A 144,179-nucleotide genomic window follows, 5' to 3' on the forward strand; every position below is an offset into this window, starting at 1 on the left:
CTACGAGAGGCAAATTCAAACATTAAAAACATCGAATACAAGACAGCAGGAGAACTGTGCTCATTGGATCCGGTTAATGTTTGCAGATATTTCAATCATAGATTTGAGGCTATGATGTCGTTCATCTGCAATAAAAAAAATCCACCTCTAGGAGAAGTAGTGGATTTCTTTTGGAGAAAAGAGTACCAGGCAAGAGGTGCTCCTCATATTCATATGCTGTTGTGGATCAAGGATGCCCCAAAGTTTGGAACAGATACTGATGAAGCAGTGTTATCTTACATTGAAGAATATGCAACCTGTGCTATATCAAAAAACACAGAAGAGAAAAAGTTAAAGGAGCAAGTTTTACGTTTCCAAAGTCATCGGTGTGGAAAATACTGTCGACGGAAATACAAGAGCAAAGATAAATACTACACTAAATGTCGATTTGGATTTCCTAGACCTGTTCTTTCAAATGGAAGAGTAAACAGTTTTATGTCATCTGTGAGACATACTATCACAAGAAAATCACCTAAGAATACCTACAACGTTAAAAGAAAAGAAGAATCAAAAAATATAAATGACTACAACCCAGTCATTTTATCCATGTGGAATGCAAACATGGATATACAGTATGTAGCTGACAATTCCATTGCTGTTGCTCGATATGTAACGTCTTACATTACGAAATCAGAAAAAACAGAATTGAAGGAAATGTGGGAAGAGATTTCTCACGAGAAAACTGTCAGTAAGAAGCTGTACAGTTTCAGTTTGAAGATGTTATCGCATCGAGAAATTGGATCCTACGAATGTTCAGATAGGTTATCTTCTGCAAGTCTCTACTCGAAATCAAGAAGAATAATTTGGGCAAGTTTAGGCCTTGCAGCAATGAGAAATCGGGTACTGAAATCTGTTGGAGAAATTGAATATTTGGCCGAGAATGACCCAGAAAGTACAGATATTTTGAAATCAAACATGTTGGACACATATTATCCCAAAAGAAGTCATCATCTGGAGAACATGTGTCTCTATGAAGTGCTGCAGAACTACATTTATTCACGGAAAGCCGCAGAAGACATCAACAATGGAAAATATAAAGTCATTGGTGAGGAAGGATGTTTGGTGAAGCAAACAAAAGGAAGTTTGATAAATCACAGGAAGCTGAGTTGCGACACTACTGACAAAAAGGAATTTTACTACTTGGCTCTTTTACAGCTGTTTAAACCATGGCGTACAGAGGATGAACTACTGGGAGAATTTCAAAGCTATGAAGATTCTTTTAATGCTTGCAAAGACAGCATACAATGCAGTACATTCACAACTTATCTGCAAATGTTAAATGAAGAAATTGAACAGGAAACTATAATTGCAGCAGAAATAGCTAGAGACAGTTCTCAGGACAGCCAAAGTTCAGGAACACTCAGTCAAGATCCCCTAGGACAACCAATCGTTGAAAATGAAGCATCAATAGCCATGAATGAAGTGGAAACGGCTATGAATCAAGCTCAGGAAGAATTTATAGACTTACCAAATTTGGAAAGACAACTGAATGAAGAGCAGCAACAAATTTATGAAGAGATCAGAAGCAAAATTGATCACGGATTTCAACATGAAAAAAAAGAGTGCTCATGCACATCATTTCATCCAATCAGGATGTATGTAAGTGGACAAGCTGGAACTGGAAAAAGTTTCTTAATAAAAGTCATCAGAAGCTACCTACAGCAAAAAACGGAATCAACTTTGTCTTGTGTGGTTACTGCTCCAAATGGGTTAGCAGCATATAACATAAAAGGAATCACCTTACATCGTTTGCTAATGTTACCAGTGGAGCATGAGAACAAAATACAATACAACAAGCTAACTGGAGAAGTATGCTTGGAAGTTTCAAGAGTATTGAAGAAGATGCAAGTTCTCATTATTGATGAGGTGAGCATGGTATCAAACTTAATGCTTGCCTTTGTGCATTTAAGAATGCAGCAAATTCTGAAGACAGACTATGACGTGTTATTTGGAGGAAAACACGTCATAGTTTTTGGAGATCTTTTGCAACTTACTCCAGTTAAAGGACAACCAGTGTTTAATACTGTGACACATGAAGACACGAAGAAGTCATTGAGAAGCATCGGTAATACAAATATTTGGTCCTTCTTTGAGTACAAGGAACTTACTACTAATATGAGGAAAGCAAACGATGAAGTATATGGAAGTATTCTGAAAGATATCAGAATTGGACTACTCACAGAAGTTGGCAAAAAAGCATTACAGAGTCGGCTGCTACATAACTTATTTCCAAAGGAAGAAATAGTTGAAGAGAACATATACAAGAACATTGCAGAAAAGAAAAGTGTCATCTGCTTAATGCCAACTCTACGTGAATGCTCAATATTTAATGAGGAGCTTTTGAAATTGGAAAAGGAAGATATCAGGAAATTGGAAGCAGTGGACAAAATTGAGGATGGAAGAATTACTGTCACATTAACAGGCACACTGAAAAATAAATTGGATTCACTAGAGAAGAACATTTCCAAAACAGCTGGATTAGAAAAAAATCTATATGTTTGCATGAACTGTAGAGTATTTTTAAGGAGAAATTTGGATGTTGAAAAAGGTTTAGTTAATGGAGCTATGGGAAGAGTTGTGGGTTTTATTAATTATCAGAAAAAAGATGGAATTGAATGTTTAAAAATAAAATTTGATCAGATAGAAGAAGTTAAAGACATTTGTCGTTGTTCAGTTCGTTTTATGCTTGTGAAAGATTTATATGTACGTAGGAAGCAGTTTCCGTTTTCTCTAGCATATGCTGTAACTATTCACAAGTCTCAAGGATTGACTGTAGATTGTGCATTTGTGAACATTGGTTCAACTGTGTTCAAAGAAGGTATGGCATATGTTGCTTTGTCACGAGTGAAAACATTATCAGGTTTATTCATGATAGACTTTGATGACTCTAGTGCTGATGCAAATTGTGTAAAGGAGTATAATAGATTAAGAAGAAGCTATGCTCCTCATTTAGGTCAGTATCCTGTGTTGGAGAAACGTGTAGTTTCTCGTAAAAGGAGAAATGAGAATATCTGTAATGAAGATGTAGAGAGGAGGAAAAAAAAGAGGAGTGATGTAATTGCAAGCAAAAAGAAAAAGGAAAATGAAGAACAGGTTGTAGGATGTCATTTTGAAAATAGCTCTGGTGTCAACTGCTACGCAAATGTAGTGCTGAATGTTGCATTTTATCTAGAAAGTGTGCAAGAGCAGATAATAGTAAATCAGGGAAAAAGATTCTGTTCTGAGTTGAGTCTCCTTTTTCAAAAGCTGAGTAATGATAAAACTCAAATAGAAAGTGCTACTGAAATTAGAAAACTTTTAGATGTATGTTCAGGATGAACACAGTTTTCTCAAAATGTACAGCAAGACGCACAGGAATTCTTGATGTTTTTTCTTCAGGTACTGGAAGAAGAAGGGGTTCCCATTGAAAATTTATTTGGTCTCTCTTATAAATGGGAACATAGTTGTGAAAACTGTTATAATATATGTGGCTCTAATGTTGATTCTGAAAGGTTTATTTATTTAACATTGCCAGAAAGTAAAACAGTCACTTTTGCTAAATTAGTTAAAGATGCTAATCATAGCAGGGAATGCAGTGAGTGTCAATCTGACATGTTTTCAACGTTAATTTTAAAGGAATACGGACAGTATGTAATTTTAATGATTCAACGCTGTAAAGCTGATGGTTCAAAATTGGATACTTTAATAAAGAAGTTTACAGGACAGCAATTATCAATTTCAGGAAAAACTTTTGTAACAGTTGCAATAATTTTCCATGATGGACCTACTGTAACTTCTGGTCATTACACAGTTTATCTTAAATGTGAAAAAGGCTGGACACTGTGTAATGATTCCCAATTGATTTTTAAGCAACGTTTGCCTTTTGATTTAGAAAATTCCTATCTAATCTTCCTGAAACCTAAATTTTAGAGAGATTTGGCAACATCTGGACAAAAAATTTTTACCATTTTATTGGATTACCATTGGAATTTACAAATAAAAAGATTTTACAAATTATCATTTGGCCTAATGGAAAGGTAACCAATTGTAATGTGGAATTTTTCCATTTTTTAATGAAACTTTGGATATCCAAAACTTTAGAAAAAATCGGTAACATCTGCACAATTTAAATTTTGGAATGTTATTGGATTGCCTTTGGAAATGTATTCAAAACAGATTTTTAAAATTACTATTTGGCCATGCGGAAAGGTAAACAATTCTATTGTGGACTTATTTAATTATTAATAAATCTTTCGGAAACCAAAATGTTACAGAGAATCGGTGAGATCTGTACAATTTAAACTTTAGATTTTTATTGGATTACCATTGGAAATTTAATCAAAAAAGAATTTTAAAATTACTATTTTGCCTAAAGGAAATGGAACCAGATATATTGTGGAGTTACTTGAAATATATTATTTTTGTGATTAAGCTTCTGAAAAAAAATTGTCAGACGGTATTTTAAAGAAATAATTATTGTTATTAGATGATATTTTTATAGAATATTATGCATTTCTATAATGTTATGTTTAAGTAAAAAGAGATTGTGGGCTTTTTTTATACAATCTTTGAGATTGTTATTTTTTTTTTGCCCGCTGTTAAATGATGAATGCAATTGCTTTCACAATTTATAGTGAAATGCAATATATTCTGAAAACAGCAAAAAAAAGGCAAAAAAATGTTTTTGAAAAATATGTAAATATGTGTACTGTATTATAAAATGTTTTATTAAATATTAATACTTTTTTCTTTTTTTTCAGATTGAGATAGAAAATTTTCGAAAACTACAACAATTTTTAAAGCAATTAAAAAAAAAATTAAATGAATAAATATTGTTTTGAGTGGCTATGGTAAGTCAAAAATTTCATGGTCCCTTTTTTCCACTTCTCCACAATCACATTTTCAGTTTTTCATTGTAGTCTCTCAAGGACCTTGTAATGTGATAATTGATTTTTAGTGTTTTTAAAAAAAAAAAAATAATAATTACGCGTACCGTACGCGTACGGTAAAAAAAAAACAAAAAAAAGTTTTTAAAAAAATATATAAAAAAAGGTGAAAGGTAAGGTTGGCTCTTAAAAGAGCCGTTGTGTTCATGCAGGGACAGAGGAAAGAAAGAATGGGAATATTAGACGGTACGACAAATGTGCTGATCTATTCTGTTGTCCACTAGGGAAAGACTGGTCTCCCTATAACAAATTAGATCATGACAAGTGGCGCACCGTATTTCAACCCTCAGAAACCGAGGGTTAATTTCCAGAGGACGAGAAAAAGGAGATGCTCCCCCCACAGATGAAGGGCTCACCTGACCTGCTGAAGATGGACTCGGCACTGCAGATGATGGTCCAGGCTGAGCTGCTGTGGATGTGCTTGGTTGACTTACTGAAGGGTTACCTTCAGTATGTCGAGCATGTATAATTCTGTGTACATCCTTAAGGTGTCTCAACATGGTGTGATTCCCGAAGGAATACTTCCTGTTGGGATTCCCTCTTGAAAGTACACGCTTACACAGCTTACAAGTCACTAAGGGTGCATTTACCTTTTGCTGGCCCTCTGGAAAAGAAAAATACTCCCATATGAAAGAGGTCTTTTGTTTCCTCGTTCTCTGCCTCAAGGTAGTGCTGCTAGCCTCACTCTCAGAAGGGCTCTGCTGTTCTGCCATCGTATCACAAAGACAACCCAGCTCCTTCTCCTAAGGGATCACAAGCAGAAATGAGGGGAATGGGTGTGGTGTAGGAGAGTTCTAGAACTGAAAGTTGTAAAAACCAATCAAAAGTCTTGTTTCTTGATCACATGACCTACCGTACGCTTACGGTACGCTTACGGTGCGCTTACGGCAAAAGTACGCATGCGCGTAAAAAAGACACGCGCACGCGCGCATGCGCACAACAGGCACGCCCCTTCACTTCCGCGTAACGTGCGCGTGCAGCGTACGCGTTACGTGCTGTGCGCGCGTGACGTGCGTCTACGCGTATTGCGTAAATAAACGCAAACAGCGTAGAAATCTAACGTAATTAAAGCAAGGCGTGCGCTTACCGTACGCGCACGTTAAAAAAACAAAAACAAAAAAAAAAAGTTATACTAATAAATCTTACCTGTTTATTTTATAAAAATGGTAAAAAAAAAACATATTGTAGAATTTTTAAAATTGAACCATAGTCTTTAAAAAAGGATAGAAAAATAAAAAAAAAATATGTAAAAAAAAAAATAAAAAATAAAAAAAATTAGCATTTAAAAAACCTTGCAAATTCACAGAAAAAACCATGGGTTGCACTCACGTTATAGTTAGGAATTAGCATTTAAAAAACCTTGCAAATTCACTGAAAAAACCATGGGTTTCACACACGTTATAGTTAGGAATTAGCATTTAAAAAACCTTAGAAATTCAATGAAAAAACCAAAGGTTTCACACATGTTATAGTTAGCTGGACATTTCACTCGTAAAAAACCATTGAAATTCCCCCGTTATAGTTAGTTCAGCTAACTATAACTCGCGCGCCCGCAATGCACTACTGATGACGTCACATATTACATCACTCATGACATGGTCACTGACATCACTCATGACATCACTGATGACATCTCAAATGACATCACTGATGACATCACTGATGACATCATCCAGTGATTGTGTGTTTTTCTGAAAATTAAATATAATATTAATATTTTTTATATTTATGTATATCTCAAGGTCAAAGGAAGAATAAATGGGTATATAAGTGTCTAAATGGATACTTTTTTAAGAAATTTTTTTTGTGTAACTGACTGTTTAAGTGTATCATAGTGAATACATGGCTTACTGAGTAATCTTTAAATATTTAAATTTCTGTATCAGTTTCTTACTTTGTGTATAAGTGGCTGCATGGGTTGGTGAGTAGCTACATGAGTGTCTATATAGGTTATTAGTTGGTTTTTTATCAGTATGAGTGTCTGTGTTTCTGTATGGTCCGGTGGGGGGTATTACTTAGTGCATAGGTGCATGAATGAGTGACTCACTGTTTGTATGTGTTGAAGACAACATGTGTGCAGGACTGTATGGGTGGATGAGTGTGTGTATGGGTGTGTTAGTGAGTGAATGTCTGTCTCTATAGTGTCTTTATGAGTAACTACATATGTTTTAAACTAGTATATGTGACTATTGGTGTATATAAGTGAGTATATGTGAGAGTGAGAGATTGAAAGAGTTCCTGTATGAATAAGTATGTGTTTCTATAAGTGATTGTTTAAAAGACTAAGTAAGTGTAAGTTTCTGTAGAAGTAAGTGTGGTGCTGTGTGTATAACTGTATATGCAAGTAAATGGATTTTTGATTCTTTATTAGCATGAGTGACTATCTGTGTGAGTAACTCTATGGATGAGTGGCATTGTGTAACAGGATGTACAGGTGTATGAGTACATATGATGAGTGAGTACATGTATGAGTGACTATATAGGACTGTTGGTGAATTACTGTATGTGTATGTGGTTCTTAGAATTACTGAATAGGTTGTTGTAACTGATATTGATATGTTCATTATTTTGAACATTTTAGTTTCTATTTTTGAATGTGTGTTTCAATGGTTATATTAGGGGAAGAGGAGGTCTGCCACTCTATCACAAGGATGATGTCATCAGTGATGTCATCAGTGATGTCATTTGAGATGTCATCAGTGATGTCATGAGTGATGTCAGTGACCATGTCATGAGTGATGTAATATGTGACGTCATCAGTAGTGCATTGCGGGCGCGCGAGTTATAGTTAGCTGAACTAACTATAACGGGGGAATTTCAATGGTTTTTTACGAGTGAAATGTCCAGCTAACTATAACATGTGTGAAACCTTTGGTTTTTTCATTGAATTTCTAAGGTTTTTTAAATGCTAATTCCTAACTATAACGTGTGTGAAACCCATGGTTTTTTCAGTGAATATATATATATATATATATATATATATATATATATGTCCACAAAATAAGTTACGGAAGTCCGGTGCTTCAAACGCGGCGGTCCTGGATGGGCTCCGTAAACCAGAAATTCGTTACCAACTTTTGTTGATCCAAAAGAAATCCAGGACACGCAGGAGTGAAATTAGCAAGATTTAATGGGCAAGGTCACGCCCCATCAACGCGTTTCTCTTTACAGCTTTATCACGATGTAAAAACAAAGTTTCACTTCCTGTGTTTTCATGCTAAACAATTCATGGGCATAAAGGAAAGACTTTAATGGTAAACCGTCATTTCTTAGTGCAAGCAACATCGCCATCTTTACATGTTAAATAAAAGTCTAGCGACATTTGCCAAATACCAGAGACTGCATTAAACAGACATTTCATGTTGAAATAATTGCAAGCATTTCCATTTAGTAAACATTCTTTTATCTTAAAGAATGAAACTTTAAATTTCCGTTGTCAACACTTAATTTAGCGCGCACACAGATAATTTCATGAATTGAAAATAACCACCGAACCCTCTCAAATGCTACGATGACTTGGTGATTCAAGTACAAATCATCTACAAAATACTGAAAAAACCATTTCGCCCCAGTGGGCTCAAGTATTCTTAAATGATGCAACAATGTTGTACATAATTGAAATCAGTAAAAAGGGGGCATCACATAAACGATAAATAATCGAAATTAATATGCCATTAAGTTGAGCACAAGAGAATTGCGCCCCAGTGGGCATAAAGTTACAATGAACATCATTGAACTGTCCGTAGAAAAAAGAGGGAGGAGGAAGAAACTTTTGTTTATAAATAATCTTGACTTGCACTGTTGTATATAACAACTTATTATAACTTCAATAGAATCCTTCTTGATATATTCATGCAAAATAAAACAGATTCATTTTACAGGAAACCTCATAATATTTAAATTTAAATTTCAAGATGTACAGCCATTTCTTCGCTAGAATTGAGTCCTTCCGGCATCACTGTGTCAAAATCAATAATGTACCTCGATTCCAAACATCTTAGTTGGCGCTCTCTGTCACCACCTCTTTCTTGTCGCTCAATTGCATCTAGAACAACATAAGATAGCAATTTTTCATTTTGTTTGTGTACACTAAAAAAATGACGAGCTACAGGATATTGAATATCATGTTTTTTTATTGCACGTAAGTGCTCCAGAACTCTTTTCTTTGCTTGATGCACTGTGCTTCCTATATAAAATTTCCCACACGGGCAAATTAAACAGTACACACAATAATCTGTTTTGCAGTTAAAATTGCCTTTTATCATAAAATCTCTTTTCATTTTAGGCAAATTCAAAATCTTGCAATCTGTACTATGGGCACAGGCCTTACATCGTTTGCACGTCACAAAGCCTGAAGGGCATTTGGAGTGATTGAAGTCTTTGGTGGTTATGGCATTTTTACTTAAATCGTCTTTCAGAGATCTGCTTCTTCGGAACGTGATCTGCGGATAATCATTTAGATATCCACTGAGAACACAATCACTTTTAAGGATATGCCATGTGTTAGCTTCATACTCCCAATATAACGAATTGTTGGTAAACTGGCAAGATCAAGGCTTATTAGAGTGGGATGAGTTTCGCAGCCTATATTGTAAGCATCCTAGGTTGCCAATTTTATATCTGCTCCCCAAACTACACAAACACGGCCAAAAGCCCCCAGGTAGACCCATAGTGTCATCCATGGGTTCCCAACTTGAGGTAACATCTAAATTTATTGACCATTATTTGCGTCCTTTTGTGAGTGCTTTACCTGCATACCTCAAGATACCACCCATTTTTTAACATTGATTGATGGTGTGTCATGGGAGAAAGATTTCTTGCTGGTTACATTGGATGTAACCAGCCTCTATACCAGTATACCACATGACCTGGGGATCCAGGCTACACAGCATTTTTTAAGAGCTAGACCAATTTTATTACTGGCACACACTGAAATGTTGTTAGAGATGATCAAATATTGCCTGACAAACAACTACTTTTTGTTCAATCAAAACATATATAAACAAACACAAGGGACAGCAATGGGCACCTGCTTCGCCCCCAGCTATGCGAATCTTTACATGGGCTGGTGGGAGGAGCAGGTGTTCCATTGTCAGGAAGCCCATGGTGACAGTATTGTCACCTGGGCAAGGTTTATAGATGACATATTCCTGATCTGGAGAGGGGATGAAAAGTCAGTTAGATCTTTCATTGATCTCCTTAACAAAGATAAAAATCTTCAATTTACCTCCCAGATCAGTCCTGACAATATTGGCGCCGATCACGATCCTGTAAAAACCGGGTACGAACCGTCGGACGGAGCAAATTCTCCGTCCGACGCGTACCCGGTCGTCAAAATCTACCAACATGGAATTACGATTCGCACGGAAACACCATTTCCGTACGAATTGTACAAAACCCCGACCGACGAAAAATGTTTTACAAATGCGATCCGGGAAAGCGCCGACCTGACGTCGGGACGCTCGCAGCCTGCCATTCACGAACCAGGAATTACGATTCGCACCGACGTCATCCCGCACGGTGAATATTATCCGGCAGCCAAAAACTGCCGGGAAATCAGGACGACGCGAACAAGGAGTACCAGTAGGCGACGGACAGACAGGACGACGCGAACAAGGAGTAACCGTACGCGACGGACAGACATGGACCCGAACCTACGTGTCATCCCGGCCCTCATAGCAGTCGACCTCCTCTACAGGTTACGACGCAGACGCCGCAGAAGGTCAGAACAACAAAGGGAGGGGGAAAAGGGGGGGGTGGCAGGACCAGGGCAGGCCACAAACCCCCCACCAAAGTCACACAGCACACATGCACTGGACATACCTGACTCCCAGGCCCTGGTAACTACGAGGGGGTGGGGGCATGTCCAGCCGAGCCAGCGACCGCCACAACGGAAGTTCTTCACGACGCAAACCGGCAACACAACCAGACAGGTACGTCCCGTACCCACGCCTTAAGAGCGTGGGTACGAGTCGTACCACGCCCACACCTACGTCACCCCAACAATGGCGGGACGGCTCGTACCCACGTGGCAAAGGCCTGGGTACGGGCCGCACAAGCATCACATAGCGTGGGGACGGACATGTACGGACAGTACCCCCACCCCGTATGCATGGAGCGTACCCCCACCCCAACAGTGTAAGTACGACCCGTACCCTCACCTTGTATTCATGGAGCGTACCCCCATGCCAACAGTGTAAGTACGACACGTACCCCCACCCGCGTATGCAAGGAGCGTACCACCAACCCCAACAGTATAAGTACGACCCGTACCCTCACCTCGAATGCATGGAGCGTACCCCCACCCCAACAGTGTAAGTACGACCCGTACCCTCACCTCTAATGCATGGAGCGTACCCCCACCCCAACAGTGTAAGTATGACCCGTACCCTCACCTCGAATGCATGGAACGTACCCCCACCCCAACAGTGTAAGTACGACCCGTACCCTCACCTCGAATGCATGGAGCATACCCCCACCCCAACAGTGTACGACCCGTACCCTCACCTCGAATGCATGGAGCGTACCCCCTATGCAAACATTGTACGTACGACACGTACCCCCACCCGCGTACGTATGGAGCGTACCCCCACCCCAACAGTGTAAGTACGATCCGTACCCTCACCTCGTATTCATGGAGCGTACTACCACCCCAACAGTGTAAGTACGACCCGTACCCTCACCTCGAATGCATGGAGCGTACGCCCACCCCAACAGTGTAAGTACGACCCGTACCCTCACCGCGAATGCATGGAGCGTACCCCCTATGCAAACATTGTACGTACGACACGTACCCCCACCCGCGTACGTATGGAGCGTACCCCCACCCCAACAGTGTAAGTATGATCCGTACCCTCACCTCGTATTCATGGAGCGTACCCCCACCCCAACAGTGTAAGTACGACCCGTACCCTCACCTCGAATGCATGGAGCGCACCCCCACCCCAACAGTGTAAGTACGACCCGTATCCTCACCTCGAATGCATGGAGCGTACCCCCTATGCAAACATTGTACGTACGACACGTACCCCCACCCACGTACGTATGGAGCGTACCCCCACCCCAACAGTGTAAGTACGATCCGTACCCTCACCTCGTATTCATGGTGCGTACCCCCACCCCAACAGTGTAAGTACGACCCGTACCCTCACCTCGAATGCATGGAGCGTACCCCCACCCCAACAGAGTAAGTATGACCCGTACCCTCACCTCGAATGCATGGAACGTACCCCCACCAAAACAGTGTAAGTACGACCCGTACCCTCACCTCGAATGCATGGAGCGTACCCCCTATGCAAACATTGTACGTACGACACGTACCCCCACCCGCGTATGTATGGAGCGTACCCCCACCCCAACAGTGTAAGTACGACCCGTACCCCCACCTCGAATGCATGGAGCCTACCCACATCCGTGTATGTCATGAGCGTACATATTGTGAAATAGGAGGGGTGTGTGCAGACTCCTCCCAGCAGTGCCCTGAGACAGGAGGGGTGGGGGCCTATCACTCCCAGCAGTGCCCTGAGACAGGAGGGGTGTGTGCAGAGTCCTCCCAGCAGTGCCCTGAGACAGGAGGGGTGGGGGCCTATCACTCCCAGCAGTGCCCTGAGACAGGAGGGGTGTGTGCAGAGTCCTCCCAGCAGTGCCCTGAGACAGGAGGGGTGGGGGCCTATCACTCCCAGCAGTGCCCTGAGACAGGAGGGGTGTGTGCAGAGTCCTCCCAGCAGTGCCCTGAGACAGGAGGGGTGTGTGCAGAGTCCTCCCAGCAGTGCCCTGAGACAGGAGGGGTGGGGGCCTATCACTCCCGGCAGTGCCCTGAGACAGGAGGGGTGGGGGCCTATCACTCCTAGCAGTGCCCTGAGACAGGAGGGGTGTGTGCAGAGTCCTCCCAGCAGTGCCCTGAGACAGGAGGGGTGAGGGCCTATCACTCCCAGCAGTGCCCTGAGACATGAGGGGTGGGGGCCTATCACTCCCAGCAGTGCCCTGAGACAGGAGGGGTGGGGGCCTATCACTCCCAGCAGTGCCCTGAGACAGGAGGGGTGTGTGCAGAGTCCTCCCAGCAGTGCCCTGAGACAGGAGGGGTGGGGGCCTATCACTCCCAGCAGTGCCCTGAGACAGGAGGGGTGGGGGCCTATCACTCCCAGCAGTGCCCTGAGACAGGAGGGGTGTGTGCAGAGTCCTCCCAGCAGTGCCCTGAGACAGGAGGGGTGTGTGCAGAGTCCTCCCAGCAGTGCCCTGAGACAGGAGGGGTGGGGGCCTATCACTCCCAGCAGTGCCCTGAGACAGGAGGGGTGTGTGCAGAGTCCTCCCAGCAGTGCCCTGAGACAGGAGGGGTGGGGGCCTATCACTCCTAGCAGTGCCCTGAGACAGGAGGGGTGTGTGCAGAGTCCTCCCAGCAGTGCCCTGAGACAGGAGGGGTGGGGGCCTATCACTCCCAGCAGTGCCCTAAGCAGGAGGGGTGGTGGCCTATCACTCCCAGCAGTGCCCTGAGACAGGAGGGGTGTGTGCAGAGTCCTCCCAGCAGTGCCCTGAGACAGGAGGGGTGGGGGCCTATCACTCCCGGCAGTGCCCTGAGACAGGAGGGGTGTGTGCAGAGTCCTCCCAGCAGTGCCTGAGACAGAAGGGCTGGGGGCCTATCACTCCCAGCAGTGCCCTGAGACAGGAGGGGTGTGTGCAGAGTCCTCCCAGCAGTGCCCTGAGACAGGAGGGGTGTGTGCAGAGTCCTCCCAGCAGTGCCCTGAGACAGGAGGGGTGGGGGCCTATCACTCCTAGCAGTGCCCTGAGACAGGAGGGGTGGGGGCCTATTACTCCCAGCAGTGCCCTGAGACAGGAGGGGTGGGGGCCTATCACTCCCAGCAGTGCCCTGAGACAGGAGGGGTGTGTGCAGAGTCCTCCCAGCAGTGCCCTGAGACAGGAGGGATGGGGGCCTATCACTCCCAGCAGTGCCCTGAGACAGGAGGGGTGGGGGCCTATCACTCCCAGCAGTGCCCTGAGACAGGAGGGGTGTGTGCAGAGTCCTCCCAGCAGTGCCCTGAGACAGGAGGGGTGGGGGCCTATCACTCCCAGCAGTGCCCTGAGACAGGAGGGGTGTGTGCAGAGTCCTCCCAGCAGTGCCCTGAGACAAGAGGGGTGTGTGCAGAGTCCTCCCAGCAGTGCCCTGAGACAGGAGGGGTGGGGGCCTATCACTCCCAGCAGTGCCCTGAGACAGGAGGGGTGTGTGCAGAGTCCTCCCAGCAGTGCCCTGAGACAGGAGGGGTGGGGGCCTATCACTCCCAGCAGTGCCCTGAGACAGGAGGGGTGTGTGCAGAGTCCTCCCAGCAGTGCCCTGAGACAGGAGGGGTGGGGGCCTATCACTCCCAGCAGTGCCCTGAGACAGGAGGGGTGTGTGCAGAGTCCTCCCAGCAGTGCCCTGAGACAGGAGGGGTGGGGGCCTATCACTCCCAGCAGTGCCCTGAGACAGGAGGGGTGTGTGCAGAGTCCTCCCAGCAGTGCCCTGAGACAGGAGGGGTGTGTGCAGAGTCCTCCCAGCAGTGCCCTGAGACAGGAGGGGTGGGGGCATATCACTCCCAGCAGTGCCCTGAGAAAGGAGGGGTGTGTGCAGAGTCCTCCCAGCAGTGCCCTGAGACAGGAGGGGTGGGGGCCTATCACTCCCAGCAGTGCCCTGAGACAGGAGGGGTGTGTGCAGAGTCCTCCCAGCAGTGCCCTGAGACAGGAGGGGTGGGGGCCTATCACTCCCAGCAGTGCCCTGAGACAGGAGGGGTGGGGGCCTATCACTCCCAGCAGTGCCCTGAGACAGGAGGGGTGTGTGCAGAGTCCTCCCAGCAGTGCCCTGAGACAGGAGGGGTGTGTGCAGAGTCCTCCCAGCAGTGCCCTGAGACAGGAGGGGTGGGGGCCTATCACTCCCAGCAGTGCCCTGAGACAGGAGGGGTGTGTGCAGAGTCCTCCCAGCAGTGCCCTGAGACAGGAGGGGTGGGGGCCTATCACTCCTAGCAGTGCCCTGAGACAGGAGGGGTGTGTGCAGAGTCCTCCCAGCAGTGCCCTGAGACAGGAGGGGTGGGGGCCTATCACTCCCAGCAGTGCCCTGAGACAGGAGGGGTGGTGGCCTATCACTCCCAGCAGTGCCCTGAGACAGGAGGGGTGTGTGCAGAGTCCTCCCAGCAGTGCCCTGAGACAGGAGGGGTGGGGGCCTATCACTCCCAGCAGTGCCCTGAGACAGGAGGGGTGTGTGCAGAGTCCTCCCAGCAGTGCCTGAGACAGAAGGGGTGGGGGCCTATCACTCCCAGCAGTGCCCTGAGACAGGAGGGGTGTGTGCAGAGTCCTCCCAGCAGTGCCCTGAGACAGGAGGGGTGTGTGCAGAGTCCTCCCAGCAGTGCCCTGAGACAGGAGGGGTGGGGGCCTATCACTCCCAGCAGTGCCCTGAGACAGGAGGGGTGGGGGCCTATCACTCCCAGCAGTGCCCTGAGACAGGAGGGGTGGGGGCCTATCACTCCCAGCAGTGCCCTGAGACAGGAGGGGTGTGTGCAGAGTCCTCCCAGCAGTGCCCTGAGACAGGAGGGATGGGGGCCTATCACTCCCAGCAGTGCCCTGAGACAGGAGGGGTGGGGGCCTATCACTCCCAGCAGTGCCCTGAGACAGGAGGGGTGTGTGCAGAGTCCTCCCAGCAGTGCCCTGAGACAGGAGGGATGGGGGCCTATCACTCCCAGCAGTGCCCTGAGACAGGAGGGGTGTGTGCAGAGTCCTCCCAGCAGTGCCCTGAGACAGGAGGGGTGTGTGTAGAGTCCTCCCAGCAGTGCCCTGAGACAGGAGGGGTGGGGGCCTATCACTCCCAGAAGTGCCCTGAGACAGGAGGGGTGTGTGCAGAGTCCTCCCAGCAGTGCCCTGAGACAGGAGGGGTGGGGGCCTATCACTCCCAGCAGTGCCCTGAGACAGGAGGGGTGTGTGCAGAGTCCTCCCAGCAGTGCCCTGAGACAGGAGGGGTGGGGGCCTATCACTCCCAGCAGTGCCCTGAGACAGGAGGGGTGTGTGCAGAGTCCTCCCAGCAGTGCCCTGAGACAGGAGGGGTGGGGGCCTATCACTCCCAGCAGTGCCCTGAGACAGGAGGGGTGTGTGCAGAGTCCTCCCAGCAGTGCCCTGAGACAGGAGGGGTGTGTGCAGAGTCCTCCCAGCAGTGCCCTGAGACAGAAGGGGTGGGGGCCTATCACTCCCAGCAGTGCCCTGAGAAAGGAGGGGTGTGTGCAGAGTCCTCCCAGCAGTGCCCTGTGACAGGAGGGGTGGGGGCCTATCACTCCCAGCAGTGCCCTGAGACAGGAGGGGTGTGTGCAGAGTCCTCCCAGCAGTGCCCTGAGACAGGAGGGGTGGGGGCCTATCACTCCCAGCAGTGCCCTGAGAAAGGAGGGGTGTGTGCAGAGTCCTCCCAGCAGTGCCCTGAGACAGGAGGGGTGTGTGCAGAGTCCTCCCAGCAGTGCCCTGAGACAGGAGGGGTGGGGGCCTATCACTCCCAGCAGTGCCCTGAGACAGGAGGGGTGGGGGCCTATCACTCCCAGCAGTGCCCTGAGACAGGAGGGGTGGGGGCCTATCACTCCCAGCAGTGCCCTGAGACAGGAGGGGTGTGTGCAGAGTCCTCCCAGCAGTGCCCTGAGACAGGAGGGGTGGGGGCCTATCACTCCCAGCAGTGCCCTGAGACAGGAGGGGTGTGTGCAGAGTCCTCCCAGCAGTGCCCTGAGACAGGAGGGGTGGGGGCCTATCACTCCCATCAGTGCCCTGAGACAGGAGGGGTGTGTGCAGAGTCCTCCCAGCAGTGCCCTGAGAGAGGAGGGGTGGGGGCCTATCACTCCCAGCAGTGCCCTGAGACAGGAGGGGTGTGTGCAGAGTCCTCCCAGCAGTGCCCTGAGACAGGAGGGGTGGGGGCCTATCACTCCCAGCAGTGCCCTGAGACAGGAGGGGTGGGGGCCTATCACTCCCAGCAGTGCCCTGAGACAGGAGGGGTGGGGGCCTATCACTCCCAGCAGTGCCCTGAGACAGGAGGGGTGTGTGCAGAGTCCTCCCAGCAGTGCCCTGAGACAGGAGGGGTGGGGGCCTATCACTCCCAGCAGTGCCCTGAGACAGGAGGGGTGTGTGCAGAGTCCTCCCAGCAGTGCCCTGAGACAGGAGGGGTGGGGGCCTATCACTCCCATCAGTGCCCTGAGACAGGAGGGGTGTGTGCAGAGTCCTCCCAGCAGTGCCCTGAGAGAGGAGGGGTGGGGGCCTATCACTCCCAGCAGTGCCCTGAGACAGGAGGGGCGTGTGCAGAGTCCTCCCAGCAGTGCCCTGAGACAGGAGGGGTGTGTGCAGAGTCCTCCCAGCAGTGCCATGAGACAGGAGGGGTGGGGGCCTATCACTCCCAGCAGTGCCCTGAGACAGGAGGGTTGTGTGCAGAGTCCTCCCAGCTGTGCCCTGAGACAGGAGGGGTGGGGGCCTATCACTCCTAGCAGTGCCCTGAGACAGGAGGGGTGTGTGCAGAGTCCTCCCAGCAGTGCCCTGAGACAGGAGGGGTGGGGGCCTATCACTCCCAGCAGTGCCCTGAGACAGGAGGGGTGGGGGCCTATCACTCCTAGCAGTGCCCTGAGACAGGAGGGGTGTGTGCAGAGTCCTCCCAGCAGTGCCCTGAGACAGGAGGGGTGGGGGCCTATCACTCCCAGCACTGCCCTGAGACAGGAGGGGTGGGGGCCTATCACTCCCAGCAGTGCCCTGAGACTGGAGGGGTGGGGGCCTTTCACTCCCAGCAGTGCCCTGAGACAGGAGGGGTGTGTGCAGAGTCCTCCCAGCAGTGCCCTGAGACAGGAGGGCTGGGGGCCTATCACTCCCAGCAGTGCCCTGAGACAGGAGGGGTGGGGGCCTATCACTCCCAGCAGTGCCCTGAGACAGGAGGGGTGTGTGCAGAGTCCTCCCAGCAGTGCCCTGAGACAGGAGGGGTGGGGGCCTATCACTCCCAGCAGTGCCCTGAGACAGGAGGGGTGTGTGCAGAGTCCTCCCAGCAGTGCCCTGAGACAGGAGGGGTGGGGGCCTATCACTCCCAGCAGTGCCCTGAGACAGGAGGGGTGTGTGCAGAGTCCTCCCAGCAGTGCCCTGAGACAGGAGGGGTGTGTGCAGAGTCCTCCCAGCAGTGCCCTGAGACAGGAGGGGTGTGTGCAGAGTCCTCCCAGCAGTGCCCTGAGACAGGAGGGGTGGGGGCCTATCACTCCCAGCAGTGCCCTGAGACAGGAGGGGTGGAGGCCTATCACTCCCAGCAGTGCCCTGAGACAGGAGGGGTGTGTGCAGAGTCCTCCCAGTAGTGCCCTGAGACAGGAGGGGTGGGGGCCTATCACTCCCAGCAGTGCCCTGAGACAGGAGGGGTGGGGGCCTATCACTCCTAGCAGTGCCCTGAGACAGGAGGGGTGTGTGCAGAGTCCTCCCAGCAGTGCCCTGAGACAGGAGGGGTGAGGGCCTATCACTCCCAGCAGTGCCCTGAGACATGAGGGGTGGGGGCCTATCACTCCCAGCAGTGCCCTGAGACAGGAGGGGTGGGGGCCTATCACTCCCAGCAGTGCCCTGAGACAGGAGGGGTGTGTGCAGAGTCCTCCCAGCAGTGCCCTGAGACAGGAGGGGTGGGGGCCTATCACTCCCAGCAGTGCCCTGAGACAGGAGGGGTGGGGGCCTATCACTCCCAGCAGTGCCCTGAGACAGGAGGGGTGTGTGCAGAGTCCTCCCAGCAGTGCCCTGAGACAGGAGGGGTGTGTGCAGAGTCCTCCCAGCAGTGCCCTGAGACAGGAGGGGTGGGGGCCTATCACTCCCAGCAGAGCCCTGAGACAGGAGGGGTGTGTGCAGAGTCCTCCCAGCAGTGCCCTGAGACAGGAGGGGTGGGGGCCTATCACTCCTAGCAGTGCCCTGAGACAGGAGGGGTGTGTGCAGAGTCCTCCCAGCAGTGCCCTGAGACAGGAGGGGTGGGGGCCTATCACTCCCAGCAGTGCCCTGAGACAGGAGGGGTGGTGGCCTATCACTCCCAGCAGTGCCCTGAGACAGGAGGGGTGTGTGCAGAGTCCTCCCAGCAGTGCCCTGAGACAGGAGGGGTGGGGGCCTATCACTCCCGGCAGTGCCCTGAGACAGGAGGGGTGTGTGCAGAGTCCTCCCAGCAGTGCCTGAGACAGAAGGGGTGGGGGCCTATCACTCCCAGCAGTGCCCTGAGACAGGAGGGGTGTGTGCAGAGTCCTCCCAGCAGTGCCCTGAGACAGGAGGGGTGTGTGCAGAGTCCTCCCAGCAGTGCCCTGAGACAGGAGGGGTGGGGGCCTATCACTCCCAGCAGTGCCCTGAGACAGGAGGGGTGGGGGCCTATTACTCCCAGCAGTGCCCTGAGACAGGAGGGGTGGGGGCCTATCACTCCCAGCAGTGCCCTGAGACAGGAGGGGTGTGTGCAGAGTCCTCCCAGCAGTGCCCTGAGACAGGAGGGATGGGGGCCTATCACTCCCAGCAGTGCCCTGAGACAGGAGGGGTGTGTGCAGAGTCCTCCCAGCAGTGCCCTGAGACAGGAGGGGTGGGGGCCTATCACTCCCAGCAGTGCCCTGAGAAAGGAGGGGTGTGTGCAGAGTCCTCCCAGCAGTGCCCTGAGACAGGAAGGGTGTGTGCAGAGTCCTCCCAGCAGTGCCCTGAGAAAGGAGGGGTGGGGGCCTATCACTCCCAGCAGTGCCCTGAGACAGGAGGGGTGGGGGCCTATCACTCCCAGCAGTGCCCTGAGACAGGAGGGGTGGGGGCCTATCACTCCCAGCAGTGCCCTGAGACAGGAGGGGTGTGTGCAGAGTCCTCCCAGCAGTGCCCTGAGACAGGAGGGGTGGGGGCCTATCACTCCCAGCAGTGCCCTGAGACAGGAGGGGTGGGGGCCTATCACTCCCAGCAGTGCCCTGAGACAGGAGGGGTGTGGGCAGAGTCCTCCCAGCAGTGCCCTGAGACAGGAGGGGTGGGGGCCTATCACTCCCAGCAGTGCCCTGAGACAGGAGGGGTGTGTGCAGAGTCCTCCCAGCAGTGCCCTGAGACAGGAGGGGTGGGGGCCTATCACTCCCATCAGTGCCCTGAGACAGGAGGGGTGTGTGCAGAGTCCTCCCAGCAGTGCCCTGAGAGAGGAGGGGTGGGGGCCTATCACTCCCAGCAGTGCCCTGAGACAGGAGGGGCGTGTGCAGAGTCCTCCCAGCAGTGCCCTGAGACAGGAGGGGTGTGTGCAGAGTCCTCCCAGCAGTGCCATGAGACAGGAGGGGTGGGGGCCTATCACTCCCAGCAGTGCCCTGAGACAGGAGGGTTGTGTGCAGAGTCCTCCCAGCTGTGCCCTGAGACAGGAGGGGTGGGGGCCTATCACTCCTAGCAGTGCCCTGAGACAGGAGGGGTGTGTGCAGAGTCCTCCCAGCAGTGCCCTGAGACAGGAGGGGTGGGGGCCTATCACTCCCAGCAGTGCCCTGAGACAGGAGGGGTGGGGGCCTATCACTCCTAGCAGTGCCCTGAGACAGGAGGGGTGTGTGCAGAGTCCTCCCAGCAGTGCCCTGAGACAGGAGGGGTGGGGGCCTATCACTCCCAGCACTGCCCTGAGACAGGAGGGGTGGGGGCCTATCACTCCCAGCAGTGCCCTGAGACAGGAGGGGTGGGGGCCTATCACTCCCAGCAGTGCCCTGAGACAGGAGGGGTGTGTGCAGAGTCCTCCCAGCAGTGCCCTGAGACAGGAGGGGTGGGGGCCTATCACTCCCAGCAGTGCCCTGAGACAGGAGGGGTGGGGGCCTATCACTCCCAGCAGTGCCCTGAGACAGGAGGGGTGTGTGCAGAGTTCTCCCAGCAGTGCCCTGAGACAGGAGGGGTGGGGGCCTATCACTCCCAGCAGTGCCCTGAGACAGGAGGGGTGTGTGCAGAGTCCTCCCAGCAGTGCCCTGAGACAGGAGGGGTGTGTGCAGAGTCCTCCCAGCAGTGCCCTGAGACAGGAGGGGTGTGTGCAGAGTCCTCCCAGCAGTGCCCTGAGACAGGAGGGGTGGGGGCCTATCACTCCCAGCAGTGCCCTGAGACAGGAGGGGTGGGGGCCTATCACTCCCAGCAGTGCCCTGAGACAGGAGGGGTGTGTGCAGAGTCCTCCCAGTAGTGCCCTGAGACAGGAGGGGTGGGGGCCTATCACTCCCAGCAGTGCCCTGAGACAGGAGGGGTGGGGGCCTATCACTCCCAGCAGTGCCCTGAGACAGGAGGGGTGTGTGCAGAGTCCTCCCAGCAGGGCCCTGAGACAGGAGGGGTGGGGGCCTATCACTCCCAGCAGTGCCCTGAGACAGGAGGGGTGTGTGCAGAGTCCTCCCAGCAGTGCCCTGAGACAGGAGGGGTGGGGGCCTATCACTCCCAGCAGTGCCCTGAGAAAGGAGGGGTGTGTGCAGAGTCCTCCCAGCAGTGCCCTGAGACAGGAGGGGTGGGGGCCTATCACTCCCAGCAGTGCCCTGAGACAGGAGGGGTGTGTGCAGAGTCCTCCCAGCAGTGCCCTGAGACAGGAGGGGTGTGTGCAGAGTCCTCCCAGCAGTGCCCTGAGATAGGAGGGGTGGGGGCCTATCACTCCCAGCAGTGCCCTGAGACAGGAGGGGTGTGTGCAGAGTCCTCCCAGCAGTGCCCTGAGACAGGAGGGGTGGGGGCCTATCACTCCTAGCAGTGCCCTGAGACAGGAGGGGTGTGTGCAGAGTCCTCCCAGCAGTGCCCTGAGACAGGAGGGGTGAGGGCCTATCACTCCCAGCAGTGCCCTGAAACAGGAGGGGTGGGGGCCTATCACTCCTAGCAGTGCCCTGAGACAGGAGGGGTGTGTGCAGAGTCCTCCCAGCAGTGCCCTGAGACAGGAGGGGTGGGGGCCTATCACTCCCAGCAGTGCCCTGAGACAGGAGGGGTGGGGGCCTATCACTCCCAGCAGTGCCCTGAGACAGGAGGGGTGGGGGCCTATCACTCCCAGCAGTGCCCTGAGACAGGAGGGGTGGGGGCCCATCACTCCCAGCAGTGCCCTGAGACAGGAGGGGTGTGTGCAGAGTCCTCCCAGCAGTGCCCTGAGACAGGAGGGGTGGGGGCCTATCACTCCCAGCAGTGCCCTGAGACAGGAGGGGTGTGTGCAGAGTCCTCCCAGCAGTGCCCTGAGACAGGAGGGGTGTGTGCAGAGTCCTCCCAGCAGTGCCCTGAGACAGGAGGGGTGGGGGCCTATCACTCCCAGCAGTGCCCTGAGACAGGAGGGGTGTGTGCAGAGTCCTCCCAGCAGTGCCCTGAGACAGGAGGGGTGGGGGCCTATCACTCCCAGCAGTGCCCTGAGACAGGAGGGGTGGGGGCCTATCACTCCCAGCAGTGCCCTGAGACAGGAGGGGTGTGTGCAGAGTCCTCCCAGCAGTGCCCTGAGACAGGAGGGGTGGGGGCCTATCACTCCCAGCAGTGCCCTGAGACAGGAGGGGTGGGGGCCTATCACTCCCAGCAGTGCCCTGAGACAGGAGGGGTGTGTGCAGAGTCCTCCCAGCAGTGCCCTGAGACAGGAGGGGTGGGGGCCTATCACTCCCAGCAGTGCCCTGAGACAGGAGGGGTGTGTGCAGAGTCCTCCCAGCAGTGCCCTGAGACAGGAGGGGTGGGGGCCTATCACTCCCAGCAGTGCCCTGAGACAGGAGGGGTGTGTGCAGAGTCCTCCCAGCAGTGCCCTGAGACAGGAGGGGTGTGTGCCTAACACTCACAGCAGTGCCCATGAAACGCAAAGGGTGGAGTAGCCACAGATACCATGCCCACAAATGTCAGTCAGGTGCACAAAGACCCTGCAGTACATGTACCACATGTGTGCGAGGCTGGGAGTATACGCATGCATAGGGCCAAAAAGAAAACATGTACACATGAAGTCATGTCAATAGTCCACATACACAAGTACAATGACTACCAAGGATGCCACAAATGATGCAGGTGGAGAATGGCTCAGCATGCATGTGCAAAGTTGAAGGAGTCCGTCACACACCCAGCTAATGTACACACAGCTCGGCGCTAAATATTGGGAACACCCTGCAGGGAAGAAGTCAGGGTACACAGAGGAAGGAAAACACCTTGGGACAATTGCAACATGCAGCAACTGCTTACATTAATTGAGAAAGCTAGCTAACACCGTGTGATGGCACACAGATCCCATGGTCCCCCCTATGAGCAGCACACTACTACATTTCCCACACACCCAACACATGAACACCACCCACAACCATGTAGCAGCCCCACCGACAGCAATGCCAGCAAAGCAGGAGTGTTCCAAGGGCAAAAAATAAATAGCTTTATTCAGCATGATCCAAAAACTGGTATGTAGGAAGTTCAATATTTACAAAGCCCATAGGGCAGTCCAGGAGTCACAGCTGGATGGGGGACACAGTGGGATGCGTGTCCCCTACCTTGCCTGCACAGTTACAAGCTGTTGTCTTCCACAGGGGTGAGGGCATCAAGTGGGGGGGAATGAACAGGCACCACAGGGACAGGAGGGCAAAGGGTAGGCGACGTGGGTGCAGGGATGGAGGACTCCACCACAGGGGGTGGGGCAGGGCCAAAGGCAGATTCTAGGAGTGCGCTGCACACCTTGGCAAGGTCCTCCAGGGACTCCCCTGCACCCGAAGGAACCACAGGCCCCAAGGAGGGGGGGGGGGTCAGAGGGATGGGTCGCAGCGCCACTGGGGGAGGGTGTGGACAGGGGGGGGACTCAAGCACCCTGACCGGGGACTTCCTTGACCGCTTGCGGGGTGGTGTCACTGTGGGGCTCAGGGACAGAGCGGCCATGAAGGAGTCTTTGGGGGAGATGTGGCCAGGAGAGCTGAGGGGAGGGGATTTGGAGGGAGTGGATTGGGTGGAATGCGGACTCCCACTCTGGCTGCGTGTCACACGTTTGCCCCCCGACCCAGTGGGTGTGCCTACTTCACCCTGTGTGTGCGTGTCAGGAGGTGTGCGGCGGACCTTCCCTGCTGGTGTGGTGCCTGTGTCTGTTGTGGTGGGTGCATGCTTACGTCTGTGTGTATGTGGGACAGGCATGGGAGTGGGAAGTGTGGAAGGAGCAGGGGTAGGGGGTGGGACATAGCGCTGCAGGAGACCCACTGCTGCAGTCAGTGTGGAGTCTATGGACCTCAGCAAGTTGCGTTGGTCAGCCTGCGATGAATGAATGCCCTCCAAGTATGCCTCCATGTTGTTGAGGACCTGGCTGTGGCCATGGAGGACATTAAGGATCGCAGTCTGACCAATCTGCAACTGCCGCTGGATGTCCACAGACTCAGCATTGGCGGCAGCAGTGGAGACAGGGGCAGGGGGTGCGGTGCCTGGCAGGAAGGAGACATGTGGTGACCGGGCACGTTGGGAAGGGACACGAGCAAGTGGGAGGCAGCTGTTGCCAATGGAGGGGGCGGTGCGAGATGTAGGGCTGCTGTCCGATGGTGGAGAGATCATCCTCGGACCCGTCAGCTTCATACTCTGTTGTGCCAGTCGACAGGTCCCCGGGTTCACTCTCCTCCGCCTCTGTCCCACTCGAAGTGCCAGGCACGATGCCACCGGTGGCACTGGTGCTCGGTCCCTCCGCGCCGTCTGTGTCCATGTCTCCCTCCGTGTCCCCCGACGATGCTGTGGGCAATGTGAAGAGACAGAAATAAATCATAGACCTGTATACATATGTCACATGAGTCAAATCTACTTAGGTCACAGTGCATAGCCTGAAACAAAGGAAGAGTCACAACTACAAAACAAGGTACATATGTAGGCCCTGCAAGACACAGTTGTGTGACCCACCATGCCATGGAAAAACTATGGAGAGCATGACACAATAGCAAATGAGATGACATGGAATTTTGACTGAGGAGCAAGGCCCTGGGGACAATCCAGCACTGCATCTGCACCACACAGCGTGGCAGATAATAGGGATGAGCAGGGACCACATCCAGGAACTAGAGGCACATGCAGCATAGGTAATACTGAGAACATGCCCACCCTGACTGGCACAATGCACCTTGAGTGTATGTCCAGACAAACATCACACACTGGCCAGTCCTAGCAAGGAGATGACAGGTCTTGAAATGTAGGCCATGGCCGCACCACCCACCCCCTACATGAGACAAATCTGTGGAGACACAGGAAGCACTTACATCTCTTAGTCAGGGTGAAATACACATGGGATGCAAAACTTCAATATTGCACACAAACTACCCAAGGTGCGGCTGTCCAAATTATCATGTACAAATGGGCATCATCAGATGATTGCAACAAGACACAAAGGCAATGGCCACCGTGAGTATGTAATAGGAAAATCAGGTCAGGCTGTACAGTGGACACTTGTAATACATCTCACGTCAATATACATGGTGCCAGGGGACAATGGCACAGAGCACAACCTATGCTGTAGACACAGAGATTGTCGACATTCTCGGATTACACACATGATACCTAGGAAAAGATGCCCCTGGGGACAGTAGTGGCCACACAACTCCATGCTCCTGAATGGGAATGACTGCAACACACGCTAACATCCCTGCACTATGCGTAACGCACAATCATGCACATCATGTCACAGGCCACCACATGGGACATGCCTGCTGGAAGGCCTCGCACTCGAGAGATTAACTCCCATGTCTGGAATCAGCATTAGTGCCAACTGACATGGAACCCACAAGTCCAGAACTGGACAGGGCACAGGCAAGGTCACTAAACCTGTTACACACCACCCCCACACATGATGCTGCAGGCATTGTACACTTGGAGAAGGTGTCAGGCTACATAACTTTGTGATGGAGTGACTACACAGAGACCAGGGAACACATTGCAAGGTGGGGAAGGGAGGCAGGAGAGCCCTGCAGCACTGTGGGTAACAGGATCTGCACAGCACCATAAACCATGGAAGTGTATCCATGGAACAGTGCACTTACAAATGCTGTTGAAACACAACAAATACACACATGTACCTACCCCCTTCCGGCTGCTGCATCTCCTGTAGGCGCCTGTCCAAGTCAGGAAAGACCACCGCCAGCACACGTTTCTGGATGTGGGAGAGACGGCGGCGCCCGTGGTTCTTATGGCTCTCAGGTGAGTCCCCCAGCAGGACCCGTGCGATCCTCCGCGTCCAGCACCAGATATCCTGCCAGCGTTTCCTCACCTGGGACAGGCGCCGCTTCCGACCATCCGCACTCCTCACGGCGCTGACGGCGTCCAGCCATATCTGCTCCTTGGCAGAGGCGTCTACCTGTGAGGATGGACAAGTGACACTACATCAATACACCTGGCACATGTCACAGGGACACAGATTAGAACACATTCGCTGTTTACAACAAGGCATAGTATCCATCCAACGCATTGCACCTTTGTCATAGGGACATGTTCCTCTGGGGAAGGGCAAAAGCAGTACGTGCCATTGAAAGGACACAGGTGGAATGAGGGCAACTACACAATCAATGATCCAGGCTCACACTGTGCATCACACCCACCCCTCCTGTCTCAGGGCACTGCTGGGAGTGATAGGCCCCCACCCCTCCTGTCTCAGGGCACTGCTGGGAGTGATAGGCCCCCACCCCTCCTGTCTCAGGGCACTGCTGGGAGTGATAGGCCCCCACCCCTCCTGTCTCAGGGCACTGCTGGGAGTGTTAGGCCCCCACCCCTCCTATCTCAGGGCACTGCTGGGAGGACTCTGCACACACCCCTCCTGTCTCAGGGCACTGCTGGGAGGACTCTGCACACACCCCTCCTGTCTCAGGGCACTGCTGGGAGTGATAGGCCCCCACCCCTCCTGTCTCAGGGCACTGCTGGGAGTGATAGGCCCCCACCCCTCCTGTCTCTGGGCACTGCTGGGAGGACTCTGCACACACTCCTCCTGTCTCTGGGCACTGCTGGGAGGACTCTGCACACACCCCTCCTGTCTCAGGGCACTGCTGGGAGTGATAGGCCCCCACCCCTCCTGTCTCAGGGCACTGCTGGGAGTTATAGGCCCCCACCCCTCCTGTCTCAGGGCACTGCTGGGAGTGTTAGGCCCCCAGCCCTCCTGTCTCAGGGCACTGCTGGGAGGACTCTGCACACACCCCTCCTGTCTCAGGGCACTGCTGGGAGGGCTCTGCACACACCCCTCCTGTCTCAGGGCACTGCTGAGAGTGATAGGCCCCCACCCCTCCTGTCTCAGGGCACTGCTGGGAGTGATAGGCCCCCACCCCTCCTGTCTCTGGGCACTGCTGGGAGGACTCTGCACACACCCCTCCTGTCTCAGGGCACTGCTGGGAGACATCAGGCATTCCCCCCCCGGGATCCGCCCTACAGTACATAGCATGTGTGTCACACCTGGACACAATGGCAGAAGTCACAGTCACTAAAAAGGACACAGTCTGTGCCAGTGGACACTGCACTCACCTGATAACCTGGTCGCCCGTACAGCAGGGGGTACTGTGGGAGGATCACATCCACCAAAGCCATGTTCTCCTCCAGGGTGAATGGCTGTGACCTCTCCACAGCCCTTGACATGGTTCCAGGGAATCAGTAGCAGCAGCTGGGTCGTGGAATACAGAGATGTGCAGGCAAGTGCTCCCTCATGGGACCTGGCTGCCTTATATCTGCCTTGTTGGCCCATCTCATGCACAGGAGTACAGAGTGATTGGTCACTCACATTTGCATCCTATGTTTCCTCCAATCCCTTCAAACCTAGCAGTCTGTGGGTTCTCAATCTGTTTTTTCTCCTGCATGATGTCAGCCCCACAAACACATTGCAACAAAGTAGATTCATTCCAACTGAATTCTGCCGTGCAGCTTCCTGAACAAATTCAAAATTTGAACTTGGTCTCCATGACAACCAGCATGCATGTAGGCCTTAATACTTGTCCCTCATGTGTCCCCTATGTAAATTGGAGCTTCACACACAGGTACAGTGCGTTCCGGGGCCCTAGAACACCCCAAATGCATAGCAACGGCCCGTACACGCGTGCCTACATTCACTATCACTCTGGATGTCCACGCGTATGCGTACTCGTAGTGGTACGGGCCGTACGCGCGCCTGTACGCTCCCTATCACTACGTGTACGCATACGCGAGGACACCCATAGTGATATGGAGCGTACAGGCGTGTGTACGGTCCGTACCACTACGAGTACGCATACGCAAGAACATCCATAGTGGTAGGGCCGTACACGCGCCTGTACGCTCCCTATCAGTATGGGTGTCCTCGCGTATGCGTACTCATAGTGGTACGGACCGTACACGCGTGCGTACGCTCACTTTCACTATGAGTACGCATACGCGAGAACACACATAGTTATACGGACCGTACACGCGTGCGTACGCTCACCTTCACTATGGGTGTTCTCGCGTATGCGTACTCATAGTGATAGTGAGCGTACAGGCGTGTGTACGGTCCGTACCACTATGGGTGTTCTCGCGTATGCGTACCCATAGTGGTACGGACCGTACACGCGTGCGTACGCTCACTATCACTATGGGTGTTCTCGTGTATGCGTACCCATAGTGGTACGGACCGTACACGCGTGCGTACGCTCACTATCACTATGGGTGTTCTCGTGTATGCGTACCCATAGTGAAATGGACCGTACACACTCCTGTACGCTCACTATCACTATGGGTGTTCTCGCGTATGCGTACCCATAGTGGTACGGACCGTACACGCGTGCGTACGCTCACTATCACTATGGGTGTTCTCGTGTATGCGTACCCATAGTGATATGGACCGTACACACGCCTGTACGCTCACTATCACTATGGGTGTTCTCGCGTATTCGTACCCATAGTGATACGGACCGTACACGTGTGCGTACGCTCACTATCACTATGGGTACACATACGGCAGCACTCCCATAGTGATAATGGAACGTACACAGGCCCTCTTAGCAGCAGTACGGCGGTTTTCACACATCACAGTGGTGACAGGCAGCACACAGGAAGGAATAGGGCTGACATACTTGTCCATGGATGGACATCTGTTAGAAAGGATAGACGGACCGGGAGGGTCGGCCGGGGTCAGGAGGAGAGGTCTCCGGGGAGAGCCGTCTCCAGCGATCGTACAGACAAGTAACTTCCCCCTCACAGACAGATACCACACACGGATAAGGTTCAGTGTTCTTTATAAGCACTTCTTAAGGTACGGTTGAATGGTACAAGGAGGTCTGGACTCAGGGGTCCCCTCGATTCAAGTCTCTCAAAGCAGGGTAAGGGGTAGCGGGACAGTCTGTCTACCAGTCAGGTAGGTTGGATGAGATGATGATTAGCTCACAATCCTCGAGCTTAGTTGGTACGGGCCGCGGCAGCGCCAGCAGGTCCCGGAAAGATGGTCGATGTCCGGTCCGCGGCAGCGCCAGCAGGTCCCGGTGAGGATGCTCGTTACAACGGGCCGCGGCAGCGCCAGCAGGCAGGACGATGGTTCACAAGAGCGGGCTACGGCAGCGCCAGTAGTCCGTCAAGGCTGAGTTCTCTCGGTGTCTCTCGACTCCAGGATACAACTGCCTTCCTGCTCCGGAGTTGCCCCAGTTATAGGGCAGGCGCCCTTTGATGTCCGGACCCTCGCACTTGGAGGTCGGAGGGCCCGGGATGAAGGTGTCCAGACACCCAGCAGGGGGTGGAGCCAGCGCCTGGGGGGGCTGGAGGCGATCGGCACCTGGCGGGGGAAGAGCTCTTGACACTTCGTCCTCCTATTGACCTGCCAAGTGGTCCGCTCACCTCCCGGGTGGATGGTGGTGCCGGGATGTCGGGGCCGGCCAGGCCCGGGGTTAGGGTCGGGGCGAGGCCACGCGGCCTCGTTGTGCAGGGCCCAAGATGGCGGCTTGAACCGGCCGGGGGAGCCGGTGGGGCTGGGCCCCGTGATGAGTAGAGGTCCGAGGGAAGAAGATCCGTCGGGAGACGGGGTACAGGTGCTTTTCGTGGATTATGCCTGGTGGGCCGGAGCTCGGGCCCTGTCGTGCGGGGAGGGAGCAAGCCCTTCGTGTGGCCTGTCCAACATGCGTCCCCCCCAGCTGAAGGCGGGGAGAGTCACCCATCTCCTTGGGGACTCTCTTCGTCGAGGCGGAAAAAGCGGGACAGGCCATCCGCGTTGGCGTGGTCTTGGCCTGGTCGGTGCTCTACAGTGAAGTCCATTCCCTGCAGGGAAATGGACCAGCGCAAGAGTTTTGGGTTCTCCCCCCGCATCTGCATCAGCCACTGCAGGGGTCGATGGTCGGTCTGTACCCGGAAGTGGGTACCGAAGAGATAGGGCCGGAGCTTTTTGAGGGCCCACACCACTGCGAAGGCCTCCCTCTCGATGGTGCTCCAGCGCTGTTCTCAGGCCAGGAGACGTCGACTGATGAAGGCCACCGGCTGGTCATGACCTTCGGGTTTTAACTGAGAAAGGACGGCTCCGATGCCGTGGTCGGAGGCATCGGTCTGTACCACGAATTCCCGACCGTAATCGGGGGCCTGGAGCACAGGGGCGGTGCACAGGGCGGCCTTCAGCTTCTCGAAGGCCGCTTGACAATCGGGGGTCCAGTTAATCCGCTTCGGTTGGTTCTTGGACGTGAGACCCGTGAGGGGCCCCACGATGCTGCCGTAGTCCTTCACGAACCGCCGGTAGTAGCCGGTGAGCCCCAAGAAGGCTCGGACCTCGGTCTGGGTGACGGGGGGCTGCCAGGACTGGATGGCAGCAATCTTAAGTTGTAGCGGGGCCACCAGCCCGCTTCCCACTTGGTGCCCAAGGTAGGTCACAGACCCTTGGCCAATTTGGCACTTGCCGGCCTTAATTGTGAGGCCGGCCCGCTGGAGGGCCTGCAGGACCTCTTGGAGGTGACGGAGGTGGTCGGGCCAGTGGCGGCTGTATACAGCGATATCGTCCAGGTAGGCAGCGCTGAACTCTTCGAGCCCCGCCAAGACCTGGTTCACGAGGCGTTGAAACGTGGCGGGGGCATTCTTCATGCCGAAGGGCATGACCTTGAATTGGTAGTGGCCATCGGGGGTAGAGAAGGCTGACCGTTCCTGAGCCCTGGGTGTGAGGCCGATCTGCCAGTAGCCCGCTGTTAGGTCGAAGATACTGAGGTAGCGGGCGGCCCCCAGCCGGTCGATCAGCTCGTCTGCTCGGGGGATCGGATGAGCGTCGGTCCGGGTGACAGCGTTCAAGCCCCGGTAGTCGACGCAGAATCTCAGTTCAGGTGCGTTGCCGGGGGCAGCGGCTTTGGGGACCAATACAACCGGACTGGCCCAGGGACTGTCCGAGGGCTCGATGACCCCGATTGTGAGCATCTTGGCCACCTCCTCCTGTATGCAGGCCCGTACCCGATCTGGTACGCGGTAGGCCCGGTGTCGGACAGGGGGACTGTCCCCGGTGTCCACGTCGTGCAAACACCAAGGGGTGACCCCGGGGGTGAGGGAGAACAGGGTAGCGAACTGCCGCAGGAGGTTCCGGCAGCCCTGGCGTTGCTCCGAAGTGAGGGCGTCAGAGAGCCGGACCCCGTCCACGGAGCTGTCATTCTCCCGAGTCTTCAGAAGATCCGGGAGGGGTTCGGAGTCTTCCTCTGCCCCACTGTCCGTAGCCATCAGGAGGCTGAGTTCTGAGCGCACAAAGTGTGGTTTGAGTCGGTTGGTGTGGAGGACCCGAAGGGGGTTCCGGGAGGTCCCCAGGTCGATGAGGTAAGTGACGGGGCTTTTGCGCTCGACCACTTTGAAGGGCCCCGTCCACTTATCTTGCAAGGCACATGGTTCGGTGGGGGACATCACCCATACTTGTTGTCCAGGCTCGAACTCAACGGAGGAGGCATTGTGATCATACCACTTCTTCATGTCCTCCTGGCTGGCCTCGAGGTTCGCCTTGGCCATCTCTCTGAAGCGCCGGGTCTGATTGCGTAGGGCCAGGAGGTATTTGAAGACGTCTGGGGGGGTCTTTAGGGGGGCCATCTCCCAACCTTCTTTTACTAGGCTGAGGGGCCCTCGCACAGGGTGCCCGTACAGGAGTTCGAAAGGGCTAAAACCGAGGGACTTCTGGGGAACTTCGCGGTAGGCGAAGAGGAGGCACGGGAGTAGTACATCCCACTGGCGACGGAGGGGCTCTTCCAATCCCCCAATCATCCCCTTGAGGGTGCGGTTAAAACGCTCCACTAGTCCGTTCCCTTGGGGGTGATAGGGGGTCGTGAATCTGTAGGTGACCCCGCATTGTTGCCAGAGGGACTTCATGTATTTGGATATAAAGTTCGTGCCTCGGTCGCTGACGACTTCTCGGGGGAAGCCTACCCGGGAGAAGATCCCCATTAGGGCCCGGCCAACCACCGGAGCTGTCACGGTCCGTAGGGGCACCGCCTCGGGGTAGCGGGTGGCATGGTCCACCAGTACTAAGATGAACCTGTGTCCTTGTGCCGTGCGGGGGTCTAGAGGCCCCACGATGTCTATCCCCACCCTCTCGAACGGGGTGGTGACCACCGGGAAGGGTTGCAGAGGGGCTTTCAGCTTCCGACCACTCTTCCCGCTGGCTTGGCATGTGGGGCAAGATCGGCAGTGGTTCAGGACGTCGTTCCTCATCTTCGGCCAGAAAAAGTGGGTCACTAGGCGGCTGTACGTTTTATCTTGGCCCAGGTGTTCAGCCAGGGGGACATCGTGGGCCAGGTTGAGCAGAAAGTCTCTGAAGCGGAGAGGTACCACCAGTACTCGACCGGCCCCAAGCTCGGCGATTCTTTGCTCGCTGTATAGCAGGTCGTTATCCCAGTAGACCCAGTGAGTTCCGGTGGGGTCCCCTGCGTTCTGGGCGCTGGCTTGTTGGCGGAGTCCCTCGAGGGAGGGACAGGTCTTTTGTTCCTGGCGGAACTGTGCTTGGGTGGGCCCCCCCTCTTGACGCCACTGAGCCAGGTCAGGAAGGTCCTGGGGTTGCGCGTCCCCTTCGGCCGTCGGGTCTGGGAGGCTGGCCTCGTCGTTGTCTTCTACTGGGGCGACTGGGGGCGGAGGTGCTGGCCATTCTGGTTCTTCTGATCGAGGGACGGCACGGGCGGCCATGGACCGGGTGGTTATGCAGGCCCAGTCCGGGAGGCCCAGCATCCCCAGGTGCTCTCTTCTCTCAACGGTGGCCCACGGGGAACTCTCGAGGTCATTCCCCAGGAGGCAGTTCACGGGGGCATCGTCCCGGACCGTCACCTTCAACAGGCCGGAGACCCCTCCCCATTCAAATGGAACGCAGGCCATTTGACACATACTTTCAGAGTTGTCTGCCGAGCGGACGGGGCAGAGAATGTTCGGCAGGATCTGCTCGGGCTTCACCAGGTGACAGCGGACGGCCGTCACACTGGCGCCTGTGTCACGCAAGGCCTCGGCTCGCTGTCCATTAATGGTCACCCACTGACCGTATTTCCTGGTGTTAGCGGGTAGGGGAGCCCGCGGGACCATGTCTCTTCCCCCTAAGCACGCCAGGACCATGGCGGCCGGTTCCCACTCTTGCTGGGCCGGCTCATACTCCTCTGGTTCCTCCAATGATCGCTCTTCCCCCAGGGCGGCGGCAGCTACCTGGCGGGGCTTGGGTGTTTGGTTCTGCGGGCAGCTCGGGTCATTGGCGTAGTGGCCGACTCGTTGGCATCGGTGGCACGTGACGTTGGCTCGGACCCCAGGACGCCACGGGGGGTTGCCCCGACCGGCCGGAGCCGGGGTGCTGGCCACGGGTGTTGCGGGCAAGGCGTCTCTCCCTCGCCCCTGGCCCCCTCCTCCTCCCCGAGGACGGTGCTGGCCTTGGTTGTTTCTGTTCTGTTCGTGTGGCCCCCTCCGGCCCACTCGGGTGCTTTCCCATCGGTCAGCTTCGGCGGCGAGCTGCCGGGGGTCAGTCAGCTTACTGTCGAGGAGGTGCTGCCTGAGCTCGACGAAGCAGTTGTTCGACAGGTGCTCCCATACCATCAGGTTAAAGAGTTGTTCGTAGGTGGTGACCTGGCTCCCCTTTATCCACCCCTCGAAGGCACGGCTGAAATAGTTCACGTATTCTACCCAAGTTGTACCTGGGATCCGGGTGCAATCTCTGAACCTCTGGCGGTACATCTCGGGTGTGAGGCCGTAGCGGGTGAGGAGGGCAGCCTTCATGTGGTCGTAGGACGACATTTGGTGATCTGGGAGCTGCAGTAGGGCATCGCGCCCCTCGTTGATAAACCTCCCCCAGAGTCCGGCTCCCCAATCACTCCGGTCGATCCGGTGGGAGGTCATGGCGATCTCGTAGGCTTTAAACCACTGTTGTATGTCGTCTTCTCGGACATACTCGCGGACAACATCCTTGGGGATGTGGACTTTTTTCTCGATTGGCCCTGGGGTGTGTGGTCGCTCAGGCACCCCCAGTTCTTTATTCTGTTTCCGAAGTTCTATTTCCGCCAGTTTGCGCTCGTGCTCGAGCGTTATTTTTTTTTCCTCCAGCTCTCTCTGTCTCTGCTTCTCTTCTCGTTCATCTCGGAGCCGCATGTGCTCGAGGTTGAGTTTCTGTTCAGCTAACTTGAGTTCCCCATCCATCTTGAGTCGTGCCATTTCTAACTCGTGCAATCTGGTTCTTTCTCTTTCTCGGATCTCCTCCTGCGAGAGGCCCGTTCCCCGCTCCTCGGGAGCCGTGGCGTTCCCCTCTGGTGTGATGCTGCTTTGGTCGGAGGGTCCGGCGACCCCAGTTTCTGTCCACGACTCTAGGGCGTGCTTTAGATCATCTTTGGTACTCAGGCCGGTGGTAGCAATGCCAAGTTCTATGCAGAATTGTCTCAGTTTGCGGTGGTTGTATTCTTCTAATTTATCCATTTGGAATTTCTCGGTGGAGTTGCTATCTTTGGCTGACATCGTGTTGTTGTCGTGGGGTGAGCTACTCTCTGTACGATTACGCGTTGATTCGGATCGCGCCGCTGGCCACCAATGTTAGAAAGGATAGACGGACCGGGAGGGTCGGCCGGGGTCAGGAGGAGAGGTCTCCGGGGAGAGCCGTCTCCAGCGATCGTACAGACAAGTAACTTCCCCCTCACAGACAGATACCACACACGGATAAGGTTCAGTGTTCTTTATAAGCACTTCTTAAGGTACGGTTGAATGGTACAAGGAGGTCTGGACTCAGGGGTCCCCTCGATTCAAGTCTCTCAAAGCAGGGTAAGGGGTAGCGGGACAGTCTGTCTACCAGTCAGGTAGGTTGGATGAGATGATGATTAGCTCACAATCCTCGAGCTTAGTTGGTACGGGCCGCGGCAGCGCCAGCAGGTCCCGGAAAGATGGTCGATGTCCGGTCCGCGGCAGCGCCAGCAGGTCCCGGTGAGGATGGTCGTTACAACGGGCCGCGGCAGCGCCAGCAGGTCCCGGAGAGATGGTCGATGTACGGTCCGCGGCAGCGCCAGCAGGTCCCGGTGAGGATGCTCGTTACAACGGGCCGCGGCAGCGCCAGCAGGCAGGACGATGGTTCACAAGAGCGGGCTACGGCAGCGCCAGTAGTCCGTCAAGGCTGAGTTCTCTCGGTGTCTCTCGACTCCAGGATACAACTGCCTTCCTGCTCCGGAGTTGCCCCAGTTATAGGGCAGGCGCCCTTTGATGTCCGGACCCTCGCACTTGGAGGTCGGAGGGCCCGGGATGAAGGTGTCCAGACACCCAGCAGGGGGTGGAGCCAGCGCCTGGGGGGGCTGGAGGCGATCGGCACCTGGCGGGGGAAGAGCTCTTGACACTTCGTCCTCCTATTGACCTGCCAAGTGGTCCGCTCACCTCCCGGGTGGATGGTGGTGCCGGGATGTCGGGGCCGGCCAGGCCCGGGGTTAGGGTCGGGGCGAGGCCACGCGGCCTCGTGGTGCAGGGCCCAAGATGGCGGCTTGAACCGGCCGGGGGAGCCGGTGGGGCTGGGCCCCGTGATGAGTAGAGGTCCGAGGGCAGAAGATCCGTCGGGAGACGGGGTACAGGTGCTTTTCGTGGATTATGCCTGGTGGGCCGGAGCTCGGGCCCTGTCGTGCGGGGAGGGAGCAAGCCCTTCGTGTGGCCTGTCCAACAACATCAAGGCATTGTCTGGGCAGTACTACATGTGTGGGGCACAGGTGTGACAGGCTGTGATGTGGAACATTACTCCTGAGTGGAGAAGGCACCAGATGTATGATGAGATGTGTACAGATGTAATGTGTGATGGTGCAATGTGTGCCAGGCATGCCCTTGACTCCTTTGACATGTGTGCATGTCGTACTGCACACTGGGGATGAGCGTCACTGGCATGGCACGGACACCAACACACGCAAGTGTCCCCTGATGGCCGGAACAGGGGTTACCACACCTGACTTGTCACTACCCACGGTGCACGATGTGACTATGTCATGTATGTGTGGGGGGTTCCCATTAGGTTGATGTTGGACCACCCTCAAAAGCTGCAGCTGTTGCAGCAACCAACATGTGTATGTGTGTAGATTGACATTGGACACTGTTCCGCACACCATGCCACATGTGGTATCGGATGTGAGGTGCGTATGTATGCATGGGACACGGATTAGCGTGACAAGGACATGTCTGCATCCTCTCTATGAATGTGTGGTGAGTCATTACATGTGCACCTTCATGGCAAGGTGTGTGGGCTGTCCTAGTGTAATGTCATGTGACCTGTGTCTCTAGTGTTCCGCTACCAGTCTCTGCAATCGGCATCCTACTTCTGCTGATGTGTGGGTGTATGTCACTCCTGTGTTGCGTCTGGCTGTTCTCTTGCACTGGGACACAGCTAATCCCATGGCATGGCATGTGGAGGTTCTCAATCTCCGTGTGTAGCTGGGTCTTGGTAGGAGTGTCACCTGCCAGCCATACGTGTCCAGGGCATGTGGCACATACCTGACTCCGTATGTAGCATATGTGTATTGACAGATTAACATGTGCTCAGTACAAATTATTTGTTGTTGTGGGGCACTCACTCTTCCTTGTCACTTCCAAATTCCTGCAGAGCGCCGCCTCTTCCCCGAGCAATTCCGGACTTGGCTGCCATGCGGGAGAATGATCGTATCCGGTGCTACCGCTTCCCCCGACGGTTGATTCTGGAGTTGACGGCGAGACTGGCACCACACCTGGAACCGCTGCACAGGTATCCTACGGCACTGACACCCAAGCTGAAGGTAATGGCAGCCCTACATTTTCTAGCCACGGGTACCTTTCAAAATACCATAGCTCATGTTGGTGGCATGTCCCAGAGCATGTTCTGCCGTGTGCTGCATGATTTCTTAGAGGCCATGTTGATTCACCTAGATGACTTCATCAAGTTCCCAACCCCTGAAATGTTGACTGATGTCAAGCGTGGATTCTATGCCCTGGGAGGGATGCCCCATGTCATTGGGTCCATAGATGGTACACATGTAGCTTTGGTACCACCACACGCACGGGAGGTAGCGTACCGCAATCGGAAGCACTACCACTCCATCAATGCCCTTGTGGTGTGTCTGTCCAACATGGTGATTTCACATGTCTGTGCTCGTTTTCCAGGATCAGCACACAATGCCTACATCATGAGGCGTAGCAGGATGCCTGAAATGATGATGTAGCTGCGCAACGAACGAGCATGTGTTGTTGGTGGGTACAGTCTGTCTGTCCTGTATTTTGCATAGCCTACCAGCACGACCGCTTCACCAGTTCTAACGATGTCCATGTGTTTCCCATGTAGGGGACGCTGGCTATCCCAACATGCCATGGCTGCTCACACCTCTCCGCAACCCCATCACGCCGGCCCAGCTCCGCTACAACACCGCCCATGGCCGGACAAGACGAGTGATAGAGAGGACGTTTGGCCTGCTGAAGAGCCGATTTAGGTGCCTCCACAAGACCGGCGGCGCACTCCCATATGCCCCTGCGAAGGTCTGCAAAATCTTCATGGTCTGCTGCATGCTGCACAACATAGCAGTTGAGAAAGCTGTGCCACTCATCCTGGATCAAGATGATCAGGACCATCCACCCGTGGAGGACGAAGGGCTTGGCAATGGGGCTAGTGATGTGGAGGATGTGGAGCCGCAGGAGGACATCCGGACTCGGCTCATACATGACTTCTTTGCTTAGTGGTGAGTACCAGTGTCTGAGTGTGCACACATTGCTCCACGTGTGGCATGTGTTGTGATGTGTGTCTCCACCTGCATGTATAGCACGTGAGTCAGAGGTGTGTGTGGGTGTGTCACTGGAGTGATGGTGGCAGTGATGGTTGTATTTCCCCAGTCATAATTGTGACCTAGCATGTTGTCATCCATACATGTGTCGAGTTCATGCACATGCAAGTGGCTGTGTTTTTTGTGGCTGACTTCTTGTGTGTCTCTCATCCCCAGGTACTTGCGCATGCCGTCTGCTGGTTGCATTGTTGTGGCACTGCTATTCCTCATGGACACGTCATGGTGTGCTGACTCAGCGTTACACGCACGGACAAGTTTGGAAGTCTCCTTAGGGTAAGGGATGCATCAGGGGTGTATTGGGTGTGGCAGGTGTTCACGATGTATGCACACTGCCCCTGTCGATGTTTGGTTCCTCTGCAGCCATGTAGCATCACCATGGGACACGACATGCAGCTGTGTACACCTGAATTGATGGTCTGACTGGTTGACAGTCATCAGTGATGGGATAGTGGATTGTGATGATGGCATCAATGTGTGTAACACTGCCCTCGGACACATACGGTTTGCATTGGCTTGACATGGTGTGGGACTTCTACATCAGCGGATCAATGGTGTATGGCAGTCTCTCCGTGAGCAGCTGTGGGTGTTTAGCTGTTAGCCGACAATTGTGTGCCAGTTCCATGGCTAACACGCATTTGTGCTGCAGAAGGGGGGTGCCAGTGTTGGACCCACATGTTACTCCACAAGAAGTGTTCATGTGTAATTCAAGTTGCCTCTGCAATCCCGAAAACATTACTAATAAAGGTGTCCCTATGCCTCCAAGGTGCCTCTTCTCAGTCAATGCTGGTGTGTTGCCACGGTGCATCCAGCATGTCTGGCATGGTTTTCCCGGATAGTGGCTATGTGTCGAGTAGCAAGATGCAAGCTGTGTGTGTGGGCTGAGACTGTGTATTGGGCATGATGTCCATGACTGTGTGGGTATTGTGACATGTGCCATCCCCATGCATCCAACGTTGGCCAGGCCCCCATTCTCTGCATCCACCGGACTCAAGCTTGCAGGACATGGTTCTGCCACCTGTCTACACATACCTGGGTGCCCCCCAGGACACTCCACATGATCCCTGACCTCTGCGCATGACTGTTGCTGTACTCAATGTGTCTGTCAGCACGGTTGTGCGGCCACCCCCTCAGCTGGTTGGGCCCATCACGGGTGTGTATGGTGCTCCATGTCTGTCTTGCCTAATACACTGTGACCCGTGTGTCCTGTGCCAGACTCAGGCCCCAGGGTGTGGATGGTTGAAGTCAAAAGAGAACTCAGGCATGTTTAGACTTTACAACACACATGTAAGGTAATAATGCAACCAGCAGGCATCTCCTCTTCATGGTGTGATATTTTATTTTTGTGGGGGGTATAACGTGAGGGGCTTTCCGGGAGTTTGGAATCCAAAGTTCAGTAGGGGAGTTGGTGTCCTTGCCATTGGAAATCCTCAGAGTCCATGCCACAGTCTTTGTCAACATTGGTCAGACAGTGACCAGCAGGGCCATGTGGCAGAGAATGTCTCTTGATGCTGTGATGCTGTTGCTCCAGTGGGCCAGGTGCCAGGCCAGGTGTCCTGGGAGATGGTGATGTAGCGCCGACCCTCACGGTCCTTTCCGTGGACGACCCGGCCTCCTGCGGGGACCCTCAGAAGCAGGCCGTGACGATGTTTGGGATGCTCCGTCGGATGTCTCCTCCTCCTCCTGATCCCTCCCTGTGGGTGGTGATGTTCTACGCCGTCTGGCACAGGGAGGGTTGCCCATGTTGTCGGCCATCCGACGGAGTGTATTGTGAATCCCCTGGAACACCGTCACTTGCTCAGCCTGTATGTCCTCCATCCTCCCTTGGTGTTACAGTAGACAGGCATGTTACTCCGCATGTTGCTGGGCCTGCTGGGTCTTTATCTCATCGAGGGTCCCCTTGATCTCATTGAGGGTGGACACAACCTGGGCCATGCCCGTGGTGTCCTGCCGGTATGTGTCCAGGATGTTACGGACATGGGAATATACCGGTTCCCCAGCCAACTGGTCAGGCTCGCGCCTCCGCCGTCCTCTACTCCCACCACCCCTGCCCACTTGCACCTGGCCTGCCCTTGTGGGCACATCGGGTCTCCGGGACCCCTGAGGGGTGGCATTGGCGTTGTCGCCTGCCTCCTCCTGGGTGCCCGGGACACCGTGTCCCTCCTGGCCAGCCTGGCTGCATTGTGGTGTTGGGGCAGGGATCCTGGGTGTCTCCTGGGATGTGGCAGGAGTGGGGGTGGTGGTTGGCACAGTGTTACCTGACGCAGGTGCTGCAGGTCGTTGGACACCAGAGGGGCCAGGTCGGTCGGGGTCGGGTTCGTCCACAGAGTGGTGAGAGGCGTCGCTGCCGGTGGCTTCGTCATCCTGCAGAGCCGGGTCCTGTGAGTCTTCCCCCCCAGTGTTGGGGGGTGATTCACGACGTTGACCTGTGTGTGAGAGAGACAATGTTAATTTTGGTCCATGCAACATCCATGTTTCATCAGTTTCAAAGTTGGCACATTTCCTCTTGGAATTAGGATCTGTCTTGCATTCCACTCACAGTGCACTTGTGCATGGGTGTGTCCCTTGGGCACCACTTTGGCCCCTTTAACTATGTGTGGCACAGTCTTACTTGCTGCGTCAAGTGTGACTGCAGTCAGCAGTGGAGTGGGCAGGTGTGGCGAGCCATGCATTGGCGCCTTCCGTGTAGCACTGTACATGTGCACATGGAGTGGATCCACACACTTATATGATGCAGGTAGCTTTCGTTGTGCTCGTGAACAGGTTGTGACATGGCCCTGTGTTTTGCCATGGAGAAGAGGGGGGGTGCTGGCACTGGCCACCCTTGGCTTCATGCACGCAGTCTACCTGCTGACGAGCAGACATTCCCACACACCACACAGGTGATTTGCTCTCCCTGTGTCTCCCTCCCTCTCTGTCCCCCTCTCCCTCCCTCTGTGTGTCGGCCTCCTCCCTCTGTCCGTGTCCGTGTGTCTCCCTCCTTCTCTGTCCCCCTCTCCCTCCCTATGTGCGTCGGCCTCCTCCCTCTGTCCGTCTCCCTGTGTCTCCCTCCCTCTCTGTCCCCCTCTCCCTCCCTCTCTGTCCCCCTCTCCCTCCCTCTGTGTGTCGGCCTCCTCCCTCTGTCCGTCTCCCTGTGTCTCCCTCCCTCTCTGTCCCCCTCTCCCTCCCTCTGTGCGTCGGCCTCCTCCCTCTGTCCGTCTCCCTGTGTCTCCCTCCCTCTCTGTCCCCCTCTCCCTCCCTCTCTGTCCCCCTCTCCCTCCCTCTGTGTGTCGGCCTCCTCCCTCTGTCCGTCTCCCTGTGTCTCCCTCCCTCTCTGTCCCCCTCTCCCTCCCTCTGTGTGTCAGCCTCCTCCCTCTGTCCGTCTCCCTGTGTCTCCCTCCCTCTCTGTCCCCCTCTCCCTCCCTCTCTGTCCCCCTCTCCCTCCCTCTGTGTGTCGGCCTTCTCCCTCTGTCCGTGTCCCTGTGTCTCCCTCCCTCTCTGTCCCCCTCTCCCTCCCTCTGTGGGCCGGCCTCCTCCCTCTGTCCGTCTCCCTGTGTCTCCCTCCCTCTCTGTCCCCCTCTCCCTCCCTCTCTGTCCCCCTCTCCCTCCCTCTGTGTGTCAGCCTCCTCCCTCTGTCCGTCTCCCTGTGTCTCCCTCCCTCTCTGTCCCCCTCTCCCTCCCTCTCTGTCCCCCTCTCCCTCCCTCTGTGTGTCACCCTCTGTCACCTCAGCCCAGCTTCCTGGGCACACACTGTTAGCAGATCTTTGAGTGGCCCTTGGCTTGTTGATGTGAGTTTGTTTCTGATCTCCAGGCACCCATTGGGTGTAGTGTGTGTCTCTGCGCTGCTGCTGTGGTGGTGTGTGCTGCCACTCTTTCACAATGTTGGCTGTTCATTAGCTGCTGTCATGTGCAAAACAGTGCCTTCACCCCCATGTGTTGATGCAAGGCGTCCGCCATTTGCTGGCGAGTCTTTCCTGTGTGGGTACACACTGTTTGTCTGGCTGTGACCTAGGCCATATGGGCAGAGGGCATTGTTGTCTGCTTCTGAGTTGCACTATGTGAATTTTGGGGCCCACCCTCCCGCCATCCGGGTTACCGTGTCATGTTTTGGTGTCTTCTGTGGCTGGTGACTTGACATTGTCCAGCTGGGTGCATGGGGCATGGTGGCGGCAGTGGCATGTGCATGTTCATGGAGTGTGGTTGAGTCATGCGATAGCTTGGGGTGGTTGCGTGCCTGTTAGTGATTTTGGTTGTGGATGACGTTCCCCCCATGTGAGGTGCGTTGTTTGTGTACTCAACCGAGTCTCGGAGTCCTCCTAATCCTTCGACTGCCTCCACCGGCTGTATGGCCATCACCCTCTCCTCCCAGGGCTGGTAGTGTACGGGTCTGCGGGAGGGCCCTCCTCCAGTGGCGTTGGCCTGGTTGTGTTCCTCCAGCATCTTGGCTCGGACCCTCCTCCGCAGATCGTACCACCTGGCTTGGCATTCCTGCCTGGTCCTTCTGGTGTCCCCAACAGCATTCACAGCATTGATGATGGTCTGCCACATGGCTGTTTTTGCTGCCATGCTGGTCTGTCTGACCAATGTTCCAAAGAGCTGTGGCTCGACTCTGAGGATTTCATCGACAAGGACCTCCAACTCTCGGTTACTGAACTTTGGATTCTTGGTAGTGGGCATGGTGAGGGGTGTGGGTGTGGATGGTGGGGGGGTGTGTGGATGGTTGTGGGTGTGTGGGTGTGGTTGTGCAGGTGTGTGTGTGTGTGAATGTGATGAGGGGGTGTTTGTGAAGGTGGTTGTGTGAAGGTGTGCAAGTGTAAGGTGTGGTGAAGCTTGTAGTATGGTGCTGTAGGTTGCCTGTGGTGTCTGGCAGCAGTGAGTCTGTTGCAAAGGCTCATGGTTTGTGTGTGTGGGCCCTTTTTATTGGTCCATTGGTGGGTGTGGCTGTGTTTGAAGTTTGGGTGGGTGTGTTATAAGGAGTGGTGGTGTATTGGGCCTCTGTTTGTTTTTGGCAGTTGCAGGTCAGGGAATGTGTTATTTTAGTGGTTGTTGGACATGTTTAGTGGCTTTGTGCCATTCGAATGGTGTATTCTTGTGTTGTTTTGGTTTGTCCTGGTTGTGTACGTGCGTTTTTAGCGTGTGTACGGTGTGTACATGGGCCATTTGGTTGTACGGTGCTGTCCTTGTGTGTGGCTTGGTACGACTCGTACATGCGGTTGTGATGTTGGGGCATGGGGTGCGCTCCGTACTTAGGAGGTTGTGGTGGGGGTGCGACTCTGACGTACAGGGGTGTAGGTACACGGGGGTACGACACGTACAGGGGTGGGGGTAGGACTCGAACGTACAGGGGTGTAGGTACACGGGGGTACGACACGTACAGGGGTGGGGGTAGGACTCGAACGTACAGGGGTGTGGGTACACGGGGGTACGACACGTACAGGGGTGGGGGTATGACTCGAATGTACAGGGGTGTACATACACGGTGGTACCACACGTACAGGGGTGGGGGTAGGACTCGAACGTACAGGGGTGTAGGTACACAGGGGTATGACACGTACAGGGGTGGGGGTAGGACTTGAACGTACAGGGGTGTAGGTACACGGGGGTACGACACGTACAGGGGTGGGGGTAGGACTCAAACGTACAGGGGTGTAGGTACACGGGGGTACGACACGTACAGGGGTGGGGGTAGGACTCAAACGTACAGGGGTGTAGGTACACGGGGGTACGACACGTACAGGGGTGGGGGTAGGACTCGAACGTACAGGGGTGTAGGTACACGGGGTACGACACGTACAGGGGTGGGGGTAGGACTCGAACGTACAGGGGTGTAGGTACACAGGGGTACGACACGTACAGGGGTGGGGGTAGGACTCGAACGTACAGGGGTGTAGGTACACGGGGGTACGACACGTACAGGGGTGGGGGTAGGACTCGAACGTACAGGGGTGTGGGTACACGGGGGTACGACACGTACAGGGGTGGGTGTACGACTCAAACGTACAGGGGTGTACATACACGGTGGTACCACACGTACAGGGGTGGGGGTAGGACTCGAACGTACAGGGGTGTAGGTACACGGGGGTACGACACGTACAGGGGTGGGGGTAGGACTCGAACGTACAGGGGTGTAGGTACACGGGGGTACGACACGTACAGGGGTGGGGGTATGACTCGAACGTACAGGGGTGTAGGTACATGGGGGTACGACACGTACAGGGGTGGGGGGGTAGGACTCGAACGTACAGGGGTGTAGGTACACATGGGTACGACACGTACAGGGGTGGGGGTAGGACTCGAACATACAGGGGTGTAGGTACACGGGGGTACGACACCTACAGGGGTGGGGGTAGGACTCGAACGTACAGGGGTGTGGGTACACGGGTGGGGGTTCGACACGTACACGGGTGTACATACAGGGGGGTGGACATTCACGGGGAGTACGACTCGAACGCATGGGTGCTGGGGGGAGTGTTGGGCGCGTATGCGGGCACATGTCTCCATGGTTGCAATGGGAGTTCGGTGCGGACGGTGTTTTTTCCATACGATTGTGAGATCGGACGCACGGGTAGGATCGTGATTCCTCGGTCGGACTTCACTTTTCACGTTTGTACGGTAAATCGTCCGAGGACGTGTCGGACACATTTTCCGACCCGAGGACGTGTGGGGAATGATTCCCAATGCGGTTCGTATGGACTTTTTACCATGCGAATCGTGATTGCCAGTTTGTACGGCACTTGTACGATTCGTACGGTAAAAAGACCGGATACGAGTCGTACGGGGACATTTTTTACCGGATCGTAATCGGCACCATTGTGTTTTTAGATGTGGAAATATCAATACTGAACAATAGTGTAATCACCAAATTGCACAGGAAACAAACTGCTGGCAATAGTCTCTTAAATGCCCAAAGTGCTCATCCGTCCAACTTGATTCATAGTATCCCCTATGGGGAACTAATCAGAGCTAAGCGCAATTGCAGCACATCTAAGGAGTATGAAGATGAGAAAAGAATCATGTGTGACAGATTTAAACAACGGGGGTATGGTGAAAAAATCATCAAACAAGCTATTTCAAAAGCGGACACACTGAATAGATCAGATCTGCTATGCCAGAAACCAAAAACATCTGAAACTGGTGAATCAGTTAGATTTATAACGACTTTTTCAAAAAGTGCGTTTAAAATAAGAAAACTGTTTGAAAAAAACTGGCATATCCTTAAAAGTGATTGTGTTCTCAGTGGATATCTAAATGATTATCCGCAGATCACGTTCCGAAGAAGCAGATCTCTGAAAGACGATTTAAGTAAAAATGCCATAACCACCAAAGACTTCAATCACTCCAAATGCCCTTCAGGCTTTGTGACGTGCAAACGATGTAAGGCCTGTGCCCATAGTACAGATTGCAAGATTTTGAATTTGCCTAAAATGAAAAGAGATTTTATGATAAAAGGCAATTTTAACTGCAAAACAGATTATTGTGTGTACTGTTTAATTTGTCCGTGTGGGAAATTTTATATAGGAAGCACAGTGCATCAAGCAAAGAAAAGAGTTCTGGAGCACTTACGTGCAATCAAAAAACATGATATTCAATATCCTGTAGCTCGTCATTATTTTAGTGTACACAAACAAAATGAAAAATTGCTATCTTATGTTGTTCTAGATGCAATTGAGCGACAAGAAAGAGGTGGTGACAGAGAGCGCCAACTAAGATGTTTGGAATCGAGGTACATTATTGATTTTGACACAGTGATGCCGGAAGGACTCAATTCTAGCGAAGAAATGGCTGTACATCTTGAAATTTAAATTTAAATATTATGAGGTTTCCTGTAAAATGAATCTGTTTTATTTTGCATGAATATATCAAGAAGGATTCTATTGAAGTTATAATAAGTTGTTATATACAACAGTGCAAGTCAAGGTTATTTATAAACAAAAGTTTCTTCCTCCTCCCTCTTTTTTTTACGGACAGTTCAATGATGTTCATTGTAACTTTATGCCCACTGGGGCGCAATTCTCTTGTGCTCAACTTAATGGCATATTAATTTCGATTATTTATCGTTTATGTGATGCCCCCTTTTTACTGATTTCAATGTACAACATTGTTACATCATTTAAGAAGACTTGAGCCCACTGGGGCGAAATGGTTTTTTCAGTATTTTGTAGATGATTTGTACTTGAATCACCAAGTCATCGTAGCATTTGAGAGGGTTCCGTGGTTATTTTCAATTCATGAAATTATCTGTGTGCGCGCTAAATTAAGTGTTGACAACGGAAATTTAAAGTTTCATTCTTTAAGATAAAAGAATGTTTACTACATGGAAATGCTTGCAATTATTTCAACATGAAATGTCTGTTTAATGCAGTCTCTGGTATTTGGCAAATGTCGCTAGACTTTTATTTAACATGTAAAGATGGCGCTGTTGCTTGCACTAAGAAATGACGGTTTACCATTGAAGTCTTTCCTTTATGCCCATGAATTGTTTAGCATGAAAACACAGGAAGTGAAACTTTGTTTTTACATCGTGATAAAGCTGTAAAGCGAAACGCGTTGATGTGGCGTGACCTTGCCCATTAAATCTTGCTAATTTCACTCCAGCGTGTCCTGGATTTCTTTTGGATCAACAAAAGTTGGTAACGAATATATATATATATATATATATCCAAATGAGGTTTTGGCGCTAAAGTGAAATGCCCAGCCAGTCGGGTTGGGGCTCGTCAACGGGCGCCGCCGTTATATCTTGCACAGAATTCTCCCCACAGTTCCGAAGGAAAGAAGGCGAGCCACACCGATCTTGCTGCAAAATAGTAGGTTTATTTACACGAGGGGGCAGAAGACGCGTTTCGGCTGTCAAGCAGCCTTGGTCACATGACCTCTTCAGTAAACCAGGAAGTATATAATACAAATACGCGTTAAGCACGTCGCAGCGTGCACAAAGTAACAGTGAAGACAGACTAGGACAATCATGGGATTAAACAAAAATTTACTTTTTAGTCGTGAGTTATTAAACTGTAGTAATCATAACCCACAGTGTCAGCAGTTCAAATAATACATTGCTGGAAAAACCATACAATTTATTCAAAACAAAAAACTTTAAAGTGTAGAGCCATTGCTTGTTGACAATTATTTTAACCAATTTCTTGATAGAGTTAATCATTTATGTCAGTGCATCATGGATAGATTTTTTGCAGACGGGGAGTGATCCTAAGCGGTAGACCCCATGTATTACACAGAATATTGACAAGTAAGAGGTATGGTGTCCTAATAAATTGGTCATAGATGGTGTTACGTATCCATGTGTACAAACTGAAGGTGCAAGGTGAAGGTATAGTACCCTTATATTTGCATCTATGCATATTAATCCAGTGAGGGATGTGCGCATAACAGAAACTTTACCAATATGTCATATCCGTGACTATTTGTAGTGAACTGGTCTATCCGTGAATCCCCAAGCTGCAACAACAAAAAAGAAAGTATTACACTAGTGTTTGATATGTATTATGACATTACAACAATTATAAAGCATCAATACTCAGGATAAAGCATATGTGGCTCGGGTTTACGCATGGTCTATCGAACATGACATACCAGACACGAGAGAAAGAAAACATAACACGATTGTCCATTATGTACAAAGTGAAGATAAAATCAATATCATAGAAGAGAAAAATAACTGGTTTCAAAAAGGGCCAAGCCTGGCTAAAAGAACCTATATGAAAAATCTACAAATGTGAATACATTTCTTCATCGTTATTAAGCCCTATCGGAAAAAGGCTGCCTGTCTGTAATATGAAACGAGATTCTAGTCTCCTGAGGGACTGTATCCTGTTGCCACCTCTGGGATGTTTGGGCACACTGTCAAGCGCAAAAAACTTTGCTTTGGTCCAGTCACTGGAATGGTGTTCCCTGAAATGTCTGGTAGTGCTGTAACTTAGATCTTGGTTAGTGATTGCTCGCCAGTGCTCCAAGATGCGTTTCTTCACTGGAAAAGTAGTGGACCCTATGTACCATTTGGGGCAGGGACAGGTGATGGCATACACGGTGTGGTCAGTGTTACAGTGGATCAATCTGGGAATCCTCCATAGCTTCCCAGTTTTCTGCAGGGTGACCTCTTTAACATCATCAGAATGACAACATGCTTTGCATTTTCTGCATCGCTTAAAGCCCTTACCCTGTTCCAGCCAGATCCCTTTCTTGGGTTTGAAATGGCTATTGACCAGTAGATCTTTCAGGGATGGATTCTTCCTGTACGAGAAGGATGGATTAGGTCCAATTCTAGCTGACAGTAGGGTATCCTGTGTAAGGATATCCCACCTTTTCCTCAGAATATTTCTCAATTGGTCTGCCTGGGTGGAAAAGGTAGTGATAAAACTAAGTGGTGTTATGTCAGTAGGAGTGGTTTTCTGTGCTCTCGTTGTTTTGAAAAGGGCCTCAGTTCTGTTGATATCATCTGCTTTTCGTACCCCCTTCTCAAGCATTTTATCAGTATATCCTCTCTCTCTAAATCTGGTCAGCATATCTTTTTTAGTGTTTAGGTAGGCCTCCTCTGTGCTGCAATTGCGTTTTGCTCTGAGTAGTTCTCCGTAAGGGAGACTCCACCTAAAACTAGGCATGTGGCAGCTCATGGCGTGCAAAATGCTGTTCCCAGACGTTTCTTTCCTAAAAAGGGTTATGGCAAGAGTGTTGTTGATAGTTTGATATCTAGAAAATTTACAGTTTGCTGGCTGTGTGCCATAGTAAAACTCAAGTTCATATGATTGTCATTCAGAGCATTGTAAAACAAAAACAGATCACTTTCCATACCTTCCCAAATGAAGAAAATATTGTCAATGTACCTGAGCCAGAGATGGATGTTTTTAGTCCACCTGTCCAGGTCCTCACTCCAGAGCACTTGCTTCTCCCACCAGCCCTGCGTTTGTTTGTACCAACTGCCATTGAACATAAAAACATTCTCAGTGAGGCACATTTCAATCATTTGGAGGATCATCTGTGTGTGGCCAAGCAGGTGTACACTTCAGGTTTTAAGAAACTCCTGACAGGCTCTTATGCCGTCGGGATGGCGAATACTAGTGTACAACCTCTCTACGTCAAGGCACACCATCCAACAATTTGGACCCCAATGTAAGTTCTCAATTTTTTGTAGGAAGTCCTTGGTGTCCTTGACGTAGGAGCTTAAATCTTTGACAAACGGGAACAGGAAATGATTAATGTAAATGGAAGTATTTTCAAATAGACTGTTTTTAGAGGAGACAATGGGGCGCCCTGGGGGATTCTGGGGGTCCTTGTGTACCTTGGGCAAAAGGTAGAAAGTGGGTGTGGTAGGTGTGGTGTTCGTGAGGAACTTTTTCTCATCCCAACTGATGAGCTCCTCCTGAGCCCATTTGTCAATCATGATATGATATCTATCCTGTAATTTATCAAGGTAACTCTTCTCTATTTTCTCATAACAAGTACTATTCGAAAGTTGTCTGTTGGCTTCTTTGACTTAAAATTCCCTGTCCATGATGATCACATTTCCCCCCTTGTCGGATGGCTTGATCACAATGGTGTCATCCTTTTGTAAGGAAATTATAGCATCCCACTGTTCTTTAGTGACATTTCTCCTGCGTGTGTATGTCTGTGTTAGTTTATTCAAATCACAGATTACAGCATCTTGAAAGACATCGATATTGTCTCTCGGTGTTTGTGGGAGAATTCTGTGCAATATATATATATATATATATATATATATATATATATATATATATATATATATATATATATATATATATATATATATATATATAGGTAGTTATAGTTAGGACCTAGTTTCAATAGGAAACTCATTTTTGTTTTCCCAATAACTTTAGCGCCGGTTGACGAATCTTCGTGAAATTTTCAAAACTTATGGCCTGCTCCGGTCAGCTCCTATGCTGAAAGTTTCGGGGTGATTCGCCAAGCTGGGGCCGAGAAAAAAGTGGGGTCCCAAAACGTATTTTCTCCATGTTAGTTCCCATGGGAAACTTTAGACACGACTACAGCCCGAACTGCTGAACGGAATTACACCAAATTTGGCAAAAAGGTAGCCCTTGGTTCAGAAAGCATTTTTTATTTAAAAATCAGCGAGATGAGCAGAGGATCCACGGATCCGGCCGCGAAAATAAAAATAAAAATACGTTAATATTTAGCCCCCGGGTGGGCCAAGTCCCGGGGGCATGCTAAAAAAGAATTGTGGGGGCCCAGGGGGACCCCTGCAGCCCCGAGGACTGCCACCCCCTGGAGCTTTGATAACAGTCCCCAGGGCCATCACAGGCTCCAGCAGGGGGGCCGTGTGGCCCCCCTTCCAAACAATACAGAGCCCCAGGGAGGTGGTGGTCCCTGGGGCTCAGAGGTCCATAATGGACCCCCAAATTTGCATATTAGTGCCCCGGGGAGGTGGCGGTCCCCGGGGCGTGTGGGGGGGCTGGAGTCCCCCCACACAGGTATTTTTTTTTTTAAAAGAAGCCCCGGGGTGGCTGTCCCCGGGGGGCAGTGTACCCCCTGCAAATAATTAATGAAAGCCCCAGGGGTGGTGGTCCCTAGGGCCTGGGCCCCCATACATTAAAAAACATAAGCCCTGGGGGGTGGTGGTCCCCAGGGCTGTGGGGGGCCGTGTGCTTCCCGCAAATATTTTATCAAAGCCCCAGGGGGTGGCGGTCCCCGGGGCTACGGGGGTCCCCCTAAGCCCACGACATTCTTTTTTAGCATGCCCCCGGGACTTGGCCCACCCGGGGGCTAAATAAATAACGTAGCGCGGGAGCCCGTGCTTTGTTTTTTTTTATTTTTGCGGCCGGATCCGCGGATCCTCCGCTCATCTCGCCGATTTTTAAATAAAATATGCTTTTTTGGGCCTTGGGGGTCCTTGTGGGACACCTAAGCAGGCCTAGGGGGTCAGGGTGTTTCTACTCTGCCCCCTTTTCTTGTTTTACGCATTTGTTTCCCTAGTTTCTTGTGCCTCAGTTCTACCGAGGCACAAGATGGCTGCCAAAACTTCCTGGTTTGGAGTGTTGACAGCCAATTAGAATACAGCTCGTGGTCGGGAGGGTGTGCGGATCCTCTGTGCCTCTAAATATCGAAACATTTATTTTTGATTTTCTCAGCAACTACTGAACAGATTTACACCATTTTTAAAAAAGGATGCTTTCTGAAGCAAGCACTACCTTTTTGCCAAATTTGGTGTAATTTCGTTCAGCAGTTCGGTTTGTAGCCGTGTCTAAAGTTTCCTTCAGTGGTGAAAGGAGGGGGTGGAGCCTGAGGTGACAATGTGCAAACACGCCCTGTGGCACGTATTAAGTTGGGTAATTAATTCCCCTTCACTCCTGAGAACCCCTGGAGGCCAACTAGCCCACCAGGTGCTTCCAGTAAGTGCCACTGGGCTGCATTGCAGAGAGGTGGTCCAGGCCATGCCCCTTTTTACACCTCTCTGCAATGCAGCTCTGTGGCGCTTACTGGAGGTAACTCGTGGGCTAGATGGACCCCAGGGACCCTCAGGATTCAAGGGGACTTTATCCCCCAACTTAAAACGCGCCACAGGGCGTGTTTGCACACATGTCACCACAGGCCCCCCTCCCTTCACCACTGTGCAAACGCGCCTCGTGGCTAGGGGTGGGCGGAATTAGCGTAATCGCGTTACGCAAATCTCCGCGAAACGGTAAAAAATCTCCGTGAACACGCAGAAATTCCGCGAACACGCGGAATTGCTTGTTCGCGATACTTTTTTCCTGTTCGCGATCCCTGTTTGCGTGCTCGGGGTGAAATATCTTGCGAACACGCATATTGAGAACGCGAACAAGAAAAAAATTTCGCGAAGCCGTGGAACGCAGATTTTTGGGCAATTTCGCGTTCTCCGCGGAACGCGAAATTACCCAAATTACCCAAATTCCGCGAACGGAACGGAATTTACCGCCCAGGCCTACTCGTGGCACATTTTAGGAGGTTGTTTTAATCCCCCTGCCCTATTATGTACTAGCGCTTTACAGAGGAGGTCATGCTAATCACAGGGGTACCCCAACGCATAGTGTTCCCTAGTGTATGTAGGTGTTTTCACTGTATTATAAGTGTCTTTTAGCATTGCACTGGCTCTAGGCCTGGTTAGTCAGAGTCAGTTACCACCAGTACCCATCTGAAGAATTTGTGGGCACAGGATGATTTTGCAACAAGGCCTCTTTCTGCACCTCTGTTGGTTCTTTCTGCATGTCTTGCTTCTTCCTGCAATTTTTTTTGTCTTTGTGGACTTCTGTTACCTCTTTCTGCATTTCTTTTGCTTCTTTCTGTGCGCTTTTTCAACTTTCTTCACATGTCCTATCTCAGTAGGCATAGTTAGAATCTAGCATTTAGAAAACCTTTGAAATTCACAGAAAAAAACATAGGTTTCACGTACGTTATAGTTAGAAATTAGCATTTAAAAAACCTTTGAAATTCACTGAAAAAAACATAGGTTTCAGGCACGTTATAGTTAGAAATTAGCATTTAACAAAACCTTAGAAATTCACTGAAAAAAACATAGGTTTTATGGAAATTTATAGTTAGTTGGACATTTCACTCATACTAAACCTTAGAAATTACCCTCTTATAGTTAGTTCCGCTAACTACAACTCGCGCCCCCGCAATGCACTGCTGATGACGTCACATATTACATCACTCATGGCATGGTCAGTGACATCACTGATGACATCACTGATGACATCTCAAATGACATCACTGATGACATCATCCATGTGATAAATTGATGCATCTTCTCACACCCTAATATAACCTTTGATACACCCACTCTAAATTACAGACTGCCATTCTCAAAACCATAGACACTCCAACACCAATAGCTACATACCCACTCACTGATTCTTAGGTTTACACACACATCCACTCACTCACCCGTACAGTCACTCATTCTTATGGTCACTCAGTACAGGACTATCATATGCACTCATACACCTATATAGAAACTCACACACCGCCACTTATCCATAGAGGTACTCACACACCTAGTCAGTCATGCAAATAATTAATCACACTGCCATTTAATCAACTATACAGTTATACACACACCAGCTCACTTACTCATACAAATACTAGCACATACGTACGCTCTTATACAATCACTGATACAAGCACAGACTCAGCCACTCTCACAGTCATACACTCTCACTTATAGCCATTTATATACTCCAACACACATATATACTGCCTTTCACATATGTAGTTACTAACACATATACAACTGAGATATACATTCACTCAGTAACACACCCATACACACACTCTCCCACCCATACAGTCCATCACAGATGCACTCTTGAAACCATGCACCCAGTGAATCACCCACTCACACATCTATTTACAGAGTGACACACACCCCTCCCACACAAACACTCAGGCACCCATACAGATACTCAGACAACCAATAAGTAACCCATATAGACACTCATGTAGCTATCTGCAAACCCATATAGCCGCTTACACACCAACAGACAGACGGATACAGACATTCACACAGTTTACTCACTAACCCATGCATTCAGTAAGATAAGTTTAATCACTCACTTGTAGAGTCAGTCACGCACCTACTAAATCATCTATTCAGACACTTATACACGCATTCATTCTTCAATACGCCTTTCCCTATATATATTAAACATAGCTAAACTTTACAGAAACACACAGTCACTGGATGATGTCATCAGTGATGTCATCAGTGATGTCATTTGAGATGTCATCAGTGATGTCATCAGTGAGGTCACTGACCATGTCATGAGTGATGTAATATGTGACGTCATCAGCAGTGCATTGCGGGGCGTGAGTTATAGTTAGCTGAACTAACTATAACGGGGGAATTTCTATGGTTTTGTACGAGTCAAATGTCCAACTAACTATAACATTCCCTAAAACCTATGTTTATTTCAGTGAATTTCTAAGGTTTTTTTAAATGCTAATTTCTAACTATAACGTGCCTGAAACCTATGTTTTTTTCAGTGAACATATATATATATAGCTATTTATATACATATATTCACTGGGAAAAAAAATAGTTAGAAATTAGCATTTAAAAAAACCTTAGAAATTCACTGAAAAAAACATAGGTTTCAGGGATGTTATAGTTAGTTAGACATTTCACTCAGACAAACCAGTAAAAATTCCACCGTTATAGTTAGTTCAGCTAACTATAACTCGTGCCCCTTCAATGCACTGCTGATGATGTCACATATTACATCATTCATGGCATGGTCTGTGACATCACTGATGACATCACTGACAACATCTCAAATGACATTACTGATGACATCATCCAGTGACTGTGTGTTTCTATAAAGTTTAAATATGTTTTATATATTTGCAAAGGTGTATTGAAGAATGAGTGGGTGTATAAGTGTCTGGATGGAAGGTTTAGTAGGTGCATGGCTGACTGTATAAGTGAGTGATTAAATGTGTCTTACTGAATGCATGTGTTAGTGACTAAACTGTGTGAATGTGTGTATTAGTCTGTCTGTTGTTGTGTAAGCTGGTGCATGGGTTGGTGAGTAGCTACATGAGTGTCTATATGGGTTATTGATTGCTTGCCTGAGTATTCGTATGGGTGCCTGAGTGTATATGTGCATGGGTGGGAGATGTGTGACTCTGTGCATAGATGTGTGAGATGTTGATTTACTGGGTGTATGGGTTCAAGAGTGCATGTGGAAACAGCTGTATGGGTGGGTGAGTGTGTGTATGGGTGTGTTGGTGAGTGAATGGATGCCTCAGTGGTACATGTGCAAGTAACTACATATCTAAAAGGCAGTGTATGTGAGAGCTGGAGTATATAAATGACTATATATGAGAGTCAGTGATTGTGAGAGTGGCTGTATGGATTAGTGTGTACTTGTATCAGTGATTGTATAAGAGAGTAAGTATGCGTTGGTATCTGTATGAATAAGTGAGGTGGTGTGTGTATAACTGTATAGGTGAGTAAATGGAAGTGTGATTGATTGTTTGCATGACTGACTAGGTGTGTGAGTAACTCTGGATGAGTGGAGTGGCAGTGTGTGTGTCTGTATAGGTGTATGAGTGCATATGATAGTGTTGTTTTGATGAGTGACTGTATGTATGAGTGACTGTATGGGTGAATGCGTGGATGTGTATATAGACCTATGAATCAGTGAGTGCATCTGTAGTAACTGGTATTGGTGTGTCTACGGTTTTGAAAATGTAAGTCTGTATTTTAGAGTTGGTGTATCAAAGGTTATATTAGGGTGTGAGGAAGTGCATCAGATTTTCACGTGGATGAATTCATCAGTGATGTTATTTGAGATGTCATCAGTGATGTCACTGACCATGTCATGAATGATGTAATATGTGACATCATCAGCAGTGCATTGGGAGGCACGAATTATAGTTAGCTGAACTAACTATAATGGCAGAATTTCACTGGCTTTGTACGAGTGAAATGTCTTACTAACTATAACGTCCCTGAAACCTATGTTTTTCTGTGAATTTCCAAGGTTTTTTAAATGCTAAATTCTCACTATAACGTCCCTGAAGCCTATGTTTTTTTCAGTGAATTTCGAAGGTTTTTTACATGCTAATTTCTAACTATAACATAGCAGTCGCGTTTTCAGAGTGGTGAAGAAAGGTGAGCGTGGCCTCCAAACACCTTTTAGCAATCCCACTGTGTGGGATTTAGTGATGGTAACAGGAGGGATAGTTAGCCCCCAACGTCAACCTTGGGGGCCAACTACTCCTTTTATAACCTCCAGGAAATCCCACACAGCAGGATTACTAACTTGTTATATCAGGCCCCACCCCCCACACCACTGTGCAAAGGTGCCCCCTGGCACGTTGTAAGTTGGGGGATTAATTCTAGGGGTGGGCAACAGTTTCTGTTCCGCCCGCGGAAATTGCGACAATTCGACATTTTTGCGTTCCGCGGGGAACGCGAAAATGTTGAATCGTCGCGATTTCCGTGAGGGAACGGAAATTGTCGTCGAGTAAGTTGAACAAAATAAATTCAGTAAGGAATTAATCAGCACAAAACATTCGGGAGCTAGGTCGAGGCTGGGAAGGTGTGCTTTTCTCCCCATATCTACCGTCAAAAATTAGCTGTCCTTACCTTGATGGAGCTCGGCCTCTGTGCAGCCATGACTTTCTCGAGCGCAATCCCCGTGTAGTTCCTGACACCAGGAGGTTCTGTCGCCTCGTCTGCTGCTCTGATCGGTCTCTGGCCCTTTATAAACAAGAGGCATGTGAACTGCATGGAAGCTGGGCCCCACACACCAGTGGTGGGCAACGTCTTCCAGCCCTTTCCCACACTGATGGACAGCTGACTCGAGGGGCCCGTCGGCGCCGTGGTGTGCTGTGCTTTTCTCTCCATATCTACCGTCAAAAATTAGCTGTGGTCCTTGATGGAGCTCTGTGCAGCCCTGACTTTCTCGAGCGCAATACCCGTGTAGTTCCTGACACCAGGAGGTTCTGTCTCCTCGTCTGCTGCTCTGATCGGTCTCTGGCCCTAAACAAGAGGCATGTGAACTGCATGGAAGTCCCGCCCCACACACCAGCGGCGGGCAAAATCTTCCCGCCCTTTCCCCCACTATGAAACCCCAACCGGAAGCAAAATCTCCGCGATCACGCAAAATATCACGAGATCGCGGAGATTTTGTGCCGTTTCGCGATATTTGGCGAAAGGCACTTCCGGTAATTCCGCCCACCCCTAATTAATTCCCCTTGAATCTTGAGGGTCCCTGGAGGCCAAGTAGCTTACCAGGTACCTCCAGTAAGCGCCACAGAGCTGTGTTGCAGAGAGGTGTTCCGAAGCCACATCCCTTTTTACACCAAGCTGCAAACTCAGCTTCTGCTTGGAGGATGAAGTCCACTTGTTTCCTGAGGTCCTATGGTTTTTTCAGTGAACTTTTAAGGTTTTATAAATGTTAATTTCAAACTATAACGTGCCTGAAACCTATGTTTTTTTCAGTGAATATATATATATATATATTACCTACTGGCGGTCGCCAGTAGGTAGTTATAGTTAGGACCACGTTTCCATAGGAAATCCGCAACATTCTATTTTGAATAACTTTTGCGCCGGTCGACGAATCCTCGCAAATTTTTCAAAATAGGTGGGGCGCTACGCTCCGCTCCTACCCTGAAAGTCTCGGGGGGATTCGTCAAGCGGGGGCTGAGATAAAAGGGGGGTCCCAAAACGCGTTTTTCCCATGCATTTTTCCATAGGACCTTTAGACACAGCTACAGCCCGAACGGCTGAACAGAATTACTTGAAATTTGGCAGAGAGGTAGTCCTCAGGTCAAGGAAGTGCCTTTTGTAGGTTTGGTGTAAATCTGTTCAGTAGATTCTGAGAAAATAGCCTTTAAATCAATATATATATCTGAGCCAGCTTACGGTGCGCTTACGGTGCGCTTACCGTACGCGTACGGTGACGTGCGCGAGCGCGATTCTGATTGGCTCTTAGATCTTAGTAAACATTCGAATCGGCCGAAACCAGGAAGCGGCAGACGCCATTTTCTCTCTCGCACTCTGAGTGGGGCAGCATAAATTAAGCCCAAAAATGTGTAAAGGGGCAGTATATTGAGATAATAATCACCCAGCGGTGATGTACGGGCCCCCAAACAACCCCCAAGGCCAAATTTTTTTTATTTTTTTTTCGAAAAATCGCCGATTACGCTTACCGTACGCGTACGGTAAACATTTTTTTTTTTTTTTTAAATTAACCACACCCTCCCCACCCCATTTGCAAATGGTGCCCGAAGGGCACCATTTGTGCATGGCATATTAAACGAATGAAAATAATAAACAAAACATTTCACAACGATGCGCATAATATGTCCCCCATGTGCGCATCGTGCGTACATGGCCCATCCCGCATAATGTGGGCACGCGGTGCGCACAGCGCACCGCGTGACCACTGTGCGTGCATGGCACTAACTGCGTAAAGTGGGCGTGCTCACTGTGCGCGCACGGTGCGAGAAGCGCACCGTGCGCGCACGGAACGAACTGCGTTAACTGGGCGCGCACGCCACGAATGGCGTAAATAAGTTAGCATTTAAAAAACCGTACAAATTCACTGAAAAAACCATAGGTTTCACACACGTTATAGTTAGGAATTAGCATTTAAAAAATCTTGCAAATTCACTGAAAAAACCATAGGTTTCACACATGTTATAGTTAGCTGTACATTTTACTGATAAAAAACCAATGAAATTCCCCCGTTATAGTTACTGTAGGCAACTATAACTCACGCGACCGTAATCCTCTGCTGATGACATATGTGTCTTTATGAAAAAAAAATATTTGTAATATATGTATAGCTAAAATTTAATGGAAGAAGACATGGGCAAATAAGTGTCTAAATACAGTATTAGCATCAGCAGAGGATTGCGGTCGCGTGAGTTATAGTTGCCTACAGTAACTATAACGGGGGAATTTCATTGGTTTTTTATCAGTAAAATGTACAGCTAACTATAACATGTGTGAAACCTATGGTTTTTCAGTGAATTTATATATATATATATGCCTTAAGATCCCTGCTGATGCCGCTGCACTGCGCGGCAAGAAAGGTCCGCACTCCAGGTAAGTCCAATAATAGTTTATTGTTGTAGCTGACGAGTTATGACCAAGAGGTCTTTTTCAAAGCTGGGGAAGAAACATTATGGCACTGTATTTGTAGCATACAGTGAGACACAGTTGCAAAATGAATTAACATATGAAAAAGACTTTAGGCATTAACAAATGCAACCTCATTAGTCAAAGGAAAAAAGACTAAGAGTAGTCAAAATGAAAAAAGGAAAAAATCTGTTTTCATCCAATGAATTAAATAAAATAAAGGGTGTCTCCCCCGTAAGAAAAACAAAATCTGATATACAAAGGTAAAATATCAGAATTTGATATAGGAAGACAATTGCAAGTGTGAGTAGAAGCATCTACTACATCCTCTCTCCCTTGCCCAGAGAGAGAAATTTAATTTATGTCCCACATTGTACAATTATACTGCAGATCAATGGTCCAGTGACCATAATGTGACAAAAGAGGCAATAACCCAAAAGAAATCAAGGAACAAGAAGGAAAGAACACAGGGAATACAGGGAAGGATGGATGATGAAGTTCAAAAGAGCACATGTTTGAGAATATACAAGTCTACATATGTGTGTTTATATATATGTGTGTGTGGTCTGTGAGTCGACAGTGGTTCAAATGTCCATGTTGAGTGCAAATATTCCATCTACCGTGTACAATAATCCAGACAGGGGTGAAGACATGGATATTGGGTTTCAAAGTTCAGGTGGAGTCTTGGAGTTAGGCCTATCTTTCTGTCCCACTGCTAACTTCAACTTTGCTAAGACACGTATTGACCTCTTCTTATTTTTACGAAAACTAAAACTTCTGAAATTACATACTTCTAAACAAAACTTAGTTTTCTCTAATATCAGGCCTCCAATGTCCCAGACCCCCATGGATACTACCTTATCCATACGGGACATCGACACTATGGCAGACATGAGGGAAATACAAATTGGTACCAAAGATTGGGACACAGACCGAGACCTCTTGATTAGCTTGGGTATGGAGGTTAGCAAAAGATCTAGATATGATTTTAAACCCATATCTAAATTCAATCCTATAACATTACATGATGGATTAGACACGTTTCATGAGGCTGTCTTACTTGATTTATTGTCCCTTTGGAAAAATGAAGGCAACACTTTTGCCAGGAATCTTACTGCTGCGCAAAGGGATGGTATGCAGTCTTTGAAAGCAGCAACTCACTTTGTTATCAAACCATCTGATAAAGGGGGTAATGTGGTCCTCTGGGACATTAACAAATACCGAACAGAGGCCAAGAGACAACTCGAGTTTTCAGGCTGCTATCTAAGATCCAGCCTGGCAAGATACAACAAGACTATTCTAGAATACCATAAACTACTTAATGGCTGGCGTGAGGACGACATGCTAAGCCATAATGAGTTTTTATTCTTACTGGTCAAGAAACCTGTTACCCAGGTATTCTATATGTTGCCAAAGGTGCACAAACACCCAACAGACCCTCCCGGGAGACCTATTATATCAGCTAAACAGAATCTCCTTGAAAATACTTCCATCTACCTTGATTACTTTCTTTGCCCTTATGTCCTGAACCTACCCTCGTATTGTAGGGACACCATGGATTTTCTAACTAAAGTACAGGAAATTCCATGGAAGGATACTTACATCCTAGCGACAATTGATGTGGTTGGATTATACACATGTATTGAACATGATCTGGGCCTACAAGCATGCAAATACTATTTTAGGGATAGACCGACCACTATGTTTGATCATACTGAAATACTATTGCATATGCTACAATTTTGTCTGTACAATAACTGCTTCCTTTTTGAAGAAGACTGGTATGAACAGTACACAGGTACCACGATGGGAAGTTGCTTCGCTCCACTGTATGCATGTCTTTCCATGGGGTGGTGGGAGGCGGAGCATTTGTGGCATGACAATAACATACAGTACATGGATAATGTTATGATGTGGACCCGTTATATAAATGATATTTTTCTAATATGGGATGGTCCTCAAAGTTCTCTTAACGTCTTTATTCAAGGTCCGTCGGTGAACAAATTACATTTACAGTTCACCAGTAAAACTGATCGAGCCAGGATAGAGTTCCTTGACATTCTAGTGGAGGTAGAACATGACACACTGAACACCAGCCTTTTTAGAAAGCCCACGTCTAGCAACAGCATCTTACATGCACGCAGCCATCACCCCACAGGACTTAAGAACAGTATCCTCTACGGGGAACTGTTAAGAGCTAAGTGCAATTGTAGCACCAAGAGCACAATACATGAGGGGTCGCTTTAAGAACAGAGGCTATTCAGGCAGGACTATCAGAATAGCAACTGAAAAAGCAGAGAAAAGAAGCAGAAACAGTCTACTGATACCTAAAGAAAATAATAGTGATAAACATGAGATAAGACTCATTACCACTTTGAATCATGCTTCACAGGAGATCCATCAAATAGTAAAAAAGCACGGGCACATAGTCAGAAATGACGTTGTTAGAGGGAAAAAGGTTAGTCCTACACCACATATAACATATAAAAAGTGCCAGTCCCTACAAGACATTCTAGTGCATAGCCACCTCACAATTAAATCGAGGCCACGTTGAACCTGGTTAAGAGAACTCCCAGGATTCCACAAATGTGGGAGATGTAAAGCATGTAACAGTAGCACTAATATCAAGACATACACCTTAGCTAATGGAAAAACAGAGAAAATCAACTGCTTCATAAACTGCAACACAGAGTTTGTTGTCTATGTTTTGATTTGTATTTGTGGCCTGCGTTATGTGGGAAGTACAATCTTCCCGGTGAAGAAGCGTGTTCTGGAACATTTGGGCGCAATCAGGAATGGTGATATGTCTTATGCTAAAGCCAAACATTGCGATCAGATACATCCTAATGTCAAAGATCTCAGCACTAAAATTTCATTTTTTGGCATCGACAGGGTTGTGTTGTCAACGAGAGGAGGAGATCGGGAACGTCATTTGCGACGCCTGGAATTTGAGTATATAGTGAAGTTACAAAGCAAGAGCCCGGGAGGCCTCAACCATGAGGAAGATCTCCATGTCCACCTAGGCTGAAAATCCCCCCCCCTTTTTTGTATTTTGTCCATCTGTTATATATATACACACGATATAAGGACTCCACTGTATCCGCTCTCTTCCTCCTTTAGATTCTTATGGCTGTGGGATCTTAATTTGTCCACACCTTGAGTTAATATATTCCACTACCAACCTAACAATCAAGGATTTTGTAGAAATGATCGTCATGCATATTCAGTAAATATACTGGGGGTTTGATTAAGCCCAATGGGGCTTATATCCCCTCTTTTTCCTGTTTTTGTTATTCCTAATACCCCTAGTCTGCTTCAATACCATTCCGACACCAAGTTATTTTTCTTTCACTCATATTCGATAATGGGCAGACTTGACTTTATGTCTTTGATATTTTTGCGTTTCTTCCAAAACATGATAACCTGAACTTTCTATAAATACGTAACGGGCACTGGCCCGGTTTACTGCGTTCAGATATATGCCACTTGGCATTTTTGAATTATATACTTTTTTAACCCACAAGCTGATTTCCTTTATTGTTGATTATGCAATTATAGTTAATTCACTTATGAATTCTATTTAATTTAGAAACCTCTGTGTGATCGTTTTGTCAACTTGTAACGATAAAGTTTTATTGTTAAGATTGGATAGTCTTTCTTCCAACAAGAGGTGTTCAGGACTTGCTCACATGAGTGTAATAATGTTTTCTATGTTCATTGATGGTAACCAGGAAATGCTTCTTTAAAAGACATGGCTGCCCGTTTTCGAGTTTATGACTTTTTGACAAAGACAGTGTGTCGAAACGCGTCAAGTCAATAAATACTTTTTCTGCTTAAAATAAGATCCTGAGTGTGACTGTTTCCTGCGTTGCCTGCAGCACGAGATATCGACATATATATATATATATATATATATATATTACCTACTGGCGGTCGCCAGTAGGTAGTTATAGTTAGGACCACGTTTCCATAGGAAAACCTCAACATTCTATTTTGAATAACTTTGGCGCCGGTCAACGAATCCTCGCGAATTTCTCAAAATAGGTGGGGCGCTACGGTCCGCTCCTACCCTGAAAGTCTCGGGGGGATCCGTCAAGCGGGGGCTGAGATAAAAGGGGGGTCCCAAAACGCGTTTTTCCCATGCATTTTTCCATAGGACCTTTAGAACGACCTACAGCCCGAACGGCTGAACAGAATTACTAGAAATTTGGCAGAGAGGTAGTCCGTAGGTCAAGGAAGTGCCTTTTGTAGGTTTGGTGTAAATCAGTTTAGTAGATTTTGAGAAAATAGCCTTTAAATCAATATATATATCTGAGCCAGCTTACGGTACGCTTACCGTACGCTTACGGTAAGCGTACGGTGGCGTGCGCGAGCGCGATTCTGATTGGCTCTTAGATCTTAGTAAACATTCGAATCGGCCGAAACCAGGAAGCGGCGGCCGCCATTTTGTGTATTTCACTCTGAAAAAAAAGAGTGAAAACAAGGAAAGGGGGCAATGAGGAGAGTTACAGACCCCCTAACAATTGTAAGGGGGTCAAAGAAGGACAGAAAAGTACAAAAAAAACATTTATTGATTTTAAAAAAAATCACGGGGTACGCGTACGGTAAGCTCACGGTAAGCGTACGGTAAAAAAAATAAAAATAAATAAATGAAAATCAGATTTAAGAGTTTAGAAATTAGGGAGCTCTAAAAAGAGCTGTTGTGTTTATGGAGTCATTTTTTTAGTGGTACCTACAAGTAAGTACCGATGCAGAGTCTAAGGTTCAAGAGGAAGACTCTGTTCCCTTCATCATTGAAGTGCACACCATCTCCTCTATAAATGTCTTGCATGTCGTAACGCAAGTTGTTGTGGTAAATGGCACCCATACCATAGTCACGGAGGAAAGCAGAAACAGATTTGTTGACGTGCTTTCTTGCTTTGTCAATCTGTGGACAGAAATGATTGGACCAGTTCCATTTTTGCCTTTGGCATATGTTGGAAAACACAAAGGCAGTTTTAGGGAAAAGTGTAAACAGTTGTGCAAAGGTGTCCTTCATAAGCATTTCCAGACCTACCCCAGTCAAAGTGCCTAGGTCATTGCCACCACAGTGCACTATTATGAGGTCAGGGTGTTGGATTTGAATGAAGGATTTCACCAATGGCATCAATTGGTGCCACTTTAACCCTCGCTGACCAATCCATTTAATGTCTACATTTGGCAAAGCAAGGTCTCTCACCATATCTGTTTTCTCTGCAAACTTTTCACTCCAGAAGACATAGCTGTGCCCTACAATCCACACTGTGAACATCTTCAAAGGAGAACTGGATGCACTCAGGAGGTGTCTTTCAGTAGAATGGCAATATGAAAAGAAAGACAGTTTGGAAATGGAGGCATACATATTTTTTACAAAACAAAAAGAACTGATTGGCTGTTTCATACCATTCTAGAAAAAAAACTAGGCTGTATGTGAAAATTAATAGAAGCATGTTTTGTATTGGTACAAAAAAATGTGTAACCAAAGAACAGTACTATGGATTTGCAGTTAGGATTGAAAAGTCAAGCACTCTTGCTCTGTGGAATTGAAACATTGTGTGTCGAACTTCTGACCTAACTGCACACAGCAGTGTTCCATGAGCTGTTGCTATGGTAGCAGGCAGAAGTCAAGTTGGGGGAAGGGTACTAGGCAGAAGTCAAGTTGGGGGCAGGGTACTTTTGGAAAAGGGTTGGTTTTCAACCAATAGAAATGTGTCATTACATTTGAAAAAAAGGGGGAAGCACTGAGATTTGAAACTTACATGTATATGTGTGGAAAAATAGAGGGAAAGTTTGCCATTATCTGGTTCTGCTGAGAGGAGAGAGGTGTACAGAACAGAGATCCTGGCTCTGATAATCTGCTGTTTGAGTGACACATTTATTTCACAACTAACTAATTTTAAAGGTGAGTTTACAGTTTGAGAGGGGATGTATGTGGTAACTTAAGAAATGAATAATAGAAATGGGAATTGTTTTTGTTGTAGTTACACATGGTGGATTCATAATGTGTCAGTCTGTAAAAGAGATTTTCACTTGGCCCGAAAAAAAAAGAGCAGTAAGTGTGCTTTCAAATTGGCAAAGAAATTTCGTTTTGGCACTAATGTGAAAACATGACTCTGTGTCCATAGAAGAATTATAGGCAGAAATTTATTGCGTCTTGCTCTGGTGATTTCACAGTTGCAGTAGATGGAAAAGAGGAGCGAATTTTTGGGGGAAGAAGCAGAGGCTTAGCACACACCCATGTGCTTGCCATGTATAGTCATGCACAGTAATTAGAAGCGAGTGGGGTTTTCAGGTTTAAGTCTGTAATGCAAATACATTCAGCATCACTAAGGCTGGTTGCTCCTGCTGGAGTGTAGGCAGTCACAGAGAATACACACGGTGGTGGTCTGAAAAAAAAACAACTTGGACATGTGCATTTAAATAAATTTAAAAAAAAGGTTTCAGAATGTGTCAGTCTGTAAAAGTGATTTCAAAGTGTAAAAAGAGATTTTCACTTGGCCCAAAAAAAAAAGAGCAGTAAGTGTGCTTTCAAATTGGCAAAGAAATTTCGTTTTGGCACTAATGTGAAAACATGACTCTGTGTCCATAGAAGAATTATAGGCAGAAATTTATTGCGTCTTGCTCTGGTGATTTCACAGTTGCAGTAGATGGAAAAGAGGAGCGAATTTTTGGGGGAAGAAGCAGAGGCTTAGCACACACCCATGTGCTTGCCATGTATAGTCATGCACAGTAATTAGAAGCGAGTGGGGTTTTCAGGTTTAAGTCTGTAATGCAAATACATTCAGCATCACTAAGGCTGGTTGCCCCTGCTGGAGTGTAGGCAGTCACAGAGAATACACACGGTGGTGGTCTGAAAAAAAAACAGCTTGGACATGTGCATTTAAATAAATTTAAAAAAAAGGTTTCAGAATGTGTCAGTCTGTAAAAGTGATTTCAAAGTGTAAAAAGAGATTTTCACTTGGCCCAAAAAAAAAAGAGCAGTAAGTGTGCTTTCAAATTGGCAAAGAAATTTCGTTTTGGCACTAATGTGAAAACATGACTCTGTGTCCATAGAAGAATTATAGGCAGAAATTTATTGCGTCTTGCTCTGGTGATTTCACAGTTGCAGTAGATGGAAAAGAGGAGCGAATTTTTGGGGGAAGAAGCAGAGGCTTAGCACACACCCATGTGCTTGCCATGTATAGTCATGCACAGTAATTAGAAGCGAGTGGGGTTTTCAGGTTTAAGTCTGTAATGCAAATACATTCAGCATCACTAAGGCTGGTTGCCCCTGCTGGAGTGTAGGCAGTCACAGAGAATACACACGGTGGTGGTCTGAAAAAAAAACAGCTTGGACATGTGCATTTAAATAAATTTAAAAAAAAGGTTTCAGAATGTGTCAGTCTGTAAAAGTGATTTCAAAGTGTAAAAAGAGATTTTCACTTGGCCCAAAAAAAAAAGAGCAGTAAGTGTGCTTTCAAATTGGCAAAGAAATTTCGTTTTGGCACTAATGTGAAAACATGACTCTGTGTGCATAGAAGAATTATAGGCAGAAATTTATTGCGTCTTGCTCTGGTGATTTCACAGTTGCAGTAGATGGAAAAGAGGAGCGAATTTTTGGGGGAAGAAGCAGAGGGTTAGCACACACCCATGTGCTTGCCATGTATAGTCATGCACAGTAATTAGAAGCGAGTGGGGTTTTCAGGTTTAAGTCTGTAATGCAAATACATTCAGCATCACTAAGGCTGGTTGCCCCTGCTGGAGTGTAGGCAGTCACAGAGAATACACACGGTGGTGGTCTGAAAAAAAAACAGCTTGGACATGTGCATTTAAATAAATTTAAAAAAAAGGTTTCAGAATGTGTCAGTCTGTAAAAGTGATTTCAAAGTGTAAAAAGAGATTATCACTTGGCCCGAAAAAAAAAGAGCAGTAAGTGTGCTTTCAAATTGGCAATGAAATTTCGTTTTGGCACTAATGTGAAAACATGACTCTGTGTGCATAGAAGAATTATAGGCAGAAATTTATTGCGTCTTGCTCTGGTGATTTCACAGTTGCAGTAGATGGAAAAGAGGAGCGAATTTTTGGGGGAAGAAGCAGAGGCTTAGCACACACCCATGTGCTTGCCATGTATAGTCATGTACAGTAATTAGAAGCGAGTGGGGTTTTCAGGTTTAAGTCTGTAATGCAAATACATTCAGCATCACTAAGGCTGGTTGCTCCTGCTGGAGTGTAGGCAGTCACAGAGAATAAACACGGTGGTGGTCTGAAAAAAAAACAGCTTGGACATGTGCATTTAAATAAATTTAAAAAAAAGGTTTCAGAATGTGTCAGTCTGTAAAAGTGATTTCAAAGTGTAAAAAGAGATTTTCACTTGGCCCAAAAAAAAAAGAGCAGTAAGTGTGCTTTCAAATTGGCAAAGAAATTTCGTTTTGGCACTAATGTGAAAACATGACTCTGTGTGCATAGAAGAATTATAGGCAGAAATTTATTGCGTCTTGCTCTGGTGATTTCACAGTTGCAGTAGATGGAAAAGAGGAGCGAATTTTTGGGGGAAGAAGCAGAGGCTTAGCACACACCCATGTGCTTGCAATGTATAGTCATGCACAGTAATTAGAAGCGAGTGGGGTTTTCAGGTTTAAGTCTGTAATGCAAATACATTCAGCATCACTAAGGCTGGTTGCCCCTGCTGGAGTGTAGGCAGTCACAGAGAATACACACGGTGGTGGTCTGAAAAAAAAACAGCTTGGACATGTGCATTTAAATAAATTTAAAAAAAAGGTTTCAGAATGTGTCAGTCTGTAAAAGTGATTTCAAAGTGTAAAAAGAGATTTTCACTTGGCCCGAAAAAAAAAGAGCAGTAAGTGTGCTTTCAAATTGGCAAAGAAATTTCGTTTTGGCACTAATGTGAAAACATGACTCTGTGTGCATAGAAGAATTATAGGCAGAAATTTATTGCGTCTTGCTCTGGTGATTTCACAGTTGCAGTAGATGGAAAAGAGGAGCGAATTTTTGGGGGAAGAAGCAGAGGCTTAGCACACACCCATGTGCTTGCCATGTATAGTCATGCACAGTAATTAGAAGCGAGTGGGGTTTTCAGGTTTAAGTCTGTAATGCAAATACATTCAGCATCACTAAGGCTGGTTGCCCCTGCTGGAGTGTAGGCAGTCACAGAGAATACACACGGTGGTGGTCTGAAAAAAAAACAGCTTGGACATGTGCATTTAAATAAATTTAAAAAAAAGGTTTCAGAATGTGTCAGTCTGTAAAAGTGATTTCAAAGTGTAAAAAGAGATTTTCACTTGGCCCGAAAAAAAAAGAGCAGTAAGTGTGCTTTCAAATTGGCAAAGAAATTTCGTTTTGGCACTAATGTGAAAACATGACTCTGTGTGCATAGAAGAATTATAGGCAGAAATTTATTGCGTTTTGCTCTGGTGATTTCACAGTTGCAGTAGATGGAAAAGAGGAGCGAATTTTTGGGGGAAGAAGCAGAGGCTTAGCACACACCCATGTGCTTGCCATGTATAGTCATGCACAGTAATTAGAAGCGAGTGGGGTTTTCAGGTTTAAGTCTGTAATGCAAATACATTCAGCATCACTAAGGCTGGTTGCCCCTGCTGGAGTGTAGGCAGTCACAGAGAATACACACGGTGGTGGTCTGAAAAAAAACCAGCTTGGACATGTGCATTTAAATAAATTTAAAAAAAAGGTTTCAGAATGTGTCAGTCTGTAAAAGTGATTTCAAAGTGTAAAAAGAGATTATCACTTGGCCCGAAAAAAAAAGAGCAGTAAGTGTGCTTTCAAATTGGCAAAGAAATTTCGTTTTGGCACTAATGTGAAAACATGACTCTGTGTCCATAGAAGAATTATAGGCAGAAATTTATTGCGTTTTGCTCTGGTGATTTCACAGTTGCAGTAGATGGAAAAGAGGAGCGAATTTTTGGGGGAAGAAGCAGAGGCTTAGCACACACCCATGTGCTTGCCATGTATAGTCATGCACAGTAATTAGAAGCGAGTGGGGTTTTCAGGTTTAAGTCTGTAATGCAAATATATTCAGCATCACTAAGGCTGGTTGCCCCTGCTGGAGTGTAGGCAGTCACAGAGAATGCACACGGTGGTGGAATGAAAAAAAAAAAAAGCTTGGACATGTGCATTTAAATAAATTTTAAAAAAAGAGCAGTTTGTGTGCATTCAAAATGGCAAAGAAATTTCGTTTTGTGACTGTTGTGAAAAGAAATGTAGTAATATATTTAAATACAATAAAGGATTTTTTTTTTTAGTTTTTTTCAGGTATTGCTGAAGAACAGTGAACAAAATTTAAGATGCCTACAAAATCTCGAGTTCAAAAAACGCTAAAAAAAAAACTATATTTGAGGACAACTGGAGGACCAAAGTTAGTAGAAGATGCTGATGTTGGGAAAAAGAAAAAATCTTCTGGTAAGCAAAAAAAACAATTCCTAAACAAAATATTGAAAACAAACAAAAATGTACAAAATGTCTGTTCTCGGAAAAATGTAACAAAACCTACAGAACAGCAAAAAATTGAGGATTTAGTTAATGCAAATATACCTTCTGCAATTGAAAAGTTTAACATAAACAGAAAAACAGCATTTAAAGAGATACGTAGAAAAATGTTTCAGAGAAGAGTTATGTCCAATTTGATAAAGGATATAAAGAAATATAAGCAAAAGGCTAAATATTATAAGAGAAAAAAAGAAATTGAAGCCATTGCAGCAAAAGCATTAGAATTAAAAAGGAAACTATTCATATTAATTTTGAATAGGATGCGTACATTAGATAAAATGGTTAATGTACTGAAATCACAAAGCAAAAGCAAAAGAGTAGTGAACAGAACTAACTTTTGTAAAGTGTTTTTAGGAAAGTGGATGCATAGTTCAAGTAGTGAACCTTTTTTTAATGAAGAAAGCTATTTTCAAAGTAATAGTTTGCTGCATGCAGTTGACACCAGAGGTCGTTCATACGAAGTAAAAAATGGTTGCATAATGGAGAAGGAGATAATGGTTCCAAGAGATGAGGTACAAGTGATGGCAGATGAGGCAATGGGGAGACGTCCTAAAGCCCCAGTGTACACTTGGAATTGTAGTAGTATTTGCACTGTGCGTCAGGAATCTATTGACAGATTTCGAGAGTTTCTAAGAGAATATAGTAAAAAAAGTGTAAAACAAAAGATTAAGGTGCTTCAAAGTCTGGATCCATGCAGAGTGAGAGAGAATACTGGTTTGCAGGGTCATTCTCTTGCTTGTCTATCTAGAAAAGTGTGCAATAGTGTTTTCCATCATTTTAGGATGCTGGCTGTTCATCATACTGAAATGAGAAAGTTTGTGAGACGGTTGTATTTTGCCAAAAGTCCAGCAATAAAGTTAAATGAATTGAATAGGGCTCTGTTCCGAGGAATGGTATCAGATGTAGAGAAGGTTGTTGATGAAATTCAGTTTTGTTACTTTGGTCCTGAAGAAAACAGTGCAGAGAAGGACACAGTAAATGAGGCAGAAGTGGAAGAGAATGTAGAACCCTCTGTAAGTAACACATTTAATGATCACATAACAAAATTTGCAATAGTCTCTAATGAAAGACCAAATGTTACTTGTATTTGTTGCCGCAGAACTCATTATAGAAAACAAACTAGGAATGTTGATCTCTACAGAAAGAGTGAAAATGAAGATAATTATAAGTGGATGGATTTTGCCACATATATATTTCTTGAAAATTGTTTTGAATTGGGTGAAGATCAGCGTATTTGTAAATACTGCTACAACAAGTTAGAGGAAAATAGAATGCCGACCAGAGCTGTACATAATAATTTAGAATTGGATGCTATTCCTGCTGAACTTTCTGAATTAAATACATATGAGTCTATACTCATTCAATGTGTTCATCCGTTCCAGACCATAGTACGTATGGAGCCCAAAACTGGTAAATTACCTCCTTCAGATTTACTGAGAGGTTTAAAAGGTAGAGTGGTGTATTTGCCCTTGGATTTGAAAAAAAATATGGAAACTATTGATGCAGATACTTTGGAAACTGAACCATTAATTATTCTGGTTAATGGTGTCCCTACAAAGAATAAGAAGATTTGGCAGGAGCTGGTAGATGTGCGGAAAGTACAAAGAGCAAATTTGTATTTGAAAAAAAATAACAAATGGTATGAATCAATTTATATACAAGAAGAAGAAGAAGAAGAAGAAGATTTACAAGGAGACACAGAAACACCAACTGGACAAATTGAAAAAGTGGACAAGTCAAAGGAAGAAGAAATTTATGAACATTTTAGCATACATCCTCTCCATTCGAAAGACGTTATGGGAGACAATATTGATCTCTTTCAGATGAAGAAAGCAAAAGGAAATCCCGTGAGTGTATGGGAGGAGAGCTTGGAAGCTCGATGTTTTCCCCAGCTGTTTCCTACAGGAAAAGGAGGACGATACGATGAACGTCCAGAACAGATTCCAGCTTCTGAGTATCGGACTACAAGACTATATGCTGAAGATCCCAGATTTCGACAAAGTATCCCTTATTTGTTCCATCTTTTATTTGAAAGCGACTTGTCTGCACTGTCTTATGCAGTAAATCACATTTTAAAAAGTGGAGTACATTTACAAAATGTGTCTGCTAAGGATTTTATGGAGAAAGTGCAGCACCGAGATGATCATTTGGAAACACAACTGATCAATCTGATGGCTTGTCAGCGTGGGACAAATGAATATTGGTACCGACGCCATGGTGAACTAAAATGCATGTTACGCAACTTAGGAACACCAACATGGTTCCTTACCCTAAGCTGCGCCGAGTACGCTTGGGATGATTTACTGGATTTTCTACGAGAGGCCAATTCAAACATTGAAAACATCGAATACAAGACAGCAGGAGAACTGTGCTCATTGGATCCGGTTAATGTTTGCAGATATTTCAATCATAGATTTGAGGCTATGATGTCCTTCCTCTGCAATAAAAAAAATCCACCCCTTGGAGAAGTAGTGGATTTCTTTTGGAGAAAAGAGTACCAGGCAAGAGGTGCTCCTCATATTCATATGCTGCTGTGGATCAAGGATGCCCCAAAGTTTGGAACAGATACTGATGAAGCAGTGTTATCTTACATTGAAGAATATGCAACATGTGCTATACCTAAAAGCACAGAAGAGAACAAGTTAAAGGAGCAAGTTCTACGTTTCCAAAGTCATCGGTGTGGAAAATACTGTCGACGGAAATACAAGAGCAAAGAAAAATACTACACTAAATGTCGATTTGGATTTCCTAGACCTGTTCTTACAAATGGAAGAGTCAACAGTTTTATGTCAGCTGTGAGACATACTATCACAAGAAAATCACCTAAGAATACCTACAACCTTAAAAGAAAAGAAGAATCAAAAAATATAAATGACTACAACCCAGTCATTTTATCCATGTGGAACGCTAACATGGATATACAGTATGTTGCTGACAATTCCATTGCTGTTGCTCGATATGTAACGTCTTACATTACGAAATCAGAAAAAACAGAATTGAAGGAAATGTGGGAAGAGATTTCTCACGAGAAGACTGTCAGTAAGAAGCTGTACAGTTTCAGTTTGAAGATGTTATCGCATCGAGAAATTGGATCCTACGAATGTTCAGATAGGTTATCTTCTGCAAGTCTCTACTCGAAGTCAAGAAGAATAATTTGGGCAAGTTTAGGCCTTGCAGCAATGAGAAATCGGGTACTGAAATCTGTTGGAGAAATTGAATATTTGGCTGAGAATGACCCAGAAAGTACAGACATATTGAAAACAAACATGTTGGACACATATTATCCCAAGAGAAGTCATCATCTGGAGAACATGTGTCTCTATGAAGTGCTGCAGAACTACATTTATTCACGGAAAGCTGCAGAAGACATCAACAGTGGAAAATATAAAGTTGTTGGTGAAGAAGGATGTTTGGTGAAGCAAACCAAAGGAAGTTTGATAAATCACCGGAAGCTGAGTTGCGACACTACCGACAAGAAAGAATTTTACTACTTGGCTCTTTTACAGTTGTTTAAACCATGGCGTACAGAGGATGAACTACTGGGAGAATTCCAGAGCTATGAAGATTCTTTTAATGCTTGCAAAGACAGCATACAATGCAGTACATTCTCAACTTATCTGCAAATGTTAAATGAAGAAATTGAACAGGAAACTACAATTGCAGCAGAAATAGCTAGAGACAGTTCTCAGGACAGCCAAAGTTCAGGAACATACAGTCAAGATCCCCTAGGACAACCAATCGTTGAAAATGAAGCATCAATAGCCATGAATGAAGTGGAAACGGCTATGAATCAAGCTCAAGAAGAATTTATAGACTTAGAAAATTTGGAAAGACAACTGAATCAAGAGCAGCAACAAATTTATGAAGAGATCAAAAACAAAATTGATCACGGATTTCTACATATCAAAAAAGAGTGCTCATGCACATCATTTCATCCAATCAGGATGTATGTAAGCGGACAAGCTGGCACTGGAAAAAGTTTCCTAATTAAAGTCATCAGAAGCTACCTAAAGCAAAAAACGGATTCTACTTTGTCTTGTGTGGTTACTGCTCCAACTGGGTTAGCAGCATATAACATAAAAGGAATCACCTTACATCGTTTGCTAATGTTACCAGTGGAGCATGAGAACAAAATACAATTCAACAAGCTAACTGGAGAAGCATCCTTAGAAGTGTCAAGAGTATTGAAGAAGATGCAAGTTCTCATTATTGATGAGGTGAGCATGGTATCAAACTTAATGCTTGCCTTTGTGCATTTAAGAATGCAGCAAATTTTGAAGACAGACTATGACGTGTTATTTGGTGGAAAACACGTCATAGTTTTTGGGGATCTTTTGCAACTTACTCCAGTTAAAGGACAACCAGTGTTTAATACTGTGACACATGAAGACACGAAGAAGTCATTGGGAAGCATTGGAAATACAAATATTTGGTCCTTCTTTGAGTACAAGGAACTTACAACTAATATGAGGCAAGCAAACGATGAAGAATATGGAAGTATTCTGAAAGATATCAGAATTGGACTACTCACAGAAGTTGGCAAAAAAGCATTACAGAGTCGGCTGTTACATAACTTATTTCCAAAGGAAGAAATAGTTGCAGAGAAAATATACAAGAATATTGCAGAAAACAAAAGTGTCATCTGCTTAATGCCAACTCTACGTGAATGCTCAATATTTAATGAGGAGCTTTTGAAATTGGAAAATGAAGACATCATGAAATTGGAAGCAGTGGACAAAATTGAGGATGGAAGAATTACTGTCACAGTAACAGGCAAACTGAAAAATAAATTGGACTCACTAGAGAAGAATATCTCCAAAACAGCAGGATTAGAAAAAAATCTATATGTTTGCATGAACTGTAGAGTGTTTTTAAGGAGAAATTTGGATGTTGAAAAAGGCTTAGTGAATGGAGCGATGGGAAGAGTTGTGGGTTTTATTAATTATCAGAAAAAAGATGGAATTGAATGTTTAAAAATAAAATTTGATCAGATAGAGGAAGTTAAAGACATTTGTCGTTGTTCAGTTCGTTTCATGCTTGTGAAAGACTTATATGTACGTAGGAAGCAGTTTCCGTTTTCACTAGCATATGCTGTAACTATCCACAAGTCTCAAGGATTGACTGTAGATTGTGCATTTGTGAACATTGGTTCAACTGTGTTCAAAGAAGGTATGGCATATGTAGCTTTGTCACGAGTCAAAACATTATCAGGTTTATTCATGATTGACTTTGATGATTCAAAAGTTAGTGCTGATACAAACTGTGTAAAGGAGTATAATAGAGTAAGAAGAACCTATGCTCCTCATTTAGGTCAGTATCCTGTGTTGGAGAAACGTGTAGTTTCTCGTAAAAGGAGAAATGAGAATATCTGTAATGAAGATGTAGAGAAGAGGAAAAAAAAGAGGAGTGATGTAATTGCAAGCAAAAAGAATAAGGAAAATGAAGAACAGGTTGTAGGATGTCATTTTGAAAATAGCTCTGGTGTCAACTGCTACGCTAATGTAGTGCTGAATGTTGTATTTTATCTGGAAAGTTTGCAAGAGCAGATAATAGTAAATCAGGGAAAAAGATTCTGTTCAGAGCTCAGTCTCCTTTTTCAAAAGCTGAGTAAAGATAAAACTCAAATAGAAAGTGCTACTGACATTAGAAAACTTTTAGATGTATGTTCAGGACGAACACAGTTTTCTCAAAATGTACAGCAAGACGCACAGGAATTCTTGTTGTTTTTTCTTCAGGTAGTGGAAGAAGAAGGAGTTCCCATTGACATTTTTTTTGGTCTCTCTTATAAATGGGAACATAGTTGTGAAAATTGTTATAATATATGTGGCTCTATTGTTGATAATGAAAGGTTTATTTATTTGACATTGCCAGAGAGTAAAACAGTCACTTTTGCAAAATTAGTTAAAGATGCTAATCATAGCATGAAATGTGGTGAGTGTAATTCTGACATGTTTTCAACATTAATTTTAAGGGAATACGGACAGTATGTAATTTTAATGATGCAACGATGTAGAGCTGATGGTTCAAAATTGGATACTTTAATAAAGAAGTTTACAGGACAGCAATTATCAATTTCAGGAAAAACTTTTGTAACTGTTGCAATAATTTTCCATGATGGACCTACTGTTACTTCTGGACATTACACAGTTTATCTTAAATGTGAAAAAGGCTGGACACTGTGTAATGATTCCCAATTGATTTTCAAACAACGTTTGCCTTTTGATTTAGCAAATTCCTATCTAATCTTTCTGAAACCTAAATTTTAGAGAGACTTGGCAAGATCTGGACAAAATAATTTTACCATTTTACTGGATTACCATTGCAATTTTGTAGAAAAAATATTTTTTAAAATTATCATTTGGCCTAAAGGAAAGATAACCAATTGTAATGTGGACTTTTTAAATTTTTAATGCAATTTTGAAAAACCAATAATTTAGAGATAATCGGTAACTTCTGCACATTTTAAATTTTGGAATGCTATTGGACTGCCATTGGAAATTTTTACAAAAATGATTTAAAAAATTACTATTTGGCCATGTGGAAAAGTAACCAATTCTATTGTGGACTAAATAAATTATTCAAAAAATTTTTGTGAACCAAAATGTTACAGAGAATCGGTGAGATCTGGACAGATTAAACTTTAGAATTTTAATGGTTTTCCCTTGGAAATTTATTCCAGGGAAAAAAAAAAAATACAATTTGGCCTAAAGGAAATAAAATCAGATGTATTTTGGAGTTATTTGAGATATAATATTGTGATTATACTCCTGAAACAAAAATATCAGACGGTATTTTAAAGAAAAAAGTATTGTTTTTAGATGATATTTTTTTAGAATAATATGCATTTCTGTAATGATAAGTTTAAGTGAGAAGAGATTCTGGGCTTTTTTAATACAATCTTTGAGATTGTTATTTTTTTTTGCCCGCTGTAAAATGATGAATGCAATTGCTTTCACAATTTATAGTGAAATGCAATATATTCTGAAAACAGCAAAAATAAGGCAAAAATATTTTTTGGTAAAAAATGTAAATATGTGTACTGTATTATAAAATGGTTTAAAAATATTAATACTTTTTTCTTTTTTTTCAGATCGATATAGAAAATTTTCGTAAACTACAACCATTTAAAAAACTATTTTTTAAAAAAACAAATGAATAAATATTTTTTTCAGTGAGTATGGTAAGTCAATAGTAATAATTGTAGTCTCTCAAGGACCTTGTAATGTGAAAAATGATTTTTAGTGTTTTTTTTAAAAAATAAAAAAAAGGTACGCTTACCGTACGCGTACGGTAAAAAAAAAAAAAAAAAGTTTTTTAAAAAAAATGTAAAAAAAAGATGAAAGATAAGGTTGGCTCTTAAAAGAACCGTTGTGTTCATGCAGGGACAGAGGAAAGGAACCATGGGAAAATCATTCAAAGCTACAAATGTGCTGATCTATTTTGTTATTCACTAGGGAAACACTGGTCTCCCTATAACAAATTAGAGCTTTACAAAATGTGCAATGAATATCAACCTTCCGAAATCGAGGGTTCATTTCCAGAGGGCCAGCAAAAGGAGATTCTCCCCCCACAGATGAAGGGCTCACCTGAGCTGCAGAAGAAGGAGTAAGCTCTGCAGGTGATGGTCCAGGCTGAGCTGCTGTGGATGTACTGGCTCGTCTTTCTGAAGAGTTACCTCCAAAAAGTTGAGCATGTGTCCTTTTGTGTACATCCTTGAGGTGCCTCATCATGGTGTGATTCCCAAAGGAATACTTCCTGTCAGGATTACCTCTAGAAAGTACACGCTTACACAGCTTGCAAGTAACTAAGGGTGCATTCACCTTTTGCTGGCCTTCTGGAAAAGTAAAATAATCCCAAACATAAGAAGGCTTTACTTTCCTCGCTCTCTGCCTCAAGACAGTGCTGCTGGTGCTAGCCTCACTCTCAGAAGAGCTCTGCTGTTCTGCCATCGTATCCCAAAGACAAACCAGCTCCTTCTCCCAAGGGATCACAAGCAGAAATGAGGGGAATGGGTGTGGTGTAGGAGAGTTCTAGAACTGAAAGTAGTTTCAACCAATCAAAAGTTGTGTTTCATGATCACATGACCTACCGTACGCTTACGGTACGCTTACGGTGCGCTTACGGCAAAAAGTACGCGTGCGCGTAAAAAAGACACGCGCTTGCGCGCATGCGCATAACAGTCATTTCCCGGCACTTCCGCGTAACGTGCGCGTGTTGCGTAAGCGCGCACGCGTCCCACGCGCAGTACGCGCGCTACGCAAAGTACGTAACTATACGCAAGCAGCGTAGATAGATTACGGACGTTGCGTAAACCGAACGCTTACCGTGAGCTTACGGTACGCGTACTATAAAAAAAAAAAAATAAAAAAAAAATAATCTAGAAATAAATTTTACTTGTTTATTTTAAAAAATTTATATAAAATAAATATTTAATGATTTTAAAAAATTAAGCATAGTCTTTATAAAAGGTAAAAAATTAAATTAAAAATATGTTTGAAAAAAATGAAGAAAAAAAAAAAAAAATTAGCATTTAAAAAACCTTGCAAATTCACTGAAAAAACCATGGGTTTCACACACGTTATAGTTAGGAATTAGCATTTAAAAAACCTTAGAAATTCACTGAAAAAACCATAGGTTTCACACACGTTATAGTTAGGAATTAGCATTTAAAAAACCTTAGAAATTCAGTGAAAAAACCATAGGTTTCACACACGTTATAGTTAGGAATTAGCATTTAAAAAACCTTAGAAATTCAGTGAAAAAACCATAGGTTTCACACATGTTATAGTTAGCTGGACATTTTACTTGTAAAAAACCAATGAAATTGCCCCGTTATAGTTAGTTCAGCTAACTATAACTCGCGCGCCCGCAATGCACTGCTGATGACGTCACATATTACATCACTCATGACATGGTCAGTGACATCACTCATGACATCACTGATGACATCTCAAATGACATCACTGATGACATCACTGATGACATCATCCTTGTGATAGAGTGGCAGACCTCCTCTCACCTTAATATAATCTTTGATACACACATTCAAAAATAGAGACTAAAAATTTCAAAACAATGGACATACCAATACCAGTTACAACAACCTCATCAGTAATTCAAAGATCCACATACACATCCACTCATTCACCAACAGTCCTACACAGTCACTCATACATGTACTCACTCATCATATGTACTCATACATCTATACATCCTGTTACACAATGCCACTCATCCATAGAGTTACTCACACACATAGTCACTCATGCTAAAAAAGAATAAAACATACATTTACTTGCATATACAGTAATACACACACCACCATACTTACTTCTACGGAAACTTACACATACTTAGTCTTTTAAACAATCACTTATAGAAACACATACTTATTCATACAGGAACTCTTTCAATCTCTCCCTCTCATATATACTCACATATATACACCAATACTCACATATACTAGTTTAAAACATATGTAGTTACTCCTGAAGACACTATTGAGACAGTCATTCACTCACTAACACACCCATACACACACTCATCCACCCATACAGTCCTGCACACATGCTGTCTTCAACACATACAAACAGTGAGTCACTCATTCATGCATCTATGCACTACGTAATACCCCCCACCGTACCATGCAGACACTCAGACTGATACTCAAAAAAACAACTAATAACCTATATAGACACCCATGTAGCTACTCACCAACCCATGCAGCCACTTATACACAAAGTGAGAGATACACTTAATCAGTCAGTTACACAATCAATTTTTCAAAAACAAATCATCCATTTAGACACTTATATACCCATTTATTCTTCCATCGACCTTGAGATATACATATATAAAACATATTTAATTTTCAGAAAAACCCACATTCACTGGATGATGTCATCAGTGATGTCATTTGAGATGTCATCAGTGATGTCATGAGTGATGTCACTGACCATGTCATGAGTGATGTAATATGTGACGTCATCAGCAGTGCATTGCGGGCGCGCGAGTTATAGTTAGCTGAACTAACTATAACGGGGCAATTTCATTGGTTTTTTACGAGTAAAATGTCCAGCTAACTATAACATGTGTGAAACCTATGGTTTTTTCACTGAATTTCTAAGGTTTTTTAAATGCTAATTCCTAACTATAACGTGTGTGAAACCTATGGTTTTTTCACTGAATATATATATATATATATATTAACCCTGGGTGTAGTTTGCGTAGTAGCGCTATGCATAGCTACGCGAAGTGCACCTCGCACTATGCGAGCTATGCGTAGCTACGCAAGCTGCATAGTGCACTGTGCAAAATGCTATTTGCGATGCTTGCACAGTGCCGGATGTTTGTCCGCCCTGTGCAAGCATCGCAAACAGCATCTTGCACAGTGCAAGCGGTCGTTTTCTGCCGCTCGAGTAGATTTCTCAACGCGGACTGGTAGTTTCTCATCACGAGCGGCCGCGAGCATACGTGACCACTCGTAATGAGAAACCTGACCTACCCGCATTGAGAATCTCGCCGGGAGGATTTGTTTCCACGCTCGCGATCGGCAACTTGATGTTGCTGATCGTGAACGAGGAAAAAGTCTCGCCGGGATGTCATTTTACTTGCTTGCGGTTGCCAACTTGACGTTGAGGACCGCGAGCAAGCAAAAAATGACCGCGATGCTACGCTACGCAAGCGTAGCATAGTGCTTCGCCCAGGGTTAATATATATATATATTATATATATAAAATCCCTTTGCTTCTATACAAGGGGAGGGGGGTTAGTCCACCCTGTCTACCATGAAGACAGCTCCTTTTATGGTTTATGGATTACTTACTATGCTGACCGTATTTGTGTTAGGCATCTTCTTACTGATTGTGGCATGTACTCTGCATACTAGAGCACGATAGTTAAAATAAATATTTTAAAGTTTCTCGTGTCTCTGTCAGAACTTATTGTGAACAAGTATGAGTGTGAGATCAAAAGGGTGTGTCCTGTCACTGTATTTCCGAAGAGAGTTGGAGTGTTGTGTTCTGGGGTGTCTAATCACTTTTTCCTCTGGGAGTAAGTAGGGCGGAAAGTGAGGCACTATAGCTAATCGGTTCTGGGCTCATGGGTACTAAGGTGATAGGATAACTCAGTCCCTACCTACTAAGGTTCTATGGTCCCAAGCATAGTTATATGATTTTGCAGAATCCCTGTAACAAAGTTAGCTATGTGTGTGGAGTCACTTAATTATGTGGTGCACTCGGTGACGGAAAGCCCAACAACCTGGAAACGAGGTGGGCCTTCATTCTGCTAATGCTACACCTCTTTCTCTCCTTCTGCTGCCAGTTCTCCTCACATCCTTCGTTCACCCTCCGCACCAATTTTTGTTTGTGGTGGCCGCCACTGGTGCTCTAACACCCTGCTTTGGGAAGAGTAGCCATATAAAAGAAATAAAATAGTGCTATTTAGTCTGTTATTTGTGTAAATACTGGGACAGACCAACACATCTGATATTCTTGCAGTGCATGCACTTATATACAGGAACTGAACAAAGTTAAAAGCATGTCTCTCTTGAGTACCTGCGCAGTGATAACAAGCTGTGTTCTTTTATTTCCCCTCCATTGCATTTGCATTAAGTGTGAGGTTGCAGGTCGTGTCTAGTCAGGATACTCGATCAAAAAGATGTCTGATAACCCCTTAACTTCAGCCTTTATCTTTGGCCCAGCTGGAAGTGAAATAAAAAAGCTCCCCTCACTGCCTGCACATTGCTGCTTGGAATGGAAAGTAGACAGTGTGAAGGTGCTGCTGAACGTGTCCCGGTGTCTGAAAAATACACATATTTCTGTGGGGTTCAAATTCTTGGCAGGGTGGACGGTGTCCACCCTGTGAAAATAGTGGGTGGACGCCGTGCACCTGTGTGCACCCTGACTTGTGCCCTGTGTGGGGTAGTGAACATGGGTGTCCAAGCAGCAGGATCCTTACAGCTGCGGCGCAGGAGCCTTGATATTGGTGCCGGACAACACAAACGATGAGTGAGTCTGAGGGGGCCAATAACTGCACACCCAGAGCACGTGTGAACGCCTATAAATCGCAAATCCCACCTGTGTGCTCTCCACCCCTAGAAGATGAATGTACCCCCAACATCAAATCATCCTCGAAACCATTGTCCTCACACCAGCCACCACAGCTCAATCAGTGACCTCATTGTGGTACCAGGTACCTGCACTGCCTCCTCAGCTAGCCATCTTGTCACCGAGTGCTACAGCAGTGTTTAAGCCATTCGACATGCTCTCCACCCCCTCCTATACACCAGCATGTTGGCATTCTGTACACGTTTTGAAAACTATCTGGCTGCAGGCATAGAAACAGATACAACTATGAAACGTGCCCTTCTGCTTCACTACACAGGAAATGAAGTCAACAATATGTTCTGCACCCTATCTGATACAGGCAGAGATAAGTACTACGATCTGGAACTAGTTGCCCTGAATGCACAATTCAATTCTCAAGCAAAGTCAGACTATGAATGCATCATACTGCATAAAACCATGCAAGGCCTAAGACAACCCAGCAAAATTCACGCGCGCCTACAAAGCCCTCCACAATGCCGGACCTGCATACCTTAACCACTGCCTCTCCTTCCACACATCCAGCAGACATCTCTGCTCTGTCCAAATGGCCTTGGCCACCATCTCACGAATCTGCAGAACCGCAGCTGGAGGAAGATATTTCTCCGACCTCGCTGTGAAGACCTGAAACTCCCTGCCTCTGCATCTCAGGCAATCGCTGTCACTGCCTCAATTCAGAAAGGACCTTAAGACCTGGCTCTCCGACTGAACCGCAGATCCCCCTGCCCTCTCCCCCCCATATCGACTTTAGACCCTAATGGGTGAGTACAAGAAACCTGATTCATTGATTTTTCTATACCCTCCTTTGTGGGGTCACCAGGACCTGCAGGTTTTCTTACACAGAGTAAGAGAGCTGGGAGCAAATCATTCAAGGGTGCCACTCAAACCAAAACCTAAAGCAAAACAAGATACCACTGACAGCAATACTGGCACTGACGAGTTATATGAACTATTTGATATTTGAGCTGTACACATCGAAGCGTTGTTGCTTGCCAAGTCAAAGCTAGACCACCAGACATTGCTCCTGAAGCCAATGGGGCGGTGAGGAGGATCTCAGCGAAACGTGTTGTTACTGTGGCAACTGTAATCTCCAAGGCATCCCCAGCCTGGTCAAAGGAAAGTTCTGCACAGCCTGTGGCAAAGTCTACCACTTTGCCAGCAAAAACCTTAAGCACCAACAAAGCCAACCTCAGAAGAAAGTAGTGAAGAATATCAAATCCACACCCAAGAAAAACAATCCTGAAGGCACCAACAGTAGATCAGCATATGAAGAAGAATACGCCCACCTAATTTTCACAATGAAAAAAAAGGAAAAATTCTAAGCCCCAGTGACAACTGCGATTCTACCTCACCATTCAAGAATCATGGAGGATCAACGGCCTCATTTACAGTGGGGCAACTCTTTGCATCATGGCCAAATAAAACTATGAGCTACTACATCCCTCCTCTGAACAAATACTGAAGTTTAGCATTTGGCAGCACGAAGCCCCTATGCTATGAGGGTACCTTCTGCACCAAGATGCTCATGATACTTGCTCTATATCGCAGTCCAGTTCTACGTGACAGACATGGCGGACCCAACCTAATCATATGACAAACAGCAGATGCACTGCATCTTGTTGCATTTGCCTTCAACATTCAAGCCAACAACATATGCTGAATGAATTTTCTACCATCTTCCAAGGCTTCTGGCACCTGAAAGGAAAAACCATTAAACTACACATAAAACACTCAGTGAAATCAGCAGCACTCTGTCACCGACATATAGCTTCCTACGTCCGGGGTCAAGTAGAAAGGGAACTCAGTGCCCCAAGGCATGAGGACTCATTAAGAAGGTGGAAGGTTTAACCCTGTGGGCCTCTCCATCGTCATTGCCAGGAAACCAAAATAAGCAGGCGGAGTAACAATCTGCATTGATATGTGGCTACTCAATTAAGCCATCAAGAGAGAGTGACAACACCAATAGTTGATGACATTGTGGCCAAAGTCCTTGGAGCCAAGTAGTTTGAGAGCTGGGGACCCCTGACCATCTGTCAGGAACCCTTTAGTGTGCACTAGAATTCGTTACAAGAAAAAAGTGCATACCTCTGTTAAAATACCTGTTGACAAGTACCCGCGATGGAAAAGATTAAGTCCTGGTTGGAGAGCCCTCCTGCGCGTGGTCATGCATGAACTGAAGCGCTCCATTACAGAGGAACGAGACTCGACCGTGCCCACTTCCTGTAGTGGTGCACGGTCTAGTTGCGCTTCCCTGAGACACTACTGAAGGATCAACGCGCCTGCGCGATGGTCGCACTGCGCACTTCAACGGAAGAAAAATTCCTGACAGGAGCGTCTTCCACTAACGCTTCGTGTCAGAACGGAGTTTTCCCAAGAAATAATTTCATGGTTATTAGCCTTTCTACAGGAAAGTAAAAGAGGCTATAAATGTATTGTTGTCAAGTCTTGTTTATAACCAGCGTTCAAAAACAAATCCTTTTAGCAGAGAATCTCGTCAAGAATCCATTGAAGGGCAGCTGTTCCTGTTCAGTGTACCAGAATGAGTGAGATGCGAGGTGAATTGTCAAGGGAGTTGCTTCAGTGAAGAGAAGAGCTCCGAATCCCAAGTTAGCGTGTTTTGTAGAATTAAAGAGAACACCGCGTTTTCAGTCAAGAAAAGCAGAATTCATTTCTTCAGGCGTTTCTTTGCCAGTTAGTCTCGCGCTTTAGATATTGAGACATTTTAGCTAAAAATAAAAGTCGAACTGTAAAAAATTGAAGACACAGCGGGAGAATTTAGAGAGTGTCAGACATTCCTGGCAAGAGGATTAAAAAAGGACGGATACCTCGCTTGAATTCAAAGAACAGTTATTTGAGGAACCTTAAGTTGTTCAGAAGAACAACAAGCTTGAAAATCAAGGGGTTCTTCCAGTGAATCAGATTATCACATAATTCAGACAAAACATAATAGAGAGGAGCTCCCCTCTGAAGTGATACAGGTAAATAGGCACATGTTAGAGAGAGACAGAATAAGTGTTGTTATTAAGGACATTAGGAGAGTTTACTGTTTGTGCTTCTCTTGCAGGGAACTTCTTCCCCGTGACTTCGAGCGTAGGAGAGGAACCAGTGTCAGGAGGCAGTCTCTCTTGTTTTTTCTTCCACTTCCCCTTTCCTCCGACCTGAAGTTTGTGGCAGCTGATATTATCTGTCGCAGGCCTTGGCAGGAAGGATTTGGGGCAAGGTCATCTGTTCCTGAGGGGATCGTCTTTAAAGTAAGGCAAGTCTGACAGCATCACACTACATCACAACCAAAACTGTTGCCTGAGAGTCCTTTTGGTCAGGATTGAGAACAATGACTTGACCCTGCAATGATGCAAGTCTGAATTCCTGAAGCAGAGTATCGACCTTTTTTGGTACTGTTTTGCCACCAAAAGAGTTCTTCCTGACCAAAGCAAAGTGCAAAACATCAAAGCAGCAACTGCTCCCAAAAATGTCTCTGAGGTAAGGAGCTTTTTTTGTATGAGCATGTACTGTGGACAGTTCATTCACAACCTGACCACCCTCACCAATCTGCTTTGTGAGCTCCTGAAGTTACAGATCCCACGGGTCTGGACACCATAGCACCAGGAAGCATTTTCTGAACACCAAGAAAGCTCATTTCCACGCATACAACAATGTTGTACTATGATGCAAATCCAGCCATCGTTCTCTTCAACACTGCCAGCACTACAGGGTTTGGTGACATGTGGCTGCAGGTACAAGACAACGGTCAGCAGACACCAATCGCCTAGGCCAGCAGGGCTCTAACCGAGACAGAACAAATATGCTTTCACAAAGAAAAGTAGGCCATCACCATTCCTTGGGGCTGTCATCACTTTCATGTTTACGGGTATAACAAACAGTTCTGAGTGGGGACAGACCCCAAGCTGCTCATCATTTCCCTGTTCAAAGGGACATCCTCCGCACAGCTATCTAGCATTGAAAAGTGGATATTATAACATCAGGAATATGCTTTTGCAGTTGTGTACCAACCAGGTCAAGGGATCCAGCAGACTACCTTTGCAAACATTTGAGAGCATTTACTGAAGACAAGGCAAACCAAGCAAAAGAGATGGAAGAGTATGTCCAGCTAGTCATTTATGAAGCAAGGCTTAGACTTTTAAAAAGTAGTGATAGTGTCCCAAGGAGATGAGTGCATATAGAGGGTCAAGCAATCACTTGCCTCCTACAATTGGAGGTCACTCATGAACATCTTGAACACACCTGAAGTGCAAAATCAACTTGAAGCCATTGAACATGTGCAAAACAAACTGACTAACAATGAAGGGGTGCTCCTGTGAGGGTAGTAGCACACTATGAAGACAAAGATGAAGATTAGACAGAAAGTGTGGGTCCCAGGAATTGAGGGTTTTATTTACAATAATTGCCGCTAACTAACGTCGCTACATGGTGATAGGATCTTCTCGGGCCACCAAATGTCGTCGTTAACACCAATGTCACAGTGATAAAAATCTTGCCGCTAGCGTGGAAAATGTGACGGTCAGATACTCAGCGGCCAGAAAACTCAGGTTGGTCAGAGTGGCGTCACTTTTTTCACACTTCACAGGAAAAATGAACTACAAAAAGCCAGCGAAGCACCAAAAACAAAAAACTAAAAGAATTACCTGGAAGCAAAATGGAGCAGGCTGGGCCCAGTACTGCAGGAGATAACAAGCCAACCCCCCTAACCCTCCAAACAGCCAGGAGGACCATCCAGAGTCCCAGGGGAAAAGGAAGAGGAAAAACAGATTCAGCACGCAGGAAAATGAGATCCTGATTGTGGAGGTGACAGAGAAACACCACCAGCTATTTGTCAGCTGCAAGGTTTCATTGGGGACCAAAAATGCAATTTGGCAGTCCGTTGCGACCAAGGTGAATGCAGTAGCAGAGGTCAAGAGGATAGTGCCAACTACATGAAGTGCTGGCATTATGCCAAGTGCAATACCAAAATGAAACTCTCAAACAATCGGCAGGCAGCCCTGCAGTCCGAGGTGGGAGTCCAGCACCACAGGAGGAGCTTGATGAGTTGGAGGAACAGGTGTCCATGGTCATCTGCGAGGAGTCGGTGGTTGGAGCGAGTGACAGGATAGTACTGAATAGGACAAGCTACAACAGCAACAGGGTAAGTAACAACCAGGGACAGTGAGGTGGGGGATGGGTGGTGGGGACAAATATTGCTCCTGTCCATCTAATATGTCTCAGTGCCCACCCACACTGTGTGCAGATCAAATTTCAGATACATAGGTACTTGGGGTTATATCCACATGTCACTATAGCTGCTGAATACACATAATGGTGGTGCAAGTGACTTGTAATCCAGCACACATAAATATCTAACGATATAGACAATTGACCATTCATGTGTCTCCTAACTCTGGCCTGCATGAACAAGAAAAGGGGCGTATTGAATAGAGAAGTGGTGGAGTGTTGCATTAGCCTCCTTGGCTCAACACCATGCTCTGCCAATTTGTGAATACAGGGCTGCATCTCATTGACAACAATATGATGCAGCCCAGTGTTCATCCCTGCGCTGGGGAAAAGGTTAGCAGCCCACCACCAATGCAGGGGTGTCTGTGCTGAGGGGAAGATTGTTCATGTGCAGGAAGGGGGACCTTCCTGCACATACACAATCTTCCCCACAATACAGGCACCCCTGCACAATAGTTCAAGGGTGCCTGCATTGGCACTAGGCTGCTAAATGTTGTGCAAGCGCAGGGGGAAACACAGGGCTGCACCATATGTCATCAATATGGTGCAGCCCTGTGTTCCTAAAGTGACGAAGCATGTTGTTAGCCTTCTTGGCTTAACGCCATGCATCGCCACTCAATTGTAAATATGCCCCCTTGTGTCTAAAATGTGCACATTCCATATTGTCAAAAATGAACGTACTGGAGGGCAAATGTGCTGTTCAACTATGAGTAGAAGGGATATGCATTTAAAAGTACAGTGTAAGGACTTTGCATTTTAGTAATGTGTTCACTAAAATCACAATACATCTGTTATGTTTGCCATGCTTCCAGAACCACACATTCTCTGTCACATGCATGTTAAGTAAAGTATTACAATGAGACCCATTCACAATGTGGCACTAATGCATGCCATTTTGCTACATGTTGCATTGACCCTATCCATCAAAATGCAGTCATCCACATCAAAGTATCAGCATGTGTCATACAGTTAGCAGTATGTCATTCTCATCATGGTCCTTGTTTGGCATATCCAAGACACATTGACATGCATGGAAACTGGCCCTCTGGTAAAGTCAACTGTGGCAATGAACATAGGCATAGCTAGAGATGTCTGTAAACATCGTTCCTCTAACAAAGGCATCCAATTTCCCTGAGCAGAACAGCATGTATCATCCATGTGTCCATCCCTGTGAGGCCCCAAAATCATCTGCTGTGCAACAATGCACACATTTTCTAAGCCTGCCTCAGAGTCCTCTGTCCTCCAGCTTGCAACATATCACCATTGCTAATTAACCAAAGTGCAAGGGTGACTGGATAGAGGGAATGACTAGCAATGAACAAGAAGGTGTCTCTCCCTGTACATCAACATACGTCAATGGGAATGACATATGCCAATGTGATTTGGCCACCTTCAAACACATAGACACTTGTCAGAGTATGGCAAATCAAGCACATCTACTTGTCATATCATTGTGTACATCACTGCATCCCTGATCTCAAGTGCATGATTGCCCTCTTCACGCCACATTACCAATTAGGTGGCAGTGTCAACATCAACGTGGGTGTAGTCGAATCTACACCTCAAAACCTAGTGATGAAAACCAATATGTAAACTTGACTTAGTAGGGATGACTCATCCACAATGCAGTGTAAAGACTTAAGAATCTGATCAGTTCTGCATTGTCAATAATGTGAAACAACCAGCACCATTGTCACTTCTGAACAGAGGATTAAACCGATGCTGCATGGGCGTAGATACATGCCTCTCATAGTTGGCATACAGGGAAACAGTCCCAAACCATGATAAACACAAATATCACATCAGTGATGTTGTACAATGATTTACAAAGCTACGTGTAATAGGTGTAGCATGTAAAAATGGAGAATGGATATTGTCATGCACTCTGCTTTTCAACTGCTTAAACTCCTGACCAAAGTGGACAAATACATACATGCCCTTTAAAACGCAGAGGCAGAAACATCACCTCCTGTTCAGCAGCACGTTCCACTCTTCAATGATAAAGAGGAAGAAGACATCTCAACCATCAACCAGGACACCCTCGACTGTGTGTGCAAACACGCCCTGTGGTGCATTGTAAGTTGGGGGATAAAGTCCCCTTGAATCCTGAGGGTCCCTGGGGTCCAACTAGCCCACTAGGTACCTCCAGTAAGCGCCATAGAGCTGCGTTGCAGAGAGGTGTAAAAAGGGGCACGGCCTAGACCACCTCTCTGCAACGCAGTGCAGTGGCGCTTACTGGAAGCACCTGGTGGGCTAGTTAACCCCCAGGGTCCCTCAGGATTGAAGGGGAATTATTTCCCCAATTTAAAATGCGCCACAGGGCGTGTTTGCACATGTCACCTAAGGCCCTCCCTTCACCACTGTGTAAACGTGCCCTGTGGCCGTTCTAAGTTGAGAGATTAAGTCCCCTTGAATCCTAAGGGTCCCTAGGGTCAAACTAGCCCACTAGGTACCTCCAGTAAGCGCCACAGAGCTGCGTTGCAGAGAGGAGTAAAAAGGGGCGTGGCCTCTGAACACCTGTCTGCAACACAGCTCCCTGGCGCATACTGGAGATACCTACCTGTTGGGCTAGTTGGCCAGGGCCTGCCCCCTTTTCCTTTTTTAAATTAAAAATTTGGAAGGGGGCCGCGTGGCCCCCCTCCCGAGGCCATAATCGGCCCCGGGAACCCCATCCCCCAGGGCATGGACATTTTCAACTTAATTTTATAGGAGGGGGGCTGTGTGGCCCACCTCCTCAGGCCATTTATGGCCCCAGTGAACCCATCCCCCCCTTTCCTTTTTTTTAATGTAATTTTTTTTTAATAATGGTGGAGGAGGGCCGCATGGCCTCCCTCCCTGGCCACTTATGGCCCAGGGACCTCATTACCCGGGACCGGCCCTATCCGTTGGGGGGTCCCCAATCCCCCCACAGTCCCGCCGGCTACCCGCGTCCTGAGGGAGCCGGCACTGCTTTTCCACACGGGGAGCTGCTAAGACGCAGCAGCAATCGTCTTTGGTTTTTGGAAGAGAGAACAGGTTTCCTGCTCTCTCTTTCAAAAACCAAAGCAGTTTGCTATGGCAGGGCGGGAGCCACGAGGCTCCCGCCCTGCCATAGCAAACTACAGTGTCCCAGGGGTGGGCACCCGGGACACTGCAGGAGCTGACCCTGGGGGGTGGCAGTCCCCAGGGCCATCAAGGGCTTCAGGAGGGGGGATGCGCAGCCCCCATCCCAACATTTACAAAGCCCCGGGGGGTGGTGGTCCCCCGGGCTTGGGGGTCCTTAACAGACTCCTAAATTTAAAGACTTAGTGCCCCGGGGAGGTGGCAGTCCCCGGGGCGTGTGGGGGCTCAAGCCCCCGACAGGATTATTTATAATTAAAAAACAACCCCGGGGGTGGCGGTCCCCGGGGCAGCGGGGACCGCCATGTGCCCCCGCTACACAATTATTTAATTAAAGCCATGGGGGTGGCGGTCCCTGGGGCTTGGGGGACCTTTGAGCCCCCCACCCATGTATTTTTGATGCCCGGGGGGTGGTGGTCCCCGGAATTGGGGGGGCTGTGAGCCCCTCGAACATAGTTTTTAAAAGCCCCGGGGGTGGCGGTCCCCAGGGCTGGGGGCCCCCTCTGGCCCCCCATTACAATTAAAATATTGCCCCCAGGACTTGGCCCACCTGGGGGCCAAATAGTAATGAACCGCGGGAGCACGCGCTTTGTTTTGTTTTTTTCAGCTGGATCTGCGGATCCTCTGCGGATTTTGCCGATCTTTAAAAAATATATTTTTTTTTTGGGACCCCCTAAGCAGGCCTAGGGGGTCAGGGTGTTTCTACCCTGCCCCCTTTTCGTGTTTTGGGCTTTTTTTTGACTGATTTCTTGTGCCTCGGTTCTACTGAGGCACAAGATGGCTGCCAACACTTCCTGGTTTGGAGTGTTGACAGCCAATTAGCATACAGCTCGTGATCGGGAGGGTGCGCGGATCCTCCGTGGCCATAGATATCGAAACATTTTTACTTTTGATTTTCTCAGCAACTACTGAACGGATTTCCACCATTTAACAAAAAGGGTTCTGTCTGAACCAAGTCCGTTCAGCAGTTCGGGCTGTAGGCGTGTCTAAAGTTGCATGGAGAAAACACGTTTAGGGACCACCCTTTTTTCTCGGCCCCCGCTTGCTGAATCACCCTGAAACTTTCAGGATAGGAGCGGACCAGAGCAGGCCATAAGTTTTGAAAATTTAGCGAAGATTTGTCAACCGGCGCCAAAGTTATTGGGAATAGAATGTTGCGAATTTCCTATGGAAAATAGGTCCTAACTATAACTACCTACTGGCGACCGCCAGTAGGTTATATATATATATATATATATAGATATATATATATATATATATATATATATAGATATATATTATCTACTTGCGGTCGCCAGTAGATAGTTATAGTTAGGACCGAGTTTCCATAGGAAATCTGACAATTCTATTTTGAATAACTTTGGCGCCGGTTGACAAATCCTCGCAAAATTTTCAAAACTAATGGGGCGCTCCGCTCAGCTCCTACCCTGAAAGTCTCAGGCTGAGAAAAAAGGGGGGTCCCAAAACGCGTTTTCCCCATGCATTTTCCCATCGGACATTTAGTCGAAGGTACAGCCCGAACAGCTGAACAGAATTACTTGAAATTTGGCAAAGAGGTAGTCCTCAGGTCAGGTCAGGGATGTGCCTTTTGCATATATGGAGTCAATCTGTTCAGTAGTTCCTGAGAAAATTGCAGTTAAAAGTACATAAATATCTATAGGCGCGCACGGTGCGCGCACCGTTCCGTGCGCGAGCGTAATTATGATTGGTGGTTAGATGTCAGTCAACATTCGAATCGGTCGATATCAGGAAGTGTCGGACGCCATATTGTGTGTGGCAGTGAAAAAGAAAGGTGGAGAACGTGAAAAGGGGGCAGGGTAGAGAGTTCCTGACCCCCTAGCCTTTGTCAGGGGGTCCCTGAAGGACCCCGAAGGGTGAAAAAAACATTTTATTTTTTTCCAAAAAATCGCGGCGTATGCGCATGGTGCGCGCACCCCTAGCCGCCATTTTGAGTTTTAGAGGCAGAAGAGAGTTAAAAACACAAGTGGAGAACGTGAAAAGGGGGCAGGGTAGAGAGTTCCTGACCCCCTAGGCCTTCTCAGGGGGACCATGAAAGACCCCTTAGGTCCCAAAAAAAAAAAATGTTTAATAAATATCGCGGAGTGCGCGCACGGTGCGCTCACGGGGGCAATAAATTCATTAAAAAATAGAATTAAACATCAAATGTAAGTGTTTAGATGTTGGTTGGCTCTAAAAAGAGCCGTTGTGTTCATTGAGTGTTTTTTTGTACCTACAAGTAAGTACCGATGCAGAGTCTAAAGTTCAAGAGGAAGACTCTGTTGCCTTCATCTGTGAAATGTACACTGTCTCCTCTATAAATGCCTTGCATGTTGTAACACAAGTTGTTGTGGTATATAGAACCCATACCATAGTCTCTGAGGAAAGCAGAAACAGACTTATTGACGTGCTTTCTTGCTTTCTCAATCTGCGGACAATATTGGTTGGACCAGTTCCACTTTTGCCTTTGGCATATATTAGAATATACAAAGGTAGTTTGTGGAAAAAGTGACATCAATTGCACAAAGATGTCCTTAACAAGCATTTCACCCCAGTTAAAGTGCCTAGGTCATTTCCACCACAGTGCACAATTATAAGGTTAGGCTGTGGGAGATGTAGAAAGGATTTCACCAAAGGCATTAATTGGTGCCACTTTAACCCTCTCTGACCAATCCATTTAATGTCTACATTTGGCAAAGCAAGGTCTTTCACAATACCTCTTTTTTCTGCATACTTTTCACTCCAGAAGACATAGCTATGACCTACAATCCACACTGTGAACATCTTTCAAGGAGATTTGGATGCACTCAGAAGGTGTCTTTCAGTAGAATGGCAATATGAAAAGAAAGATAGTTGTAAAATGGAGGCGTACATACTTTTTTTTAATAAAAAAGAACTCATTGGCTGTTTCAGACCATTCAACACTAAAAACTAGGCTGTATGTTTAAATTTTTAAAAGCATGTTTTGTATTGGTTCAGAAAAATGTGTTCCCACAGAACATTACTTTGGATTTGCTGTTAGGTTTGAAAAGTCAAGCATTCTTGCTCTTTGGATTAGAAACATTGCGTGCTAAACTTCTGACCTCTCTACTCACACCAGTGTTCCATGATCTGTTGCTATGGTAGCAGGCAGAAGTCATGTTGGGGGTAGGAATGATTTGGAAAAGGGTTGAAATTTGCAACCAATAGAAATGTGTGTTTCCATTTGAAAAAATGTGGGAAGCAATGTGATTTGAAGTTAACATGTATATGTGTGAAAAAAGAGAGGGGAAGTTTGCCATTTACTGGTTCTGGTGAGAGGTGTACAGTTCAGAGATTCTGGCTCTGATAATCTGCTGTGTGAGTGCCACATTTCTTTCTCAACTAACTACTTTTAAAGGTGAGTTATGAATTTGAGGGGGGATGTATGTGGTGCATTTTGATATAAATAATAGAAATGTGATTCTTCTTTTAAAGTTGTGTTTTACATTTTATGTTTTGGAAGATATTTAACTGCCTTGAACTTGTAAGATATTATGGAGTATGTCTTCGCCATAGGTTAAGGTGTACTGGTATCACTCAGGAATACTGTTTTGTACCTAGAATCACATCATGGGTCTGTGTGCACAAAGGAATTGTTGTCAGAGATTTAATTTGTGTTGGTCTGGTTCTGTAAGACTTGCATTCGTAGGAAAGGGGCAGCTTGTTTTCTAGAGCTGTGATGGCTAGCATTCAGCACAAATCAATATCTCACAAATGAGAGGCAAATGCTAACACATTTGAAATCAACATGGTAGATTTTCCTTCCACTCCTGCAATGGGTGAGGTAGTTCCTACATGTTCAAAAATACAATTAAAACTTACCACACATGTACTCTTACATACGTCTCTGCAGTCTTCATGCAGTTGTGCAAGCGTTCATGTAGATCTCTCTTGCAACTGACAATACACAGTCTCCAGAAGCACATTCTTAGCACACAGCCAGCTGCTTCTCCTGCACTCTCATGCTTACTATTCAGCACTGTGTGGTATTTCAGATAGCAGTGGACAACGTTAACACATTCAACATCACCAAGGCTCATTTCCTTTGCTGTAGTCTAATCACTCACTCAGGTTCCACTTGCTCACCTGAAAATACACAGTCTCCAGAAGCACACTCTGAGCACACAGCCAGCTGCTTCTCCTGCACTCTCATCCTTACTATTCAGCACTGTGTGGTATTTCAGATAGCAGTGAGTAACGCTAACACATTCAACATCACCAAGGCTCATTTCCTTTGCTGTACTCTAATCACTCACCCAGGTTACAAGTGCTCATAGTCTCAAGTAGCTGTTAGGACATGTGCTGTTTTCTGCTTCTCTAAACTATAAGGAAAATGTGTCAGGCTGTTACAGTAATTATCACTTGCAAAACCACAGTAGTAAATGTGCTTTCAAATTGCCAATCAAATATCGCTTTCTGCCTAGAATCAAACCATGAGTCTGTGTGCACAAAGGAATTGTTGTCAGAGATTTAATTTGTGTTGGTCTGGTTCTGTAAGACTTGCATTCATAGGAAAGGGGCAGCTTGTTTTCTTGAACTGTGATGGCTAGCATTCAGCACAAATCAATATCTCACAAATGAGAGGCAAATGCTAACACATTTGAAATCAACATGGTAGATTTTCCTTCCACTCCTGCAATGGGTGAGGTAGTTCCTACATGTTCAAAACTCCAATTAAAACTTACCACACATGCACTCTTACATACATCTCAGCAGTCTTCATGCAGTTGTGCAACCGTCCATGCAGATCTCTCTTGCACCTGACAATACACAGTCTCCAGAAGCACACTCTTAGCGCACAGTCAGCTGCTTCTCCTGCACTCTCATGCTTACTATTCAGCACTGTGTGGTATTTCAGATAGCAGTGGGTAACGTTAACACATTCAACATCACCAAGGCTCATTTCCTTTGCTGTAGTCCAATCACTCACTCAGGTTCCACATGCTCACCTGACAATACACAGTCTCCAGAAGCACACTCTTAGCACACAGCCAGCTGCTTCTCCTGCACTCTCATGCTTACTATTCAGCACTGTGTGGTATTTCAGATAGCAGTGAGTAACGCTAACACATTCAACATCACCAAGGCTCATTTCCTTTGCTGTAGTCTAATCACTCACCCAGGTTACACATGCTCATAGTCTCAAGTAGCTGTTAGGACATGTGGTCTTTTCTGCTTCTCTAAACTATAAGGAAAATGTGTCAGGCTGTTACAGTAATTATCACTTGTAAAACCACAGTAGTAAATGTGCTTTCAAATTGCCAATCAAATATCATTTTCTGCCTAGAATCACACCATGAGTCTGTGTGCACAAAGGAATTGTTGTCAGAGATTTAATTTGTGTTGGTCTGGTTCTGTAAGACTTGCATTCGTAGGAAAGGGGCAGCTTGTTTTCTTGAACTGTGATGGCTAGCATTCAGCACAAATCAATATCTCACAAATGAGAGGCAAATGCTAACACATTTGACATCAACATGGTAGATTTTCCTTCCACTCCTGCAATGGGTGAGGTAGTTCCTACCTGTTCAAAAATCCAATTAAAACTTACCACACATGTACTCTTACATACATCTCTGCAGTCTTCATGCAGTTGTGCAAGCGTCCATGCAGATCTCTCTTGCACCTGACAATACACAGTCTCCAGAAGCACACTCTTAGCACACAGCCAGCTGCTTCTCCTGCACTCTCATGCTTACTATTCAGCACTGTGTGGTATTTTAGATAGCAGTGGGTAACGTTAACACATTCAAGATCACCAAGGCTCATTTCCTTTGCTGTAGTCTAATCACTCACTCAGGTTCCACATGCTCACCTGACAATACCCAGTCTCCAGAAGCACACTCTTAGCACACAGCCGGCTGCTTCTCCTGCACTCTCATGCTTACTATTCAGCACTGTGTGGTATTTCAGATAGCAGTGAGTAACGCTAACACATTCAACATCACCAAGGCTCATTTCCTTTGCTGTAGTCTAATCACTCACCCAGGTTACACATGCTCATAGTCTCAAGTAGCTGTTAGGACATGTGCTCTTTTCTGCTTCTCTAAACTATAAGGAAAATGTGTCGGGCTGTTACAGTAATTATCACTTGCAAAACAACAGTAGTAAATGTGCTTTCAAATTGCCAATCAAATATTGTTTTCTGCCTAGAATCACACCATGAGTCTCTGTGCACAAAGGAATTGTTGTCAGAGATTTAATTCGTGTTGGTTTGGTTCTGTAAGACTTGCATTCGTAGGAAAGGGGCAGCTTGTTTTCTTGAACTGTGATGGCTAGCATTCAGCACAAATCAATATCTCACAAATGAGAGGCAAATGCTAACACATTTGAAATCAACATGGTAGATTTTCCTTCCACTCCTGCAATGGGTGAGGTAGTTCCTACATGTTCAAAAATCCAATTAAAACTTACCACACATGTACTCTTACATACATCTCTGCAGTCTTCATGCAGTTGTGCAAGCGTTCATGCAGATCTCTCTTGCACCTGACAATACACAGTCTCCAGAAGCACACTCTTAGCACACAGCCAGCTGCTTCTCCTGCACTCTCATGCTTACTATTCAGCACTGTGTGGTATTTCAGATAGCAGTGGGTAACGTTAACACATTCAAGATCACCAAGGCTCATTTCCTTTGCTGTAGTCTAATCACTCACTCAGGTTTCACATGCTCACCTGACAATACGCAGTCTCCAGAAACACACTCTTAGCACACAGCCAGCTGCTTCTCCTGCACTCTCATGCTTACTATTCAGCACTGTGTGGTATTTCAGATAGCAGTGAGTAACGCTAACACATTCAACATCACCAAGGCTCATTTCCTTTGCTGTAGTCTAATCACTCACCCAGGTTACACATGCTCATAGTCTCAAGTAGCTGTTAGGACATGTGCTCTTTTCTGCTACTCTAAACTATAAGGAAAATGTGTCAGGCTGTTACAGTAATTATCACTTGCAAAACCACAGTAGTAAATGTGCTTTCAAATTGCCAATCAAATATCATTTTCTGCCTAGAATCACACTATGAGTCTCTGTGCACAAAGGAATTGTTTTCAGAGATTTAATTTGTGTTGGTCTGGTTCTGTAAGACTTGCATTCGTAGGAAAGGGGCAGCTTGTTTTCTTGAACTGTGCTGGCTAGCATTCAGCACAAATCAATATCTCACAAATGAGAGGCAAATGCTAACACATTTGAAATCAACATGGTAGATTTTCCTTCCACTCCTGCAATGGGTGAGGTAGTTCCTACATGTTCAAAACTCCAATTAACCCTTACCACACATGTACTGTTACATACATCTCTGCAGTCTTCATGCAGTTGTGCAAGCGTCCATGCAGATCTCTCTTGCACCTGACAATACACAGTCTCCAGAAGCACACTCTTAGCACACAGCCAGCTGCTTCTCCTGCACTCTCATGCTTTCTATTCAGCACTGTGTGGTATTTCAGATAGCAGTGAGTAATGCTAACACATTCAACATCACCAAGGCTCATTTCCTTTGCTATAGTCTAATCACTCACCCAGGTTCCACATGCTCACGTGACAATACACAGTCTCCAGAAACACACTCTTAGCACACAGCCAGCTGCTTCTCCTGCACTCTCATGCTTACTATTCAGCACTGTGTGGTATTTCAGAGAGCAGTGGGTAACATTAACACATTCAAGATCACCAATGCTCATTTCCTTTGCTGTAGTCTAATCACTCACCCAGGCTAACACATGCTCATGGTCTCAAGTAGCTGTTAGGACATGTGCTCTTTTCTGCTTCTCTAAACTATAAGGAAAATGTGTCAGGCTGTTACAGTAATTATCACTTGCAAAACCACAGTAGTAAATGTGCTTTCAAATTGCCAATCAAATATCGCTTTCTGCCTAGAATCACACCATGAGTCTGTGTGCACAAATGAATTGTTGTCAGAGATTTAATTCGTGTTGGTCTGGTTCTGTAAGACTTGCATTCGTAGGAAAGGGGCAGCTTGTTTTCTTGAACTGTGATGGCTAGCATTCAGCACAAATCAATATCTCACAAATGAGAGGCAAATGCTAACACATTTGAAATCAACATGGTAGATTTTCCTTCCACTCCTGCAATGGGTGAGGTAGTTCCTACATGTTCAAAACTCCAATTAAAACTTACCATACATGTACTGTTACATACATCTCTGCAGTCTTCATGCAGTTGTGCAAGCGTCCATGCAGATCTCTCTTGCACCTGACAATACACAGTCTCCAGAAGCACACTCTTGGCACACAGCCAGCTGCTTCTCCTGCACTCTCATGCTTTCTATTCAGCACTGTGTGGTATTTCAGATAGCAGTGAGTAATGCTAACACATTCAACATCACCAAGGCTCATTTCCTTTGCTGTAGTCTAATCACTCACCCAGGTTACACATGCTCATGGTCTCAAGTAGCTGTTAGGACATGTGCTCTTTTCTGCTTCTCTAAACTATAAGGAAAATGTGTCAGGCTGTCACAGTAATTATCACTTGCAAAACCACAGTAGTAAATGTGCTTTCAAATTGCCATTCAAATATCGTTTTCTGCCTAGAATCACACCATGAGTCTGTGTGCACACAGGAATTGTTGTCAGAGATTTATTTGTGTTACTCTGGTTCGGTAAGACTTGCATTCGTAGGAAAGGGGCAGCTTGTTTTCTTGAACTGTGATGGTTAGCATTCAGCACAAATCAATATCTCACAAATGAGAGGCAAATGCTAACACATTTGAAATCAACCTGGTAGATTTTCTATCTACTCCTGCAATGGGTGAGTTAGTTCCTACATGTTCAAAACTCCAATTAACCCTTACCACACATGTACTGTTACATACATCTCTGCAGTCTTCATGCAGTTGTGCAAGCGTCCATGCAGATCTCTCTTGCACCTGACAATACACAGTCTCCAGAAGCACACTCTTGGCACACAGCCAGCTGCTTCTCCTGCACTCTCATGCTTTCTATTCAGCACTGTGTGGTATTTCAGATAGCAGTGAGTAATGCTAACACATTCAACATCACCAAGGCTCATTTCCTTTGCTGTAGTCTAATCACTCACCCAGGTTCCACATGCTCACGTGACAATACACAGTCTCCAGAAACACACTCTTAGCACATAGCCAGCTGCTTCTCCTGCACTCTCATGCTTACTATTCAGCACTGTGTGGTATTTCAGATAGCAGTGAGTAACGCTAACACATTCAACATCACCAAGGCTCATTTCCTTTGCTGTAGTCTAATCACTCACCCAGGTTACACATGCTCATAGTCTCAAGTAGCTGTTAGGACATGTGCTCTTTTCTGCTACTCTAAACTATAAGGAAAATGTGTCAGGCTGTTACAGTAATTATCACTTGCAAAACCACAGTAGTAAATGTGCTTTCAAATTGCCAATCAAATATCGTTTTCTGCCTAGAATCACACCATGAGTCTCTGTGCACAAAGGAATTGTTTTCAGAGATTTAATTCGTGTTGATCTGGTTCTGTAAGACTTGCATTCGTAGGAAAGGGGCAGCTTGTTTTCTTGAACTGTGCTGGCTAGCATTCAGCACAAATCAATATCTCACAAATGAGAGGCAAATGCTAACACATTTGAAATCAACATGGTAGATTTTCCAAAATGCGAAGTGGGTCGCACACCGCTCGTCATACTAGCAAATAACCCCATAGGATTCTGGAGAATGTAGTGACAGCGGCGGGTACACCTATGCCACGAATGTAAAGTTTAAAATGCCATCCCTGGACACGTGTTTCGAGGTAATTGCCTCTCGTCAGCAGGGAGCAGGACCGTATGCGGGGTGCCAAGTAGACTGCCAAAAAATAATATCAGGTATAGTACCTCTCAAGGCGCGCGGGTGCGGGATCCGGGCTCGTCAACCCAATAGCTCAGGGAGCTTTAAATACAAAATGCGAAGTGGGTCGCACACCGCTCGTCATACTAGCAAATAACCCCATAGGATTCTGGAGAATGTAGTGACAGCGGCGGGTACACCTATGCCACGAATGTAAAGTTTAAAATGCCATCCCTGGACACGTGTTTCGAGGTAATTGCCTCTCGTCAGCAGGGAGCAGGACCGTATGCGGGGTGCCAAGTAGACTGCCAAAAAATAATATCAGGTATAGTACCTCTCAAGGCGCGCGGGTGCGGGATCCGGGCTCGTCAACCCAATAGCTCAGGGAGCTTTAAATACAAAATGCGAAGTGGGTCGCACACCGCTCGTCATACTAGCAAATAACCCCATAGGATTCTGGAGAATGTAGTGACAGCGGCGGGTACACCTATGCCACGAATGTAAAGTTTAAAATGCCATCCCTGGACACGTGTTTCGAGGTAATTGCCTCTCGTCAGCAGGGAGCAGGACCGTATGCGGGGTGCCAAGTAGACTGCCAAAAAATAATATCAGGTATAGTACCTCTCAAGGCGCGCGGGTGCGGGATCCGGGCTCGTCAACCCAATAGCTATTGGGTTGACGAGCCCGGATCCCGCACCCGCGCGCCTTGAGAGGTACTATACCTGATTTTATTTTTTGGCAGTCTACTTGGCACCCCGCATACGGTCCTGCTCCCTGCTGACGAGAGGCAATTACCTCGAAACACGTGTCCAGGGATGGCATTTTAAACTTTACACTCGTGGCATAGGTGTACCCGCCGCTGTCACTACATTCTCCAGAATCCTATGGGGCTATTTGCTAGTATGACGAGCGGTGTGCGACCCACTTCGCATTTTGTATTTAAAGCTCCCTGAGCTATTGGGTTGACGAGCCCGGATCCCGCACCCGCGCGCCTTGAGAGGTACTATACCTGATTTTATTTTTTGGCAGTCTACTTGGCACCCCGCATACGGTCCTGCTCCCTGCTGACGAGAGGCAATTACCTCGAAACACGTGTCCAGGGATGGCATTTTAAACTTTACACTCGTGGCATAGGTGTACCCGCCGCTGTCACTACATTCTCCAGAATCCTATGGGGCTATTTGCTAGTATGACGAGCGGTGTGCGACCCACTTCGCATTTTGTATTTAAAGCTCCCTGAGCTATTGGGTTGACGAGCCCGGATCCCGCACCCGCGCGCCTTGAGAGGTACTATACCTGATTTTATTTTTTGGCAGTCTACTTGGCACCCCGCATACGGTCCTGCTCCCTGCTGACGAGAGGCAATTACCTCGAAACACGTGTCCAGGGATGGCATTTTAAACTTTACACTCGTGGCATAGGTGTACCCGCCGCTGTCACTACATTCTCCAGAATCCTATGGGGCTATTTGCTAGTATGACGAGCGGTGTGCGACCCACTTCGCATTTTGTATTTAAAGCTCCCTGAGCTATTGGGTTGACGAGCCCGGATCCCGCACCCGCGCGCCTTGAGAGGTACTATACCTGATTTTATTTTTTGGCAGTCTACTTGGCACCCCGCATACGGTCCTGCTCCCTGCTGACGAGAGGCAATTACCTCGAAACACGTGTCCAGGGATGGCATTTTAAACTTTACACTCGTGGCATAGGTGTACCCGCCGCTGTCACTACATTCTCCAGAATCCTATGGGGCTATTTGCTAGTATGACGAGCGGTGTGCGACCCACTTCGCATTTTGTATTTAAAGCTCCCTGAGCTATTGGGTTGACGAGCCCGGATCCCGCACCCGCGCGCCTTGAGAGGTACTATACCTGATTTTATTTTTTGGCAGTCTACTTGGCACCCCGCATACGGTCCTGCTCCCTGCTGACGAGAGGCAATTACCTCGAAACACGTGTCCAGGGATGGCATTTTAAACTTTACACTCGTGGCATAGGTGTACCCGCCGCTGTCACTACATTCTCCAGAATCCTATGGGGCTATTTGCTAGTATGACGAGCGGTGTGCGACCCACTTCGCATTTTGTATTTAAAGCTCCCTGAGCTATTGGGTTGACGAGCCCGGATCCCGCACCCGCGCGCCTTGAGAGGTACTATACCTGATTTTATTTTTTGGCAGTCTACTTGGCACCCCGCATACGGTCCTGCTCCCTGCTGACGAGAGGCAATTACCTCGAAACACGTGTCCAGGGATGGCATTTTAAACTTTACACTCGTGGCATAGGTGTACCCGCCGCTGTCACTACATTCTCCAGAATCCTATGGGGCTATTTGCTAGTATGACGAGCGGTGTGCGACCCACTTCGCATTTTGTATTTAAAGCTCCCTGAGCTATTGGGTTGACGAGCCCGGATCCCGCACCCGCGCGCCTTGAGAGGTACTATACCTGATTTTATTTTTTGGCAGTCTACTTGGCACCCCGCATACGGTCCTGCTCCCTGCTGACGAGAGGCAATTACCTCGAAACACGTGTCCAGGGATGGCATTTTAAACTTTACACTCGTGGCATAGGTGTACCCGCCGCTGTCACTACATTCTCCAGAATCCTATGGGGCTATTTGCTAGTATGACGAGCGGTGTGCGACCCACTTCGCATTTTGTATTTAAAGCTCCCTGAGCTATTGGGTTGACGAGCCCGGATCCCGCACCCGCGCGCCTTGAGAGGTACTATACCTGATTTTATTTTTTGGCAGTCTACTTGGCACCCCGCATACGGTCCTGCTCCCTGCTGACGAGAGGCAATTACCTCGAAACACGTGTCCAGGGATGGCATTTTAAACTTTACACTCGTGGCATAGGTGTACCCGCCGCTGTCACTACATTCTCCAGAATCCTATGGGGCTATTTGCTAGTATGACGAGCGGTGTGCGACCCACTTCGCATTTTGCATATGGTAGATTTTCCTTCCACTCCTGCAATGGGTGAGGTAGTTCCTACATGTTCAAAACTCCAATTAACCCTTATCACACATGTACTGTTACATACATCTCTGCAGTCTTCATGCAGTTGTGCAAGCGTCCATGCAGATCTCTCTTGCACCTGACAATACACAGTCTCCAGAAGCACACTCTTAGCACACAGCCAGCTGCTTCTCCTGCACTCTCATGCTTTCTATTCAGCACTGTGTGGTATTTCAGATAGCAGTGAGTAATGCTAACACATTCAACATCACCAAGGCTCATTTCCTTTGCTGTGGTCTAATCACTCACCCAGGTTCCACATGCTCACGTGACAATACACAGTCTCCAGAAACACACTCTTAGCACACAGCCAGCTGCTTCTCCTGCACTCTCATGCTTACTATTCAGCACTGTGTGGTATTTCAGATAGCAGTGTGTAACGCTAACACATTCAACATCCCCAAGGCTCATTTCCTCTGCTGGAGTCTAATCACTCACCCAGGTTCCACATGCTCACCTGACAATACACAGTCTCCAGAAACACACTCTTAGCACACAGCCAGTTGCTTCTCCTGCACTCTCATGCTTACTATTCAGCACTGTGTGGTATTTCAGAGAGCAGTGGGTAACATTAACACATTCAAGATCACCAAGGCTCATTTCCTTTGCTGTAGTCTAATCACTCACCCAGGCTAACACATGCTCATGGTCTCAAGTAACTGTTAGGACATGTGCTCTTTTCTGCTTCTCTAAACTATAAGGAAAATGTGCCTAGAATCACACCATGAGTCTGTGTGCACAAAGGAATTGTTGTCAGAGATTTAATTCGTGTTGGTCTGGTTCTGTAAGACTTGCATTCGTAGGAAACTTTGAACTTTGACCTCTGAGGCGGAAGCCGGAGGAGAAAACTCGTAGAATTTTTAAAATTTGTTGAATCTTTTGTTGTGCTTTTAACTCACTCGCACTCTCACCTGTGCTTCTTCTGGGCTAAAGCGCCTGACAGGATCTTACAAACCAGCGGATTTAGCGCTGTTTGGGACATCATTCTGTCAGGGACGCCATCGCTGCTCTTGCGAGGCCACGCCCACCTTATAGGCCACGCCCACACACCCCGCCTATAACTACAGCGCGGAGCACTAGCGCGTTAGTTGAACTTTGACCTCTGAGGCGGAAGCTTGAGGAGAAAACTCGTAGAATTTTTAAAATTTGTTGAATCTTTTGTTGTGCTTTTAACTCACTCGCACTCTCACCTGTGCTTCTTCTGGGCTGAAGCGCCTGACAGGATCTTACAAACCAGCGGATTTAGCGCTGTTTGGGACATCATTCTGTCAGAGATGCCATCGCTGCTCTTGCGAGGCCACGCCCACCTTATAGGCCACGCCCACACCCCCTCACTTTAAATGTGCTTTCCACGCAAGCGCAGCGGACGAGCGCAGCGGGAGCGCCGACTGCGCGCCGAAGTCGCGCACAAGTCAAGCCCGTCTGCGCCCGTCCGCGACCAGCCGGGACCCGGGGCCACAAACCCTGGCTCCCACCCTATCCAGAGCAGGACTTACAGCTTGGCGGCCTTATACAGCATAGGCAGGACTGCCACTTCCCAGTGCTCCCATATCTATGCTCCCACAGAGCTACCCGCCCGATGCTCGGGGTGCAAACACTCCTTCCGCAAATCCCCGTCGGCCGCGGCACAAACGTATAGTATGTACGTGCTAAATTGCCGCTCCTTACCAAAACATAGCACACAGATTGCCATGCTGCTTGAGGAGCAAAAGCCAGACGCGGTTTTCCTGACTGAAACGTGGCTCACTGTTCACTCTGAGCCAGATGTGGTTCTAGCCCTACCCGTAGGCTACCATATCCTTAGACTGGATAGACAGGTAGGGAGAGGCGGAGGTCTGGCGATCATATTGAAGAACCAATACCGATGCCGTACTACAGCAGAAACTATCTCTGAGTGCGAGAGTGTAGCATTCTGCATAGAGTTCAACGCAAACAGCTCCTTCTCAGGCACCCTGATCTACCGCCCCCCTGAGCCTGTAAAAATGTTCCATAGGTCTCTTCCTGAAATTATAGCGGAAAGAATCCTCTCTTCCGCCAACCACACGATCCTAGGGGACCTTAATCTCCATTTTAACTCCCCCTCAGACCACATTGCTCAGGAATTACTAGACGATCTGGAAGCTCTCCAACTGTCCCAACTGGTTGCAGCCCCGACCCATGAAAAAGGCACCTTACTTGACCCTATATTCAGTAACTGCCTGGATATAACTGTTGATCAACCCATTCCTCTTCCATGGACAGACCATTTTTTGGTCCCGTTTACTTGGGTCACACTTAAAACCCCCAAATTACCTCCTCAAGTCACCACTAGGAGGAACTGGTCAAAACTCCCTTTGGAGGCCTGGCTGCACAACCTGGACTCCACTCGCCCGGCACCCTGCCTAGACCCTAATGTGGCAAACGTCAACTATGAAAGTTGGATCACCCACTCGCTAGACTCGATCCTCCCGTTTCATAGATCCTCCTCGAAGAGACTACAGAAATCTGCCCCTTGGTTCTCTGACTCTCTAAGACAGCTAAAACGCCGTTGCAGGCAACGAGAGAGAGCCTGGCGTTTAGACTTCCTCCCAGACAAAAAGGCCTCCTACAAAGAGGCGATTAAAGCCTACAGAGAAGGGATCAGAGCGGCCCAGGCAACCCACTACGCTGGGAAAATATTAGAAGCGAAATCAAAGCCCAAAGAAATTTTCCAAATTATAAAGCAATGTTCCAGTGCCAATACGGCACCCCCTCCTAACAAAACCCAGGACCAATGCAACGAGCTTGCAGATTTCTTTTACAACAAAGTTTTAAAAATGTATTCTTCCTTTTCAACTACAGATACAACCCCGGATGTGATTAATCCACCCCCCCCTAGACCACCTTTTCACCCTGACCAGCCTTCTCTCGAGCACTTCCCTCCTCTGGACCTCGACACTTTAAGCAAAGTGGCACAACAGGTCAAGTCGGGCTCTCCCTGTGATCCTGCCCCTCCAGAAGTCCTGATGCAGGCTAGCAAAGCCACCCTGCCTGTAATTCTGGATCTTCTAAACACGTCCATATCTGCCTGCTCTGTGCCCACAGCTTGGAAGCAAGCCATGGTACGGGCGTTGTTGAAGAAACCCAGCCTAGACCCAGATGACCACTCCAGCTACCGCCCCATCTCACTTCTCCCCTGGGCCAGCAAGGTGCTAGAGAAATATATAAATGCACAGCTGGTCCAGTTCCTGGAGGAGCATTCTCTATTACACACATCCCAGACAGGCTTCAGACCAAAGCATAGTACGGAAACCGCCTTGTTAGCGGTCACCGAAGAAACTAGAAGGATATTGGATCAGGGAGGATCAGTGGCAGTGATTCTCCTTGATCTAAGTGCCGCCTTCGATACGGTCAGCTATACCACCTTGCTGGACCGTCTCCATAACATCGGAGTTTCAGGTGATGCTTTAAGGTGGTTTGACTCCTTTCTGTCTGGGAGGTCGTTTCAGATCTTCGACGGTGAGACAATGTCCTCTAACAAACCCCTGAGCTGTGGAGTACCACAGGGCTCCTCCCTAAGCCCGGTTTTGTCTAACGTGTACATGGGGCCGCTGGCGGGTGTTGTCGAACCGTATGGCATTAAAATGGTGTCATACGCCGACGACACCCAGCTTGTGGTCTCGCTGGCAACTGGGAATAACAGGCATTCCCCAGCCAATCTGTTAAAATGCCTAGAGGACGTCAAGGGATGGATGACCAACTCCTCCCTTAAACTAAACGGAGAAAAGACGGAGCTCATGCTCCTAGGCCCAACCTCTCCTGTGCCTTTCACCTCCTTGTGGCCCAGTACTCTGGGACCCCCCCCTCCCCTAAGGAAAGTGTTAAAAGCCTGGGAGTGTGGCTGGACAACAAACTCTCCTTCTCCACCCAGGCCACAAAACTGTCCGCCTCATGTTTTGGCCTACTTAGAATCTTGAGGAAGGTTCTCCCGCTACTTCCCTTAGAGGCCAAAAAGGTGGCTGTACAAGGTCTCATCCAGTCTCGCCTGGACTCGAACAATGCCTTATATGTGGGGGCTCCTGAGATGACCCTCCGAAAATTGCAGGTTTTGCAAAATTGTGCAGCACGTTCTCTGCTGAAAGTCCTGCGCACCCAGTCGGCTAGACCTGCTCTAAAAAGTCTCCACTGGTTGCCAGTGAGGCAGCGAGTGACCTTTAAGGCACTGTGCTTGGCGCACCGCGCCTTCTGGAAAACGGGCCCAGCCATTAACAACGACCTTGTCATCCCCTACCACCCTAACAGGAACCTTCGGTCGACGGAGGCGTTCCTCGCCGTCGTTCCCAGAGTGAAGCGAGCCAGGTCTGGGGGCAGGCTGTTTTCTTTGAATGCCGCCAGGCTCTGGAATGCTCTCCCCCTTTCACTCCGTTCCAACCCAGACCTTTTCTCATTCCGTAAAAACTTGAAGACACTGCTGTTCGCCAAATCCTGCGTACCTTAGCTCCTCTTCCCTTCACTTCTCTGTTCAACTCAGCGCTTGGACGCCTACGGGCAGCAACCGCGCTTAATAAATATTTTTACAATTACAATTACAATTACAAAGGGGCAGCTTGTTTTCTTGAACTGTGATGGCTAGCATTCAGCACAAATCAATATCTCACAAATGAGAGGCAAATGCTAACACATTTGAAATCAACATGGTAGATTTTCCTTCCACTCCTGCAATGTGTGAGGTAGTTCCTACATGTTCAAAACTCCAATTAAAACTTACCATACATGTACTCTTACATACATCTGTGCAGTCTTCATGCAGTTGTGCAAGCGTCCATGCAGATCTCTCTTGCACCTGACAATACACAGTCTTCAGAAGCACACTCTTAGCACACAGCCAGCTGCTTATCCTGCACTCCCATGCTTACTATTCAGCACTGGGTGGTATTTCAGATAGCAGTGAGTAACGCTAACACATTCAACATCAAAAAAGGCTCATTTCCTTTGCTGTAGTCTAATCACTCACCCAGGTTACACATGCTCATGGTCTCAAGTAGCTGTTAGGACATGTGCTCTTTTCTGCTTCTCTAAACTATAAGGAAAATGTGTCAGGCTGTCACAGTAATTATCACTTGCAAAACCACAGTAGTAAATGTGCTTTCAAATTGCCATTCAAATATCGTTTTCTGCCTAGAATCACACCATGAGTCTGTGTGCACACAGGAATTGTTGTCAGAGATTTATTTGTGTTACTCTGGTTCGGTAAGACTTGCATTCGTAGGAAAGGTGCAGCTTGTTTTCTTGAACTGTGATGGTTAGCATTCAGCACAAATCAATATCTCACAAATGAGAGGCAAATGCTAACACATTTGAAATCAACATGGTAGATTTTCTATCTACTCCTGCAATGGGTGAGTTAGTTCCTACATGTTCAAAACTCCAATTAACCCTTACCACACATGTACTGTTACATACATCTCTGCAGTCTTCTTGCAGTTGTGCAAGCGTCCATGCAGATCTCTCTTGCACCTGACAATACACAGTCTCCAGAAGCACACTCTTGGCACACAGCCAGCTGCTTCTCCTGCACTCCCATGCTTTCTATTCAGCACTGTGTGGTATTTCAGATAGCAGTGAGTAATGCTAACACATTCAACATCACCAAGGCTCATTTCCTTTGCTGTAGTCTAATCACTCACCCAGGTTCCACATGCTCACGTGACAATACACAGTCTCCAGAAACACACTCTTAGCACACAGCCAGCTGCTTCTCCTGCACTCTCATGCTTACTATTCAGCACTGTGTGGTATTTCAGATAGCAGTGTGTAACGCTAACACATTCAACATCACCAAGGCTCATTTCCTTTGCTGTCGTCTAATCACTCACCCAGGTTCCACATGCTCACCTGACAATACACTAACCCCGGGCGTAGCACTACGCTTCACCCACGTAGTGTACGTAGCGCTGCCTGCTTCGCACTTTCCGAAGTAGGCGAAGCAGGGCAGCGCTACGCACACGCCGAGGGCGAAGCGTAGCGGCCTGCCACCCGCCACCCACCTCCCGCCTGCCCTCCTTTTAATAATATCAGCAATGACAAATAAATTAAAGTAAAGCGACTTACCGTAAGCGCGGCGTCTCCGGGGCTCCCTCTTTCTCGTTTCTAATTTCTTCTGGCAAATGCGCATGCGCAGACACCCGCGCATGCGCATTTCTTGCGAGAAATGCGCATGCGCGGGCGTCCGCCCATGCGCATTTGTCAGAAGAAATTAGAAATGAAGAAGAGGGAGCCCCGGAGACGCCGCGCTTACGGTAAGTCGCTTTACTTTAATTTATTTTTCATTGCTGATATTATTTAAAAGGAGGGCGGGCGGGAAGTGGGTGGCACGTAGTGGGGCTACGCGAAGCGCGTAGTGTGCGTAGATTTGGGCACACTACGTGCTGCTTCACGTAGCCCCACTACGCCCACTACGCCCACCCTTACAATACACAGTCTCCAGAAACACACTCTTAGCACACAACCAGCTTCTTCTCCTGCACTCTCATGCTTACTATTCAGCACTGTGTGGTATTTCAGATAGCAGTGGGTAACGTTAACACATTCAAGATCACCAAGGCTCATTTCCATTGCTGTAGTCTAATCACTCACCCAGGCTAACACATGCTCATGGTCTCAAGTAGCTGTTAGGACATGCGCTCTTTTCTGCTTCTCTAAACTATAAGGAAAATGTGTCAGGCTGTTACAGTAATTATCACTTGCAAAACTACAGTAGTAAATGTGCTTTAAAATTGCCAATCAAATATCGTTTTCTGCCTAGAATCACACCATGAGTCTGTGTGCACAAAGGAACTGTTGTCAGAGATTTAATTTGTGTTGTTCTGGTTCTGTAAGACTTGCATTCGTTGGAAAGGGGCAGCTTGTGTTCTTGAACGGTGATGCCTAGCATTCAGCACAAATCAATATGTCACAAATGAGAGGCAAATGCTAACACATTTGAAATCAACATGGTAGATTTTCCTTCCACTCCTGCAATGGGTGAGGTAGTTCCTACATGTTCAAAACTCCAATTAAAACTTACCATACATGTACTCTTACATACATCTGTGCAGTCTTCATGCAGTTGTGCAAGCGTCCATGCAGATCTCTCTTGCACCTGACAATACACAGTCTCCAGAAGCACACTCTTAGCACACAGCCAGCTGCTTCTCCTGCACTTTCATGCTTACTATTCAGCACTGTGTAGTATTTCAGATAGCAGTGAGTAACGTTAACACATTCAACATCACCAAGGCTCATTTCCTTTGCTGTAGTCTAATCACTCACCCAGGCTAACACATGCTCATGGTCTCAAGTAGCTGTTAGGACATGTGCTCTTTTCTGCTTCTCTAAACTATAAGGAAAATGTGTCAGGCTGTTACAGTAATTATCACTTGCAAAACCACAGTTGTAAATGTGGTTTCAAATTGCCAATCAAATATCGTTTTCTGCCTAGAATCACACCATGAGTCTGTGTGCACACAGGAATTGTTGTCAGAGATTTAATTTGTGTTGCTCTTGTTCTGTAACACTTGCATTCGTAGGAAAGGGGCAGCTTGTTTTCTTGAACTGTGATTGTTAGCATTCAGCACAAATCACCATCTCACAGATGAGAGGCAAATGCTAACACATTTGAAAACAACAGGGTAGATTTTCCTTGCAGTACTGTGATGAGTGAGGTAGTTCCTACATGTTCAAAAGCCAAATTAACCCTTACCACATGTGCTCTTTCATACATCTCTGCAGTCTTCATGCAGTTGTGCAAGCGTCCATGCAGATCTCTCTTACACCTGACAATACACAGTTTCCAGAAACACACTCTTAGCACACAGCCAGGTGCTTCTCCTGCACTCCCATGCTTACTATTCAGCACTGTGTGGTATTTCAGATAGCAGTGTGTAACGCTAACACATTCAACATCACCAAGGCTCATTTCCTTTGCTCTAGTCTAATCACTCACCCAGGTTCCACATGCTCATGGTCTCAAGTAGCTGTTAGGACATGTGCTCTTTTCTGCCTCTCTAAAGTATAAGGAAAATGTGTCAGGCTGTTACAGTAATTATCAGGAGGCTCCTTGCGGAGTGACAGTTCGCGCTCTATAAATGCTCTTTTACATTATATTACATTACATTACTTGCTCTACCACAGTAGTAAATGTGCTTTGAAATTGCAAATCAAATATCGTTTTCTGCCTAGAATCACACCATGAGTCTGTGTGCACACAGGAATTGTTGTCAGAGATTTAATTTGTGTTGCTCTTGTTCTGTAAGACTTGCATTCGTAGGAGAGGGGCAGATAATATGATAGGATTTGAAAAGCTCAAAAAAAAATATAGTAATATATTTAAATTACATAAAGGTATTTAGTTTCTTTTAGGTATTGCTGAATAACACTGAAATGAATTAAACATGCCTATAAAATCAAGAAAGAGAAAAGAACAGCAAAAACATATATATTTGAAGACAACTGGACAACACAAATTAGTTGAAGAACCTCATGTTGGAAAAAAGAAAAAGTCTTCTGGTAAGCAGACTAAGGATTTTTTTAAAAATATCCTCAAACAAAGAAAAAATGTAAAAAATATATCCCCTGCAAACAGTGGGTCAAGTAGAAAACAACAAGATAATAGAAAAAAATTGTAAATGCTAATGTACAATCAGAAGCAATAAAGAATGACTTAAAAAGAAAAACAGAATTTCAAAACATTCGTAGAAAAATGTTTCAGAGAAGTATGATGTTCAATTTGCTAAAGGATGTGAAAAAATATAGGAAGAAAGCAAAATTTTATAAGAAAAAGAAACATATTGAATCAATTGTTGCAAAGGCTTTAGAATTAAAAAGAAAACTATTCATTTTAATTTTGAACAGGATGCGTACATTAGATAAAATAGTCAATGTAATGAAGTCAAAAAGCAAAAGGAAAGAGTAGTGAAAAAAAATAACTTTTTTAAAGTGTTCTTAGGAGAATGGAAGCATAGTTCAAGTACTGAACCATTTTTTAATGAAGAAAGTTATCTTCAAAGTAATAGTTTGCTGCCTGCAGTTGACACCAGTGGTCGAACTTATGAAGTTAAGGATGGTTGTGTAATGGAAAAGGAGAAAATGGTTCCAAGAAATGAGGAAGAAGTGTTAGCTGATGAGGTTATGGGGAAGCGTCCTAAAGCCCCAGTGTACACTTGGAATTGTAGTAGTATTTGTACTGTACGACAAGAATCTACTGATAAATTACGTGACTTTCTTAGAGAATATAGTAAAAAAAGTGTTAAACAGAAGATTAAGGTGCTTCAAAGACTAGATCCATGCAGAGTGAGAAAGAATACTGGTTTGCAAGGACATTCTCTGGCTTGTCTATCTAGGAAAGTATGTCAAAGTGTTTTTCACCATTTTAGGATGCTGGCAGTTCATCATACTGAAATGAGAAAGTTTGTGAGAAGATTGTATTTTGCTAAAAGTCCCGCACTAAAGTTACATGAGTTGAATAGTGCTCTGTTCCTTGGATCTGTATCAGATGTGAAGAAGGTTATTGATGATATTCAGTTTTGTTACTTTGGTCCAGAGCAAGAAAGTGCAGGAATTGGCACAGTTATTGAGGAAAATGTGGAAGAGAATGTAGAACTCACTGTTAGTAAAAATTTTGAAGATCAAATGACAAAAATTACTATCATCTCTAATGAAAGACCAAATATTACTTGTATTTGTTGCCGGAGAACCCATTATAAAACTCAAACAAGGAATGTTGATCTCTATAAAAAAAGTGAAAAAGGAAATAATTCTAAGTGGAAGGATTTTGCTACATATTTGTTTCTGGAAAATTGTTTTGATTTGGGTGAAGATCAGCGTATTTGTAAATACTGTTATAACAAGTTAGAAGAAAATAAAATGCCAGCTAGAGCTATACATAATAATTTAGAATTGGTTGATATTCCTGCAGAACTTAGTGATTTAAATACGTATGAGTCTATACTCATTCAATGTGTCCATCCGTTTCAGACTATAGTTCGTATGGAGCCCAAAACAGGTAAATTACCTCCTTCAGATTTACAAAGAGGTTTAAAAGGAAGAGTTGTCTATTTGCCGTTAGATTTGAAAAAAAATATTGAAACAATTGATGCAGATAGTTTGGAAACTGAACCATTAGTTATTCTGGTTAATGGTGTACCTACATAGAATAAGAAAATTTGGCAGGAGCTAGTAGATGTACGAAAAGTACAAAGAGCAAATTTATATTTGAAAAGAAATAATAAGTACTATGAATCAATTTATATGGATGAAGATGAAGAAGTTTTACTAGCAGACACAGGAATACCAACTGGGCAAATTGAAAAAGTGGATAAGTCAAAAGAAGAAGAAATTTATGAACATTTCAGCATACATCCTCTTCATTCTAAAGAAGTTATGGGAAACACTATTGATCTGTTTCAGATGAAAAAAGCAAAAGGAACTCCCGTGAGTGTATGGGAGGAGAGCTTGGAAGCTCGTTGTTTTCCCCAGCTGTTTCCTACAGGAAAAGGTGGACGATATGATGAATGTCCAGTACAGATTCCTGCTTCTGAGTATCGGACTACAAGATTATATGCAGAAAATCCAAGATTTCGTCAAAGTATTCCTTATTTGTTCCATCTTTTATTTGAAAGTGACTTGTCAGCACTATCTTATGCAGTAAATCACATTTTAAAAACTGGAGTACATCTACATAATGTGTCTGCAAAGGATTTTATGAACAAAGTGCAACAGCGAGATGATCATTTGGAATCTCAATTGATTAATCTGATGGCTTGTCAGCATGGAACTAATGAATATTGGTACCGACGCCATAGAGAATTGAAATGTATGTTACGGAATTTAGGAACTCCTACATGGTTCCTTACCCTAAGCTGTGCTGAGTACGCTTGGGATGATTTACTGGATTATCTTCGAGAGGCAAATTCAAATATTGAAAACATCCAATACAAGACAGCAGGAGAATTGTGCTCATTGGATCCGGTTAATGTTTGCAGATATTTCAATCATAGATTTGAGGCTATGATGTCCTTCATCTGCAATAAAAAAAATCCACCTCTTGGAGAAGTTGTGGATTTCTTTTGGAGAAAAGAGTTCTAAGCAAGAGGTGCTCCACATATTCATATGCTGTTGTGGATCAAGGATGCCCCTAAATTTGGAACAGATTCTGATGATGCAGTTTTATCTTTCATTGAAGAATATGCAACATGTGCTATACCTAAAAGCACAGAAGAAAAAAACTTAAAAGAGCACGTTTTACGTTTCTAAAGTCATCGGTGTGGAAAATACTGTCGACGAAAGTACAAGAGTAAAGATAAATTCTACACAAAATGTCGATTTGGATTTCCACGACCTGTTCTTTCAAAAGGAAGAGTAAACAGCTTTATGTCAGCTGTGCGACATACCATTACAAGAAAATCTCCGAAAAATACCTACAACCTAAGAAGAAAAGAAGAGTCAAAATATATAAATGACTACAACCCAGTCATTTTATCCATGTGGAATGCTAACATGGATATTCAGTATGTAGCTGACAATTCTATTGCTGTTGCTCGGTATGTCACATCTTACATCACTAAATCTGAGAAAACGGAATTGAAAGAAATGTGGGAAGAGATTTCTCACGAGAAGACTGTCAGTAAAAAGCTATACAGTTTCAGTTTAAAGATGTTATCGCATCGAGAAATTGGCTCATACGAATGCTCAGATAGGTTATCATCTGCAAGTCTGTACTCCAAATCCAGAAGAATAATTTGGGTAAGTTTAGGCCTGGCAGGAATGTGAAATCGGGTACTGAAATCTATTTGAGAAATTGAATATTTAGCAGAGAAAGAACCAGAAAGTACAGACATTTTGAAAACAGATATGTTGGACACATATTACCCAAACAGAAGTCATCATCTTGAGAACATGTGTCTCTATGAAGTGCTGCAGAACTACATTTATAAACGGAATGCCACAGAAGACATCAACAATGGACAATACAAAGTCATTGGTGAAGAAGGATGTTTGGTGAAACAAACAAAAGGAAGTTTGATTAATCACAGGAAGCTGAGTTGCGACACTACTGACAAAAAGGAATTTTACTACTTAGCACTTTTACAGCTGTTTAAACCATGGCGTTCAGAGGATGAATTACTTGGAGATTTTCAGAGCTATGAAGATTCCTTTAATGCATGCAAAGATAACATAGAATGCAGTACTTTCTCAAATTATGTACAAATGTTAAATGAAGAAATTGGACAAGAAGCTACAATTGCAGCTGAAGTAGCTAGAGACAGTTCCCAAGACAGTCAAAGTTCTGGTACGCTCAGTCAAGATCCCCTAGGACAACCAATCGTAGAAAATGAAGCTGCAATAGCCATGACTGAAGTGGAAACAGCTATGAATCAAGCTCAGGAAGATTTAATAGACTTACCAAATTTGGAACAACAACTGAATGATGAACAACAACAAATTTATGAAGAAGTCACAAAACAAATGGATCATGGATTACTACATGAAAATAAAGAGTGCTCCAATCAGAATGTATGTGAGTGGACAAGCTGGAACTGGAAAACGTTTCTTGATTAAAGTAATTAGAAGCTACCTACAGAAAAAAACTGATTCACCATTGTCTTGTGTTGTTACTGCTCTAACTGGGTTATCAGCATATAACATAAAAGGAATTACCTTACATCGTTTGCTAATGTTACCAGTAGAGCATGAGAACAAAATAGAATACCACAAGCTAACAGGAGAAGCATGTTTTGAAGTTTCAAGACTGTTGAAGAAAATGAAAGTTCTCATTATTGATGAGGTAAGCATGGTATCAAACGTAATGCTTGCCTTTGTGCATTTAAGAATGCAGCAAATTCTAAAGACAGACTATGACGTGTTATTTGGAGGAAAACATGTTATAGTTTTTGGGGATCTACTGCAGCTCACTCCAGTTAAAGGACAACCAGTATTTAATACTGAAGACACGAAAAAGTCGTTAGGAAGTATAGGTAATGTGAATATTTGGTCATACTTTGAGTACAAAGAACTCATTACCAATATGCGGCAAGCAAATGATGATGATTATGCAAGTATTCTCAAAGATATCAGAATTGGACTACTCACAGAACATGGCAGAAAAGCTTTACAGAGTCGATTGCTATGTAATTTGTTTCCAACAGAACAAATAGTTCCAGAGAAAATATACAAGAAAATTGCAGAAAAAAATACTGTAATCTGCTTAATGCCAACACTACATGAATGCTCTATATTCAATGATACAGGAAACAATGGTCCCTGAAAGCGAAGAAATAATTAAACATACAATGAATATAGTCAAAATTGGAACTATATTGTAGCCAATGTCCAGCCGGGCATGGCAACTTTAATAAGTAGAAATCATTCGCAGTGATCCAAAGAATGTAAGTAGAGTCTTAGTAGAACACAAGCCTGTATCCTGAGACTTACATATCATGGGGACAACAAATTGTGAAACACATTCAGGCAATTACAGTGATGTTTCTGTTTGTAAGATATTGAGTAGTGAAACATCTAGTACAAATATTGCCACCTTCACAATGCGTTATGTACAAAAATCTCTAAATGTGTAAGGTGGACACCAAAGTCGACGACGTTTCGATCCTTATCAGAGGGATTAAGGATCATCTTCAGGACTATTCAGTTAAATTGCCCATATTTAAATGCCTGAGGTTACATAAAATAATAAGGCAAACAACGAAAAACATACATAGTTCGGAGAAGAAAATTTTGGAAGAAAGGGAAAAAATAGCAATAGAATTGGTTATTATTACATTAAGGAAAATAAAACAAAATACGTCAGAGGAACATTAGTGTCAGATCACGGGCTATTCCACATTTCGAAATCCCATGCAGTAGAACATCCGGAATCTTAATAATGAAGGACAGTGAAACAAAAGTGTCAGATCATGGGCTAATCCACATTAAGAATGACATGCAGTAGAAATATAACGGGCATAAATCATCCGAAAACGTGATAATGAAGGACACGGGAGAAAAAAGGTTCGGAATAGATTGAGTAAAAATACTTGAAGGCTGAAACTTAAAGATTTGCACATATTGCATAGTCCGAAGAAAAAATGTGCACGTCCCTGATTTGTGTGCCGGAGGTGAATGGTGATGCGGGAGATTAACGCCTAAGTGGACAGACAGTGCCGCGAAAAGGAGGCGGGAAATGACATGGTTAGCGCATGGATGGGAGGATGAAGGTAAATAGGGAAGTACCTCGTGTTGCCATTGAGGCAACTGAGTGGGCGCCGCATCTAGATTCTGTGGCTGCTACGAATAAAGTGGATGGACGCGTTTTGTGCCTATGGAGAAAAATAATTAATAGACGAGAACGGAGTGAAGTTGCATGTGAGTGGGAAGTGAGGTGTTATGAGCGCTTACCTAGGAACTTCGATTTCCAAAGTGGGACACACGGTAATGGGGAGTTTAATGGGAGAAAAGGGTTAAAATTAGGGGAATCAATAAAAGCACGAACCGAGGAGTGATCGGGAAATGAGGGCGAGGGGCCCACAATGGCGATTCTTACCTCAATGTAATAAGAGAGACGATTTCCGTGGTCAAGCAATTGACAGCGCGTTCGGGCAATGCCGGATCGACTGTGAGGGGGGTGTAGAACAGCGTCATGTTGTAGGTGTACGCGATCACGTGGGCGGTCACATGGGCGGTCATGTGGTCTCAGATAGTGCCATGGGGGTGAATGGGAGAAAGGTAGGCTCGTGTGGGTGCCATATTGGAAGGTGGTTACCAAATCTGGTTTGGACCAAGGTTTTCTCTCAAAACTCGAATACCAGTTTCTGAACGCTAAGGCTCCACGGATGCCAGTTATCTACACTTTACCCAAGATCCACAAAGACATTATGAACCCACCTGGACGTCCCATCGTCTCAGGTTGCGGTTCCATTCTAGAGCCACTTGGTCTATATATAGACTTTTTCATAAAAGAATTTGTTCCATCTATCCCATACTATGTCAGAGACAGTATGCAGATGATTACCTTGGTAGAAAATCACAATTTTAACCCCTCCATTGACACATTATGAACTTTAGATGTTGAATCACTATATACCAACATCCCCCAGCGAGACGCATTACTCATCATTGAGGCAACCTTAGACACACGCATCAGACCACATGCAGTTCCTACCATTTTTATTTTGAAACTTCTCGAAATCTGCCTGACCAGAAATTTCTTTCTGTTTGACGGTCGTTACTACCAGCAAACCAAGGGCACATCCATGGGGGCAGTTTTTGCACCAAATCTGGCTATCCTATACATGAATGCACTTGAGACAAATCACATACTGGTCCAACATAACCCGTTCTTCTCTGCCATGTCTCTTTGGAAACGATACATAGATGACATCTTCCTGATCTGGCATGACACCCAAACCATGCTTGAAAATTTCCTTCACTGGCTGAACAACAACTGCGGTGGTCTTAAATTCACACTCACACATAATAAAATATCCATTCCATTCCTTGACCTCAATATAGCACACAAAGATGGACATTTGATTACGAGTCTTTTCAGGAAACCAACAGAGCGTAACACTCTGTTGAAGTATAGCAGCAACCATCCTAGGGCTCTAAAAGACTCTCTTCCCTATTCCCAATACCTACGTATAAGACGTAACTGTACCCTCAAGGAGGACTACTTCAGGGAAGCCAAAACACTGAGTGAAAAACTGACCTCCAGAGGCTATCCAAAAAGACTGATCCGTAATGCCCTCAAAAGAGCATGGTACTGTCCAAGGGAAGTTCTCTTGGAACCAAAACCAAAGAAAAAAGAGAACCGCTTAGTATGCGTAACCACTTTCTCCCTCTCCTCCCACAAACTCTGCAAAAGTATTCTCAAACACTGGAGTGTGGTAAATGCAGGAATACTTAACCTCGAGAAACCCCTCTTTGCTTTCAGAAAAAGCAAGAATATTAAAGACCACTTGGTTAGAGCAGCACTCCCCAGTACCACCAACACGGGCACCCTTCATGACCATTGGGCCTTACCATCTTTGATTGGTCACAATAGATGCGGCAACTGCTCTGTTTGTGAATTTACCACTGACTGTAAAGAGTTTGTATATGAGAATATACGTAAACCTCACAATCACTTCAGTAACTGTAACACTTGTAATGTTATCTATGCAATCTTGTGTCCCTGTGAAATGATTTACATAGGTCAGACCACGCAAAAAATCCGGATAAGAATCTGCCAGCACAGAAGCAGATTAAGATGCAAAACCCCAAATGCACCACTGGTCGAACATTTTGAGGCCATAGGCCACACTGAGGACGATATACGCTGGACGGTAATCTCTGTTGTGAAGATTCCACCAAGAGGCGCAGATCTCTCCCAACTGTTGAACAAAGAGGAATTAAAGTGGATTCTAAAGACTGGAAGCATACACAGAGGGTTAAATCGTCTTGAGGACTGGACCTCCTTGCTATGAAACATTTGAACTCATTTATCCCCAACTCCTTGCTAAAAACATGCTGGACCCATTCATTCCCAACTTACGTACAAAGACCAGTACATCACGGGCCCAATTCGCCTCTAATAAGGTGCCTCGGTGACAATTCTGTGCATAATCAAATGTCCTAACGTCTCAAATGTACAATGCTATGACACGGATATTCTCTTCTAATATCACATGCATTTTCCTATTACTTTTTTCTATAACACTTTCAATTTTTAGCCAAGATAAACCATCTCTGTTTATCTCCATCACTTTATTTTATTTTTATTTTTATATCTCAAATTCCCTGTCCGCACAAACCTTCCTTTCTCCCTTCTATCCACACCCTACTGCTCGAGACCACTTTAACCACCTTCCAATATGGCGCCCACACGAGCCTACCTTTCTCCCATTCACCCCCATAGCACTATCTGAGACCACATGACCGCCCATGTGACCGCCCACGTGATCGCGTACACCTACAACATGACGCTGTTCTACACCCCCCTCACAGTCGATCCGGCATTGCCCGAACGCGCTGTCAATTGCTTGACCACGGAAATCGTCTCTCTTATTACATTGAGGTAAGAATCGCCATTGCGGGCCCCTCGCCCTCATTTCCCGATCACTCCTCGGTTCGTGCTTTTATTGATTCCCCTAATTTTAACCCTTTTCTCCCATTAGACTCCCCATTACCGTGTGTCCCACTTCGGAAATCGAAGTTCCTAGGTAAGCGCTCATAACACCTCACTTCCCACTCACATGCAACTTCACTCCGTTCTCGTCTATTAATTATTTTTCTCCATAGGCACAAAACGCGTCCATCCACTGTATTCGTAGCAGCCACAGAATCTAGACGCGGCGCCCACTCACTTGCCTCAATGGCAACACGAGGTACTTCCCTATTTACCTTCATCCTCCCATCCATGCGCTAACCATGTCATTTCCCGCCTCCTTTTCGCGGCACTGTCTGTCCACTTAGGCGTTAATCTCCCGCATCACCATTCACCTCCGGCACACAAATCAGGGACGTGCACATTTTTTCTTCGGACTATGCAATATGTGCAAATCTTTAAGTTTCAGCCTTCAAGTATTTTTACTCAATCTATTCCGAACCTTTTTTCTCCTGTGTCCTTCATTATCACGTTTTCGGATGATTTATGCCCGTTATATTTCTACTGCATGTCATTCTTAATGTGGATTAGCCCATGATCTGACACTTTTGTTTCACTGTCCTTCATTGTTAAGATTCCGGATGTTCTACTGCATGGGATTTCGAAATGTGGAATAGCCCGTGATCTGACACTAATGTTCCTCTGACGTATTTTGTTTTATTTTCCTTAATGTAATAATAACCAATTCTATTGCTATTTTTTCCCTTTCTTCCAAAATTTTCTTCCCCGAACTATGTATGTTTTTCGTTGTTTGCCTTATTATTTTATGTAACCTCAGGCATTTAAATATGGGCAATTTAACTGAATAGTCCTGAAGATGATCCTAAATCCCTCTGAAAAGGATCGAAACGTCGTCGACTTTGGTGTCCACCTTACACATTTAGAGATTTTTGTACATAATTCATTGTGAAGGTGGCAATATTTGTACTAGATGTTTCACTACTCAATATCTTACAACCAGAAACATCACTGTAATTGCCTGAATGTGTTTCACAATTTGTTGTCCCCATGATATGTAAGTCTCAGGATACAGGCTTGTGTCCCACTAAGACTCTACTTACATTCTTTGGATCACTGCGAATGATTTCTACTTATTAAAGTTGCCATGCCCGGCTGGACATTGGCTACCATATAGTTCCAATTTTGACTATATTCATTGTATGTTTAATTATTTCTTCGCTTTCAGGGACCATTGTTTCCTGTAACACTTAACTTCCCAAGGTCCCTGTCTAATTCCTTTGGGTGCCCGTGTCCCCTTTTTACACACCTATATTCAATGAAGAACTTTTGAAATTGGAAAATGAAGAGATTATGAAAATGGAAGCAGTGGACAAAATACAGCATGAAGGAATAACTATTACATTGACAGGCAAATTGAAAACTAAATTGGATTCTCTAGAGAAAAACATACGGAAAACAGCTGGTTTAGAAAAGAATCTTTATGTATGTATGAACTGTTGAGTAATTTTAAGACGTAATTTGAATGTAGAAAAAGGTTTAGTGAATGGAGCTATGGGTAAAGTTGTGGGTTTTGTTAATTACCAGAAAAAAGATGGAATTGAATTTTTAAAAATAAAATTTGATCAGATTGAAGAGGTTAAAGACATTAGTCGTTGTTCAGTTCGTTTTTTGCTTGTGAAAGACTTATATGTATGTAGGAAGCAGTTTACGTTTTCTGTAGCATATGCTGTAACTATTCACTAATCTCAAGGATTAACTGTAGATAGTGCTTTTGTAAACATTGGATCTAGTGTGTTTAAAGAAGGTGTGGCATATGTTGCTTTGTCACGAGTGAAAACATTATCTGGTTTATTCATGATAGACTTTGATGACTCAAAAGTGAGTGCTGATGCAAATTGTGTAAAGGAGTATTATAGATTAAGAAGAAGCTATGCTCCTCATTTAGGTCAGTATCCTGTGTTTGAAAAACGTGTTGTTTGTCGGAAAAGGAGAATTGAGAATATCTGTAATGAGGATGTACAGAAGAGAAATCAAAAGGAGAGTGATGTGATTGCAAGCAAAAAGAAAAAGGACAATGTTGAAGAGGTTGTTGGTTGTCATTTTGAAAATAGCTCTGGTGTCAACTGCTACGCTAATGTAGTGCTGAATGTTGTATTTTATCTTGAAAGTTTGCAAGAGCAGATAATACTAAATCATGAAAAAAGATTTTGTTCTCTGCTGAGTTTCCTTTATGAGAAGTTGAGTAATGATAAAACTAAAATAGAAAGTGCTTCTGATGTTAGAAATCTTTTAGATGTATGTTCTGGATGTACACAGTTTACACAAAATGTCCAGCAAGATGCACAGGAATTCTTAATGTATATGCTTATGGTACTGGAAGATGAAGGGGTAGAAATAGAAAATATGTTTGGTCTCTCTTATAAATGGGAACATTGTTGTGAAAACTGTTTGAACACATGCAGCTCTAATGTTGATTCTGAAAGGTTCATATATTTAACATTACCAGAGAGTAAATCATTGACTTTTAGTAAATTAGTTAAAGATGCAAATCACAACATGGAATGTTCTCAATGTAAATCAGAAATGTTATCAACGTTTTATTAAAGAAATATGGACAGTATATAATTTTAATGATGCAACGTTGTAGAGCTGATGGAACAAAATTGGACACATTAATAAAGAAGTTTGTAGTAAATCAATTATCAATATCAGGAAAGTCTTTTGTTGCAGTTGCAATAATTTTCCAAGATGGACCTTCTATAACTTCTGGTCATTACACAGTTTATCTAAAATGTGAAAAAGGCTGGACACTGTGTAATGATTCTCAATTGATTTTCAAGCAACGTTTGCCTGCAGAATTACCAAATTCCTACTTAATTTTTCTAAAACCAAAATTTTAGATACAAATTGCAGCATCTGAAGAAACCATTATTTTGATTTTATTGGATTATCATTGGATATTTCACCAAAAAAGAATTTAAAAATTACCATTTGGCCTCATGGAAAGGTAACTGTTTCTATTGTGGACTTCTTTGACAGATATTATTTTGGTGTATGTGCTTAAGCAACAAGATTTACAGACGTTATTTATTGTAAATATTTATTGTTCTTAGAAGATATTTTTAATATATATATATTACATTTCTATCAAGGTATTTTTTACTGAGGATAGATTCAGGGCTTTTTTAAACAATCTTTCTGATTGTTTATTTTTTTGCCCGCTGTTAAGTGATGCATGCAATTGATATCACTATTTTCAGTGAAATTAAATATATTCTGAAAACAGCAAAAAAAGGGCAAAAAATTACTTTGTTAAATATGAAAATATGTGTACTGTATTCTAAAAAATATTGATAAATATTACTACTTTTTTTCTTTTTTTCAGATCGAGAAAGAAAATTTAGGAAATTGAATCCATTTTTCTTGTAATTAAAAAAAAACATTTATTTCTAATTAAGTTATTTTGTTGGTCAGGTAAGTTTAAAATATCTGTATTTGTCACCCCTTCACTTTCATGCTCCCTTTTCTTCACTTCTCCTCACTCTGCTTTTCTCATTCCCCTTCCCTCTCTCTTCTTACTTTACTGCTCTTTCGTAACTCCCTCACTCCTTCTCTACTACTCCCCTAGGTTTACTGCCTCCATCACTATTTTTTCAACCATGTTTCTCTCCCTGTCTCCATATGTCTCAGTTATTCTAACTGCCTTACTCCTTCTCCTTGCTCTCTGTCTCTGTCTCTCTCCCTTTGTATGTCTTACCCTTAATTTCCTTAACATCTCCGGGGCAGATTTACAAGCCCCCTGCGCCACCACTACGTCACTTTTCATGACGTACTGGTGGCGCAGGGGCCTCCTCCATATTTACAAGGAGAGGAAAAGCCACCCTGCGTGACTTTTCCTCTCCTTGTAAATACAGCCACTTCACACGCAGCACTGTGCATTGAAGGGGTGTTCAATGGGTGTTGTTGTGGGTGTTCCCACGCAACACCCATAGAACTAGACACATCTCCAGATTTACGAGAAATCGTAACTCTGGAGATGCATGTGAATGCTACGCCACCCTAGAGGTGGTGCAGCGAGGCCCAACGAGGAGAAATGTTTTCGTTTTTCCTCGTTTTTTCCTCTTTCAGTGCGTGCTGCATGCTACAGCACGCATTGAAAGAGGAAAAAGCCTCTTGTGATTGTTTTTGTGCAGGAAGGTGTCCCTTCCTGCAGAAGAACAATCTCCCCACCACACAGGCATGCTTGCAGCATGGTGCAAGGGAGCCTGCACCGGCACATGGCTGCAGTTTCTGCACCAGCGCAGGGGAAGCATAGAGATGCAATATATTCTTTTAAATATGTTGCGTCTCTGTGCTTCGAAACTAACGCAGCACCGCGCAGCAAACTTACTTGCTGCACCGTGCTGCATTAGTTTGTTATAAATCTGCCCCTCTGTTTCTACCACTCCTCCTCTCTCCATCACGCATTTTCCATCTATGTTAATTTTTTTACCTTCTCCGTCATTCTCCTTCCCTCACCTTCCCTAACTGCCACTATCCTTTACTCATAGTCACTCCTATTCTCCTACTTCACTTCCTCCTGTCTGTATCTCACACCCCTTCACCTTTTCGCATTCTTTCCTTCACTCTCCCTCACTCTGCTTTGCTCATTGAAATCCTGACTCCCTTTCTCTCACTCCAGTTTCCTAAATCCCTCCATCCCCTCACTCCCCATCTCTCACTTTCTCTTACCCCCTTTTTTAATCCTCATACCTGTTATTTCACCATCACTCCACGTCTCTTACTTTCAATCCCTTTACCCTGCTGTACTTCATCCGCTTTGTCTGTTACTCCCTTTTCCTATCTCCGTCCCTTACTCTCCTTTTCGCACTCCCCCCTCCCTCTCTCTCCATTACTCACTGCCATTCCCTTACTCATTTACTCTTCTTACCTGTATCCTCTACCCTTAGTCCTTTTGTTGCAGTCAGTCTTTCACTTTCCTTTCATGACTGATCATAATTTCCTTTTCTCTCTCATTCTGTCTGTCCTTTCCTCCTCTTCAATCAGTCATTTCAATCATTTCAATCATTCATGTATACAGTACACATTCATTCAATCAAAATAAAAACAGTATATTGGGAATATAGCTCTTTTTGGAGAAGTAAAGTGAGTTCTTAAAAGAACTGTTTTTTTTGTCTTTTTTTTGTTTTAGATTTTTGTTTTTAGTTTTTTAACAATTTTTTATTTTTTGGGGATTTTTTTACAGCACCAAAACAAAACTGGGAATCAAAAACTGCTCAACAGGAAAAAAAAATAAATAAATTATGACCTGGAGCATGTGTGCTGCTGTATACGGTTTTCAATTAAATTTATGCTACTCTCTCCGTAGCAAATTACCTCATTGCACACATGGCAATGAATGTGCACTTTTTGGAACAGGGGACGGATGTCAAGAGGCCTGGTGCATGGTGAATCTGCGGCCGCAGATGATGTGCTCAGCTGAGAAGGTCCAGGTGGAGGGTTCTCCCTTAGGGCTCTTGTGGTTTCATGAGCATACCGAATTGGATGCATTGATTTAAAGTGCCTGAGCATGCAAAAAATACTGAAGGAGTATTTTTGGGCCGGATCCCCTCTAGACAGGACACTTCCGCAAATCGTACAAGTGACCTTTGGCGCATTCACTTTTTTTTTGCCCCTCTGGAAAAGTAAAATAATTCCAAATAAAAGAGTGCTTCTGTTTGCTCTTTCTTGGTGGTTCTTGAAAGGTCTCCTCACTGTCTGAAGATGACTGGTGTTCTGCCATTTCACTGGAGTAGCTCTTCAGCAACCTTCTCTCAGGAAATAAGTAGAAATAGTGAGGGGAGTGGGAGTGGGTGTGGTTTTTGAAGATTCTGGAACAGAAACTACTATGAACCAATGAAAAGTGTTGTTTCGTAATCACATGACTTGCCGTGCGCGCACGGTGCGTGCACCGTGCACGTACCGTGCGTGCATGGAGCACACACACATGCGCACACGGAGCACGCATGCGTGCGCACACGGAGCATGCACACATGCGCACTCGGAGCACGCAAGCGTGCACACACGGAGCACGCACGCATGCGCACACGAAGCACGCATGCGCACACGAAGACGGTGCGCACGGTACGCGCACGGTGCACGCACGCACACATACACGCACGGTGCATGCACGCATGTGCGCACGGTGCACGCACGGATCGGAAATGAATTACTTTGAACCCGATTTCTAAAACATAAAAAGGAGGCAGGGAAGACACTCCATGACCCCCTAGACCTTTTCAGGGGGTCGCAAAAGGACCTCGTAAATAAAAAAACCCATTTTGTTTGTTAAAAAAAAATCGGCCGTGTGCACACGGTACGCGCACGGTGCTTGCACTGTGAAAAACCCTTTAAAAAAACAACAACATTTTAAACTGTTTATAAGCTTATAGAAGATATTAACTATGCTGTCAATCTATAACTATATACATAGGTAGTTTATTGTAAAATAAATATATAAAAAATATAATAATACATAGATAAATTAGCATTTAAAAAACCATGCAAATTCACTGAAAAAAACCATAGGTTTTACACACGTTATAGTTAGAAATTAGCATTTAAAAAACCTTGCAAATTCACTGAAAAAATGATAGGTTTCACACATGTTATAGTTAGCTGCACATTTCACTCGTACAAAACCATTGAAATTCCCCCGTTATAGTTAGTTCAGCTAACTATAACTCGCGCGACCGCAATCCACTGCTGATGACGTCACATATTACATCACTCATGACATGGTCAGTGACATCACTCATGACATCACTGATGACATCTCAAATGACATCACTGATGACATCCTCCTTGTGTAAGAGTGGCAGACCTTCTCTTATCCGAATATAAACTTTGATACACGCATTGAAAAATACAAACTAAAGTTTTGAAAACTATAATACCAGTTAGAACAACCTATTCAGTAATTCCAAAATCTACATACGCATCCACTCTTTCATCAACACTTCTATGTAGTCACTCATACCTGTACTCAGTCATCATATGTACTCATACACCTATACAACCTGTTACACACCTACATTCATACACAGAGTTACTCACACACATACTCACACATGCAAATAAACATCCATTTACTTGCATATACAGCTATACACATACTACTACAAGTACTTCTACAGAAACGTACACATACTTACTCTCTTAAACAATCACTTATAGAAACACATACTTATTTATACCGGAAGTCTTCCAATCTCTCACTCTCATATATCCTCACTTATAAACATCAATACTCACATATAATAGTTTAAAACATATGGACTTACTCATAAAGACACTATTGAGACAGTCATTCACTCTCTTACTCACCCATACACACACTCACCCACCCATACTGTCCTGCTCACATACTGTCTTCAAAACACATACAAACAGTGAGTCACTCATTCATGCATCTATACACTAGGTAACATCCCCCACTGAACCATACAGACACTCATACAGATACTCTAAAAATGAACTAATAACCCATATACACAGTCATGTAGCTTCTCATCAACCCATGCAGCCACTTATACACAAAGTGAGACACTGATACAGATATTTAAATATTTAAACATTACTCACTAATACTTGTATTCACTAAGATACAGTTAATAAGTCATTTATACAATTAATTTTCTTTAAAAAAACATCCATTTAGACACTTATTTACCCATTTATTCTTCCATTAACCTTTAGATATACATATATAAAAAATATTTATTTTTCAGAAAGACACATATTCACTGGATGATGTCATCAGTGATGTCATCAGTGATGTCATTTGAGATGTCATCAGTGATGTCATGAGTGATGTCACTGACCATGTCATGAGTAATGTAATATGTGACGTCATCAGCAGTGGATTGCGGTCGCGCGAGTTATAGTTAGCTGAACTAACTATAACGGGGGAATTTCAATGGTTTTGTATGAGTGAAATGTGCAGCTAACTATAACATGTGTGAAACCTATGGTTTTTCCAGTGAATATATATATATATATATATTCACTCCAAACTGTAAAACAGATAGAACGCACTCTCAGGAGATACTGTCAAGTGTAGTTTATTCGGTAACGCGTTTCGACAGCGTAGCTGTCTTGCTCACATGCTGTCGAAACACGTTACCGAATAAACTACACTTGGCTGTATCTCCTGAGAGTGCGTTCTATCTGTTTTACAGTTTGGAGTGAATACTACGTCCGGGTCGCTTCGCCGGCATAACGCACCAACTGTCTATGGGCTATGGTATCCGGATGAAGCAAACTTTCGTGGGGAATATATATATATATATATATATATATATATATATATATATATATATATATATATATATATATATATATATATATATATGATAACACACCGGGGGGTCCAAAGCAATGAGCCGCACTCGAGTCACAGATCTGCTTTCCGCAATGCCATGAAAGGTAAGAGCAGCAGCGCTTGCCCTTTAGTGAAGCGTCTGACTGGAACCTGACGCGTTTCGAGAGTTTTCTCTACTTCAGAGGTAGACAGTCAGTAAGAGCATGTCGGGTACCGCCTCCCTTTTGAACCTGCAATCATGTGTCGTGAATCGGCGGCTCTGGATGAGACAACACGTAGGGCTTATGGGAGGTGTAGTCTGCATTGCTCTCTTAAATTATAGCATTTCAAGACTCAGCACGAGCCCCCGGAGACGTCGCTGCTCAATATCCTTGACCTGTGCTCCACATGAGCTCCGTGTATCAGGAACCAGTGGCCCTCTTGGATTTGCGTGGTGGTGCTGGCTCTGCGGCAGGACGGCCGCACATAATGATAACACACCGGGGGGTCCAAAGCAATGAGCCGCACTTGAGTCACAGATCTGCTTTCCCCAATGCCATGAAAGGTAAGAGCAGCAGCGCTTGCCGTTTAGTGAAGCGTCTGACTGGAACGTGACGCGTTTCGAGAGTTTTCTCTTCTTCAGAGGTAGACAGTCAGTAAGAGCATGTCGGGTACCGCCTCCCTTTTGAACCTGCAATCATGTGCCGTGAATCGGCGGCTCTGGATGAGACAACACGTAGGGCTTATGGGAGGTGTAGTCCGCATTGGTTAATGGATGCTCTCTTAAATTATAGCCTTTCAAGGCTCACCACGAGCCCCCGGAGACGTCGCTGCTCAATATCCTTGACCTGTGCTCCACATGAGCTCCGTGTATCAATGAGCCATCTCTTCCCGGTACGTCTGTGCCACTTCATTGTACCCCTTTGCCACACGACGCATGTGCAAATACCATTCCTTACACGACATGTTGTCTGTAAAGATAAAAAAAATAAAGTTTAGAGAATCAAAGAAATAGACAGCATTCTGTATGTATCTCCCAAACAAAACTGTAACAAAACATTATCTAAACACTCTCATCAAATGTAAGGTACGTCCCACATGACCTGCCAAGTTCAATGTAAACAATAAAACAAATCAAAACCTGATGCTGATCTCGACATGTTGACTTATGGTATGGGACATAGCAAGGGCAGTGTGCACTGACAACACTTGTAGATTAGCTGATTAGAATGAGGCTGTGACCACACACATTGATTGAGTCCAACAGGGGAAGGTCCTCAGGAATTATGTTTTCCAGGCCCATTGTAGAACCAGCCCATGGCACTGACACAAAGACACTAGGCTGCACTGTCTGCAATCATGGCAGACGACTAAGAACCACAGTGATAGTCATGTTAGACAGTTTACCAAATCCAATTTCATAATTTCAAAAACAATTTGGAGTTGTCAATACCGCTACACGTCCATTAGTGATGATGTATACATTTACTTGAAACATCTGATTAAACCTGCCTACCAAATGTGATGATTGGAAGTCAACTAGGCATATGTTCCCAGGATTCTTGTGGCGCATTGTTAGCCTGCTCTGCACCAGGTTGTGATATGCCACGATGGGAATGCAAAGCTGCTGCCTTTCAACATCATATTTTGCTGCACTTCTTTTCTACTTGTGCTAATGTAAAACCCTTCATGCTAGTGCAATGGCAGGCACCCTTGCACAATAGTGCTAGGGTGTCTGAATTTAGCTGAAGATAGTTTATGTGATGGAAGGATTACCGTCATGCACATGAACAATTATTGACCTTTAGCGTTTTTCATGTGTGCCGCACAATGCTGAACAGATCTGAACATATACATTGATGAGATATAGATCACTTCACAGTCCAGTTTGAGAACATGTTTTTTACGGTCCAATCTATTACGCACTCCCCCATATTCATGCTGCCTTTGTGGAAATGGTTCTGTGTAATGATGAATGGCCTTAGCGGTGTAACAATGCCCGCCCCTTTAACCCTAAATGTAGTGTGAAAGTGTGTCTAATGCATGAGTTGCTGTGTTGCTGTTATTCAACGTTAACTTGATTAACACTGGCTTGTGACTGAGGCTAAGACAGTCTTGCCAAGACAATGTTGTGCAAGCAAACGTTGCGTTGGCTACAAGGGGCCTTGGAAATTGCATCAACATGAAAATGATTCACAAGATTCAGAATCAAGATGCTAAGTCAGCTCTGCTACATATTTTGGTGACCTAAATCTGTTTTACATTTGTCTAGAGTCATTCACACAAGTTGTCATTGGAGCTCATGCCACTCGTCCATTTGTTTCACGTACCCTAGCTCACAGCTTGGTTATGAGACTTGCTCTTTGGAGTACTAACTGTCAATCACAACTGTTACTCAAAATAACTGTCCATTGGTGACAGCCACCGCAGTGCTTGGTGTCAAGGGATTCCATGTCTGTTCATACCCATCAACAACATCACTCATATCTTTACTCTTCAGTATGTACACTGTGTAACCCACCTGCATTGGCTGGAGTGGCATACACATTTTTCATTAATGGGCTCAGAAACAGTGTTACTGTCACTCCACTGGCATAACGAAAATTGAGGGGGCCTCCCTGCACAGTACGTTGAGGGGCCCCCTCCGGGCTCAATCAGGAGCTCTACAGCCAGAGTGCAGTGCCGAGGGGGCCCCTTGGAGCTTGGGGCCCCCCCGCACCGCGGGGGTTGCGGGGGCCTGTGTAACGCCCCTGACTAACTCTATATCAAACTTGATATAGCTGTGGACACGCAACATGAGCTAAAGCTGACATGTATACATTATACTGTGACAAGAAGCCATAATCACTTTGTGAGTTGGATGAAAATAGGCACAATACTTCATAAATGGTTGGGCCATTGTGTGACAGATCCATTTCGCATTCATCTTGGCATTAGTACCCACAGCCACAGCTTAACTAAATATCAGAGTTGTTGTGACACAGTGGATACCTTGGGTGCAAACATCATATGAGAATGGTTGTACATGGGCACCCTTTGTAAAGAATAATGTGTGTTCATGTTTGTCCTAAGTTGTCTCCAATATGCTCCAACACTTTGCAAATGCAATTCAACAACAGATGTGCCATGATCAGGGTTAGACACTTATCATCTTTTACAACAGTGTACACTGGCAATGGCAAGCACCAAAGCTGGCCCCCTTGCATAGTTCTGGCAGAATTTGGGGTGCTGCCTAATAGGCCCGATGACAGCCTACAGTCATGAAATTACTGGTATAGTTACTCGTACAGTACAGGGATGTAGTGAATTATCTGTTGAGGTGCAACATCAACTCAAGCAGCCCAATGCTGTTCTCCATCAGCAAGTGATGATCATGTGCTTGACTCTGTACTTGATGCTGCCTCATCACACTATAGGTGATGTCCATGTAATGCACAGCCACACTGTATTCACCAAGATATAGGGCCATTGGCATGATATATTTTTTCCGACAGATACAATGATAATATTGAGGCAAGACACTCACCAGTGGCGTGTGGGTCCATGAAGGCATTCACGTCTCCCTGTGTGATCAATGGTCTTCCAGCTGTGACAAAAGGATGAAAACAAAGGGATGTGCTTTGCCTGACTGACACACAACACATGACAATTGCAGCCTTGTGGCGTACAGGACAATCCTGCCAGGGGTTATTTACAGGGCCATTGCCCCAGCAGTACGTCACTGATGCATAGATTGTAAATAAGGCACCGGTGGCGCATGGGCCTTGGAAAGCAGTCCCCTTGACTTTTGGCACATTACTATGTTTGAGCATCAGCAAGATCCATCATTGTGAGTTATTGTTCTGGGGGTAGCTGGCACTGGAAAAACTTGAATGCTAAATGTTGTATTCATTGTGGGTTATTTCCATCCCCCTTGCCCCAAGGTGGGTCACTGTTTGAGTGACAGTAACACTGCTACCTGGGGCACTTGACTTACTGGGACATGTAAAGACAACGGACATGTGTATTGATGTCCTTGGGCATTTGTTAACTTTGACTCTGCTTGTATGTGTGTGGTGGTCATGCCCATAGATATTGCCATGTGTGTTTACACTCAACACATATTTATTTGGCTATATTGGTGCATCAGATTGCTACAACTCACCAGGGGAAGATTAGGGATGTGCAACATGCAGTGAGATTTACATTTCTCTTGTTTGAATGCTCTTTCTCTGCATACTACATTTTGACTCGACCCGACTAATGCTAAATCAACTTTTGTGATTGTTTGTGTGCAGTTAGATGTCCCTCCATGCAGAAATACTTTTCTCCCCGTGGTGCAGGTACCCTTGCAGCATGGTGCATGGGTGCCTGTGTTTGTGCATGTCATCTAATTGTGCACCAGCGCAGGGGATAGCAGGGTGATCTTTCATCTTGTCGTACATATGGCACATGTGTCTGTTTCAGAAAGGATGCAGCCCAGCGCAAGCATGTGTCTTGTGGCACGTGCTGCATTGATTCCTTTCAATTTTTGTCTGATGAGTTCTGCAGGATCTATATTCTGAGACTGACATAGGTGGTTTGTGTGAGCATTTCTGGCCTACTACCTTGTTGGGCCTACTTACATATGTGTGGTTCTTTGGCATTAGGTGTGTGTGTATAGTAGTTGGCCTGAGCCTCCATCAGACTAGTATTAGCCAGCCAGTCGAGGGCCCTACTCCCAAGACCTTCAGAGCCTCAACGAGATCTCATGGAGACAAGAAGCTCCCAAAGTCAGACTCCATTTTGAGCATGTTAGGTTAACATGTCTGCCTTTGGGCCATATGCTGCATGTCATTATTTTTTGCACAGCTTGTGAAAGTGTCAGTGTTCATCTAAACAATGCCTTTGCTATCATCTAAGTTGACACAAGTCTGCTAAAAGTTGAATATCTACATTCCAAGTTCTGACAGTGAATGGGCAAAATAAAAATGTAGTTCAAGTTGACGTATTTTCATCATGCTGATTCACACAGGTTACGTCTTGGACAAAGTGGAATCTAGGGTTAAAGTCAGTGGTGAGTCCTAAATTTACATCATGAATTAAGCCCTAAATAAATCCTACCTGCGATCAACACTCTTATTTCGTCGCGTCCTGTTTCCGTCGTGAAGGTGTAGTCTGGTAGGTGTCCCTAAGCGACAGGCTGTGGGTGATGTGATCAAGTGGGGCTTCAGATCTGAAGGATGCAGTGGTTCTCTGTAATTAGAAATTGTGATTTAACTTTTCTATTCTATACACAAGATTTCATTCTGCAAAACACTTTTCTTTATGGAAAATAACTTACTCCTATTGTACCCCTTGTCCAGAATTCCTTCGCCTTGCTGAAAATAAAAGAATCACCAAAATACAATAATTCAAGACTTTACAATGAGCTTACAATGTGTCTTCACGTAATTGTTAACATCCTTTAAACCATTGTCCTTTCTTGTTTTAAGAGGCTGAAATAATTGTCCTTTCTATTCTAGAAAGTTCCCAACATTATTTAAAATGTTCAGGATTTAGCTGATCTTCTTAATGCTGCTTTCTTGCGCTGGGCGCCTTGTTAGAAAAGAATAAATGTGCACTTATCTCTTGTTTCTTTTCTTTTCAGGTTTCCAGAGCGAGTCACTGCTGAAAATTGTCATTCGGCAAACAGATGAGTCATCCTCTTTCAGGTAAGCCTCGTAGAAGCACTCAGCTGTTTCCTCGGAGCGGATCTGGAAGGCAAAGCGTCTTCCGATCCTTGGGTGTGGCTTTTATAGCAGCCACGCCCGAAGCGGCCGTTATGTGTAGCACATCTCTGCGTGCTAGGCTCCCAGCTGTTTCTTCATCTATGGCGAACGGGCACAGGAATTGGTAGCAAGCGTTTTTGATGGTAATCGGTAACCAAACATTTCCAAACGTTACCGAATGCTGAAGTAGATCATGTTTAAGACCATAGTTGAAAACATAGTTAAAAACCAACGCACATAATAACAAATACAATCCCAATCTAGTACAAACGCAAAGTAAACAAACATTGCTAACTACCAAAAGTACACTTGGTGTTGTTCTCTACATTAGTACACAATTCTTAGTTTACTATAGTTTACATTTGGAGTGCTGGATGCACGGGACAGGGGTGGGTTTTATTTGGGGAATGACTGAATTTTAGGGAAATAAATGATGCGTGACGTGGCATTATGACAGTCCTCCCCTCGCAGAATCCCCCCTAAAACCTTAGGGATTGGTTTTGGTTTGTCAGGATATCAAGTATGAAAAGCTTTTAATATTCTTGGAGCATTCTGTAAATTGGTAAGGGGTTCCCAAGATCGTTCCTCGGGACCATACCCTTTCCAATCCACTAAATAAAACAATTTGCCACGGATTCTTTTGGAATCTACTACTGTCTTTACTTCATATTCTGGAACACCATCAACAACTATCTCAGGAGGAGGTGTTACCATTCGAGTCATTGGATTAAAAGGTTTCAATAAAGACACATGAAAGACTGGATGAAAACGATATCTCGGAGGGAGCCTTAACTTCATACAGACTGGATTGATTACCTTCTCAATAGAAAAGGGGCCAATATATCGTGGACAAAACTGTTTGTAGATTTTAATTCTTAGATTTTTGGTAGATAACCAACCTTATCATTAACAGCATATCTTGGTAGTTTAGATCTATGTTTGTCTGCTGATTCCTTCTGAGTTTCTTTTGCTTGAGCTAAATGATATTGTGCTTGCTGTTGGACTGTTACTAAATTATGTATTAAATCGTTGACGACTGGGACTTTAATACAATCTTCGTCTTGTCCTAACATGACTTTGGGGTGAAAACCTTGTGCACAAAAGAAAGGAGACATATCAAGTGATGAATGATCCATATTATAATATGTGAATTCCATAGCCCATAACACTTCTGACCATTCTGACTCACAGGTAGCCAACATACACCGTAAATATTGTTCAATAGTTTGATTTGTACATTCGGTCAAACCATCCGTCTGTGGGTGGTAACTAGAAGACATACGCACTTCCATGTTCAAGGATTTTCCAAGATGATGCCAAAAATGAGAGATAAATTGGGCACCCCTATCTGAAATCACAACAAATGGAATTCCATGTAATTTAACCACTTCTTTCATGAAAATTTGAGTTAATTCTGAAGCGGTGGGTAGTTTCTTTAATGGAATGAAGTGAGCCATTCGAGTGAAATGGTCAATTTCAGTTAAGATGGTAGTAAACCCTGTCTTAGTACGAGGTAATTCGACAATAAAGTCGAGAGAAATAGTATGCCATGGTTGCGGTGGTAAAGGAAGAGGTTGTAACAAACCACTAGGGGCTTGATGCACTGATTTATTTTGTGTACATGTCATACAAGTGTCTACGTAAAACTTAACATCATTGAACATGGAAGGCCACCAGAATTTTCTTTTAATCAACTGATACATTTTTGTGACTCCAGGATGTACAGACAATGGAGTGTCATGATATGTTTGCATGATTCGCCGCTGTAATTGTTGAGCTAGTACAAAAATAAGATTATTCATATATAAAAGATCATTATTCAATTGTAGTAATGGAAATTCTTTACGCCAGACCTCCTTAGATTTAGTTTGTAGTTCTACCTTGATATCAGCTAGCACATTAGTGTCCACAACTCCTCTGGGAGTATTTGTTGTGTTTTTTCTTCTTTGGTATTCACTTCATCATTTACACCTATGCGTGACAAAGCATCTGCTTTATTATTTTTTTTCCCTGGTCGATAGGTTATGATAAGGTTATAATCATGGAAGAATAATGTCCATCTCAATTGACGAGCAGTGAGAGCTTTGATTGATTTTAACGTTTGTAAATTACGATGTTCTGTATAAATAGTTACAGGGTGTCGAGCTCCTAACAAATAATGCCGCCATTCTACAAACACAGCTTTTATGGCCAGTAATTCCCTGTATGCAATAGCATAGTTTTGTTCTGCAGGGGACAGTTTTCTAGAATAATATGCTATGGGGTGCATTTGGCCTGTATTTTTATGTCTTTGAGATAGAATTCCCCAATAGCAAACTGAGAAGCGTCTGCTTCCACAATGAAAGGCTGAGCAGGGTCGGGATGCATCAAAATAGGGGCAGATGTGAATTGTTCTTTTAAAGAACGGAAAGCTTTTTCTGCTTCAATAGTCCAATTAAGTTTTGTGTTTTTGCGTAAGAGTGTTGTAATGGGAGTTATTATTTTTGAGAAGTTGTTTATGAAGCGCCTATAAAAATTGGCGAATCCTAAAAATCTTTGAACCTGTTTTACTGAAGTAGGACTTGGCCAAGTAATGATAACTTGAGTTTTCTTTTAATCCATTTCAATTCCAGTGGGGCTAATGACATACCCTAGAAAATCGACTTTGGTGACATGGAACATGCTTTTCTCTAATTTTACATATAAAGCATTTTGTAGTAGCTGTTGAAGAATGGCTCTTACTTGTTTTACATGTTCAGATTTATTTTTAGAGTAAATCAGTATATCATCAATGTATACAATACAACAGATGTCCCAAAAATCCCTTAGAACCCCATTTATAAAAACTGGAATGCTGCCGGAGCATTACAGAGTCCGAAGGGCATGACTTGATAATCGTACAAACCAAATTTGGTACAAAAAGCCGTTTTCCATTCATCACCCTCACGGACTCGAACTAGATGGTAAGCTCCACGCAAGTCCAGTTTGGTATAAATGGTAGCATCTTTAATCTGATCAAGTAAAGTTGGAATCAATGGTAATGGATATCTGTTCTTGATAGTCACATTATTGATTGCACGGTAGTCGATACACGGGCGCAATTCTCCCCCTTTTTTAGGAATAAAAAAGAGGGGAGAAGATACTGGGGACTTGGAGTGTCTAATGAAGCCATTGGCTAAATATTCATCAAGATCATTTCTGAGGTGTTCATTCTCAAATTCAGTAAGGGCATAAATTCGACTGCATGGTAATGTTGCCCCAGGCACCAGATCTATTCGGAAGTCTTAATCCCTATTAGGAGGTAATGTATTAGCCTTTTTTTTATCAAATACATCCACTAAATCTGCATATTCTTCTGGAACCCCTTCAATTAGTCAAATGGACTTTGACTCTTTAGGGAATTCATAACCTTGTACAAGCAAGTCTGAATCCTGATGTCGAAAACATGTTTTGTGACAATATTCAGATTTAAACAAAATTGTCTTTTTTATCCAGTCAATATAGGGGTTGTGTAATACTAACCAGGGAATCCCTAATATTAATCGGAATTATGGAGCGTCAATGATATCAAAAGAAATTTCTTCGGTATGTGTCGTAGAACATGTCATGTTTAGTCTTTCTGTGTGATACCTTATAGGTCCTGATGTTAATTCTTTTCCGTCTACTCCTCGTACTATTTCAGGATTCTCTTTCAATACTTTCTGTAAACCTAAATTTTGCAATAGTTGTGAGTCTATGAAATTTTCAGTTGCTCCAGAATCTATTAGAGCATCAATTGACCACGACCAAGTTTTATCTTCTTGGGACTGTAAAAGTATTCGAATACTAAGATGACATTGAGCAGCTGCGGGAGCTGTGGAGGCCAAACTAGATTGTTCACTCGATAAACTGACCCGACTGCTGAGACAATGCTACTTCTGATGTTCTAGGTTTATTTTTGGGCCGAGTGGGGGGACATTCTTTTACAAAATGTCCTGCTTTTCCACAATACAGCATTGGTTTAGTTTTCTACGTTTCTCTTTCTCCTCTTTAGTTAAAGGGCCTCTAATGCTGCCGATTTGCATGGGTTCTCCCATATCGGTCTTAGTAACTAATTTGGTTTTATTACTGGATCTGTCTTTAAAGAGAAACACTTTCTGATCTGTTTTCCCTTTTTCTCCCTTGCGTTCTGAAATTCGATGATTTAACTTTACTACTAAATCTATAAATTCCTCACAATCTGTTGGAGGGTCTAGAATCTGGGTTACCATATCTTTTAAATCATCTTTTAGTCCGCGATAAAAAAGGGATACACGTTTTTCTTCTGGCCATTCTGCTTCTATCACTAGTCGATTGAATAATGAGATATAATGTAGTAAATCTGAGGAACCTTGTTTGAAGTTAAGCAATTCATGGTCTGCAGATTGCACGAACACATGTTTTGCAAATAACTTTTTCATTTTTTGTTTGAACCGTCTTAGATCATACAAAATAGGATCATCACGTTCTACATACGGAACTGATCAGAGCGCCGCGTCTCCTCCTAAATAAGACAAAATGAAGGCTATTTTGGATGAATCATCAGGAAACGCGGCAGGTTTGGCTACAAAATGAAGATGGCATTGATTTAAAAAGATAGTAAATTTACTGCTATCTCCATAAAATCTTTCTGGGGGGGCTAAAGGAACGGTAACTGGTGTTACGACCTGGATTTGCGTTGTAGTAGGAGTGGCATTACTGCTGGTGTAAAGAGTCTGTAAAGGAGGCTGGTTAGACCTGGCACCATTGGCGTGTGTCATCCTTCCATTTTTGTCTGTGCCTCAATGTATTTTTGTGCTGGTGTTAGCTGCTCAGGGCCCTGTGCCACTGCCATCCAGTGCCACAGGGCAAGTGCTCCCTATGGGAAAATGTATTATGTGAATTGACTTCCATGTTTGGCTTATTTGGTTTACTATCAGTCCCTAGTAGAGTGCACCAGGGGTGCCAAGGGCTTTTATATCCAAATGCTACTAGTGGGCTTGCAGCACTGGTTGTGCCACCCACAGAAGCAGCCTGGTACAATGTGTCTAAGGTCTGCCATTGCAGAACCTGCATGCAGTCTGGTACTGTCATGCTGACTGGGCAAGTGTCCACACTTGCCAGTCCCTAAACCTTCCCTACCTGCATATTAGTCACCCCTAAGGTAGGCCCTAGGGCAGGGTGCATTGTAAGGATAAGGTAGGACATGCCCTGAAGTGTGTGGCATGTCCTAATAGTGAATTACAGCCATTTTCGTTTTTCACTATTGTAAGGCTACCTGCTCTCCATAGGCCAGAATGGGCTGCTAGATTATAACACTCTATAATCCTAGCAGGCTCAGGAAGCATGGTTGAAATTCATGTTTAGTATGCCTGAACTCAGAATAATAAAATACATCTTTTAGCAAAGGTTATTTTAATATCCTGGGTTTGCAAATGCTACTTTTAGAAAGTTAGCCTTTGCGTGCCTAACCATTTCAGTCCGCCTCTGCTGGGAGGGGCTGTCTTCTTTGTGTGTAGCTTGAGTGACAGGGCTGGGAAGTTCCAGGAGACAGGCTGGGGCTGCCAGGTGGTGAATAGAGAGATTACACCAGGATGGGTGGGAGGAGTGCACCTTGACTCTGAATAGGGCCGTGCTCTGCCACCACAATGCTGGCTCCACCCCCTGGGGAGCATCTGATGTCTCTGCCCTGCCTGCTGAAAGAAGAAGCCAGAGTCCCAACAACAAAGTGCTCCTCACTGAAAAGAACTGGGCTGGGATTAGGCAAAGGCCCCCCTGGCCTGCAAAGACAAAAGAAACTTGGTATAAATGTAGGAGCCCTGCTCCTAAGAAATCAGATCCTGATTGAAGCACAAAGAAACTCCGCCTGACTAGAAGGACCTGGATGAAGCTGAAGGAGGAGTAACTTTCCCTAACCTGGGGGATTGGCCTACAGTTGGAGCCTTGCTGAGAAAGGAGAGGAAAGGACTAAAAGGGACTTTGCACTTTGTGTCAACAATCTCCAAGGGCTTGGAAGAGAGCTTGCCCCCTGAACTGAGTCCCAGGACCATTGGACTCATCTGCGTTCCAAAACTGAGTTGCCTGGACAATTCTTGCTTGTTTCCCGCTGGATTTGGCCCCAGTACGACTCGTACCCCATCCGCCGTGAAGCCGTGTCTTTGCCGCCCAGCACCGTGTGTCTACGCTGATCTAAAAAGCGTTAGTACGCACCGTATCCCTCCCGGCCGCATCGCACCTAACCTTCCCCGCCGATTCGAGTCGTACAACCCTGGCTGCCTAATCCTGTACGCCGGACCCAAGCTTCGCTGTCCCGCAGGTACGGTCCGTACGCTACTAGACGTACTGCACCGTGCCGAGAAGCCGCATTCACGCTGATCCTCCCCGTACGCTGTACAGCTCGCCGAGAAGTGTCGCCACCTATCCGCACCGAAGGTACGGCTCGAACGCCGAATGCCACGGACTCTGCAAGCTGATCCAGGCCATCCGCACGTATCCCTGAAGGTCCCGTACCAACGCTGCGTCCCGACGCCGCGACCCGACCAGCATCCGAATACGCTGCCGAACTACGACCCGGACCCATCAACTTGTCCCGCACTGTCCGTCGCGGACCCTACAACCCCAAGGTACTTTGTTCTGTTCGCACCGCAGTGTGCATGTCACAGACCCTGGAGTCCGCAACGATTGTTTGACTCGTACTTCCCTTGTTTTGAATGCCACCGAGTCGCACATCCAGGTACGAACCGTACAGAGCCTTGACAGAAGCGTACTTATGTGAACGATGCGTATTTTAACTAAAAGAAGCCTATTTTTGTATTTTAAGCCTCTCTACAAGAACATTCACCTCTTCTCCGCCGCTGCCCTCTGCATCTTCTCAGGTTCCGCCTTCCGCCTTCCGCCCGCAGCCTGCCGCCACTGCCCCCGCTCCTCACTTGCTCACCAGCCCCGCTGCCCCGGTCACTTCCTTTGCTTTTCCCGCCGCTGCCCCCGTAGTCCCGCCTCCCCTCCTCGCCCATTGGCCACCCCGCTACCGCCTCCCGGCTGACCCTCCCTCCCGGCTCCTACTTAAAGGGTCCCTGTCGGGCTACTCACTGTGACCCCCTGTGCCCCCACAGGCGGTCGCTCCTCCCACGCTGCTCTGCCGCTCGCCTGCCTGCTGCTGCTACCTACTGCCTGACCGCTGCCGCTGACTTCGGTAGATTACCGCTCACCTCTTCTCCACCGCTGCCCTCCGCATCTTCTCAGGTTCCGCCTTCCGCCCTCCGCCCGCAGCCTGCCGCCACTGTCTCCGCTCCTCACTTGCTCACCGGCCCCGCTGCCCCGGTCACTTCCTTTGCTTTTCCCGCCGCTGCCCCCGTAGTCCCGCCTCCCCTCCTCGCCCATTGGCCACCCCGCTACCGCCTCCCGGCTGACCCTCCCTCCCGGCTCCTACTTATGACGCCCCCTCAGCGACCGCGCAGCGGACGCGCGCAGCGGGAGCGCGCAGCGGGAGCGCCGAAGGTGCACCAAAGGTAAGCCCGTCTGCGCCCGTCCGCGCCTGGACCGCGCCCAGCGCCAGACCCCCTGGTCCCCACGCCCGCCACTCCCCCGGAGGACCTATGATGCCACCACACTCATTGCGCTCAACACCGCCCGAGGCCTCAGATGCCACCGAGCATCCCCGCGACGCACCCATGGACCCTTCGCCTGCAGATCCTGCAACTTCTCCTGCCTGCGCACCTGCACCGCGCACACCAAGACGGACAGCAGCAACCACCTCAAGTGCATCCTGATCAACACCCGCTCCGTCCACCGACATGCCGTTGAACTCTGGAACCTCATCGACACCGCCGCTCCTGACGTCGCCTTCCTCACGGAAACCTGGATGAATGCCTCCTCAGCCCCCAACATCGCCATAGCCATCCCGGACGGCTACAAGATCATCAGGAGGGACCGCGTCAACCAGACCGGAGGAGGAATCGCCATCGTGCACAAAGACACCATTCGCATCTCGACTGACTCCATCGACGCATTCAATGCCGCCGAGTACCTGCACTTCCAGATCCACACCAACCCAAAGACTACCCTCAGAGGCACCCTCATCTCCAGACCCCCAGAGCCGCGCACACAGTTCTGCGATGACATCACGGACTTCATCAGCCCGCACGCCCTCCCCTCCACCGACTACATCCTCCTAGGGGACCTCAACTTCCACCTGGAGAACACCAGCGACCGCAACACCACCACCCTGCTGGACAACCTCGCCAACCTCGGACTCAGGCAACTGGTCGACACCCCCACGCACTACGCCGGCCACCCACTTGACCCGATCTTCTCGTCCAGCAAACACATCACCTTCCACCACTCCACCGGACTTCACTGGCCTGACCACAGCTGCGTTCACTTCAGCTTCAGGAAGAACACGGTCCACCGCCACCCGAAGCAGGTTCCCCACAGGAACTGGAGCAAGATCACTGCCGACCAGCTTACCTCTTCCCTCAGCCAGAACCCACCTGTCAACACAACGGACCCCAACGCAGCAGCCCGCAACCTCTCGCAGTGGCTGACCACCTGTGCCGACGACCTCGCCCCACTGAAGAAACCAAGCACCAAGCCCAGAAGCAAGAAGGCCCCCTGGTTCACCGACGCACTCAAGGACTCCAAGAAGAACTGCCGCACCCTCGAGAAGGCCTGGCTCCTCAACAGAACCGCCGACAACATGACCGCCCTCAAACTCGCAAACCGCAGTCATCACCAACTCATCTGAACCACCAAGAAGAAATCCTTGAAGGAACAACTGGACAACAATGCCCACGACAGTAAGGAGCTCTTCAACATCGTCAAGGAGTTCTCCAACCCCAGCTCCGGAAGCAACAACATCACTCCTTCACAGGACCTCTGCGACTCCCTCGCCTCGTACTTCCACCGCAAGATTGCCGACATCCACGTGAGCTTCGGCACTCCACCCCCGCACCCATCGGTGGAACTTACGCACCCCGCCGTCACTCTCCAGGCTTGGACCAAGGTGACTCCCGAGGACACGGCCCGCATGATGAACACCATCCATTCTGGATCTCCGACAGACCCATGCCCCCACCATGTCTTCAACAAGTCAGCCTCCACCATCGCACCCCACCTCCGTGACATCATCAACATCTCCTTCGACACAGCCACCTTCCCAGAGAGCTGGAAGCACGCCGAGCTCAGCGCACTACTGAAGAAACCAACAGCGAACCCAACCGACCTCAAGAACTTCCGCCCAATCTCGCTCCTTCCTTACCCTGCCAAAGTCGTCGAGAAGATCGTCAACAAGCAACTGTCCGCATTCCTCGAGACGAACGGATCCCTCGACCCATCGCAATCCGGTTTCAGAGCTAACCACAGCACCGAGACCGCCCTCATCGCAGCCACCGACGACATCCGAGCCCTGCTCGACAACGGGGAAACAATGGCCCTCATCCTCCTGGACCTCTCCGCAGCATTCGACACTGTCTGCCACCGTACCCTAGTCCAACGCCTCAACACCACTGGTATCCAAGGAAAGGCTCTGGAATGGATCTCCTCGTACCTCGCCAGAAGAACACAGAGAGTTTGCCTCCCTCCGTTCCGATCTGAGGCCACCGGAGTCATCTGCGGCGTCCCGCAAGGATCGTCGCTCAGCCCCACCCTCTTCAACGTCTACATGAAGCCCCTCGCGGCGATCGCACGCCAACACAACCTCAACATCATCTCCTACGCCGATGACACCCAGCTGATCCTCTCCCTCACCAGTGACCCCGACACCGCCAGAACCAACCTACACGAAGGGATGAAAGACGTCGCCGAGTGGATGAACATGAGCCGCCTGAAACTTAACACGGACAAGACAGAAGTCCTCATCCTTGGACCATCTCCCTCCGCATGGGACGACTCCTGGTGGCCCCCAGCCCTAGGCACCGCACCAAAACCAACGGACCACGCACGCAACCTGGGCTTCATCCTGGACTCCTCCCTATCGATGACCAGACAAGTCAACGCCGTCTCCTCATCCTGCTTCCACACCCTCCGCATGCTCCACAAGATCTTCCGATGGATCCCGACCGAGACCAGGAAGACGGTCACCCAGGCCCTCGTCACCAGCAGACTAGACTACAGGAACGCCCTCTATGCTGGAACGACAGCCAAGCTTCAGAAAAGACTTCAGCGCATCCAGAACGCCTCCGCCCGACTCATCCTAGACGTCCCCCGACGCAGCCACATCTCGAGCCACCTGAGAGACCTGCACTGGCTCCCTGTCGACAAGAGGATCACGTTCAGGCTCCTCACCCACGCACACAAATCTCTCCACGACCTGGGCCCAGGATACCTCAATGACCGCCTCACCTCTTACACGCCCACCCGCCAGCTACGATCCGCGCGCCTTGCGGCCGTCCCTCGCATCCAGAGAGCCACCTCCGGAGGAAGATCCTTCTCCTACCTGGTGGCCAAGACATGGAACTCTCTGCCTATCCACCTTCGGCTAACCCAGGACCACCTCGCTTTCAGGAAACAGCTCAAGACATGGCTGTTCGAGCAGTAGCAGACCCCCCTCCCCCAAGTGCCTTGAGACCCCTCCGGGTGAGTAGTGCACGATATAAATGTCTTGATTGATTGATTGATTGATTAAAATAATACTGTGGTCATTCTATTCGTTATTCTGGT

Source organism: Triturus cristatus, chromosome 5_1, assembly GCF_964204655.1.
Source record: "Triturus cristatus chromosome 5_1, aTriCri1.1, whole genome shotgun sequence".
NCBI classification, from domain to species: domain Eukaryota; kingdom Metazoa; phylum Chordata; class Amphibia; order Caudata; family Salamandridae; genus Triturus; species Triturus cristatus.